General features: G+C 32.4%; 5 protein-coding genes and 1 long non-coding RNA gene across 6 annotated transcripts; 5 read left to right on the top strand and 1 right to left on the bottom strand.

Moving 5' to 3' along the window:
* Positions 1 to 1,121: 1,121 nt before the first annotated feature.
* LOC132727349 (uncharacterized) lies at positions 1,122 to 10,818 on the top strand. Its single transcript, XM_060712785.1, has 2 exons — positions 1,122 to 1,214; positions 9,319 to 10,818. Exon 2 carries the CDS (start codon positions 9,320 to 9,322, stop codon positions 10,721 to 10,723), a length of 1,404 nt encoding a protein of 467 aa, XP_060568768.1. The 5' UTR covers positions 1,122 to 1,214; position 9,319; the 3' UTR covers positions 10,724 to 10,818.
* Positions 10,819 to 32,450: 21,632 nt separating this feature from the next.
* LOC132727348 (uncharacterized) lies at positions 32,451 to 117,656 on the top strand. The gene is made up of 2 exons (XM_060712784.1): positions 32,451 to 32,600; positions 116,014 to 117,656. The coding sequence occupies exon 2, from the start codon at positions 116,015 to 116,017 to the stop codon at positions 117,554 to 117,556; it is 1,542 nt and encodes a 513-aa protein (XP_060568767.1). The 5' UTR covers positions 32,451 to 32,600; position 116,014; the 3' UTR covers positions 117,557 to 117,656.
* LOC132727352 (uncharacterized) lies at positions 36,134 to 38,656 on the top strand. Its single transcript, XM_060712788.1, has one exon. The coding sequence runs from the start codon at positions 36,134 to 36,136 to the stop codon at positions 38,654 to 38,656; it is 2,523 nt and encodes an 840-aa protein (XP_060568771.1).
* LOC132727351 (uncharacterized) lies at positions 38,689 to 40,746 on the top strand. Its single transcript, XM_060712787.1, has one exon. The coding sequence runs from the start codon at positions 38,689 to 38,691 to the stop codon at positions 40,744 to 40,746; it is 2,058 nt and encodes a 685-aa protein (XP_060568770.1).
* On the top strand, positions 61,999 to 72,426 carry LOC132727350 (uncharacterized). Its single transcript, XM_060712786.1, has 4 exons — positions 61,999 to 62,250; positions 68,343 to 68,353; positions 70,207 to 71,287; positions 72,190 to 72,426. Exons 1-4 carry the CDS (start codon positions 61,999 to 62,001, stop codon positions 72,424 to 72,426), a joined length of 1,581 nt encoding a protein of 526 aa, XP_060568769.1.
* LOC132727345 (uncharacterized) lies at positions 92,389 to 97,673 on the bottom strand. Its single transcript, XR_009625336.1, has 4 exons — positions 97,476 to 97,673; positions 95,908 to 96,000; positions 92,900 to 92,943; positions 92,389 to 92,515 (listed from the first exon to the last, which is right to left on the bottom strand). It is a non-coding gene; the product is annotated as an uncharacterized LOC132727345 (long non-coding RNA).
* Positions 117,657 to 144,179: the final 26,523 nt, after the last annotated feature.

Here is a 144,179-nt window from a genome sequence, read left to right as displayed (position 1 = left end):
AAGTTTGTTATTCAAGAGTACCTTAATATTGAATACTTGACTCAGAGCTACAAAGGTTCTTAACTATATCGCAGCATCAAGCTATGCTTTATATAAGTTATTTAGATTAATGTTACCATGCATTGAAGTATTGAATTAATTTTGTGTATCACTAGTCATGTATAACATTCGGGTATATACTGCTCAATTAGGATAATTATAGAGTGATGCGGCGGCTAGATCCACTATTACGATGTAAAACCGTTATCATATTTTAAAACTTTATCACCAGTCAAGCAGGCCAGTGATAAAATTTACTAAGATCGATTATTTATACAAACTGTCGCCGTGACGTAGTTGATAAAGATGTTTATATCTGTTATATTCCTAGTGAAAATGAAATTGTCAATTTTATAAATTTATTTTGTATTTATTTTTAGATTTCCTTGTTTCATATTTCTTTTTAATTATTTTATTCCTCATGCTGTTGTATAAAAAGAAATCATTTAATTGCAGTCATTTTTTCACGATGAATAATTTTCTTAGCTTTTCTTTGTTATGTTTTTTATCAAAAGTATTTTCAGTCATATCTTACAAATAAGTGCGACCAATTACAGGTAATTACTAAACGAAGTGCATATATTTACTCGCATTGCATTAACTTTAGATCAGTTGGCACGAAATTCTTGTGCACTTTACTAGGCAGGGCAGTAATTCATGATATTAACCAGTTTAATTGTTACGTATATACTTTTAATATATAGACAATGAAACAAACATACTAATGTATGACACTATACGTCAGATGTAAAATTTTAATATAAAATTTACACAATATGTGGAACTCGAACTTGTGTCAAAATATTTGAAAGCATGAAATCACGACTAGTTTACCAAGTTTACCACCCTGCCATTTAACATTAAGTTCAAATTTATTGTTATATTTGATTATGTTAGACGTATAATAATCTTTCAGTTGAGAGTTGTTAACTTTTGTGTACACATAAATTGAAACGTAACTTTCACGTTATCAAACAGATATCAGAAATCAGACTACTAGATGATTAGCCGGCTTATTTATAACATGTATAACATCACATGATTGAACTGATAGCCTAGTTTTATTTATTTGGAAATCGAAAGAGGAATTGCAAATTCGAAATTCATGATTTGTGTTAAGTCTTCTTAAACAATTCTGCTCTGTCATCTTATTGACCTTACAAAAGTAATACGAAGTAAGTAACATTTTTTATATCATTTAATATAAGAAATTAAAAGTAAATGACAATTTCCTACATTTACATTATAAGAAGCGTATAAAGCAAACTCGGTATGATTTAGTACTTTTATTGTGTTTTGAATCCTCCGGGTAACGCATTCTTTTGAAAATATTTCACTTCTGTCGCCTTTTTATATGTTGCTGAAAATTCGAAATGACTAAGTTTTTGAAAATACTATGTGAAGTTATCAAAAGCAAACATAATTGCAGGTTAAGATTTTCTTGATTGTATAGTTTAAAGTTATAAGTGGGCGTATGCTACTAATTGTCCAAAATAGCCAACGTATAGAAAACAAAATGTTATTGGAAACAAACAAAATTGTTGAAAAAGCTACCAATCTGTATGGGTAAAGAAAACTTTTGTAAAAATCATTGAATGAAACTGCCAAATTAAGATAAATTGGGTCTGGTAAATTGTTTGTATATTTGTACGTTTATCATATCAGTGTTGTTTTAACCTTTTCCCTTATATAAGCGTGTTTCGACGGCTTTTTGCCCCCCTTTTTTCAGGCCTCAAACTGAAAATATGCCCTATTTAGGCCCAAAACACTTTTTTTCGTTTGAGAAATGTTGTTAAAAAAGTGACACATTTTTCGGCGCCGTCCCCCATCCAAATGTAACATCAGGGGGTTGCCAGAAGGGGAATGTGCCCCCTTCTGTTTGGGGGGGGGGGGGTTAAAGGGGGACGGCAGTCCCCCTAATCGCCAAGAAAATTTTGGACATGTGACAGGCTAAAAATGGCCTCAGGTCGATCTTAGGGTAACTAGTAATCGACGCTGAAATGCCTTTTACACTATCTCAATTCATTGAGACGTTGCAGCACTTTGAAATCAGTTTTGATGGAAAAAACAATGCAAAATAGAGAGTTTTGGCAATTTTGAGACGCCCCCCCCCCCCCGTTGCCATGGTAACAGGAAATTTACAATTGAGCATGCTGTTACAGAGGCTATGGTCTAGTCAACATTTGTGCCAAGTTTCATCAGTATTGAAGCATTTTTCATAGTTTCATAGCAGTTTGAACTTGTTACAGGAGGCTTTTCAATGAAAACGGCCATTTTTCGCAACATGCTCATGGGGTAAAGGGTTAAACTGATAAAAATCAGTTGTTCTTGGATTACTGTTTTATCGCAATATGTGATTGGAATAATTTGATGTTTCTTCAAAGAACGGGATATTATATTTTTGGGGTAAATATTGCCATAACGAAACATCGGTCAAAAACTATGGACTAATGGGAGACACATGCACAAATTTCATTTCTTTGTTTTGAAATTTTCATTCATTATTCTGTAAATATCCTCAAAATGAATACAGTAGATAGTCACAGGAACATAATTTTTCTCTTGAAATTAAAATGGTGGTTTCCTATCTTGACCAACGTGTGTTGGGTTAGAGCGTTAAGATTTCGCAATAGTTTTCACTGTGAACTCTTGAAACTTTAAAGAACATGTCATGTGAATGACTTAGACTTGTTAGACTTTGCTCGAGTCACATGAGCATGACCTGTTTCAAAACTACTTGGTGATTCTGTGGGCGTCTAAATTTCGTTCAACATGTATAGATATATGCTTCGACCCCAACATATATAGAACTCATACAGATTCAAGCTGGGACTTAAAGAAATATCATTAATTACTGTGATTTGAGTACATAAGATCATTTTGATATTTTTGTCATTAATTTGCCTGAGTGTCAAGTAAACTATTTATTTTTATTGAACGTTTTCTCTGTTGTTAGTTTCGAGATCAAAAGAGAAAGAATGTTAAAAAGAAAATTTTAAGATTGATGATAACAAATCGGATGCAATGACTTTATCGGAAGAACAAAGTAATTACTATTTGCATGCCACAAAAATAGTTCAAAGAAAAGTTAAATATACATGTATCTTAATGAATAATTATAATTTGATTCATGTTTATATTAGTTTATGTAGACTATCATTTTTGTAAAATTAATTATCATTTACGTGACATTGTAACGTATTTATCAGGGCTACAGTAATTGCGACAGTAATATAACACAGGTCTTAACAATATACCGTTGGAAAAAAATCCACACTTTTTTCAGAAAACTGTCTTTTGCGTTTTTTAAAGGATAAGTTTCACAAATATTCTTCCTGCTATATATAACGTGAAACTCGATAATAATAAGTGACTTCATATCGTTATAAGAACATGTATATGCTTTTTTGATTTATACTGTGTAAAATGCCTGCTTTGCCATAAACTATATAATAGTGTTTTAATGCGGCATAATGAAAAAAAATTGTTTTAATTTTTATACAGTAGAAATTCTATGAGTCGAACTACGATTAGTCGATTTTCTCGATGTGTCGAAGAAAAATGAAATTCCCGAGTTGCCCCCCTATATATAACTTATATAAACCTCTTGATGAGTCGAGATTTTATGTGTCGAATTTTCCGATGTGTCGAAGTGTTTTTATGGTCCATATAAAGTAAATCTAGTTCAATTTACCACAAATAAGTCGAAGTCGTTCGATTATTTGACACCTTCGATCTCGAGACATTTTTCACACCTTTTCTGGCTGCGAATACGATTTCCAATCACCTTGTGTGACAGGTGTTAATTACACAGCCGTGTGTTCAAACAGCCTTTGTTTGCAATAAAATGTGTGATAAAATGCTTTAATCGTTACTATTCTAATTGCCGTAATGGTATTTGAAAGTAAACAGTAAGAACTACTTTCATTTGAAAACATCTGTGACACGGTGTCGCGTGAGAATAACACGCGAAATATTTACTATACCCTGGTCTAGTTATCGCCCTTTCGTATTGTTACGCCTTTTGTAACTCTATTGTATAGTTGTCAACGGGTAGTCCAATTAATTAGCCGTGAAAAGTTATTTAACACACTATATTTATTATTGTAAAATGTAAAATATCAGACTAATGATGGAAAAACATGAAATAGGTTTCGTTATAGATCTTATAATTAGGACTAGTTACAAGTCGAAATTTTGTCATGGAATTTAGAGCAATTCTTGAGTCGAAGTCACGATGTGTCGAAGTTTTTTCGCAAGTCCCTTTAAATTCTACTTACCGAAGTACTACTGTATTTATCTCTTTTAATTTAAAATCGGAACCTTTACTGATGTTCATTTTATATATTTATGCGTTTCAAAAGTATTTCAAATAAATAAGTTTTTCTTCGTAAGCAAGTTTAAAAGAAATTATGATTATAGCAACAAATCTAGATTGAACATGCAAAATATCGTAGACACATTGTTTTGAATTAAAACTTCAAAAATACCCTCATATACAATTTTCAAATTTGAAACATTGACAGGACATTTAAAAAAAACGGAATTCAAATTTTATCTTATTATATTATTTTGACAACAAACAGAAAAAGACACATGACGTGTTTTTCAAATCATTCTACATCTTGGTTATCACTAGTCTATTGGGCAACATTAGATTATTATTCTGCCTGAAAGCAAAAAAGAAGGACATGAAACAAATGATGATAAATGACTTTACGGGGATATTGAGTCGGGTAGATTGGTAGTTCTAATAAAAAAGATTTTTATACTTAACAACAACAGGTGTCAAGTGCTATGTTGCAGCTGTAAAAAACTAAAAAGTTGCCCCGTAATTCACTTCACTTTTATTATATTTTTCTGGTCCTTCGGGGTCATTGATGCCAGCTATATTAAGTGTTGAGAATTGAGTACCGCTCAAGCCGGTGCTAGGGGCGTGAGGGATGTTGCACGTATTCATAATCCCTCATGTACAGACACAATCAAACCGAGTCCGGAGTTCTCTTGTAATTTTGTTGTGATTAATGCTTCCGAGGGATCACTTTGTATCCAGATTTTTAGATTATCAAAATTCTTAGGTGCAAAGGTTGAAAAGTAATGATATCTTGATTTCATAATCTGAATGTTAGAATGTTAGATAAACATGACTAATATTCGCGTCAGTAATATTAATTATTTAGGTCAACAATGATTTACTAAAAATGTTCTGAGGCATTTTCTATCATTATTCTATCAAAATCAACGTCAATGATCAACTTGCAATAATCCAAATCCCAACAATGTTCATAAAAAGTAATGTATAACAATTCTTTCTCGAGATGCTGTTCGGACAAGGATTTTATACTAAGTATCGCTGTGGTCTTGACTTTTACCAAATCACCTCAAAGAAATAGGGGTCATTGAAATGCCATGGGTAACGTTCCGATTAAGATCTGCAAAGTTCATGCGTCTAAAAATATTGATTGGACAAAGATTTTAATTAATTGTCGCAATTCAACTAATGACTTCACAATAGTCAGAATTCATCAACTTGCATTGTTCATAAAAATATTATAGATATTTTAGGAATTGTATTAGTAAATCCTAGGAACTGAATAATTGGGAAAAGATATCAATTATATTTTAAAGAGTTACTTTTCTAGTTATTAAAATCAAAACAGGGAATAGAAAAAGGAATGTTTATGTTTTTGTTTTGACAACGGTGATTGTGCACACAATTTGTTAAGAAAAGAAATATACTAGTACTACAGAAACGATTAAAAATAAGTTAAAGTTACATTAAATAAAAATGTAAAAATATTTTGCCGTCGGCCTAATAACCAAGCATTCTACTGTTTTATTAACCTTTTTAACAGTATTGTGTGTAAATCTCATCAAATATTGTTCATAAATTACGTTTTTAAACGGAAAACCCCACGGTAACACTAAAGTTCGTATACGAATTTTAACATGCAAATGAAGACTTTAATCAGTTCATGTATGTGCTACGTCACAGTGTTATAGTTGCTATACAGAACACAGCAAATACGAGATTTTCATGTGCATACACACTTTAACCGTTTTAGCTTCACGGTGCACTTGGCACGGCGTTCAGGAAAGAGTAATCATCTCATAAGAATATTAAATTTGTATGAAAACAACCGTTACAATGCGTAAATATACCGTTATATTAGGACTGCTACTTATAGCAATGTTTGTTGATTTAATATTGATGTACGGATGACCCGAAGGCGGAGTTTCTCATGCAAATTCCGATTTCGCCGCAATGAGGTCGCAGATGTTTATGCTTATAAAACTCATTTTGGTTGCCTTTACACCATAATAAGATCTGGAGTCGATATGAAACCAAATTTACTAATGAAATGTCGCTATTTCTGTTTTTAAGAAATTCATTTAATGTAGCTTTAAGAATAATAAAATAATTCTCTTGAACTTAAGAAGGCTGTATATTGTTTTTGCCTTTTACAATTCCCGTTAAATAAAATTGTTCCTCATCAATTTATGGGCTAATTGGAAAGTTTTTTAAGGCTAAATTTTTGACGTTTTTGATTGTAATTATATGTATTATTATGACTTATTTAGATAAGCACGCATTTGAAAACCATTAATTTTATTAAATCAGTAATTATGGTCACGTAACTTTCTATTGTTTGAAGTTATTTACAAAACTATTCCGAATGATGTTGAGTTGTTGCCACTAATCGAAATATCCTCCACATACAAGGGCATTTAAACTGACTTAAAATTTCATCGTTAGCTGTTGCTGTGTAGGGTGGCGGTTCGTAACATTGTCCATACATGTACACAAAACGCGCATGTGCACAGCCACGTGAACACTACACAATATCAGCAAAAATGCAATTAACAGGGGTCCAAATACATTTTATGAAAAAACATGTAGATAGGATGAGGAAGCTAAATTGTAAACAGAGAAAATAACATAGAATAATCTAAAGAGAAACTTTAGTTTTAAAATAATCGGTTTAAATATTCCGATTTTTAGAATAATATAAGTGTTATCTATTGCGTTTATTTTGGGAGACTTTGCGAGGTTTATTAACAGAACACTAACTGGTTCGGATATTTTATTTCACCTGTATTTTTGATAAACTTAATGATAATTCAGATGTTTTAAATTCAATGCATATGCTGATAATTTTCTAATCAGCCACACTGGACAATGACATAAGTGAGTTATTGCAGCATACGCCTTTAAATACCCAAGGTTCGTATATCTGAACGTCTGCACATTGTCACATATATCTACATTAAATTTATTTTTCAAATTATCAAAAATAAATAAATGATAATAAAAAAATTAATTAAAAAAGCTAAATAGCTTCAAATAGAAAAAATGTTATTTAAGTGTTAATTTTTTTATTGTTTTGTTTGAATACACATTCAAAGGCTTAATTAGTAAGTGAAGTAGTCAATAATTACTTAAAGAGTTACGTTCCCAAGGTATACAAATCGAAAGACAGAGTTCAAATAAAAACAGTATTTTTTAATTATTTGTTTTGACTTTAAATTACCTTAGTATAAAACCATACTATAAGAAAAGTTCAACAGTTATTTTTAAATATTCCGAATGATATAAGTTTACAATGATAAATTCTTAATGAGACACTGAATTATTATATGCATTAATTATTTCATATTGTACTTTCCAATGATTACGTTCTTTTCTGAATTACATGAGGAAATAAACGTTAATGTGACTTTTTAAAATATTAATGTTTTGAGTATAAGTTAAAGTTTATTAGTATATTAACAAACTTTAATTGGTCAGGCGCGGAATTTGATATAACACTCTAACCGTCTAGCTAAATAATAACGTGTCAATATATTGTGAACGTAACTCGCTAGTGTATTAGTTTATTCTTGCTTTATCTTTTAAATTTTTATGCTAACTTCAAGATGAAACGTCATCAAATGTTAAATCTTAAATGGTGTTTGGTAGGATTCTATCATTTATTTTTTCTCCCGTTTGTACGAAGAGGACTTCACAGAAACCTTAGGTCAGAAGGGTTTCTCTTGGTTGAGCAGATTACCGAAATACACAATATTTTTCAGGGCCTTTTTACGTAATAGTTTACGCAGCGAGAGATTCTTTCCATACATGGTTTCGATATTTGCGTTTGACTCCGCCCAATCTACCTGTTGATGACGTGAATTGAATCATTTTTTTTTAGCAAAGAACGATTAAAAAAAATAACGTTAAATTAAACTAAATTTGTTAGTTTTCATAAGCTGGCATTTACAAAATTAAATAGGTCGAATTAGAAAAAGAACACAATGTCATATGAAAAAAAAAAAAAAAAAAAAAAAAAAAAAAAAAACAACAACACCGAAATGTTACATTTTTTTCTGATAAGACTTGTCCTTTAATTGACCTTGACCGTTAAGATCAAATTAATGAAATTTGCTTAAATTGTCTTAACTTACAAATTTGATTCATACTTGGACTAAAGAGTACATATGACAAAACCAACATATGACATAACCAACATGTTAAAAATTCTGACCTTATCCTTTATTTGACCGTTACCGTCAAGGTCAAATTATTGAAATTTGCCTCAATTGTCATTTATTTACAATCTGATCCATACTTATACAAAAGAACGCATGATAAAGCCGACATATTTAATTTTGCTTAAATTGTCATTACTTTGTTATTTCTTATTGAATGAATTCACCGTCAAGGTCAAATATAAAATTGAAATTGATATTGTTACAAATAATACTGTTTTGTTGGAGTGCTCTTTACTACAATATTCTTCCTGCTATAGTCTTCCTCTTAAGTGTCGAGCGTAGTCCTCGCTAGGTATAGGCTCTTGTCATTTTTAACAGTACTATGGTACAATCAGTATGCCTTTTATAAGCACGCTTCATAGTAAGGAAACAGCATAATTTTCAAATATAAAGATACATGAGGAAGAAGTATTTTATTTCAATACGAAAATCATTACTTTATTAATTTATGAAAACATTGTAAGAAATGCTGAACATGTGATTTATTCTTAACCAGTGTGATGTTGTTACACAAGTCTTTCTTGTTAAATATCTTAATAATCCAAAATTCAATCCTAGTGTTGTTTTTTTTTATAAAAGAACATAGATTTATATATTTTCCATATGAATATTTCAATAAAACAAAATATCATTCTAGTTTCATCAATTAAAACAACAACAAAAATTTAGTTATATCTGTAATTTACACAACAATATCTAATGGAGTGTAATTTCTCTAATTTAGATATTTTTTTATTATCCTTGCAGAATGTTTCAATCACCTGAATATAGTAATATATTGTCACTGAAGTTATCTGAGGTATTAGAGGATGTTGGTGTCAATGAAATAATGGTGATGAAAAGAAGAAAAGTAAATATGCTGCAAGAGAATATTCAAACTGTGACATACAGGTCAATAGATGTTAACTACACTGTATATAACTTTGGGAGTCAATCTGAAGGCACAACTACTGCAGGACTCGATTCAGATACTGACATACTGAATGTTAATTATGATATTAATGTAATACAGGACTGGTCAGAGTGGAAACAGAATAAGATCAATTTTCTTATGATACAGGATGAGAATGTAACACCTGGATATTGTTTCCTACAACTACTTCGATCAAATGAGCCTCTCTTTGAGACAAACATTCCTTATAAAGATTTTATCAGAGATAATAGAAGGAGGATATTATTGAAAAATTCATATTATCATGGCTTGCTTGAAGATGCGGAGAGACACGGTCCATCGAATGCTGTGCCCGGGAAAGAAGGATACAGTGACATTGATATAGTTTTTGGTTTACCTTGTAATTCATTGCTACTTTCAGTTTCACATTTACTACACAGACAAAGCATAGGGAGGTGGCCAACATCTGAAATGATCAGATATGCTGTTAGTAATGGCTGTTTTGTTGTTGGTGCTAGCAGTAAGATTAGTACTTACCCGGAACTAGAATGGAGAATATCGACATCATTAGGGGAAAGATGCTTTATGTTTAATCTAAACATAACACAATATCATTGTTATGTTTTGATGAAAATTATTTTGAAAACTTTTCTAACACGTCAAGGAGAATGCGTTTTGTCTAGTTATATGTGTAAAACTGTAGTATTACACTGTATACAAAACACCGACCGAAACATTTGGAAAAAGAATAATCTTTTCACATGTTTAATATATTGCTTACTTGAACTGCAAAGCTATATTCGAAATGAAAATTGCCCGCATTTTACAATTCCGGAAAACAACCTAATGGCCGGAGAATTTACTGCAGAAGAGAAGCTTAACATTTTACAAAAGATAAGTGATATAATACAGAGTGATGGTAGATGTTTGCTTCGAATAACTATTGATGATATTGGTAATCGGCTACAGGTCAAACTTCACACAGATCGTACAATACCTGATGGTATGTTAACTCCTCGTGATATAAATGAAACCATTTCGGGCTTGTTATCCATTAACTTAGCACGAACTATTAGCAATGGTGAATTATCAATTTTAGATTTCTTGGCAAATAATGAAGTCAATCTCAAACAATGTATCTTCAAGCTAGCAAGCTATTGTGTACAAGGATCCAGACTAGAGCAGCTTGCATGCCGCTGTCTTGTCCCGTTTCTTTATTCTACCCTTGGAACTATAATGGCGTCATCAAATATTCAATAGAATACTGCAGTTCAATATCAAGCACTAAAGTGGCTCTCACTGGGTTTAAGCTGCTCGGATTTCATATCCGGCAGACTTAAACTAGCTTCAGTTTTGTATTGTATAGGTGATATGGATAAAGCGGAGTTCATTCTGAAACAAACTGAAAATCGATACAACTGTGATATTGTTGAACATGTATGTAGTTGCTGGTCTCAACCGTTGTCTGATCGGTCTGCAGAATTTAAGAGAAATTGTTGCGAACTAAAGGAAGCTTGCATCAATCAGATCACATCATTTTGTGTCAGATTCATGAAAACGGAAATCAACTGTGTTCCTCGAGAGTTACAATATGAAATGATGAGATCTACACAAGATGACATGCAACAAAGAGATGAAACGGATAAACTTTGGATGGACTATGCAGTAGTTGATTCTCTTCCTTTTCTCTACTTTTTACAGTACAAGACATACGGACATCTACAAAGACACCAGGATCAACAACGAGCACTTTGTTACCTTGTTAATGCTACCGTGTTTGGTAAAAACTTTGGTCACAAGGAGACAGCTCTAAACCTTATTGGTCAATGTATGGAAAAGGAGAACAAACCAATGGAAGCGATGAGGTGTTATATGCTTTCTCTTCAACAAAGAGAACGGAACAACGCCGCAAATTTCCACATTTGTAATTTACTGAGAAAGCAAGTCTCTCATAATTAAATGCTATGTGATGCCTATTATGCCAAAGAAAAAGCTGAAGGCATTTCAAACGTAGACATCATCGATATTTTGTATATGTATATTGTATATTTTAAGTTCCTGTGTTTTTCATTCAAAAGACATTAATAACAATTTTGCAATTTGCATTTGTCAACGGAGTTTGTTTATATGTACCCTATGATCATATAACCTTTATTAAATGCATTTCTATTTACTGAACAGTTATATGATTTTAGCAAATCTATCATTGCAATTTATATTTTTTTGTTATATTTTATGAATAACAATACAAGTCGATTCACTTACACGAACTGTAAATTGCCGATCGGACTCTCCTGACACATTGTTAAATGTTATGTTTGACAACCGTTTTTCATGATGACCAATGAAATGGAGCAAAGAAACCAACGTTGCTTATTAAAGATAAGTCGCATCACTGTCTTGTGAAAAATCCACTATATTGTTATAAGAAAACAAAATTACATTTTCTTTTATCAAATTAATGTTTTTAACAGAACTCAACATGATTTGATTTTGATATTTGAAGCTTAATTCATAAAGGTATTTAATATAAACCGTGTGAATTCTGTAGTTACTCGAGTATGACTCAAAACTACAATAATTTGTTAGGACAAAGTTTTAGACCATCATCTTTTCACCAAACATATAATATTCTCGGCTACCCAATCGGCCCTTTGAAAAATTTTTTAAGCAAGCAAAACAGAATATAAGACTGGCTTAACATCTTTTCAAGGTCGGTGTTCATTAAACAGGAGAACATACCAATGGAAGCGTTTCAGTGTTATAAGCTTTCTCTTCAAAAAAGAGAAAGAAACAACGCCGCAAATTTCCATATTTGTAATTTACTGAGAAAGCACCTTTCTCACATTTGAAGTTTCTGATGTTTATTATGTCGAGTGAGAAAAAATGTTAAATGTATTTCAAACAAAAACATCATAAATATTTAGAACAATGTCTATATTTTAAATTTTACTGTTGCTCATTCAAAACGTATTAACGACAATAATTGTGTAATTTACATTTGACATAAGACATGTGTTTATGTGTACACAATGAACATGTACACTTAAACAAAATTAATGTAGTTTCAGTTTCATGTACTGTACAGTGATATGATATAACAATTCTATGATTGCAATTAACATTTTCTGTTATATTTCTTTAAAGTAACTCTATGATGTTAATATTTATCTTTCAACGCTAAATTATTCACTTACACGAATGTTTTAGTGCCGATTAGAATTTGCTAAAGTATTGTTTACATCATACGTCGATATATTGTCAACACTTTTCATCGTAAATAAGATTAAATACATGTGCTGTAAAGGTTGACATGATTAAAGTGTTTAAGTGTAGAAACGCACAACAGACTCAATGGCATGTGAAAGGTCGAAGTTGCAATTCATTCCAGCACGATACAGGGGCAAAAAATAAAAAGCTTTTGTGTGAACTTTTTGTAATGTCGGTATATTATAAATAGTATCTTGTAAATTCAGTATGACTGAAAAAAAAGAACGATAATTTGTTAGGAGCAAAAATTAGGCCACAGCAATATTTTTGCACCAAATATATTATTCTCAGATAACCACCGGGCCTTCAATAATGCATATAATATGTTCCGATTGTTTTAGCCGGTAGCACATATTAATACTCTTGCCCTGATGGTGTGGTTATTAGCTTGCATTTATCACTGCCTTCTATGTAAAGGTCCTACTTAACTTAGGTCATTCTTTACAAATACAAGTGCAAACGTTGCTTAAATAAAAATCATGTTGAGACCCCTAGCAGTTGAAAAAGGAAGGCTTCTTATATTTGAAGTCGTGAATTCGTGAATTCCGTATGTTGAAAACTGGAATTCACAAAGTTTAAACTGTTAATTCATGAAGATGAAATCGGGTCTTTATGAAGTTGAAATGGCCCTATCGGTGTTAAGTAACTTCCAGCTTTAGTTCAATCCCCGCCAGATGCTTCAGAATATCAACCGTGCACGTAATGTTGTTGTAATGATGCCACCTCTAGACTCTGTACTAGATTCCGAAAGAAAAGTTTTTCCAAATTGTCTATTTCTATAACCTTATGGTAAAACATGAGAAACATAAGCAGATATGTTACATATCATAAACTTAGAAATTATAGTCGCCACAAACTGTCTCCAGTAAACACAATTTTATTGTTTGTGATATGGAACCGATGTTGTATTGTAACACTTGTCACCTATTCAATGTGTGTGCCACGTAGGAACATGTTGAAAATCGCACAATAACAATTACTTTTAACACTACATTTGCGAATTCTATCACTTGGTCAACCATAGATCAGTGGCATAGTAAACGTGGCGGCTAGGATAAACTGTATCCCGCAGGTGGTGCAATGGATGGAATAGCAAACGAAATATTTCGACTAATGGATAAGCCACAAGAACAATTCTATTATGGATACTGTCACTTCCACGCTATCAACACACAAGTTATTGTGAATTCAAATGGCGACGTTTGTATAATTCTGACGCTCGGGCATTTGTGCCATTCCCACTGACGCGTAACCACATATTATACACATGAACTTGGGGTCAGCAGTGACAGTAGTGATAACATTTACGTTAATCCTGCATTCACACCATTTACCATACTTACTAGTATACCTTGAAAAAATCGCTTCTTGGGCATTTGTTGAAAAATTAACACTACAATGAAGAAATGTGTATTTATTTGTTGTTGTTGTTTTGTTTGTTTGTTCTCTTTTTGGTCTTAACATAATTTATAGTTATATTGTCTCCATTTTTAATGTGTTTATGGTTTATAGAAATACTATAGCTATCATATACATGTCAAAAACCGCAGCTGTATTACAATTGTAACCTATTGATCTTTTTATCATTAATTTTATGTTTTGAGAAAATCCCCCAATTTATTCCGTATAACGAAGTCCGTTTATGAAGTTCGTTTAAGATAGAAAGGTCTATTATGCTACAAAATCGTGCAAAAATATTTCATTTCTTTTGAAGTATGACAAAGTTTTGAACGGGACAATTCTTTCTCATTGCTGTTATTTTACCCTTTAGTGTCACCTTGACCATATAATCTTTCAACTCTGTTGTGTTACATACAACATAAAATTAATTAATTAAACGTGAAACCGTATTAAAAGATTCTATCGGGATATCAGTATTGTTGCAAATAAATTCATTATGTTTTATTTTGCAAACATTGATTTAACGTGTCAGTCCTCAACACACATAATATTGACTTGTACTTCATACATATTAATTATAAGTATTTGTATGAAGGTGAGCACAGACAATAATATTATTTTGATACACGTTATTTAATTATGTAGGTCCTTAAATCATATTGAATCCTAAACAAAAAACCTTCAGGTTTTTGCAGACGAAGAAGATACATAATAAATATGGTACACCTAACAATAACTTAGCATACACAATTCAATATATTAAATTTTATACTTTACAGTCCTTACCAATATAAGTGTCAGCGAGCCTTTAAATAATACAATATTCATAATGACGCCAATGGTCCGACAAAAACTTATAGTGCCCGCATACATGAGCGGAATTGTTTTACAAAACGCTCTATACTAACAGTTTTCTGTACATTGTAATATATCAAATAGCGCCAGCCCACAACAGGCAAAGGACGAGTAAATAATTGCGTTCTGACTGATCGATCACTGTTTTTATATGAGGCTCATAGTGTTGTGTACTATTTCCCAATTAGCTTAGTTGTAATAAAAGGGTAGATCTAAAAAATAATGTAAAACTACTCTGAAGCTTATATTAATTAATGCTTGTTCTTCTTCCTTAAACACTGGTGTAAGACAATAAGAAATATTTATATCCTGAGCAACGCTCTAAGCAATGCAATCTCTCCCAATTATGTGTGTTCACACCTTACATTATTCTGAACTGCCCTCCGGGGCCTTAGATAAAACAAGGTAGTTATTACCCGATGAAACTGTAAGGTCACTTTAACAATTGGCATGTGAACATTAAAGTGTCTCCCAGACTTCATTCCCTACATAAAATAATGACAAATATCGCATAGCTAGATATTCAGATCTTAAATTGAACGATAGTTTTGATCATAATGTTTGACACACAGAGCAGAAACTTAATCTAACTATGAAAACGTTTTTTGAATTGTTCCTGGTTTGTGTTCCTTGTAAAACATTATCATAAGTATCATTATCAATTGAATATCATCTTATTTATACGATTTCTAAATATACTTGTTTTGTATTATATTATCTGCATTTTTTTTGTCAATAAAAATGTGTAAGTATAAGCTTCACCGTAATAATTTTAAACCATCATGCCTTATGCTTGTTTTTAAAAAAAGCAAATTTCTATTAATCTCACATTGATCTTAATGAACATAGAATTTGTACAAATGAAGATTCAACATTAAAGGGAAGTAACCTATGTCACATATAGTTGCATTGGAATTCAGTAGAGTCATTTTTCTTTTCTCAACCTCGAAGAACAATACTAGTACTTCAATAATGACGATCTAAAATTTGTGAAAATATTTGTAAAAATAGTAAGAATTTGTAACATTGCTCTCGAATACAAGTGTTGTTTACTAAGATACATGTACCCTTAAGAACCAATGAACCAATCAGAAATCTGTAATTTTTAGATATTCTTTTATATATTGATTAAAACACACATCTGTTTTGAAAATATGAGAAAAAATATGAGAGGGCATGAGCTTTAAATTTAATTCATTTAAAAAACTACTGGTACAACTTTTTTCAGTTGTGTGTAAATAATAATAAGAATTCTTTTGTATTTTGTGCAATACTAGGTGATTAGCCAGCTAGTTCATATTACATAGCATGATTCAACAGAATCCCCGGGAAAATTTCAAAGGGGAAAGAAAGTTTCCCCCAAAAGGAATTTTATGTTTTTTTCTTCACAGTTTCAGAAAAATTCGCCCCCTATTTTAAGACCTTCAAAAAAATAAAAAGGAGTAAGTAAAAAAATATTTATTTTAAAGTAATTATCATTTGATGTAAGATTTAAGAAATTAAAATTTTATGACAATTTTCGACATTGACTATTTAAAAAACCGTATTATCAAAGCAATTTCGTTATGATCTAGTTGTGTTATTGCGTTTCAAATCCACTTGTTTACCTATTTTTCTGGAATTATCTCACTTTCGCCGCTTTTTTACATTTTACTGGAAATTCAAAATTACATATTTTTTGAAAATTTATATGTAAAGTTATCAAACAGAGAGAAGACACATGAAGTGTTTGTCATATTATTTTACATATCTGCTTTCGTTCTCGGTTATCATTTTTTTTGTTGTGTCTATCGGGCAAAATTAAACTATTATACTGCTTGAAAGCAAAGAAGTAGGACATGAAACAAAATGATGACAAATTGCTGAAAGAGTTGAACATGGTGAGAATGTTGAGTCGGGTAGATTTGTTTCAATAAACAATCAATTAACTTTTTATAAAGACAAGTTTCATACGCACTTATCTCATATTTACAAATATGAGGCGGCATGTGCTATACGGTTCAGTTATATTGCATAAGAACGTATATTATTTACAAGAGAAAAGAAGAAGAACATGAAACGAAAGTTTTTAATTTTAACTCTTGTTCATGTAAAATATTATCTTGTATGATATTGTTCAAATCAATGTTTTTGTTATCATCAATGTTGAAGGTTGAAACACATTGATATCATGATTTTGTTACCTGAATGTTAGCTTTAACATTTAGGTCAAAATGTTTTACTAAAAATATTATTAACTTTAATTTGATTTTAAAAAAAAGCTTAAATTGGCAAATAAAAGCTGCGATAACAAGTGACCTTGAGCTAACTTTATTATTGCAAAATCAACAACAGTCATAAACTTGCAATTATAATCACAATCCCAACCATGTTTACAAATATATGCTTATTCTTTCTCAAGTTATTGATTGGACAAAGATTTTATACTGTCACTGTGATCTCGACCTCTACCAAATAACCTCATATAGATAGGGGTTATCAATTAACTATAAGTGATGTTCTTACTAAGTGCTACAAAATTTATCCGTCTAAAGATAATGATTGGACAAGGATTTTACACTTTCTGTCACAATTCATCTAATAACTTTATCATTGTCAGAACTCATCAACTTCTTATTGATGATGCCCCTCCTTAATGTCACAAACCTTTACCTATTGAGCGGTCAATACCTCCATATCAAGTTTAAATGTGATTTCAACAATTAACTTTAAACTTGATCACAACGTCCTCTAACCTACGCTCCCTTCGCAGCTCACTGAATACACTCGCGTTACTTCAAGAAGTGAGCGATAGTGGAACATTCAACCGATGCGCAGGAGAGTAGGAGAAGGGCTGCAGTTGATATCACACAAAATCATTCATGTCCGATATTTTTAATTGAAAAAAAAAATCAGCGGTGGACGATGTAAATAATGTATACTCTGTCACCAGACGTACTGTTGCTATTTATAGATGAAATGTGATTTCTAAACTCCACCAATCGTATTGTAAACAACATTCTATAGGCTGGAGACGTTCGAATGGGTACAAATAAGGTTAAACATTAAGTAAGCTAGTTTTTATTAGGTGAAATTTTTATAATTAAGAACTCTTTGTTTGCGGTTGTTAATTGTTCAAATTTCGCCCAAATAAAAATCTTACATATATGTAGAACAAAATATCAAGGAGGGCACACCTTTTCCGCACGGACGAATTCGGAGGATGACATAACTACGCTACATAAATAAGTGCTACAATTAATGATCGTGGACTGTAACAAAAAGTAATATTTATATGTGAAATGTCAAAATTTCTAGACATAACAAGTTGCTGTATCAACGACTTTAATATTACAACACGCACATGTCGAACATTGTTTCAATAAAAAATGCCCGAAAGACTGGGTTTTCATGAGATAGAACAGAATGCTTGTGTAAACCACGGAATTAGGGTATTATACTGTACTTATGATATATGATATAAATAAAATGATATGATGAAAAGCATTTACAATATAGATTTATTAAATAAATGTCAAACAACAGCAACAAAACACGTTGTTTAAAAAATATATTTTTCGGAAAAGTACAAGTGAATCTATAGTATATTAAATAGTGAAAGTATATTTTATTTCTTAAAACAATATTTATGCAAAGATTGCACGCCTTGTTTCGAACTATTAAGTAAACGCTTTGTTAAAATACTACAACATGCCCAATTATAGTAATATACTTCATACACATAAATAACGTTTTTGTTACATATAAAAAAATATTAAAAAAATTACATTTGTTAAATCACTTAAAAACTACCAAAAGATTAAATTAAAAATTTTAAATTTAAAATTTCTTGAAGTTAATTGATTCAGTTGCTTAACTTCCTTTTTCATCCATTTGACGGCAGTTTTGTATTGCTTCAATGAATGTTTGATTTTCTACTTCACATGACATATTAAGACATAAACAGATAATCAATTTTTTAGGTTAAGACAAGATTTATTTTAGCATTATGTACATGCTATTATAACACACAAAGTTAAACATAACATAACACAAACATTAGCACAAAACCACGACATGCACACCAGGGATAGCACAAAATAGTAGACGCTCCTGGCATGACATAGAGAGGCAATGACAAGACTAGTGCTTAATAAAAATGCTATTCCTTTGCTATTGAAAATCAACAGCATTTCAAGATAAGATGTTTATTAATTTTAGTTCTGAAAATGTAAAATTATGATGTTAGCTCCAATTTAAGACAACAATAAAGCGTTCATTTAAAAATAAGCGAGGTAAATAAACCCACATTCATTTACTTTTAAAACAACAAGTTGTGAATTGACGGATCAGTTCAACGAAAAACATGGTATATGTAAGTGTATTTGAAGGAATTAGGTAGGTTCTATAAACATTGGATGTTAAAATATCGTTACTGCGTTAAACAACTGGATTGAACTTGATTAATATAGTGAAGTTTCATTTCCTATTGTCGTCTTGTGTATAGGCGACCTTGGTTTGTGTTAATCTTTCTGAATACCTTAACCAATTGATAAATAATAAGAAATGGTCTTAAAATTAAGAAGCAGGTTGCAACATCAGAACTTCATAGCCAGTGGAAAGTCAGTTGAAATGTTAGATAAAAGATATGCATTGATTATAATATATTAAGCTTATGTTTGATAAAAATAACAATATTGCACGACATTACTACGACAAATCAAAGAATTCCATGCAATTTCTATGGACAATATAATTACTTCCCAAATGGATATAAAACCGTTGGAAAACGTCGGGTTACATTTATCGGTGTAGATAATTAAATAAAAGTATAACAGCAGAAATAGTTAAGAAACAACATATGTTGAAGATCACTTACATGTACTTGATGAATTTTTACATTTGACAAAATGATTGTTATCTACCAAATATAAAAAATACTCATTTCAAATTACGAGCAATCAACAGATACAGTGTATATACAAAAACAATTTTAATAGTCACGAATAAATAAAAGTTAATATGCGTTGCTTCACCTTTACCATCTAAAAAGGTTGTTTTTTATGAAATGTGTATGTATGTCATATAAATTCACTGCATTTACTTATGCTAGAAATGTATTTTTACAATATGCCAATGCGTAAACTTATATATTTGACTCAAAACTACATTGAATAAAAATACACATTAAAATTGCTGAATTAAAGCAGCTGACCTCCAGAAGATAGCAGAAAACTGCCGTCTTGCTAATATTTCAAAATCCCCATATAGTTTAAAGAAATCGAAATGACACTTCAAAATGTTCATATTTTAACATTATTGCTCTGAAAACAAACAGTTCGCTTTTCCACCAACGGGAAATACCTTCTTTTATTATACCACGGAATTCTTTCATCCGGGTTTTTTTTTCTAGTATCACGTGATCGTACAGGACAATATCGCGACCTGTGCTCCGGAACGCACGGAATCCGGGATTTTATCAAACATATAGGGATACGAATAACTGCTTTTGTTTTTATATTTGTAGTAATTCATGGCACTAAAAATTATAATTGATTAATTATTTCATATATATGATGACCAATTTATCGATTTAACCTTTAGCTTGAAATGTGATAGGGGCCTACTTAATGACGAAAATTGATAAACGATCCCGGGCATACCGGATACCGGGATTTTTCCGGATCACTGTTGTGACACGTGACCGCGTTAAATGAATTATCTTCTCCTATTTATATTGGCTACTGCGTTAGTAACGTAGTAGATTATGGAAAAGAAAAACCGATATATTAACGCTTTTGTCAACATTCTTTCTTGAATTAAGGTGTCAGTAATGATGGATTTATACAATAAACCTAACTAGATCAGTATTTACCATTTACTTAAAATTTTATTCCTTTTTTTTATTTTACCATCTGGAGGTCAGTGGCTTTAAGTAACAAAATATCACGTACAACCTCAGATCAACAGGACTGAGTGACAACATTGACCTCTGCCATAAGGAGGACAATGAACTTAAAAAGAGGAGCAGTCGCCTAGTGGTCAAGGTGTCTTCATCTCAATCCAGGGATCATTGGTTCGACCCCTAACCGGGTCACGACCATCTTTCTTCATAAGACACCAGTACTGGTTGGTTCCAGGAAGCGGACTCGAAAGTGATTAACATAAGTTGCGAGAACTTGTTTCGCAATCGAGCTTAAATAAATATATTTAAACAAAGGAACTGGAAATTTATAGCACCAAGTGTCAGTTGTTGGGACAGCTTTTTTATATTCATATTTATCTCAATTTCTACTATGGAATCAATTAATGACATTTTTTACAGGCATTAAGTTGTCTACATACCTTAATCTAATATAAAATACAGAAAAAAGCTACATCGCTGTGTTATCTCAATATTCTTTTCATTTGAGAACTTGATTTTGTATCCAGAAATACTTGATAACCATGAATGTTACTCTAAAGCGTTGTAAAACCTTATAAAAGATTTCCCAATCGTGTTACAGTGAGAAGTTTATAAAGAGATTATCAAAATTGTCAAATAGATTAGACTTTGTTGTAACGATAAGCGCTGTGTTCACGATCCTTTTTATTTTAATTAAACAAGTAGAAATGTTATGATCAATATCTAGAGCAGACATCTGAATAATTTTGTTTACGTTATTTTTAAATTTGATGTTTTCGCTCCAATATCAGATCAATGACAAATCGTTCAAAACTTTTACAGATCAATGTTTGTAATAACCAATTTAATTATTTTGGTATGGTATTCTTTTTTCACCAATAGGACACTGAACATTTAAGCAAAACTAATAATAAGGCCCACACTAAAATAAAATTTAGGGACACAAAACAAGTTTATGATTAATTATAAGTCAATATAGTGTTAGATATGAACATCACGTAACGAAAGTAAATTAGTAATAAGTAAGTACAGTAAGTACAGTAATAAATTTTAAAGGTTTAAATGCCATTTTTGAATTTAATTATTCATTTCTGAGCTGATTAAATGAAAACAGATCGTGGTGACGGAACTGTGACTTGTCAGTACTCGTTTCAATTGATGACATTTATCAATTTGTAGACGTCGAGGGATTTCTATTTGCACTGCAATGTCTCTGTTAACCTTGATAAATTAACGGCAATTACTATTATTGTGTTTTGTAACCACATCTCAACGGCATTTTCTTCACATGTGCGCCATTAATTTGCAAAAACTCTTAAAATTAAATTTGCTGCTGACATGCGTGACATGTATTCTTTTTAACTGTGCTTTTTGTGAAGATAATCACTTAAACTTAAAAAATGTACCTCTTTAAAATAGTTGAATATTGAGGTTAAATCACAAAACGAAAACAATTAATGTGAAACATCAAAAAATCAATGTTTTGAATTGTATTTTCCTACCCTTGATATCTTTTTTTAGCATTTTTATCTTGTTCAAGTTGAAAATAAATCATGACATATTTTTGCAATGTAATTACCAAAATTGGAAATTTAAAAAACGAATTCCTTTTACTACTATAAATGTAAATATGTAAAATCGTAGCATTTATTCATATCATATTCAAATTAACATATGGTTATTCAAGATGTATAATCATGTTAATGATATACACATTAAAGCAGAAATAAATTTGACCGAGAGCTGCAATAGCTCATGGTAGTTCTAGTCTTTAACAAAAGCTATACGTACAAATAAAACATGGCTGATCATAATTTTAATTATGCCCTTTAAGTGAGAAAATAAAGAAAAACTAAGTACACATATGCAAGTAATTCTGAGAGAACGAGTGATAGTAGAGATGTAAACATATTTTTTAAGATATATCATTTTCAGTCGTTTTCATACAATCTATATCAAAAGGTAGTTATGAGAACACATGTTGTATGACAAGTTACGTGAAAATATAGTTTTACACAATCGCGACTGATAAAGTGTCCAATGGTAATGTCTGTTTTCTGGTTTTTAGCGAATAAATTTCATGTCAGATCTTAATTGAAAAAACATTTCTTCATTGTATAATTAAATTAAATCTTCATATTAAAGGAATCATTCGCAATAGAAACAATATATGAAGTCGGTTGTAATAATTCAATTCAAACACATCGTCCTTTATTGTATAGCGACAGTCCACTGTCAAACAACAATAATTGAAATATTTTAATATATTGCGTTTATACTTTAAAGCTTTGCAACATGATGTTCAAAGAAACTTTTACAATTCTCATATATACAAATTCTAACATATCTTGATAAACAAGAGCCATGTCAACATGGCCATCCCCCGCCGAATGTGTTTGCTCATTGGAAGAATGTATATGTAGTAGAGCGGAATAATTCCATTTTAAGAGGTATTTTGGTAATGAAAACTGATGGCTATAGTGATTACAGATTTGAAACCTATGTGAATACTGATGGCTGAAAATAACAAAGGGCAATTACTGAAAAATAATGCAGGGTAGGTTATCATTCTTGTGTGCTGCATCCCTCCTCAGTAAAATCTATCCACCTATGAAGTTTCAAGTTGATACCTCAAATACTTTTTGAGAAAAAAATTGAATTGAAAAATTAAGTATGAAAAAGAACAAAGGGCAATAACTCAAAAATTATAAAAGGTAGAGTTATCATTCTTGTGCAGTGCACACCTCCTGAGTGAGATCTATGCACCTATGAAGTTTCATTTTGATATCTCAAAGGCTTTTTGAGTTATGCTCTGGACAAAAATTAATTTTGAAAAATAACAAAGGGCAATAATTCAAAAATAATGCAGGGTAGAGTTATCATTCTTAAGCACTGCACTCCTCCTCAATGAGATCCATCCACCTTTGAAGTTTCAAGTTGATACCTCAAATACTTTTGAGATAAGCTCTGGACAAAAAAGCATGAAAAAAAAGGCAATAACTCAAAAATTGTATAGGGAAGAGTTATCATTCTTGCGCACAACATTCCTCCTCAATAAGATCTATCCACCTATGACATTTCATGTTGATATCTCAAACACTTTTTGAGTTATGCTCCACTCAGGTGAAAAATTAGGTATGAAAAATAACAAAGGGCAATAACTCAAAAATTATGAAAGGTAGAGTTATCATTCTTGTGCACTGCACACCTCCTGAGTGAGATCTATACACCTATGAAGTTTCATGTTAATATCTCATAGGCTTTTGGAGTTATGCTCTGGACAAAAATCAATGTTGAAAAATAACAAAGGGCAATAACTCAAAAATAATGCAAGGTAGAGTTATCATTCTTGTGCACTGCACTCCTCCTCAATGAGGTCTATCCACCTATGAAGTTTCAAGTTGATAACTCAAATACTTTTAGAGATATGCTCCGGACAAAAATGTCGGACGGAAGGACGGACGGAAGGACGGAAGGTCGGACGGACGGACGGAGACTATTTCTATATCCTCCGCCGAAATTTTTCGGCGGGGGATAATAAAACAAGGGAACTGTTTTTCCGGCAAACTTCAGACAATGATTGCACTGATAAGAGTTATTCTCATCAGCTAAATGTTATACCATTCGTAGTGGAGAACAGAATCGTAAATCTTTATCAAAAGTGCCACAAAGTGACATCTTTGGTAAAACGAAGTTGGAATTTGTTGAAGTAGTATGAGTAAAGTATGTTTTACAAAATTGTGGCGTAATTATTTGTCATTTGGGATGGGAAGACATGTGATGTTACATACAAGATAATCTCTTTTGTAAGTAGTTTTAAAAAGACATTCTACAGTAACGTAACATCATTTTCATAACATAATATAACCTAACATAACATAAGTTTATAAATTCATCGTTTGCCAACAGCATATTAATTAAGCAATAAGATTTAACATGCATGCATAAAAGTATAAGAGCATATACAAGAAATGAGAAATGAATGTATTGAAGACAAATACATTGTACAGAGCCTACATATATGTTATAGATTTGAGAGGTTCAACTTTGATATTTCTAACTATTATCAATTAAGCAGTAAACATCCCAAGTGTGTACTTTTGGGGAAAAAGACTTTATGGTCGGTTTGGTATATTTTACTTATTTATGTATTACTTGCAATTTTTGAACATTATCAATTTTGGAAAGACATTTACGTACATCTATCTTTCATCACAGTTAAATCTTTCTGACCAAAACTCCATAGCCAAAGGTTTTTATGTTTGTCTAGTAAACTCTCAAGGTCGTTCAGGTTATGTAAATAGGTCATATTAAAAGTTGCCATGGTCTATATGGATAATTCCGTGTGTAAATTGATAATTGATTATTTAAGACATTCGAAATGGAATATGAAACGGAAAATAATATTATAGCAAAGTGTTGACTTGATTTTACCTCTATCACCGTTCATTTATACCTGGAAAACATGATTGCACTTAGAATATTTTATAACTTCTTTTTATCTTTACTTTTATTGTTTTTAGTATATGCATCGTGTTCCAAGAATGTCAGTTTACTTATCGAGATATAAATACCAGATGATCTTATAGTATCAGTATATTTATTTTGTTTTAATTTTTTTTAGGGTAAAGAATAATGACATCTTTTCATGTTATAATCTTTTTTGTTTATACTGAAATGTTTGCATATCTACATAAAAAATTAAATGAAATAAACGAATTAATACATAAACGTTAGAACTAAAAATATATCATTAAGTCAAACATAGTGTTAATGTTATGTCTCTACAAACGTTCCCTTTTAACACAATAATTTCTTTCAGCATTCAAAGCCATTCAAAGCCATACAAGCCTTCAATGTTTTACTTCGCATACGCATAGGAAATTATAATTTCACTTGTATTAATATTTAATAAAAACTGTTATATGATAAGCTTAACAAAGGGAAAACTAGGCACACAAAGCTTTTCACGGCATATAACTTAAAGATATAACGTTAAACTAATATACTGAACTTTCGCAAAGTATGTGCCAGTTGTTCAAGGGTACCACTTAGATGTACACACTTATATACATGTAGTAGCTTGTAAAACTCGTTTTGTTTGCAAAATCGGTCAGCTAATATCCGTATAAAAGCCTGATATGTTTATTCAACGTAAAAATCGAGTTTCAAAAGGATTGAAAAACTGTACTAACATATCTACATTCAAACTTGGAGAAAGTTTCTTTTTTGTTTCAGTATATGTTATCTATAAAGATCCGATAATGTTAGTAGAATTTCAATATTCGCCTGTCAATCGATAAATTACATCCTTAGTTCTTGATATTGCAATGTATTATATTGACATGCATCCTCGGTTAAATTCCATGTTTCACGAGATTTACGTGCATTATCCTTTTCTCTGTCGAACTGAAGTGCTTGAAAGCAATACAATGTAACAATTTGATAATCTTCTGAAATCAATGTTTATTACGTTGTTATACGCAGGAATCTAGCACACAATTCTCACGCAAGAACTACACAACTTAAGAGCGAATGTTTTTATATCAATACAACTGATATTGCCTGCTTTTTAAATTTGTCATTTGACAACGCATATGTGATATTTATGGTGGTACGTGACCTCTTACTACCTTTCATCTTTCTATTTTATAAAGTTTTGCCTTAAGGACACATGCATTTTTTTATGAAGGGACAATACACCGCTTTTCAGGGAACGGTAGTAAGTAAAACATTGGAGGTTCTATGGTATCCGTTGTATGAACACAACTGTTGATGTTTTTTAGTTCAAATTTTACCACTAAATTTAATATTATTTAATTGTGCTTAAGTCGGTGCTATGGGGGACGCGGGGCAGTAGCTACATTGTTGCATTAACAATTACCGTCCATGAACGGGCTCAATCAAACCTAACCTGCAGCATTTTCAATTTTGTCGTCTTGGGTGGCCTTTAGGGATAAATTCAAATATAGATACATTAATTATATAGATGTATTATGTGATTAACTCTAAGGACAAAACATCATTGTTATTTACTTATCGTATCATATCTGGTTTCTATCTGTTCTTGAAATCAAAAAAAATATTCTGCCGCGACAAAAACTGGCCGATGAATCTACCGAAGTAATGATAAAAGAAATAAAAATCAACAGACAGTTAGTTTGTATTGTAGGAAAAAATCTATTATGAACAATATATGCTTCTGCTTCTGTTGTGAACGATACAAGATCAATCAATGAATGATATTGGTGTTAATTTACATTTAAGATGAAATTCAATTTATATTCTAATCCCTTTTTACCTTACCTGCGAACATTCACCTTAAAGTTCAATAAATAACAAAATTATTGCTGAAAATATTAAATGCATAGTTATCATCTAAAATCTTTCAAAAATATGACATCTACAAAAGGCTTTATCTGCTGGAAAAAAAAATCCGGAAAAGACGGCTTTATTAACAACAATTGAATTTCATGATCACAATATCTCAAAAGGAATCAGTATTTTACCAGTCGAATTGATGAGCAATTCTTTGATCCATAATGAATATCCTTTTCAATGCAATAATGCGATTATTTTTATTAGATCGAACACTGCGTGGAGGCTAATTTTTTAAATGCGATTGATAAGATTAGTATAATGTTGTAATAACCATGGTTGCTGTGATCATTTCCTTTTACGACCTGACAATAAAAATCTTTCCTTTTTTTTGCAAGGACATTAAGGTCAAATCAGCTTTTGAATTGAGAACTTTAAACTTTTAATCTGTCATAATCAATACAAATTATGAACGTGTCTCATCTTTTTTACTTTAGTATGGTTTGAAACAAGACTACAAGAATAAAGTATGGTTGCTTATCATTTAGTATTAGACAATAAATTTCTAGGGAGATTTAAAATCTTAAAAAATGTTTTGCATAGTAAACATTTAATACTTTTTAATTGTACTTATAAATTATAATAAACAGATGCGTAGCATAACATTTTTGAATTGCCTTTTCAACATTATCATCTCGCGAGACAAAATTGGGGGAGGGGATAGGTAGGGGGTGATACAGACTTGGCGTTGTTCGTCCAGCTATTCGTCGTTCCTCTGTCTGTATGTTCGCTAGATTGCCAGTTGAACTTCCATTGTAACATATTTCTTAATCAGTGTGTTGTTAAACTAATAAACTTAAAACTACTGATGTGGCTACATGTCTTTCATTAATGCAGAATTGCTGTGCAGAGAAACTTTTACTTCTCACTTTAGAACACTTGTGCTTTCACTACACTTGAATGTTAAAGCTATAGTTTTGTGAGTAACATAATGTTTTATTGATTTTTTATTAACTACTATTTAAATATAATGTAATTTAATAGGATATCAATTTGCCCAACACTGCTAAATTTGTAGGCCTTGTAGGAAGATACAAAATACGACGAACTTGCTGGTTCAATCAATTATCATGATGCACAGATTGAAACAATCTATAGTGATACACAAGTAAGTGAGGATTTCAAATCAATTATTCAAATTTAATAACAATATATTGAAAAAAAACGTCTTGCTATAAACATCTATTTCAATTCATATCAAGAAATTGATTCTGCTTCTGAAAATAAGTACTGAAACTGTACATTTGTTGAAAATGCTTATTGAAATATTCAATAAGATAATTATTAATTGTCAATTTGTATACCATTAAAAGGAACTTTATGAATAATTTATTGCAGGATACTATTTATTGTAGATCTTTTGGAATGAAATGTAAGCAAATGGTAGGTTGCGATGGCGAGAAATTCAATATAAATATAGATTTGATAAAGTTTAGTGTAGCCATAGAACATAATAAACTATTTGTATCAAAGTATCTCAAAAGACACGACAAAATATGTCGGGGATAGCTATAAAGATTGCTTTTAACTTGTGATACGAGTACATATTAAATGTTGTTTTTAAATATGTCCCTGAAAACAAAATAACTTAAATTTAATCTATAACAATGACAGAAGTTCCATTTTTCGCCCTACAATGCTTCGTTTTGAATATAAATGTAAAATGCTTAATGTTAAAATCCTTTATTGGTTAGATAGGAGAGATGCTATTTTTGTATAAAATGCGTATTATTAAAATATTATATCAATTGGGTAATATGTGAAGCAATGACCTTTTGTTTACTGAGTTCACGATTAGAACTGGCCGTCTATAGAGTTTGAAACAAATCATTCTTTAAAAAAAAATTAAAATGGTAAATGTTTGATCTTTACTATAGTTTTGCACACCTGGCACAGCTCGTCAAGATGTAATATCATTTCTGTTGTATTTTTGAATTATTCACTATTGATTTCATTATTGGACTTCCCTTATTTTGCTTATGTTACAAATAACACTGGTCAAAACGTTAATTCTGGAGATGGGTACAGAGTCTATGTGCTATGTAGCGGTACTTTACATAAGAATAAAGCTTTACGACATGCTGCATTTATTTTGCGACGTTATCAACAACTTTTTTTGTATTGTTAACGACCGTCTGGTCGCGTATCTCTTTTTTGTCATTGTATACTATCTAATTATTATTATTTGTAAACGCATTAAGTTTTTTTTAAATGTTGATTTTTGTCGAATGTTAAGCAACAGATGTGCATTCAAATTGAATTTGATATGTGAAATATTATGTACCACATGCGTTTTTTTTCTACGTGTGTGATGTGAATATAACTGTCGATAAAAATCAATGTAAATCAATTACCTTAAATAAATAGAAAACCTTTCTCTAGAGGCAAAACATTTTTTTTGCTATGAAAATAATTAATTGTTTATTAAACTTTATATTCAGACAATGTCTTTGTTCAGTTTAATTTTCGGAACTTATTTCAGACTGTTGGATAATCTGACATATCCGGTGTCCTGTAACGTGATTGAATTAACTTGTGTATGTCTAGGTTTATAAAGTTGTGTTTACTCAACATTAAGTAAACAGTTTTTCTTCGAACTTGCAGAGACATATAAACTTTGTCAGGAAGTAAAATGTTTTATTAAAGGACTATACTAGATATTAATTAGAAGATATGTACAACTATACACTTGCTGAGGGTTGTTTGTTAAATGCTATTAAAGCAGCATGACTCAAGATTAATGCTTATTTCAATGAAAGTTTGAAAATGTATTAAAAGGTAAAATATTGTGAAGTGGACAAGCAAAGTAATTGACACATTGCAAAGGGCACTTAAAATCCACGTTAATTACCAACAAGAGGTCAAAGTATACATAAATACCTCTTTCTGCGTTAGAAACGCAGTAAAATTATAGTGATTGATACTGCAAAAGCAGTCATTAATCGTACATAGCATGAAAATAATTAATTGAATATTTAATCTTTTTACTTTTCTTAAGATCTTTAAACATTTTTTTAAAGATTGAATTTTTTCAATATTTTGGCTCATCTGGAAGGGCAAATTATGCCTCGGTAATGAATAAACTTTTCATTATGCAGAAAGGGCAAATATGTGTGAAATACTGTAGTTATATTTGATTGAGAAAATATGTAAGAGGTCCATCACCCGAATGATATAGTGTTGGCTGTGAAATAAATTGTGATAAAGATAACAAAATGTAAACAAAGTGGTAGTTTAACTTCCAAAACATAATAAATAATTCACTGTAACTGTACTAATAACCGAAAAGAAAAAGACACATATGCTGGCTCAGAAATATGACCAATAAGCAACTTTTTGAAAATTGTTGTTGGGCACCAAATGTAAAATGATATCATATACTGGTATAAGACTTAATGGGTCTTTTAGTGTAATTAGACATATTTCTTGCTTTTCAGTCAACAGTCTATATCAAGACAGAGAATTATATTTCGTTTTGCTTTTTAATCTCTTTACTTACTTGCCTATATCAAACTACAACACTCTTTAATTGTTATAAGTAGGTTTGGTTAAAGAAAACTGAACTTTAATAACGTAAAGTACCTACAGGATAGTATACAAGTATATTTACATGATTTACAGTTGAAATGTCTTTAATTTTTAAGTAACATACCGCATCGTTTTATTAAGTAATAGTTAGAAAGATTTGTTCTTATACAATGTGATCTTCTGGTAATCTTTACAGATAAATCATTTACATATAATATTATGTATATATTTTGAAATATTGAACAAATCACAGAAAGTTCATACTTTTAAATAGCATTGATTAAAAACACACGTGTTATTATAACATATGTATTGTTTTATTATATTTTCAAAAAGAATAGTATCTATCAAAGATTAGAATTTAAACTGTGTAAATCTTGTAAAAAAGTGATCGAGTCGAATCTCATAGCATTATTAAACAATTATGTAAATTAATGTGGAGCGGTCCATAATGGAACATATGCAATACCATAAAATATGTTGGATTAATGTAGTATAATACGTGACACCTTGAACTAGATCAACAGTTTTGTACATTGACAAGTAATATTGGAAAGAATTGATACATTTCTATTGGTTGTATTGGTAGTTTTCACGCAAGGCACGTTGAATTCACCAGAGCATAGTTCAGTCACGCATCGTTCCGGGGATGGCTGTAAGACAGTTTACAAATACAAGTTGCCTTCACTTTCACAAAAAACTGATAATTTCTGTACATGCCAGGTCTAGAGCAGAGGTACAAAACAAAAATGACTTGCTTTTAATCAAAATCTGAAATACTCATTGACAATGTGCCTTAAATAGACCAATTAACTTTAATCTTGAACTTTTTTTGTTATAAACGACTATCAGATTACGTTACATAACACTGAAACAAAGAGCATATGTGATAATATAAAATTTAACTGATGGTGTTTAGTAAAAGTTGAGTAGTATACTAGTATATAGACCTATGTTTAATTGATATAAATGAACATCCATTCATCCATCCATCCATCCGTTGCACATAAACCCCAAATGTTGGCACTTCCATCTATCCATCCATCCATCCATCCATGAATTGCATTGCATGCGTGCGTGCGTGCACATACATACATACGTACGAACGTACGTACGTACGTCCATACATAAATACGAAAACGTTTGGTTTAAAATGGGCTATTATTATATCAAAACCATGCTTTTGATCTCCAATACGGATAAACTCAAACATTTGTGAAGTTACAAGTAAATATTTTATTGGTTTATTGAGATATATTGATGTTGAAGATATATCACACAAACCTTTAACCATATTTGCTATAATAACAACACCAAGAGAAAAAGGATAGCACCACTATTCTTTAAATAGTTGATATAAAAAATTCATCAGGTTACGGTATCTTTAAACAAACAAGTGACATGATACTTTGCAATATACTAGATTTTACTTGTTTCATTCGTCAGAACCAGGTTCATTTTGTTTAAAAAAGGAGGGGCATAATATGGCGGAACAGTTAACAGTTTCGGTCGTTAATAATGTTTTTTTTTAATGTCAAACGATTTAAAAACGAGGAAATAAAAAATAATCGATTTCGTGTTTCTATAATCTTTTGGGTCATATTTTATGATAAAAAGACGTGTGTGGTTTCTTATCAGGCACTCATGACACAACAAGTCATTGTAGCACACGCCTTTGATTACTCACCATTTCGTATGTACAGAAGTCAAATATTGTTTAAATAGTAACGTTTCTTATGTATAAAAATTGTCAGAGGAAGTACAACGACGCTTGTGAAATTATCCAGTTTAGAAGAAATATACTACATAAACAATTCAAAAGTAAGTAATTAATGATATACTTATTCTCGTGCACTTATGACGGCTGTAAATTAATGTATTCTACTATTTCCGAAATTGGTAAAATTGTACAATCATGTATTTTATTCAGTTTGTAGGCTGGATGACTTTCATAAAGGAATAACTTAGTTCTCATAAAGGCTTTATTTGCGACGTTTTAACGGTGATCACAGCTCTAGAAGGACATAGCGTGGCGAACATTGTAAATAATTTACAATGGGCGGAAAAAACTTTCACGTAAATTTCTGTTGCTTGAAGTGATTTTCATAAATATTCCGAATGATAATTTCAAGATGTACTTACATACCGTAAAAACATTTATATTCTGCTTGATAATTTGCTTTCCAATGACATGATGGTATATTAATGGTTTTATGATTTAACATGATAAAAAATACATATTGGTGACTTTTTTTTCAATTCAGTTGTTTTTTTTAAATCAAAGAGAAATTGAAGAAAGAAACATAACGTTACCTTTTATCTCTTTATCATTTTTCAAAGCTTAACAAATATTAAGTATAACAAGTTTAAACCAAGAAAATGAATTAAAATATGGTTCATGTTATCACATGTGTGCAACTTTACTTATAAAAGTGTGGTACTCGCTAACTATGACATGGTCAATTTCAATAAGCTATACCTATTTGTATTACGAAATGTGTTATCACAGTAACTGCAATCATTTAGACAAGACATTAAAGAACGTTTAATTATGTCTCCCAAAAACTTTGGGAGACATATTGTCTTTTTCCTTTGCCGTCTGTCCGTCCTTCTATCCGTCCGTCCGCATTAAGATTGTTCGCCCTTCACAGGTCATCAGACTACTGGTGGGATTTCAATCAAATATTACAGGAGTGATAACTACTTTCCTTAGTTGTGCACATCACCGGCATGTTCCGCTTTGCCACCAGAGGTAAAAATAGAAAATCTTGTCCGGCCTTCACAGGTCAAACTTTTGGTGGAATTTCAAACAAACTTTGCAAGAGAAATCAGTACCATCCGTAGTTGTGCACTTCACCGGCACGTTCCGCTTCACTGCACAAAATGGCCATCAGAACTAAAAATATAAAAATCTTGCCCGGCCTTCACAGGTCAAACTACCAGTGGGAGTGATCAGAGCTATCCCTAGTTGTGCACAATACCGGCACATTCTACTTCGCTGCAAAAAATGTCTGTCAGAGGCTAGCTATAAATAGAAAAATCGTGTCCGATTTTCACAGGTCAAGCTACTGGTGGGAGTTCAATGACAGTTCACATGAGTGACCATACATACACATGTTTTCGTGACAAAAACCTTTCTAGTTGAACTTGACTTTGACGTTTTCTAAGTGCAGTATGAAATGTTTGGATTATAACAGTTAAATATGTTCAATTCTACATTTATCTAAGACATTATCGGTCTTCAAGATTTATTTGATGATCATGCATTTATTTTTACCTCCTGTCTTCTGAAAAGACTTATGAACACATCTGCGGATGTTTCTAAATTCAAAATTTTACTATGTCATGTTTAAATGTTGAATTCTGCTTAAGCCGGTGCTAGGGGGCGTGGACGGTAACTTGCACTTTCCAGTACCGTTCATGAACAGGCTCAATCAAACCGAGCCTGCAACATTTTCAATTTTGCTGTGTTGGGCTTTCTTTAGGGATTCAGTATTTATCTATTTTACAAAAAATATTTTGATTGTAAACATGTATTTTTAAAAAAGCTTTTTTTTAAAACTCTGAATAAAAACGTCACTGCCATTACTTTGAAGATAACAACATAAGTCACTTTAACGACAATTAATTGAACACATTATGCATTCAGTCAGCACTTTTGAAAACTTATCTTCAAATAGCGCCGGCTTTAATATTAGATTTTAAGCCCGTTGAAAATTGACCAGAAGGTCATTTTTCAACGTTGAGAATTAACCCGTTTAACATAAAGTGTTGATAAAATGTTGATGAGAAATGATCAATTGTTAAATATTGATCAAATTAGGGTCATTGTTAATCGTTAGTTAAAAATTAGTTAAACGTTTGTTTGTAGTATAAAAACGCTTAGAAAAAAGAAAAAAAAAACCAGATCATCCTCAGGCATCATGAAAACGATTTCACAAGCATTACATAGCCAAAAAAATCTGGAAACAAAGTGATCCCTCGGAAGCATTAATCACAACAAAATAACATAAGAATTGCAGACTCGGTTTGATTGAGTCTGTACATGAGGGATAATGAATAAGTGCAACATCCCTCACGTCCCCTAGCACCGGCTTGAGCGGTACTCAATTCTTAACACTTAATAGTGCTGGCATCAATGTAATAAATCTCTAATACTTCTAGGTCTTACATGTAAAATAGAATCCCTAGAGAAAGCCAAACTCGGCAAAATTGAAAATGATTGCAGGCTCGGTTTGATTTAGCCTGTTCATGGACGGTACTGTCAAATGCAAACTACCGTTCACGCCCCCTAGCCCCGGTTAAGCAAGAACCTTTAGCTCATGCGAAAGGTCCGATGAGGAAGACAAGATAATCAGTATGTTGGATAAATAACTGTTTTTGCGAAAGTTTAAGACAATAATTTCCAACAGATGGGTTTTTGTGGTCTGAGTGTGACATGCACATCATGCACACTAATAAAAATAATGATTTTGAGGAAAGGGAGATTCAGATATAACATTAAATTTATATAAAGGAAAAAAATGGAAATTGCCGAATAGTTTTATTAATGGAGAACCAGGAAGAACAAACTTGAAATGCAAAAGAAAGGTATGTGTAATAAGATACTGACTAAAAAAATCAGGGATGTTATATTTCCGATCCTTAAAAGTCGTTCAGCACGACATCATTGTTGTGCTTGTGGTATTTTAGTTCTATCTATTCGGCACCTTTCTTGTTGGGCGGTTTTAGTATTCCTCAATTGAATACTGTTGAATCACCCTTAGGATATTAGGCCTGCTTTTTAAATTTGTATTTTGACGTTGTATCTGTGATATGCAGGCTTCTTAACCTCAAATCCCCTTTCAAAATACCATTAATTTGGTTCCGCCTGTCGTAGATTTACATATTATACTTTCCCGCGCTACTTTGTACGTAAATGGCGCTTTGTGATACGTTGACGTCTGTGACGTCATTATTGTTTATCATTGTTGTTGTTATTGTTTGACGTAGATACTTGTAGTAAACTGAGAAAAGAAGACACAACGTTGTAGTACTTTATCATTTATTATACGATATTGGTGCCGTGACACAAAAAGATGAATCTACAGAAGTTAATTTTAGTACGTAGCGGCAACAGAAGCGTTATTTCGAAGCTTTTGGGCAAAATCGAAGAAGCGAAGGAGAAATCAGACAAAATAGAATTCAACGCTATTCTGGAGGCCCTCTAATCGAAGACAAATACATAAGTTGCACTCGATGAGAAGATTCTATCTCAAACTGGAGTCGAGGATATCGAAGAAGAACTCATTACCACTGAAGAATATAAGCTTGAACTCGAGATTCAGTTACGGAAACTTAGAGCGTATCGTCAAATGAACTCACAGACAGACGGTCATACGACTACGAGTGAAATTACCGAGAATAATGAAGTAAATAGTCATATAAGTGCAGACGAAATGCGGGAGAACTTTACTGATGGAGCAGAAGGTGGAGAGACCGGAAGTCATGTCAACGTTCAACTTCCGGGAGGAAATATTCAGTTTGCTGGTTCACAGAACAGCCTAGGTAACAATCACTCTTTTATGTCGGCAAGTGCACAGTATCATAGGTTACCTAAACTTTCATTACCGAAATTTAATGGCGACATTTTAAGCTGGCAGACATTTTGGGACTCGTTTGAGTCAACTGTTCATCTCAACTGTAACTTAACGGATGTGCAAAAATTTTCATATTTGAAGAGTCAGCTTGAAGGAGAGGCGAATCGGACTATTGATGGTTTTGCACTTACAAATACAAACTATGCACGTGCGACAGAACTGTTGAAAGAAAGATATGGCCAAAAACATAAAATAATACACGCAACAATGCAATCATTGCTTCAACTCCCAGCCCCCAAAAATACTTTACATTATATTCGTGAATTCTATGATAAAATGGAGACATACATTCGTGCACTGGAGAGTTTGGGCCAGCAACAAGAATCTTACGGCGATTTACTCGTGCCTATTGTGCTCGACAAACTTCCGGGAGAAATGACAAAAAATCTCGCGAGAGGACACGGTGACAGGAATTGGTTGTTATGTGACTTACGTAGAGCTATTTACAACGAAATTAATATTATGGAAGCCGGATCATACAACTCGATTCAACCGGAAGTAGAAACTTACGGATCTACTGCATCATTATTCACCGGGGCAAGAAGTACCAGAGTTTCGAACAGTGCGCATGTGACAAGAACTGGAATTAAGTGTTCGTTTTGCATGGAATCCCATAGAGCCAGAAATTGCCGGAAGTATCCTGATGTAGCGTCAAAGTTAAATGTTATTAAGGAGAAAAAACTGTGTTTTAATTGTTTAGGTAAACACCAAGTATTCACGTGTAAGTCCACTAAGAGATGCCAGAATTGTAACAGAAAGCATCACACAACTATCTGTAAGTCTGATAGCGGTCGTAATTCCAGTGCAAGAAGTTCTACACAGCACACATCTGAAGCTACAGTGATGTATTCTTCCGCGCATCAATTTAGATCCGGGGTATTGCTAAAGACAGCAATGGCTGACGTTTGTTACAAAGATATATGTAGCCCAGCAACCATACTTTTTGACGAAGGAGCACAAAGAAGTTTTATCACCGAAACTCTAGCAGACGAACTTCAATTAGAGAGGGAAAAATCCGAAACAATCCGAATATCTGCGTTTGGTGGCAAAGGTAATCAGATGCAACACTTTGACCAAGCTACAGTGTATCTTGTTACAGACAGAAAAAAGAAAATACCACTGAAAGTTCTGATTGTCCCGACTATAGCGACACTTATAGATAACACGCATAGCTCCGACATTTCAAGTTTGCCTTACCTTAAAGGATTAAAATTGGCACATCCAGTAACGCATGATAAAGAGTTCTCTATTTCCTTGCTAATCGGAGCCGACTTTTACTGGGATATTGTTGAGGACGAGATTATACGTGGCACAGGGCCTACTGCCGTTAAATCGAAAATCGGATACCTTCTGTCTGGACCGATCAATTCAAGTAAAAGTAGCAGAAGTGTTGAACAGATTTTGAACGTAATGGTGTCTCACATACCAGAGGACATATCGATAGAACGTTTCTGGAGTCTAGAAAATCTAGGAATTACACCAGATGACACAGACCGGAAGTTACAAGACGAAAGACAACAATATCAGCTGACGTCAATTGAATTCAAAGATGGAAAGTATACTGCACGATTACCATGGAAAACTGACCACCCGGAACTACCTACAAATTATGACATTGTCCTGAAACGCACTGAAAGTACTGTCCGAAGATTGAGCAGAGAACCCGATATGCTAAGAAAATATGGAGATATCATTGTAGAACAAGAGAGACGAGGGTTCATTGAAAGAGTTCAAGAGAAAGAGATCCAGACGAAAAAGCCCATCCATTACATTCCACATCACCCTATAAAGAAAAATTCCTCAACTACGCCTATAAGAATTGTATACGACTGTAGCTGCCGTAAAACATCACACCATGCCAGTCTGAATGATTGCCTACAGTCAACACCCCCAGTCTTAAATGAACTCACCTCAATTTTGCTGAGATCTTGTCTGCATGCGTATGCTGTTACAACAGATATTGAAAAGGCGTTTTTGCAGGTGGGATTACATACAGATGACCGAGATATGACAAGATTTTTATGGCTGAAAGATCCGAATGACCCCAACAGTGACTTTTCAACTTATCGTTTTAAAGTTGTGCTTTTTGGTTCACCATTCATACTCAACGCAACGATACTAAAACATTTAGACAACAATCCACATACGACTGTATCAGAAGTATTACGTCAAGATTTATACGTCGATAACGTCATATATCCAGTTTCAAAGAAGAAGAAGAATGCCTTAATTACTTGAAAGAAGCACGCACCTTGATGTCCAAAGCCGGAATGAATTTGAGATCTTGGAACTCCAACAGCAAAAAGTTACAACAAGAAGCCGGCAGAGTCAACATATTAGATACTGACGACGTCACCAAAGTCCTAGGTCTACGTTGGGAGCCGTCCACAGATGAAGTGACCTATGTGAAGAGAGATATCCCTGTTTCTACTTATGTAACAAAGAAAGTAATATTGAAATATTCATCTCAGATATACGACCCCCTTGGAATACTATGCCCTGTTACCGTCCGAGCCAAACTTCTATTACAAGACATTTGGAAACGAAAGTACGAGTGGGATGTACCACTCCCAGAAGATATTCAACAGTCATGGTCAAGTCTAGCGAAAGACTTGAACACTGTTGCCACATTTAAATTCCCGAGAAGATATTTCTCTGAAACAGGCGAAACCGGAAGTGACAGTCGGACAACCTTGCAAATCTTCGTGGATGCAAGTATTAGATCGTACGGTGCAACGGCGTTCATCTGTAACGGGAAAGATTCAACTCTGGTGATGGCTAAGAATCGCGTGGCACCGCTCAAACCCTTAACTCTGCCCAAACTTGAACTCATGGCGGCGCTTATTGGAGCTAGACTAGCGAAATATTTGCAGACGACATTTCCTACAGCAGACATCACACTGTGGTCCGATAGTCAAATCGTACTTTATTGGCTATCTACGAAAAAGACACTGAAGAGATTCATCGAGAATCGTGTAAAAGAGATATGTGACCTTACGAGCCAATATGCATGGAAATATTGTCCAACAAGCGAAAATCCAGCCGATTTACTGACGAGAGGTATAACAGCTGAAAAATTTATGAAGAACGATCTTTGGATGAAAGGACCGATATGGTTATGTGATAAGACAAAATGGCCGATATGGGAGGTTTCAAACAGGTTACACGTGCAAACGATAATTGAAGAGCAAGCCACCGGAAGTCAGCAAGCAGAGATAGACGAGCAAATGATATCTGAAGTTACACATCACGTATCTAGTAATAACATACAGAATATTATTGACATAAGGAAATTCAGCAATCTAAGTCGGTTACTTCGCATTACAGCTTATATTCGCCGATTTATTGAAAACTGCAAGGTCGAGCAGTCGAGACGAAACTTCGACCATCTTTCTACTAGTGAACTTCAGCAAGCAGAACAGCGGTGGATACACTATTGTCAAGCAGATGTATACAGTACAGAGATACAGGAGTTAGTGAGAAACCAGGTCAAATCACCATTAATAAAGCAGCTTCGACTATTTCTTGACCAGACCGGATGTATCCGTTGCGGCGGAAGACTTAACAACGCAGCCGTGGATGACGTCACAAAGTACCCGTACCTCCTACCAAAGAAGTCTAGACTTACTAAATTGATAGTCCGCAATGCCCATGAGTGTCTCTGTCATAGTGGTTTAAATGCTACAGTTACCAGCATTAGACAGTCATTTTTGGTACCAGCGATACGACAATGCGTGAACGCCGTAATCCGAAACTGTGTCACATGCCGTAAAGTGCACGGACTTCCATACAAGTCACCTGAAGTTCCCCTATTGCCGAAATTTAGAGTAGAAGAAGCCCCACCCTTAACCATTACCGGAGTAGATTTTACTGGTACATTATATATCAAAGAACCCTCTGGAACAGAGAAAAAGGCATACATATGTCTATTTACATGTGCTGTTACCAGGGCCGTTCATCTTGAAGTAGTTACAAGTGTATCAGCAGACTGTTTCTTACAAGCTGTACGACGATTCTCAAGCCGGAAGTCGCAACCCAAGCTCATAGTTTCAGACAACGCTAAAACGTTCCAGACGGCGTCTACTTATTTGAAAGCCATGTTCGAATCCCAGGTCGTCAGAGAGTCCCTAGCAAATACTGGCATTGATTGGAAATTTATACCTGAGAGAGCCCCATGGTACGGAGGTTGGTGGGAGCGACTGATAGGTCTTACAAAACAAACTCTCAAGAAGATCCTTGGCCGTGCAATGGTAGACTTAGAGACTCTACAAACCATTGTAACCGAAATTGAGTCCCTGCTGAACGATCGACCACTGACGTTCGTTTAATCAAGCCTAGAAGACCCTGAGCCATTGACCCCAGCGCACCTGTTATATGGTCGCAAAATTAGGTCCTTACCCTACCTTGGAGCGGAGATTGAGTCCAGAATTCCATCAACTGTAGAACGCAACATTATCTCTAAACTGGCTAGGAACCAGTTATTCGAGATTTTATAGAGACTTTCAAATAGCACACTGAAAAAAGTTCAAAACTACACTTATTCATTTAAATAATATACGAAATGAATCGCGTTAACAGAGACTTTCAGATTTAAATGATGAACATTTTCTTATTAATTAATACATTTTAAATCAGATTTATACATTGATAACATACGTGCAATTTCATGTGCTATTTATTACTTTTCGCGGCCCCCAGGATGTCGTAAATTTACATATTATACTTTCCCGCGCTACTTTGTACGTAAATGGCGCTTTGTGATACGTTGACGTCTTGTTGTTATTGTTTGACGTAGATACTTGTAGTAAACTGAGAAAAGAAGACACAACGTTGTAGTACTTTATCAAATATTATACGATACCGCCCAATTGTTTTCTCGATTAGGGCACACGCATTTTTTTTTACTTTGGGACCATATGCCGCTTTTCATGGAATGGCAATAACGTGTCACATTGAAGGTTCAATGATAACCGCCATATGAACACATCTGCGGATGTTTCAAAATTCTAAATTTTACCAGTTCATGTTAAATGTTGAATTCTACTTAACCGGGGCTAGGGGGCGTGGACGGTAGTTTGCATTTGACAGTACCGTCCATGAACAGGCTAAATCAAACCGAGCCTGCAACATTTTCAATTTTGCCGCATTTGGCTTTCTCTAGGGATTCTTATTTCACGGCGTCTCAACGCCGTGATATTGTGATGGGTAGTTTTCGGTAGCATGGGCAAAAGTCACGTGACAAAATGCCTTTCGATTTCTACAGCCGACATTTTATTGTTTTTACGTAATCATTGTACAGCCCATTTCCGTGAAAAGTTACATAGAAACAGTTTTTTTTTCAAAACCATATAGAATCTAAACAGTATTTTTATCAACACACGAAATATCAGCGTTTTATATTAACACATTTCCGGACATCCTTTCGACATGCTTGAGAAATTCGCCTTGAATGGATTATGTATGGTGGCTGATTAACGCCATCCAAATATTTTCGCGTCTTCGCCTCAAAATGCGAAAATGCGAAAACACGAAGGGACGACATATTTTGACTAATGTGTTCTCATGTCGGATCTATGTCTCTCTCGGAGTGAATCTTTTCACGTGTAAAATGTCTTTGAACATTACATTCCTAAGTTTCTATATTTGCAATTAAGAACTTAAATTGTCTTCTTTTTTTAGCTCACCAGAACCGAAGGTTCAGGGTGAGCTACATGTATAAGTATCAGAGGGGATACTCCGGCGTCCGTCGTTCGTCGTCCGTCGTCATGCGTAAACAATCATCTTCTTCTCTGAAACTGATGAACAGATTTACCTCAAATTTGGTATATAGCAATCTTGTGATAGTCACACTTAAATTTGCTCATGCCATTTCAATAAGCCCCTTTTAGGGTTCAGCAGAGCTAAAAATAGAAAAACCTTTAAACATCTTCTACTACAGAACTAATGGATGGATGATCACCAAACTTTGTCTGTAGCATCCTTAGGTAGTCTTTTATCAAGTTTGCTCATATTAATTTGATTGGCACTAGGGCTAAAAATGGAAAACCTTTAGACAATTCTTCTACAGAACCAATTGATGGATGATCACCAAACTTTGTCTGTAGCATTCTTGGGTAGTCTTTTATCAAGTTTGCTCATATTAATTTGATTGGCCCCTTGTAGGGGCTGCTATAGCTAAAAATGGAAATACTTTTAAACGTCTTCTTCTACAGAACCAATTGATGGATGATCACCAAACTTTGTCTGTAGCATCTTCAGGTAGTCTTTTATCAAGTTTGCTCATATTAATTTGATTGGCCCCTTTTAGGGGTCACTAAGGCTTAAAATAGAAAACCTTTAGACATTTTCTTCTACAGAACCAATTGATGGATGATCACCAAACTTTGTCAGTAGCATTCTTGGGTAGTCTTTAATCAAGTTTGCTCATATTAGTTTGATTGGTCCTGTTAAAGCTAAAGCTTAAATGCACTAGCATTTCTTTAAATTAAAGTTTAAAGATATTCTAAGCTCTAATTTTAATATAAAAAAAATATTGACAATGGATACACAGTCTCCTTATAAATATAAATATGAAATATACGTGTTTTGACTTCACACAAAGTAGATATGTTATGTTTTAAACTCTTAACACTATTCGTGGTCACAGTATAAATATAATGATAGTGTCATTACAAAAACTTTTTTTTTCTTTTTTTTTTATAGAAAAGACCATCTTTACATTGCCTCTAATAGCATATGCAGTTTCCTGTACATAGTATATTCATTCTTTTATCCAAATAAGACATTTTCAGCAAGAATTTCATAAATTTCATTGGCTTGGGTCATGACCTGTTTATGATGTGTAAATATATTTCAGCTCTGGAATTCGGACTACTGCATCATTGTAAGGTCAGTTGTAGGTCATTAACCAGGAAAAAATAGGCCTAAAGAAACATAAAATTTGTTTCTCCTGTACTTTACTATCAAAGATGAGTTTATCTGCTCAATTTTCTTATTGAATTTTGAAAAAAAATTGTAATTTTTTCATTTTTTGTTGTTGAATTAACAAGGGACAAGGGGTTTAATTTCTGTTTCTGAATTGAATTTTGATATGAACTGGCTTACTTTTGATATATTTGATATCGCTTTACCTACTTTTTTTTGTCTTTTATGTACAGACTTGAAATTTGGACTATGGGTGTATTTTGTGTAATTTTTGATGTTGAATTCAATTTTGATACCAGCTGACCTACTTTAGGTATTACTGACATCATTTGACCTACTGTCTTGTATTTTGACATTCAGATTTTAAATGTTGACCAGGTTTGTAAATTCTGATGTCGAAATGAATTTTGATATCAACTGACCTACTTTTGATATTTTTGATATAATTTGACTTTCATTCTTGTGTTCTTGACATACAGACTTGAAATTTGGACTAGGGGTGTAATTTCTGATGCTGAATTAAATTTTGATATTAACTGGCCTACTTTTCATATTTTTTACAATGTTTGACCTATTGTCTTTTTTTGAGGTACAGTTATGTTACCATACAGAATGTATAAGTAAATTTGTCCCAAACTGTGAACTTCAAACAACTACACCTTACATGTTTTGCATGTGTTTTCATTCAAAGAAAGTTTTAAAAAAAAATGTCCAATCAAAATTAATCCTGCTCTAGTGGTCAGTTGTTATGCATTTATTCTACATAGTCTCATAGGAACACACTTGCAACATACATATTTTAACAAATCCTTTCCAAAATATAAGGGCAAAATATTACAATTTTTATAGTGAATAATGAAATGATGGGTTAGATGAGTCATCTAGGGCCATCTTAGTGGTCCTATTGTTTATTATGAAGAAAAAAAGCTAAAACAATCAGTGTTGTGAAAGTATATTACTAAAGGGGCAAATTAAAGTTGATCGAGCTGAACTGCCGAAAGAGCTGGACTTGCCTTTCAGCAAGTTCTTTTGAAAATTAATTTCCAGCACTGAAAAACAGTTGTTTCTGGTGAGCGACTCAGGGCCATCATGGCCCTCTTGTTTAATAATTTCATTTTTCTTGCGCAATTCTCTAAAATGAGACTTGGTTTTTCTATATGCGTTTCACAATTAACATTCACCATTAACTTAATTTGGTCCTTAAATCAGTTTTTACCACAACATCAAACTTCATTCAGAATTCATGTCACGTTATTGTGAGCAAAATTTTGAGTTTCCTTTAGATATGAACAAGAAAATGTTTATTACCCCCCCGCCGAAAAGACGGATATAGAATTAGTCTCCATCCGGCCGTCTGTCCTTCCGTCCGTCACTACATTTTTGTCCGGAGCATATAATCTCAAAAAGTATCAATTTGAAACTTCATAGGTGGAGGTATCAACTTGAAACTTCATTTGTGGATAAATCATATTTTAGGAAAAGTGCAGTGCACAAGAATGATAACTCTACGCTGCATATTTATTTCATTGTTGCCCTTTGTTATTCTTCAAACTCAATTTTTGTCCACAGCAAAAAGCCTTTGAGATATCAACATGAAACTTCATGTGGATAGATCTCACTCAGGAGGTGTGCAATGCAAGAGTGATAACTGTACCATTTCTAAATTTTGAGTTATTGCTCTTTGTTATTTTTCATACTTAATTTTTCACCCGAGTGGAGCATAAATTAACTAAAAAAACAAACTTTGAGATGTCATTTTTGAGGATGAATGTTGTGCGAAAAAATGATAACTCCAACCTTTATAATTTTTGAGTTATTGACATTTGTTATTTTCTTACTTTTTGTCCGGAGAATATCTAAAAAAGTGGTAGAGGTAGCAACTTGAAACTTCATAGGTGGATAGCTCTTTTTGATGAGAAGTGCAGCACACTAGAATGATAACTAACCGTGCATTATTTTTCAGTTATTGCCCTTTGTTATTTTTCATACTTAATTTTGTCCAGGGTATAACTACAAAAACCTTTGAGATATCTACATGAACCTTCAAAGGTGGACAGATCTCACTCAGGAGATATGAAGTGCAAAAGAGTGATAACTCTACCCTTCATAAATTTTAGTTATTGCCCTTTGTTATTTATCATACTAATTTTTTCACCTCAGTGGAGCATATCTCTGAAAAAGTCTTTGAAATGTCAACATGAAACTTCATAGGTGGATACACTTTTTAGGAGGAATGTTGTGCGCAAGAATGATAACTCTATCCTTTATAATGTTTGAGTTATTGCCATTTGTTATTTTTAAACTTTTTGTCCGGAGCTTATCTAAAAAAAAATGTTAGAGGTAACAACTTGAAACTTCATAGGTGGATAGATCTTATTGGGGAGCATTGCAGCACACTAGAATGATAACATACCGTGCATTGTTTTTTCAGTTATTGCACTTTGTTATTTTTCATACTTTATTTTGTCCAGGGTATAACTACAAAAGCATTTGAGATTTCAACATGAAACTTCATAGGTGGATAGATCTTACTCAGGAGGTATGCAGTGCAAAAGAGTGATAACTCTACCCTTCATATTTTTTTAGTTATTGCCCTTTGTTATTTTCCATACTAAATTTATCACCTGAGTGGAGCATATCTCTGAAAAAGTATTTGAAATAGCAACATGAAACTTTATAGGTGGATAGATCTTATTGGGGAGGAATGTTGTGCGCAAGAATAATACCCTTTATATTTTGTTAGTTATTGCCATTTGTTATTTTTCATACTTTTTGTCCGGAGCTTATCTCAATTATTATTAATTGAGCCTTGATTTTAAACTAAATGTGTCTGTATTTCTTACCATCCTTTACTGGTTTTAGATTATCATTATTGTTTAATAGGTTTACTTAATTAATGTTGTTCATTATGTCTTATATATATATGGTTATGTTTTATCGGATTTATGTAAAGCACTCTTGAACATTTATTATTTATGAAAAGAGTGCTATAGAAATGTGGTATATAATAATAATAATAATAATAATAATAATAATAATAAAATAATAATAATAATAATAATCTCAAAAAGGTGTTAGAGGTATCAACTTGAAACTTATTAGGTGGATAGATCTCATTGAGGAGGAGTGCAGCACACAAGACATTTAACCTACTGTGCATTATTTTTCAGTTATTGCCCTTTGTTATTTTTCATACTTAATTTTGTCCATAGCATAACTACAAAGGCCTTTGAGATATCAACATGAACCTTCATAGGTGGATAAATCTCACTCGAGAGGTATGCAGTACATAAGAATGCTAATTATTCTGCTCTACTACATATAAACATGGCTCTTGTAACAAGTTACATGATTATGAAATTTTAAAACCTTCTGAACAAGTTAACATGTCAATTCAAAACAATGCTATTTGGAGATACCTTATCAATATATTTAACTGTTTTTTTTTTGTTTTTTTTTTTGTGTGTGGGGGTTGGTTTTTTGTTGTTGTTTTTCGCCGTGACAATCATATTGCTGCATTTCCCAGCAATTGTTTACTTGTTTCACTCTATTTTACATGTAAGACCTAGAAGTATTAGAGATTTATTACAGTCACTTAGTTTTAATGATGTACGGTAAGCAATGTAAATGTATTTATTAGTTAAGTAAAAGAAAGAGTAAATGATGTTTTGTCCAAGATTGTTTTCAAAAATTAATGACGCAACTATAGCTTGTACGTATGTAAAGGCTTTAGATTGCAAAAGTACTCAATCTGTATTCATATTGAAAAAAAATAGAATTGCGCTGTTCCGGCTTAAAGTTTCTTCACATAGACTTTAGACTGAAATTGGCACGTGGAATAAACCTGGTGCTATACTTTTTGATAATAGATAATGTAAAAATTGTTTTTTTTAAAAGATGAATTTCACTTCATTTTAGAATGTTCGCTAAATGCTGAAAAACGTTTTTTTTAAAGAGAAATACAAATGGAAAATACCAAATATACCTAAATTTGTTGCATTCATGAATTTAGAAAAGGAAATTAAAAAAGAAAAAAGAAACTTATCAATGTATATATTTCAAGCTTTCTATGTTCGAAACACTATTCTTTACAGTTAATCAAAAGTTTGTCCCAAACGCTGTATCACTTTTTCGTATTTATATTTATTTTTGTTGTGTTCTGTGATTTACTCCCTTATTAATAGGATGGTATCTATCCGATATTTACCAGCAATATAATTCGAGACATGTTGATACTTGTGTCACTAAGTGATAGTATATTCTATAATTAAGTAAAAATTTCTGCTTGCTAAAATTACTGTGTAACTTAGTCATATAAATTATGTTTTATAAAGTATTGACATTGACCATTTAACGGCATTATATGCTTATTTGTTATACGTAGGTGTACGTATGGGCATATTGCCCAGATGTATTTTGAAATAAACTCTTGACACTTTTGAAACTCTTGTGTCAAAGTTAATCGATTTATACCTTTTAATAAAGTAATATCTTCCTGTAGATTTAAACCAAAAGTTTATGCCCAAGGTATGCTTAAGGTAATAAAAGTTATGCGCTTTAATTTATTACTTGTTTTCTAATCCTACTTAACATAGATTTCCCTAAACACATGTATAAGGTCAACGGGTTCTTATCTCATACCAGTTAGTGTTTTCGTCTTCTACACCAACCTTCTCGCGTCTTGCTACTGATCAGGGGAAGTAACCGTCACGGTTGCTAAAAGGCCTAAGTTAATATTCATACTGAGAGGGATACATGGGTTTTAACTTGCGTGGTATCTTTTGAACATTAATCACAGAAGAAGGCAACCATTTTTATACTAGCAGGCGACACATTTTGATCGGGAGAAACATAAAAAACATTATTTACATGTTATGCAATATATATGAACACATAAGTGCTATATAGCTGAGCATTATCAGTTATAACGACGGATTGGCAAATTCTTGCTCCTGGTCTACCCATGTGAATCAAATAAAAAGATAGATATTCATCTCTGAAAATTCTGAAAGGAATACAGAAATATTACGTTACATGTGCGCGACCATATATAGGCATGTTTAGCGCAATATTATTTTGATCATCACAGAATGGCCTGTCTGTAGTTGGTCAGTTTTCAACTTGTGGATCATGTTTTTCACGGGTGGATTGGTCATTTAATAACGGAAGGGGTCAATTTGTAACTTGAAAATGACAAAAATCGGTCGAAAAAAGTATCTTCGAATAAACTTTTTACATGGTCAAAATTTAATGTTATATCGGCATTATGTAGGATTATTGATTATATTTGAAAATAATCTTAATATGTCTTTCAAAGCATCTACACGTATTTATGTTAGGTAAATAAGAAGTGCCAAAGTTGTGGAAAAAATGTTTTGCCAAACGAAAATTATCAAAAGCCAAGCAAGTAATCACATACAAGGACAGAGCGAGAGTAATCTTATGCAATAAGATGAATTTAGATTTGATAAGAAGTGAGAAGATGATTATATTCAGGTTCAACAAAAGTCCTTACAGGCCCATTGAATACGGTTTTCTCACAAACAAAAATGAAAAAATTTTGCACGCATGGATTGATGCATTCATCTTTATATCTTATTACTTTCCCGTAATGTAGACATTTGTCATCATATTTTTTACGTTTTAGGTTTCATCTGTATATTTTCAGTTTACCTTCGAAAACTGATGTTATACGTTTAAGTTTTAAATGAATACAGCAAGTAAGTGCATGTCGTTCTCACGATTGATACTGTTTGCAAATTTTTACCAAAAACATTTTAACTTCACAAATGGTCATTAGTCAGTCCAAACATATGTTAGAATCGTGGGATTGGAAGATTGGCCTCCAATTATGATCCCGAAAACAAATACATTTGTATTCTGTCTACGGAAATGACGTCCAATTATGATCTCGAAGATATTAATTTAATTTCAAGTGAATTATCATATATCTTTTCTGACATTAGTACGAAAAATTTGGGTCAAAATGTGCTATCATTATATCGAAACAATGCTTTGGATCTCCAATTCCGATGAACTGAAACATTTGTGAAGTTAAAAGTAAATATTTAATTGGTCTATTGAGATATGTTGATGCAAAAGATACATCACACAAACCTTTAACCATATTTGCTATAATACCCACACCAAGAGGAAAAGGATTCTTCAAATAGTAGATATAAAAAGTTTGTCAGGTAACGGTATCTTTAAACAAACAAGTGACATGACACTTTGCAATGTACCATATTTGACTTGTTTCATTCGTCAGAACCAGGGTCTTTTTGTTTAAAAAAGAAGGAACATTAAAATAAATAAGGCGGAACAGTTAACACATATGCGGACTATAAAACAGCGTTCGAACAGTCAGTCGGAGTAACTGTTCAAAGGGAGAATAAACTGTAAACCTTATTATCTCAATAATCTGTTCAATATGGAAAATTCACATGAATTTATTGTCAATCAATTTCGTTTCGCCATCAAAATGTTTAATTTGACAAAACTCTAAGTTTATAGTTGAAAAGTACTTGGATTTCTCGGTTAACAACTTTAACGGACTGTATTTGTCAAGAAAATATAAGTGTAAGCTCATTTTGTGCTGCCGATTTTTTTTCGATTGCTAATAATTTTAAACGGGTTAACATCGGAGAAATAAATAATAATTGATTTCGTGTTTTAAGAACTTGTCTGAGTCATATTTTTGTAATAAAAAGGCGTACGTGGTTTCTTATCAGGCACTCATAACACAACACACGCCTTTCATTACTAACCATTTCGTATGTCAGAAGTCAATATTGTTTAAAGAGTTACGTTTCGTATGTCTAAATATTGACAGAGGAAGTATAACGGCGCTTGTGAAATAGTCCAGTTTAGAAGAAATATACTACAGAAGAATTCAAAGTAAGTTGTTTTTGATATAATAATTCTCGTGCACTTATGACGGCTGTAAGTTGAAATCTTCTACCATTTCCTTAAAATTTGTAAAATTGTACAATCATTTGCTGGACGACTTTCATAAAGGAATAAATAAGTTTTCATTTAGGCTTTTTTGTAACGTTTTAACGGTTGTCACAGCTCTAGAAGGACACGACGTGGCGAACAATGAAAATAATTTACATTTACTCTTAGCTGAAAAAAACTTTCACGTAAATTGATGTTGCTTGGCGTGATTTTCATAAATATTTTACAAGATATGCTGACACACCATAAAAAATACATAATCTGTTTGATATTTTGTTTTCCAATGACATGATGGTATACTAATGGTTTTATGACTTAACATGAGAAAAATATGTATTGGTGACTTTTGTCAATTCAATTGATTTTTTAAATCTACAGAGAAATTGAAGAAAGGAAACATAACGTTACTTTTCATCTTTTTATCATTTTTCAAAGCGTAACAAATTTAAACAAGTTTAAACCCAGTAAATGAATTAAATAAGGTTCATGTAAGTATCTATTATCACATGTGTGGCATTTAACTAATTAAAGTGTGGCACTCGTTAACTATAGCATGGTGAATTACAATTAGCTATAAGACTTAGCTTTAATACCTATTAAAATTACGAATTGTCTTTATACTTATCCACTGCAATCATTTAGGCAAGACATTATTAAAGAACGTTTAATTATGTCTCCAAAAATCTTTGAGAGACATGTTGTTTTTCCTTTGCCGCATGTCCGTCCTTCTGTACGTCCGTCCGAACAAACCTTTTGGGTTAAGGGGCTATATAACAGTGAAGAAAACAAAAGAGAACAATAGGTTCATTCCGTGATCAAAGGGTTTAGGGACTAGAAGCCCTTAAAAACAAAGAAAATAACAATGAAATTGCCCCTAAAACCAAAATGTTGGAACGCCCACATTAAGATTGTTCGCCCTTCACATGTCAAACTACTGGTGGGGTTTCAACAAAACTTTACAAGAGTGATCAGCACAAAATGGCAAACAGAGCTAGAAAAAGAAAATCTTGTCTGGCCTTCACAGGTCAAACTACTGGTGGGATTTCAATGACACTTCACATGAGTGACCGTACACAGTTTTGAGAGACATAAGTTTTTGTGACAAAAACCCTTCTAGTTGAACTTAACCTTGACGATTTCTACGTGCAGTATGGAATGTTTGGATTATAATACTAGTTAAAATATGTTAAATTCTACATTTATCGGTCTTAAACACTAATTTGATGATCATGGATTTATTTTTTTCCTCCTGGTCTTACAAAAAATATTTTGACTGTATACATGTTTTTTAAGAAAAGGTTTTTTCTTTAAACTCTTAATATGAAACGTCACTACCATTATCTTTAGAATAGCAACAATTGTATAAATTTGATACATAATTATCTTTGACCTTTTATCTTCTTAATTATTTTTATGCCCCCGCCATGTAATGGCCGGGGCATATAGTGTTACCCTGTTCCGTCCTTCCGTCATTCTGTCATTCCGTCATCATCAGTTTCCGTTCATTATCTTAGTAACGGTTGCACACATTCAACTAAAATTTGACATATGGATATGTCATGAGAAAATACAGGTCAAGTTCGAATTTGGTCATGGTTTGATGATTTTTGGCAGAGTTATGCCCCTTTTACTTTAAAATAATATAAAATTTTCAGTTTCCGTTCATTATCTCCCCAACGGTACAAGACATTCAACTCAAACTTGACATATGGATACGTCAAAGGAATGCGCAGGTCAAGTTCAAATTTGGTTATGGTTCAATGTTTTTTGGCAGAGTTATGCCCCTTTCACTTTGAAAATAATATGAAATTTTCAGTTTCTGTTTATTATCTCCCCAACGGTACAACACATTCAACTCAAATTTGACACATGGATATGTTTTTTTTTAGGAATGCCCAGGCCAATATCGGATTTTTGGCAGAGTAATGCCCCTTTCACTTTGAAAATAATATGAAATTTACAGTTTCTGTTCATTATCTACCCAACAGTGTTACATATTCAACTCAAATTTGACATGTGGATATATCAAAGGAATGGGCAGGTCAAGTTGGAATTTGGTCATGGTTTGATGATTTTTTTTGGCAGAGTTATGTCCCTTTCACTTTGAAAATAATATAGATACATCTTAGGAATAAGCAGTTTAAGTTTGAATTTGGTCGTGGTTCAATGATTTTGGACAAACTTATCTTTCTTGAATGTTGGAAAAATTTTGAACTTTCAGTTTCAGCACTCATACTTTTGTGGAAATGTATGTAGCCATTATGAAATATGCTATTTTCAAAAGGTTTAGACTGAATAATGTCAGTGCCTTGAACACTGTATGAAATTTTTTTGTGTTAACATTTAAAAGTTTTAAGGGCTTTGAACTTAAAATGAAAAAAATAATTTGTACAAACAAATTTGGAACTAAATATTATAACATCTGAAATTTTGGCTGCATGCGGGGGCATCCGTGGCATGATGACACATTTCTAGTTAATTTTAATATTTCATTTGCCACATAAGTCACTTTAATCAATTGAACACATTTTGTTTTCTGCCAGCACTTTTGAAAACTCATCTTCGAATAATGCCGGTGAAATATAAGATTTTGGGTCACTTGAAAATTGACTTGTATGTCATTTTTCAACATTGAGAATTAACGTGTTCAACATTAAATGTTGATAAAATGTTGTTGAGAAATAATCAATTGTTAAATGCTGTTCAAATTAGGGTCATTGTTAACTGTTAATAGTAACCTTTGTTTGTAGTATAGAAAAGCTTATAAAAATCAGAATCACTCTCTGGCGTCATGCAATTGATTTTACAAGCATAACAAAGCTAAGCATGGGCCCATGCGAAAGGTCGGTGATGAAGACAAAATAATATTTATGTCAGATAGTTAACTGTTTAATGAAAGTTTAAGACAAAAAATTCGAACAGATGGGTTTATGTGGTCTGAGCCCGACATGCACACCAGGCTTCACACAGGAAGAATCTTTTCAAACAAAGTTTGTTTGTCCCATGATTATGTTTGTTTTTATTAACTAGTGTAATCAACTTTATAAAGTCATTAGAATGCGTATTTATAGCTAGCCTGGGTAATAAGAAATATTCTCCTATCATTGTGTTTTAAACGCCTATATCATTAATATTGTGTGATATAGAAGAATATTTTATTATTTATTAATTTGAAGGAGATAATTTAGGTTTAATTGTTTTTATAAGCAGATAATATTGATATCTGAAATAGAAGAAGGCTTGCATAAAGGTTTATTGTTATTGGGGAATAATTATTATAAGGTGAGATTAACTGTTAATTTTAAGAAAACTAACATAATGATTTTATGAAAAGGGAGACTAAGACATAACAGTAAAGTTAATGTTGAGGAAAAACTGGAAATTGCCAAATTTATTCACTTATTTAGGAGTAGTCTTTACAACCATGAATCTTTAAATACTTCTTTTGAAACACTATTTAGTCAAGCTTTGAAGACATTATTTAAATTACGACTGGATTTGATTACATTTCTATGTATAACTGTGAAACATAAACTAGACCTTCTTGATAAATTCATCTCACCAATTTTGAACTATGCTTCAGAGATAAGCGGTATATATGATAGTTGTAAATTAAAAACAAGTGCAATAAAAATTTTTGTAAAAGAATGTTAGACGTCAGAGTACAAACTTAGATCAGTTTTATTTATTGAGAACAAGGACTTGAAATGCAAAAAATTGTAAGTGTAATAAATTACTGGCTTAAAAATATACAACTTTAAGATGTAAAATATGTTAAAATAGCTTATGATTTATTGTACAGAGAGTTACATGTAAGACCTAACAAACAAACATGGGCTAGAAGTATTAGAAATTTATTAGTCACTTGGTTTTAATGATGTATGCTTATCCAAAGGTGTATGCAATGTAAATGCATTTATTTGTTTAATAAAACAAAGAGTAAATGGTGTTTTTGTCCAAGATTGATTTTCAGAAATAAGTGACGCTACTAGAACTTGTACGTATGTATTAGATGCAGAGTTTAGATTTCAAAAGTACTTAAACTGTATTGATATTGAAAAATTTAGAATTGCACTGGCCCGGCCTAGAGTTTCTTCACATAGACTTGAAATTGAAACTGGTAGGTAGAATAAATCAAGTGCTTTACCCTTTGATGCTAGAAAAGTAAAAATTGTTTTTTTAGAAGATGAATTTCTTTTCATTTTAGAATGTTTGCTATATGCTGAATCACAAATCTATTTTTGTTTGGTTGTGTGATTTACTCCCTTACTGATTGGACGGTATCTGTAATTTATTTACCAGTAATACAATTCAAGACATGTTAATATTTGTGTCACTAAATGATAGTATAAGTTTCCTGATTTTTACAATACTGTGTAACTTATAAAATATATATGTTTTATAAAGTGTTGAAATTGACCATATGACAATATTACATGCTTATTTGTTATTTGCACTGAGTACGCATTGGCATATCGCCCAGTTGTATTTTGAAATAAACTCTTGAAACTCTTGTAAAAGTAAATCCATCTATTTCCTTTAATAAATCAGTATCTTCCCCGATAGTTTTACATTGCCGTAATATCGACCGAAGGTATGCTTAAAGCAATAAAAGTTTTGCGCTCTAATTTAAGTCTTGTTTCTAATCCTACTCAACATTTCTATTAAACTCAAAATACATGTACAAAGTCAGTGGTTTGATTTTTTAATATCAGTTAGTGTTACCTCTGCTACATCAACCCTCTAGGATCTTGGTACTGGTACCTTTTCTGTACTGATCAGGGGAAGTAACCGTAACAGTTGCTGATACAGTACATTTCTCGAAGCAGCGGTTACTTCCCTGATATATTGAACTAGGCGCAAAAAAGTACTGTGATACGAACGCAGAGCCCAACCTCATGAAATATTGAATTATAACACGGCTGTTAAATACCCCAAAGTTTATATGATAAATGGGTTTTAACTTGTGTGATATCTTTTAACAATTATAATTTTGGTAAGGACAACATCATCATACATTATCTACATGCAATGCAATATTAAAAATCACTACATAAGTGCCGTATAGCTGTCCGTCATCAGTTTTTACCGACGGATTGGCAAATTGTTATTAGCTTCTGGTCCACTTGAATCAACGGAAAATATAAAGATATTCATCAATGAAAAATCTGAAAGGAATACAGAAATATTTCGTTTCATGCGCATGACCATATAAAGGCATGTATGGCAAAATTATTTTGATTACTTTTCAATGTTAAAGAATGGCCTGTCAATAGTTAATCAGTTTGTACAACTGGGGGCCATTTTTTAGGCGTGAGTTGGTCATTAAATAACGGAAAGGGATCAATTTGTAACTTGAAAATGCTCAAAATTCGTCATTTAATATTTATTATTTAAACTACAACCAGATTTGATTAAATACCCATGTTTAACTGTGAAACATAAATTATACCTTTTTGATAAATTCATCCCACCAATTTTAACTATACTTCAGAGATAAGCGGTATATATGATAGTTGTAAATTAAAAACAAGTGCAATAAAAATTTTGTATAGAATGTTAGGCGCCAGAGAACAAACACAAAACAGTTTATTTTATGGAGAACTAGGAAAAACAAATTTGAAATGCAATAGAATTGTAAGTGTAATAAAAAAACTGGACTTGAAGATGTAAAATATGTTAAAATAGCTTATGATTTATTGTACAGAGAGTTACATGTAAGACCTAGAAGTATTAGAGATTTATTACAGTCACTTGGTTTTAATGATGTATGGTTAGCCCAATGTGAAGGCAATGTAATGTATTTATTAGTTAAGCAAAAAAAAGAGAAAATGATGTTTTTGTGCAAGATTGGTTTTAAAAAATAAAAGACACAACTAGAGCTTGTACGTATGTAAAAGGTTGCAGTATTTAGATTGCAAAAGTACTTAATATGTATTCATTTAGAATAGCGCTGTCCCGGCTTAGAGTCTCTTCACATAGATTTTAGACTGAAACTGGCAGGTGGAATATGATTGATAATGTAGATCTTTTTAAGATGAATTTCACTTCATTTTAAAATGTTCCTTATATGCTGAATTACGATTTTTTTTTTATAAAGAACTACTAATGGAAAAGACCAAATATACCTAAATTTGTTGCATTGATGAATTCAGAAAATGAAATTAAAAAGAAATTAAAAACTTATCAATGTATATATTTCAAGCTTTCAATGTTCGAAACACTATTCATAACATTTAATCAAAAGTTTGTCCCAAACGCTGTATCATTGTTTCGTATAAATATATTTATTTTTGTTTTGTTTTGTGATTTACTCCCTTATTAATAGGATGGTATATGTCCGTTATTTACCAGTAATATAATTCGAGAATGTTGATACTCATGTCACTAAGTGATAGTATATTCTATAATTATATAACACTTTCTGGTTGCTTAAAGTACTGTGTAACTAAGTGATAAAAATTATGTTTTATAAAGTATTGACATTGACCATTTGACGGCCTTATATGCTTATTTGTTATACGTAGGTGTACGCATGGGCATATTGCCCAGATGTATTTTGAAATTAACTCTTAAAACGTTTAAAACTCTTGTGTAAAAGTTAATCGATTTTTACCCGTTAATAAATTAATATCTTCCCATTTATTTAAAACCAAAAGTTTTACTTTGCCGCATTATAGACCCAAGGTATGCTTAAGGTAATAAAAGTTTAATATATTATTTGTTTTCTAATCCTACTCAACATATCTTTCCCAAAATACATGTATAAAGTAAACGGTTTCATACCAGTAAGTGTTTTAAATCTGCTACACCAACCTTCTCGCGTCTTGCAACTGATCAGGGGAAGTAACCGTCACGGTTGCTTATACACTACACTTTTCGCAGCGGTTACTTCCCTAATCAGTACAGAAATGTATAAAAAAAAGTTCTGTAATACGACGACAAGGTCTAAATTCATTAGCAATTGAAATTTAACACGGCTGTTAAAAAGCCTAAGTTAATAATTATTCTGAGAGGGATACATGAATTTTCACTTGTGTGATATCTTTTAAACATTTATAACAGTACAAGACAGCCATTTTTATACTAGCAGCCGACACATTTTGATCCGGAAAGGCACAAACAAACAGTATTGTACATGTTATGCAATATTAATGTTCACTACATAGTGCCATATAGCTGATCATTATCAGTTATTACGGCTATTGGCAAATTTGTATATTAGCTCCTGGTCCACCTACTTGAATCAAATGAATAGATAGATATTCATAACTGAAAACTCTGAAAGGAATACAGATATTTTACGTGTGCGTGACCATATATAGGCATGTTTGGCGTAATCTTATTTTGATCACTTATCAATGTTTAAGAATGGCCTGTCTATAGTTCATCATTTTTCAACTGGGGGTCATGTTTTTCACGCTTGGGTTGGTCATTAAATAAAGGAAAGGCGTCAATTTGTAACTTAGATATGCTCAAAATCCGTCGGAAAAAGTATCTTTGGATAAACTTTTAACAGGGTCAAAATTTAAGGTTATTGTTATTCCAGCATTATTGATTGTAATTGTTAATTATCTTAATATGTCTTTTTTCAAAGCTTCACACGTATTTATGTAAGGTAAATAAGTAGTACTACCACTTGGTCTCAGATGTAAACAAAAACAGAGATAATGTAAAAGGACATCCAAAAGTAAAGTAATGTCTGTTTCGGTACACTTATGATTGAAATTATTATGTCTGACAACAATTTGTAATTTAAATATGCCCCTTGATGTACAATTTTAAGCGAATTCGACAATATGTCTACAGGTTGGTTTTTTGTACTTTCGGTTTCTACAACCATAATAATAAATATAGAAATAATTTACTGTTTGCTTTTGTATCTATGAATTAACTTATTTAAGGTAGACTTTTACGACAAAGACTGGAAATAAACTTGTCAACAACTCCCAGCATTAAATTACTATTTGTTTACATACTATTTGTTTTCATGTTTAGTTTCTTAGCGAAGGTTAGACCTAAATACCGCATCAGTTCTGTGTATTCATATTATTGTGTTCGAAGTCTTTATCCGAAGACTGACGGAAAGGGCCGACAGGTTGCGATTGAGAAACATCGAGAAAACTTTTGACGGTAATATGAAAGAATGACTGTTAAATGGGTCAAACCGTTCTTGCCTAATAATAATCAGGCTAAGATCTGTATTTTTAAAATATGCTTTGTCTATATTTCTATATTTTATTTTTTTTGTAATTTCCAAATTCATAAAAAAATGTCAAAAAAACCCCAACAACTTAAAACAAAAAAAATTAAATAGATAAATAAATAAAACAAAAAGCAGGAATTCACATTCAATGACACAGCGAGAGTAATCTTATGTAATAAGAAATAAGATAAATTTAGATTTGATAAGAAGTGACAAGATGATTATATTCAGATTTAAAATTTCTCACAAACCAAAACTGTTGGGAAAAGGCGTAAAATGAAACAAACAAACAAAACCAAATTAAAAATTGCACTTACGATAAACAGTTTGTAAATAATAATTGACCCGCTATTTATCCGATAAAATATTTTCAACTTCGGACTTAATAGAACACGTGTAATGTTTTCTTGACAATTCTTTAAATTTCTGATATAATGAGTGCAAGTCAGTTAAATTTTCGCACCTTTGAAGATTCGGATTACCAAGCAGTGACAAAATGTGTGTCAACATGAAAGATTGACTGGTTCTTTTGAAGGGCCGGCTTGCGACTCGTCAGAAGTTATCTTGTAGATTTAATGTGGGTAATTGTTAATCAATGGCAACGTGATATTTTATTTATTTGTGTATGTTATTTTGTTTTCACACATTTGAGCAAATAATTTTGTGTATTGAGGCAATCTGTTGAAGTAAGACAATCGACGATAAATTCCATATAATTTTTATAGTAGTAAGTACTATGTACGCAGCACATTTATCAGAGTCGGACAAAGAAGATATATATGCTAACGAAATATCTTACCTTGAAGACATAAAGATATGAAAGCTGTTTTTGCCCGCCGCCGACCCTACCCTAATCAGTAGACCAAAATATAAAAAATGACCATATGTCCAATATCGTTTTAAATATTAAGTGAGTTTTGATCTTGTTGAGAAACTGTGTTGAAATTCACAGATTAACGTATTCTTCTGAGCTTATCACACTTTCTGTTCTGTCCCTTTTTACACTTTGCTGAAAAAAAAAATCAATTTTTTTTTAAAATCATATTTAAAATGTTCATGAAGATATCCTTAATAAGTCAATTGCAAAATTGAACGAATGCTTCTGATATCCTAGATAATCAACGCATAGCAATAATAATAATAATAATAATAATAATAATAATAATAATAATAATGTTAAAAACAAAAAAAAAAGAAAAAAAAAAAGAAAGGAATCTGAATTGCAAAATAGAGAAAAGTAGGAGTGGTAAATAGTTTAAGTTGAGGTATGACCCTCTAATGGGCACTATAACGAAGTTTATAATTTAAAATATGGATCAGTAAAATGCAAAATTTAAACAAAGTTTATCGTAAGGTTTACTAGTTACGGACATTTTTTTCTAACTAAAACTTGGCTACAAGATGGACACTTTTTCTGTAGTAAGGAAACTGTAAATAATCTAAAACTCATCATTATGGAAAATGTTTTCATATTGATCAATTTTAAGAAACAAAAATAGCATTCAACTAACATATGACACAACCAAAAGGATTGTTTTTACTCAAAATGTTTAAAATATGTATAAAAATGTAGCTCTACCCTAACCATTTAAAACAAGTTCCTAAACCTTACCAACGTTTTCCTAACTTTGGCCAAAGTAAATCGGTTGATCTTGTCAAATATAAATTACCTTTAATAGTTTTCATTTTATTAGACAGACTTTGAAATGCTAGGTATCACATTGTCATTTAACTTTAATAAGCATTATTTAGCCAATAAATACCTAAAATAATTTAATAATTTAAATTAAACACCTTTTTCTTTCGGAGATGGATCCGAGATATACACACTTAATGTGATTACAAATAAAATAGCCTAAACACTGACTCTACTTAATTTCTGTCAGTGAATGCAACCAATCAAAACTGTTCAGAATAATAATATTTAATTGATGAATCAATTTTTTGCAACGTATGATACTCGTATAAGATTTTAACTTAAGGTAAATGAAATCGCAGAGTTCAAAAGTACGTATTTATGACTTAAACATTATGAAATCAATTTCACAAATTCATTATTTAATCTTAACAAATTCACATCGTTACAATTCTAACTAAATCAAATAATGACTTTTATTTTATAAATTCATGATTTCAATCCCGTGGCTGCACATTATCAGGATTTTAATTCACAGTTTATACTATTGACAACAATAAATAAATATGAAGCTATTTGTCCATGTATAAATTGAATAAAACAAACCCGAAAGAGGAAGTAAAAATAATAATTTTACCTCTGTGTTTTCGCAACGAAACTTGTGTAATAAATTAGTTTTAAGGAGAATCTACGAGAACATAAGGTTATTTATCATTGGTAATATAAATCTAGTGAACTTATGTAGGCTGTAAATTTGTTTCTTCTTTATTGATATTTCGAAAGCTTAACGCAACACTGGCCAAATTATATAATTTTTAAATTACATTTTGAAATTCTTTAGCATAATTTTAAGATATACATTGATAAATGAATTATTAGAAATTATTGTTACTTTTTTGTTTGTTTTAATTGCCACTTGGTATTTTGCACCATCTAAAGAAGTTAATATTTTAAATATTTCATAAATGCAAAAGGGAGCTAACTAAAGTTAGCATTGTGTTGCATTTACCAATATAATCAAAAGTGAAAAAAAAACAGATGAATGCAACATAGAGCTAACTTGAGTTAGAACTATGTTGCATTAGTATCTTTATCTATTCAATGACGAAACTGTAATATCTTTAAAGTTAGCATGGTGTTGTTGTTTAATAACAGTAAAAATCAATACTTAGTACTTATAGTATATGTAGTTCAAAGTTTGATGTTGTAATGATGTCATTAAAATGTAATGACATCACCGTCCAATTTTTAAAATCATATAATATATTATGCGATTTTTTTATTTACATATATCATTCTAAATACTGTATTTTTTAAAAACTGTGCAAACAAGATGACCGCTTAGTGAGTATTCAAAGAAATTATTGCACTTATTATATAATAATTGTATGACTTACATTTATAGAGACCTCACAATATTTTAACAGGCAATTAAAAAGCAAACATAGTTTATGATGTTTGTAATTTTGATACACCTTTTTCAAAATTATCTTCAAATTTTGTAACTAAAGTTTTTTCTATAATTACAGGAATTCAGAAAGAAGTCCGGCAACAGAACACTTAAAATACGGAATAATTGCTTCATTTCAGTTTAAAATAAATATTTACAGTGAAATTAATGTAAATGAAAAAAACAAATTCATTTATAAGTATCAGATATATTATACTGCAACTATATCCTTTTTGAAGTTTCTGTACAGTTACTATTAGTTTCTTCTTTAAACATAAGAGACAAAAAGCTGATTTATAAAAAAGTATAACATATTAAGATCCTATTTATGCATGCAATAATGATGATGGTGAAAAGAATTCTTATAGAGATAGTTCAGGTAAAATGATATTGATACGTGTAATAAAATGGGTACAGGTGATAATGACGATGGTGAAATGAGTGCTAATATTGATATTCGAGGCGATAATGGTTTTGCTGAAATAAGTACCTTTATTGATAATTTCATAAAAATGAGTACAGACGATTTTTATGATAGGAAAATAAGTGCTCATGATAAAGGTCATGGTGAATGTTATGCTGATATTGATAGTTCGGATAAATTGGGTTATGACAAAATTGTACGTGGAAGTGCCATGATATGTTTACAGAAGATAAGCGTAATGAATTATTCCATGGCTATTCAAACGCTTGGAATCAGTTTCTTTTTTACGTATCGCGAAATTAATTAAAAAGTTTCATTGTTTTGTATATTTTTCAAGTGCTAATTTGTTATCTTTCTTTTTGCTGTAAGTAGTGTTTCTCATGTAGTAGTGTCATTAAGCGACATAGTGCCCATTACGCACATTACGCATTTGCGTATAAAAATAATGATTCAATCGCCTTAGATTTAGTTCTCCATTTCTGTTTACAAAATATTTCGTTGCGTCATACTGTTCAGCTTATGACGTAATTACTTTTACTGTGTACGAGTGTAAATGGTTGCGTCACTCTTGATCGTATGACGTTTTTAGTATTAATAAAATCTATGTGCAGTAGAAATGTATGTTTTTCTTAAACTCCAAGCATTTACAAACTTATTGCACAGAGATAAATGTTAAACTCCGCAGTAATGCATGTACATGGACAATAAGGAATCTCATGTCTTGAATTAGGCTCATAAAAACGTATCGTTGGTTCAACACTCAGAAACAAAAATATTAAGAAGTTTCTTAAAGATTTAAAGCAATCATTTCAGATCGTTTCCTTTGGAAAAGCTGTATTTTAAAACGACTTTAAATCTTTAAAGTCCTAGATCTAGAATTAGCAAAATTTAAAATTTGGTGTATGGTTAGTTTGTTGTCAAAATGAAAAGAAGCATCAACTAAATTCCAGGACAAGCGACCCTGATTAAGGTGCTTAAACAGGAACCGTTTTAAGTTGAGAATGAATCTGACTAGGCAGAAAAAACACAGATTTCAAGACCTGGCATGTGACCGTCCTGTTATCGGACAATCATACACAAATGTCGCGTCTCCTTCTCCCCCTTCTTCGTCTCCGTTCACCTCTCCTCTTTGTCTACCACTGCTTCTTCTTCTGGCCCCTCTAGAATCGTTACAAGCTGCATTGAAACTCAGTTTGACCAAGAGAAGCACCCCTATATAAGGTACAGCCTTTAACTTGATGTGTTCCGTGTTTTGCCTTTGATGCCGCTGGAAATGTGCTTTTGCTCGTCAATTTGACTGGAACAACGCAAAAACAAGTCGTTGATTGGCACATAAATTCAAAAGAACACATGAATGCCATCACAAGAGCAGACCGTTTTGTACGTATCTACAAGGAACAGCAGATTTAATGATCATTAGACCATTTATTATCTCTTGTATCTGGTAATTTCCCTACCTTCTTAGGATGGAATAGAAGTGTTCTCCGAGTATATTTTTTTTTGATTTAAATAATACTCGTACATTTGGAAATAATATATACACTTGGATAAGTAAAAAGATTTAAGAGAAAACTTAAAGTCGTTCTTACGAAACTGATTTGATTAGAAATACTAAAATCTTATCTGGTTGATTGCGGTTTTACAATTGAACGGGTATTCATGCATAAACCAATTTCATGATCTGCATCCACAGTCAAACTTCACATGGAAAATTTGTTGTGTGTATGTCTATATGCACGTGTAAAATAAGATAACTGCAAGGCGAACACTGCCTTTTTCTCCACAAATTTATCGAAGTTATAATGAAATAAGTAAAAACAGTAAAACTAGCTGCTATATGTTTATCAATTTTATGGAAAAAATTGACTTGAAAATGATTCATGCTTTACGTGCAAAAGGTGCTTCAAGACATGCCAGAGCCCACCATCTAACATCTAATTTTTCAAAATTTCTCAGGGGAGTCTAACCCCAACATATCCCGCCCTAGCTATACTTATGGTTTCATGTTAATATGTTTGATTTTACTCATCCTTTAAATCATGTTTAAAAGTTCCTTATGATTAAAATAAGTGTAGGTTCAATATTAAACTGATTGAACAGGTAAAATAATAAAAAAATAGTATGCACGCCACCGGAGAGTAAATAAGATTTTTTTCACGAGTTTCAATAAAATTATATTAGCTAAACAAAAACATTGAATTGTTTTTACTTATCAACCAAAATGAAAAAGATTATAGCCAAACTAATGTTTAACAGAAGTTTTAATACTGTAAGGATGAAATTGTGTGTATTTTATTCCATTTTTGCAAGAAGTATGTGAAATCAAATTAAAATATGTATCCACATACATGTATTTGCACCGACATGTCATATCGTTTTTACATTCTTGTGATAAATAGAAAAGTTGATTTTGAGGATTAAACTGAAGTTTGTAAAGGTAATTTATATTGAAACTTGCATTAAAAATTTCAAAATGCCGATTTTTGTGAACTTATTGAAATACGATTAACATTACTTATGTTGTTTATAAATATACACGTTTATTGCATTTTGTTATAAACAGGACATATATCTATTGTGCATTTGACCTAATAAAATCCATTTATTTTATGCAACAGAGAGCTGTGTCAAGATAGACCCGTTGTGCAGAAAGTTTATCATTAAAATTTAATGATTTATAATAGCTATGATCTTTTAAAATATTTGATTTATTCTATAATTTCAGTTTGTGATTTTTTCCATATGGAAGTTTAAATAGCCGTCTAGAAATTTTGTAAATTAAAATCAAATTTAGACCATTTTATGATATATACAAATGCTCGAAATATTAACTTGTCATGTAAGTACGAGTCGTTGTACCTCAATCCGACCATGCTAATTCAACCAAAATATCATCTTCTATCATAATGATTGTTAAGAATGAGGAACATCATTATTTTGGCATACTTTACAGGCTCTTTGGACTGGTTTGTCAATCCATATATGCGTGATCAACAAAATATAGTATATTGGAGATACATTTTAACAAAGGCAATTAGTACATAGAATAATTGAAAGTAGTTTTAAAAATCTGAGTTTCTTGCTAGCACCGCTGTAAGTGTTATTCATTACTTTTAATGTAGAACACAATGTGTACATTATAAACAGTTTGATACATATTTTCTTATTTCATTATTTTTTATGGTAAACGTATTGATGACGCAGACGTTTCCATTTAAATGCAGATGCTAATAAGAGGCAGCAGGCATGCAAAGAACAACAGACGAATTTTTGTAAATGTTAAGCTACATAATTAGCAAGTCATTGTAGTTTACGCCTTTGAATAGTCACATTTTCGTGTTTACCGTTTACCTGAAAGTATATAACTGCACATCAATATATTTAACACAATAACAATTAAAAAAGATGGTTTTAGAAAATTTAAAGTTTAACAAATAAGAAATTAACATGAACATTGTCAAACACAAATGCCCCCGGCTCAGATTATTGTCAGTAACAATTTTACAAAAAGTTTACCAATTTACCAAGTAAGGGACTAAAAAATTGCTAAAAACACCAATAAAAAAATAATAAAGAATCATACAAACATTTTGAGTAATAATTTTTGTAGGGTCCTTCCGTCAAAGCTATGCCTAGTCGTTATCTATATCATTCATGATGGATTTAAAAATAATTTGTTGCTTAAGTGTAGCACATTGGGACAAAATATTCAAAATATGGAATTGAAGCCAAAAGGTCAAGGTCAAACTGAAAAAAAACAAAAAAACATAAACATAAACTGATGTTCGCGTCCGATCAACTTAACTGTCATTGATTGGTGGACCTTCAAGAAAAATATTATAAAAAATACTATGCATAAATGTTTTGAACTAAAAAATGACGTAAACTGCGTTAGGACCTAAATCAAAGGTCAAGGTTACACTTAAAGATTGAATGTTATTGTATTAAATTTCATACAAACATTCAAATATTTTTGTCCTTTTAACAATTTTGCCATTCATGGATGCATTTTGAAATAATTTGATATAATGTGTAAGACATGATAATATAGGCGCATAAAAGACAGGTCTCCATACTGAAGGTTAAGGTCAAACTTGTATACCAAACATGATGATTGTGAATACATTGTATCAACGAAGATAGTCACGTGACCTGTAGGAGGTAAACATTCACAATGCCCAGCGTTTATGAACATTTAATCTTGCTACAAATTTCTCATCAGTCAACAAATATATGGTGTTTTACTGACAAATAATGTTATGTATTAACTCCTATAACAGAACAGACGATACAAAAAGGTTATTATTATTAAACCTAAAGTTTAGAAAAGAATGGTAGTACATCAGAGTAATTGCTTGTCAGCTGGAGCTAAAATAAAATAATTTTGTTACTTTATTAAAAGAGATTTTAGTGTAAAAATATAATTACTTCTGTCAATAACTTTCATAATAATAGATTTTAATGACTACAAAGTAGACAGGAAACTTGCAGCATTTGCAATGTCTACAGTGTTTGTCTGGGCAACATTATCTAAGGGGAAAACCATATAAAATTGTCATCATAAAAAGTGAAGAGTGCATACCAGGAATCAAATTAACTACAGAAGAACTCATCTTTTTTAGCAGAAAGATTTGTTTAGCATTAACCCAAGACTAAATCTGAAATTTTAACATTAAATTTTTTAGATTGGGCTTTCAAATAATATTTTTTCTTTCTTTTCATCTGTCTTTGAAATAATTGTACCGGTATATTATAATACATATCAAAAACAAAATTTTATCGAAAAAATGTTTTACTTACACTAATATTATTGAAAACTTGGATTAATTTATCAATTAATACTTGGCCTCTAGATTTGAAAAAAATCTATAATCAACCATTTCTAAAATATTTAAAACAGGGACCAATTTGATTTTTCTCTTATTATTTCTTGAAAAGATATTTTCATCAAAACTTTGACACATGAATTTAGAAAGCAATATTTGGAAGTTGTGTTGATCGTAAAGTGTACAGAACTTAAAGAGTAATGCCGGCTTCCCTTGTCAGAAAGTTCCAACCTTATTTTTGTTACAAGTACTTTTTCTCATAGATATTTGTCCTTTTCAGACAGAGTTGGCTCTCTCGTTAATAATTTTCTAAGGCCTCACCGATCAGGTATATGCTAATCTATATACATTCACACATTATTTGTAGGTCTGGCCATTTCATTCAAGATCAGTATGGTTTTAAATCATTTGTCAATTCATTTAATATAGTAAATAACCACAAAAGGATTTATCATTAAACCTACATATTTTTATGAAGTTGCAAACTCTACCTTGTCAATGTGATATTACATTGAATGTTGACAGATCTTTTGTGGAAGAAAATCACTTCAACATGTTTCATGTGTATTTGATTAGATTTACTTTGATTTTCTCTAAAATTGGTATTCAGTTCATTTTTTTCTTCATTCCATTCATGTCATAGTCGCTATTTTCCTATGAATTGTCCTTTACTTCAGACCTTAAATTTACAAGCAAATGCTTCATGTACCGTTGTAGAATTTTTAGTGTAAAAAGGTGAAGCCTTTATTATATAAACCCTCTTTTTTCTGTAACTTTTATTCTTTTAATCAACATTTTTGTGCTATGAACTCTCGATATCTAAAAACATTACAGTAGTTTAAATTGCATTTATTACTTATTAATTAACACAATGAAAATTATAAGTACAATAGTTACACCTGGAAAGAGACTTGTAATAATGTTATCTAATATTTGAGCTTATCAGTAACAAATGTGGTCAAGATGTGTGCTTTCCTTCATTCTCCATTGTAAATTCTAGTAATTACAACAGCAGCCGTGTGTTTGTTTTCCTCCTAGAGTCCCGTGACGGGCTGGTCGATACAGTGGAATTACTTTCATTTCAAATATAACTTATCAACTTGGCTCAAGAGCTGATATTTCAAGTTCATAGTCCGTGTCTTTTAGTGACAGACTTGGCTGAAAACAATTTATGATGAGTTTGTTCTCAAATATCAAGATCATGCTGATACTTCTTTATAAAAGTACTTTAATGGTTTATCCAGTGATAAATTCTGTCATATTTATATAAATTCATGGTTGTCATGCTGAGGTAGATTCGGAGGTTAAGAACGTTGGCTGCGCCTTGTTGAACTTCGTTTTCGACATTTTTTATTGACCTTAATGGTAAAAGCATGAACAATAACTTTCTTAGCACAACTACCTTCATGACAATGTTTTTAAAGATCAAACTTGTTCTGACCTTAAACAATTGCCTTTAATTTTGAAATTATTGAATGTATTGTCTTATATTTGTGCACAGCAATCTTTGCAGTAAGCCACTGAAGAAGATAAATTGAAATTGAATTTGACTCATGAAGTCATGACTCATTGACTTATGCTTCTTTTGGCCATAGCAATGTAAATAATTTATTGATTTGTCTATATATTAGAAAAGAGCACTCTTATGACAAATACATATGTTGAAAAATTCAAATATCACATTGACCTTTATTTGACTCAATTTCAAATAAAAAAATAGTTGAAATTGTCACCTTTTTTCATTAATTTACAGATGTTTTAATTGCACATAACACATATTTAGAAATACGACCTGCTTCATTATTGTGATATGACCTTGACCATTAACTGACCTAGACCGTCATGGTCAAAACTTGATTTTTTCGAAAATTGTGTATCTTTACTTAAAACTTACATATCTTTTCAATTTTTGATAAAAGAACACATATTATAAAAAAGTGTTGTTTTTTTTTGTTAGAAAGGATGAAACATTTGTAAGACATGGGAATCAAATACACTATTATCCCCCTCCAAAAGCTTTCCTCCTTTATAGCTGAAGAACCTTTATATGTTTATACAATTGCTGTTTTCAAAGCACCACCAACAAGTTGTAGTTATGCTCCAGAAACCAAAATTTTCTGTGTAAAGATCAATATTATCATGACCTTTGACCTTATGACCCTTAAATCATTAGGGGTCATGTACTGGACATGGCTGTTCATCCTATAAAATTTTACAGCTGTAGGTTGATTTATACTAAAGTTATTGAGCGAAAACTGTTTTCAGTTTTAAGGTAAAAGTGAACCTGACCTTTGACCTTGCGACCCCAAAATCAAAAGGGATCTTCAACCCTATATGAACAATCATCCTATGAAGTTTGATTACTGTGGGCCAAATGAAGCTTAAGTTATGCTCCGGAAACAAAATTGCTAACGGGCGGACGGACATGCCAACATTTGGGGTTTAAGTGCTTTTTCTTTGTTCTTTATGTGGCACTTTTCATAATAAACCAGTACAATTTACCACATAAACCAGTTGGTTTATGGGATTTCCTCTGTTTTTATTAAATAAAATTATGGACGGAATGAAGCTCATAGACCATTGGATGTTCGCCCGGTTGGACAGACGGACGGACGGACAGTCGCCAGGGGTTATAACATAATATGCCCGGAATTCTTTTGGGCATATAAAACTGTAAAGCGTTGGGTCTTGTTATCTGTACTAGTCCTATAACACTTATTAAAAGCGCCATGAAAGACGCTGGAAAATTAAACAACAATTTTATGTCCAAATATTGAAAATCCTAAGGAAAAAATATTTTATTTCAATAGGAATTTTATTGAATAATTTGAAATTAAAAATTCTAACCGTGAGATATGCTTGACCGATGTAATGTTATAAAACATACCAGCAAAAGGGACATTATTCTTGATTTATATCTAAATAAAACAAAATATAATTCTAGGGTTGTATTTTCATATTTTTTTTAATGGTAATACAATTTCCAATTTAACATCTAGATGACACAAAATAGTATTTCAACATTCAATCTCCATAAATTAAAAAAAAATATGAGCCGTGTCATGACAAAACCAAGATAATGGGATTGCGACCAGCATGGATCCAGACCAGCCTGCGCATCTGCGCATCTGCGCAGTCTGATCAGGATCCATACTTTTTCGCTATCAGTTTCTCTACTTGTTATAGGATTTGTAAGCGAACAGCATGGATCCTGATCAGACTGCGCGGATGATATGTTGGTTTTGTCATGACGCGACTCATATTTTGGTTAATATATGTGTTATACGGTAATGTTTTTCAACAACAATATCTAAGTTTCATTGTTGTATTCTCATTTTGACACTTTTGTTTATTTATCATTTCAGAATGTTTCATTCACATGAATATAGAAATACATTGTCACTGCATTTATCTGAGGTATTAGAGGAAATTGGTGTCAATGAAGATATTATAATGGAAAGAAGGAGACTAAATATGCTGATGGAGAATATTCAAACCGTGGGATATAGGTCAATGGGTTTTAACTTGTCTGTATATCATCTTGGGAGTCAGTCTGAAGGTACAACTACTTTGGGACTTTGTTCAGATGCTGACATACTGCACGTGTTTTATGGTCATAATGTAATACAGGACTTGTCAGAGTGGAAAAAGAATAAAATTAATCTTCTCATGATACAGGAAAAGGAGAATGTGACACCTGGATATTGTTATCTACAACTTCTTCGACGTGATAAGCCACTATTTGAGACAGTCATTCCTATCGACCCCATTGTTAAAGAACATTTTATCAAAGACAGTAGTGGGAGAATATTATTGAAAAATACATTCTTGTGTGATTTATATGATAATTCTGAGAGACACGGGCCATCTAATGCTGTCCGCGGGGAAAAAGGATACAGTGATATTGACATAGTTTATGCAATGCATTGTAATTCATTGCCACAATCAGCTTCAAATTTCCTAGACAGACATGGCATAGGAACATGGCCAACGTCTGAAATGATTAGATTTATTTCTAATAATGGTTGCTGTCTTGTTGGTGCTAGCAGTAAGATTAGTACTTACCCGGAACTAGAATGGAGAATATCGACCTCATTAGGAGAAAGATACTTAATGTTTAATCTAAATATAACACAATTACACTGTTATGTTTTGATGAAAATTATTTTGAAACAATTTCTCACACCTCAAAGTCCTTTGTCTAGTTATATGTGTAAAACTGTACTGTTACACTGTATACAAAACACCGGCCGAAACTTTTGGAAAAAGAACAATCTTTTCACCTGTTTAACATATTGCTTGCTTGAACTGCAAAGCTATATTAAAAATGAAAATTGCCCGCATTTTATAATTCCAGAAAATAACCTTATGGCCGGACAATTCACTGCAGAAGAAGTTAAGCTTGACATTTTACGGAGGATAAGTTACATAATACAGAGTGATGGTGTTTTTTTGTTTAGAATTTATTTGGATAATTTTTGGTTTCGACTATATGAAAAAGGTCAAATAAATTGTCACACACTTAATCCTAATCCATATCGTGATTGCCTAAATGGAGTTTTTATTGAGTTAGATAGTGATATAGCACGACATATAATCGATACTAAATCAAAATCAAATGATATCACATGTTATGTTACTCATACTCCTCGTCAATAATAATGACGTAATTTTGTATAGGTTAAATTGTGATATAGCAAGACGTATAAGCGATATGATATTATTCTGTTATGGATGCTTGTCACATAAAAGAAATCATATACAAGACGAACTCAAACAATATATATATTAAGGCTAGTACACTATAGCTTACATGGAAACATATTAGAAAAGCTTGCAAGCCGTTGTCTTGTACCGTTCCTTTCTCCAGCTTTGGATCGATAATGGCATCATCAAATATTAAACAGAATATTGCAGTTCAATATCAAGCACTAAAGTGGCTCTCATTGGGTTTAAAATCGGATGTGACATCCGGCGGACTTAAACTAGCGTCAGTGTTGTATTGTGCAGGTGAATATGGATAAGGCGGAGTTAACTTTGAAACAAATTGAAAATCGATACAACTGTGATGTTGTTCAATCTGTATGTGCTTGCTCGATTTATCCATTCCAAAATCGTTATGCAAAATTATCGGGAAATTTTTGCAAAGAGAATGAATATTGCATCAGTCGAGCAACATCGTTTTGTGTAAGATTCCTGCAAATTAGAAAACAACTGTGTTCCTTTAGAGCTACAGTATGAATGGATGAGATGTACTCAAAATGAGATGCAGCACAGAAGTCAAATGGACAGACGGTGGATGGACTTTGCAGTGGTTGATTCTCTTCCTTTTCTCTTCTTTTTTACAGTACAAGACATATCATGGACATCTTCAAAGACACCAGGATCAACAACAAGCACTTGATAACCTTATAAAGACTACTATGCATGATACAAACCTTGGTCACAAGGAGACAGCTCTAAACCTTCTCGCTCAATGTCTTGAACAGGAAAACAGACCAATTAAAGCGTTATGGATGTATGTCCGTTCTCTTACACAAAGAAGGAGGAAACAACGCCGCAAAGCTTCATCTTATACGATTTAGTCGCACGTTTAATGTTCTACCTAAGTGTCGTAAGATTGTTTATCGTGTTTTTCTTGATTTTGCTATTTGCTTCTTTTTGAATGCCTCCGCAATGAATACCTGTGGCATATACTTTAAAAAAAGGACATTTTCAGTTTCCGTTCATCATCACTCCAACAGTTGTTTACATTTCACTCAAACTAAATATATGCATATGTCGTAAAAATGCGTAGGTCCCGTTCGAATTTGGGTATAGTTTTGCCCCTTTAACTTCATAAATTTTTTTTCCGTATTTGATCTGTCCAACAGTAAGTTCACATTGAATTTAAATTAAATATATGGATATTGCTATGAACTTGTTAAATTGTGTATTGTGTCTTACAAAGTCACGGGACGCTTTATTTTTATGGAATTGTTTGCCGTCTCGTCAAGCGTCTCATGATCCCGACGGTATAGAAGTTTGTCCATCGTCCATTATTAAAAGTTCAAACTTCAATATCACAAATTATAAGCCACCAACCGATAACATCTTACACATAGCTGTTGAGCAAAATTTGTTTTTACAGTAACAAGTGTCTTTTCTATGAAATAAAAAACTGAAAAGTTTCATAAATGCTCAATACCGTAGACCGTTTTTCGAAAAATGAAAATGTTCGGGGTAGAATTTTACTTCGACACCGTCACATAGAAAATCACGAAATTTTATCAACATGCCATAAAATATTACTCTTTTCCAACTCTAATAATATAAGATAGTACTCACCATATGTTATAAATTATTTTTTTGTTGACTAAACGTCATTAAGGGAAAATATTGCGATTTTCCAAAGCGGTTTTTTAACCAACATGGCGGCCAATCTTCCGAACGCTGAAGCGAAGTCACGTGACCAATTGAGACCCCTTTATTCCGTCAACCGGTCGGTCTCCGGACCATTCTATTTGAAAGACCCTGAATAACATCACTTGAAATAGTTTACAAAATTTTGATAATAATCCTTTTTTGTTTAATTAAGTTGAATTTTTAAATTGAAAAAAAAAAAAAAAAAAAATAACCCCAAAAAACACCGAAAATAATTGTTGTTGGGCTCTGATAATTGCGCCAATTACCGACGGTATAGAAGTTTGTCCATCGTCCATTATTAAAAGTTTGCATTATTAAATTTTTTTTCCTTTTCACTTTTTTTTTAATATTCTTTTTATTTATTTATTTATTTATTCCCCTCCGATCATTATTTATTCGATCCATGTGCTTAATTAACAGCTTGAACAATTCATCTTTCATACAATCATAAGCATGAAATTTAAGGACGTTATAACATGCAACTTTGACACTTAATTTTATTAAGATAGATTATACAACGCTTACTCGTATTTCATTTTTGTGTGTGCAAAATTGCAGAGTATCTTTATTAAAGTGAACTTACTAGGACAAATGCGGAGATTTGATTAAACTCGTTGTTTTAAAGCACAAAATAACATATGCATTTTCGACTTCCATATAATTTTGAAAAGTGCCGTACGGCTAGCCAATACAGTGTGTCCAGGCTAGTCGTACGTGACTCACGTACGGCTAGAACTTTTGGCTAGCCGTACGGGCCCGTACGGCTAGCCACTTCCATAGAACAATCTGGTTAAAGCCAGATTAACTAATATTGTATGTTAATATTTCATGAATAAACTATCATGAACCAATAATAAAATCATAGATTGAACTGGAACATGTCTTATTTATCTCTCAGTAGGTAGAACCAAATCTAATTCTAAAGCGTTATGGATGTATGTCCGTTCTCTTACACAAAGAAGGAGGAACAACGCCGCAAAGCTTCATCTTATACGATTTAGTCGCATGTTTAATGTTCTACCTAAGTGTCGTAAGATTGTTTATCGTGTTTTTCTTGTTTTGCTATTTGCTTCTTTTTTAAATGCCCCCGCAATGAAATACCTGTGGCATATACTTTAAAAAAGGACGTTTTCAGTTTCCGTTCATCATCACTCCAACAGTTGTTTACATTTCACTCAAACTAAATATATGCATATGTCGTAAAAATGCGTAGGTCCCGTTCGAATTTGGGTATAGTTTTGCCCCTTTAACTTCATAAAATTTTTTTCCGTATTTGATCTGTCCAACAGTAAGTTCACATTGAATTTAAATTAAATATATGGATATTGCTATGAACTTGTTAAATTGTGTATTGTGTCTTACAAAGTCACGGGACGCTTTATTTTTATGGAATTGTTTGCCGTCTCGTCAAGCGTCTCATGATCCCGATCTAGTCCAAGCTTTATCGATGTTTTCACGAATAATACTGATTGACAACCTGTATTTTTGTTTTCTGTCGATCATACTAATTTTTAGCTCCATTTTGAGACCGATTTTAGCTTTTAACTCTCTGTATTTATTGAGGTATACGAGTTCCAAGTAGTCTTCACCGTTCACCACGATGTACTTCGGGTAGCGAGTGACGTCACAAGTACTGGGTCGCGCGCTCCTATTCTATTTAAGCTTCTGGGTTAACCTTTCATACTCAGTTGGGCATTAAGATCTTTACCAACCAGTCGTAAGAAAGGTACTCCTATCAGGAGGTTTGTACCCAAATATAATTATAAACATTTAACCTGTCACTGATCTGGGATCTTTATACAATTTTATATAACTCTTAAGTTGGTATTATAACCTTAACTTGAACCCATTTTTAGAACTTTACCCAATCTGGTATTTGACCCAATCTGGAACTTGACCGGAATTCTGACTTGACCCAATCTGGTAAATCTAAAATTAACTATATACTTGGAACTCGGATATTATATTATAGTACTAGATCTACATATATGTTTCTCTAATACGCTTAGTTGTTTACTATAGAACAAGGAAGTGGCTAGCCGTACGGGCCCGTACTGCTAGCCAAAAGTTCTAGCCGTACGTGAGTCACGTACGACTAGCCAGGACACACTGTACTGGCTAGCAGTACGGCGCTTTTCAAAAATATATGGAAGGCGAAATTAAGTGCATATGTTGATAATGACTTTAAGCGAGGATTTTAGTCAAGAATGGTTGCTTTTTAGAGATTAATCGACGTGTTGGCTACAGTAAAGAATTTACTTTGTCATCTCAAGACGTCGAGAAAAAATAGCGTTTGGTTGCAGTTAAATAACACAGGGTCTTTCAAATAGAGACCCATTTATTCCGTCAACCGGTCGGTCTCCGGACCATTCTATTTGAAAGACCCTGAAAAACATCACTTGAAATAGTTTACAAAATTTTGATAATAATCCTTTTTTGTTTAATTAAGTTTAATTTTTAAATTGAAAAAAAAAAAAAACAACCCAAAAAACACCGAAAATAATTGTTGTTGGGCTCTGATAATTGCGCCAATTACCGACGGTATAGAAGTTTGTCCATCGTCCATTATTAAAAGTTCAAACTTCAATATCACAAATTATAAGCCACCAAACCGATAAAATCTTTACACATAGCTGTTGAGCAAACTTTGTTTTTACAGTAACAAGTGTCTTTTCTATGAAATAAAAACTGAAAAGTTTCATAAATGCTCAATACCGTAGACCGTTTTTCGAAAAATGAATTTATTTGGATAATTTTTTGGTTTCGACTATATGAAAATGTCAAATAAATTGTCACACAACTTAATCCTAATCCATATCGTGATTGCCTAAATGGAGTTTTTATTGAGTTAGATAGTGATATAGCACGACATATAATCGATACTAAATCAAAATCAAATGATATCACATGTTATGTTACTCATACTCCTCGTCAATATAATGACGTAATTTTGTATAGGTTAAATTGTGATATAGCAAGACGTATAAGCGATATGATATTATTCTGTTATGGATGCTTGTCACATAAAAGAAATCATATACAAGACGAACTCAAACAATATATATTAAGGCTAGTACACTATAGCTTACATGGAAACATATTAGAAAAGCTTGCAAGCCGTTGTCTTGTACCGTTCCTTTTCTCCAGCTTTGGATCGATAATGGCATCATCAAATATTAAACAGAATATTGCAGTTCAATATCAAGCACTAAAGTGGCTCTCATTGGGTTTAAAATCGGATGTGACATCTGGCGGACTTAAACTAGCGTCAGTGTTGTATTGTGCAGGTGATATGGATAAGGCGGAGTTAACTTTGAAACAAATTGAAAATCGATACAACTGTGATGTTGTTCAATCTGTATGTGCTTGCTCGATTTATCCATTCCAAAATCGTTATGCAAAATTATCGGGAAATTTTTGCAAAGAGAATGAATATTGCATCAGTCGAGCAACATCGTTTTGTGTAAGATTCCTGCAATTAGAAAACAACTGTGTTCCTTTAGAGCTACAGTATGAATGGATGAGATGTACTCAAAATGAGATGCAGCACAGAAGTCAAATGGACAGACGGTGGATGGACTTTGCAGTGGTTGATTCTCTTCCTTTTCTCTTCTTTTTACAGTACAAGACATATGGACATCTTCAAAGACACCAGGATCAACAACAAGCACTTGATAACCTTATAAAGACTACTATGCATGATACAAACCTTGGTCACAAGGAGACAGCTCTAAACCTTCTCGCTCAATGTCTTGAACAGGAAAACAGACCAATTAAAGCGTTATGGATGTATGTCCGTTCTCTTACACAAAGAAGGAGGAACAACGCCGCAAAGCTTCATCTTATACGATTTAGTCGCACGTTTAATGTTCTACCTAAGTGTCGTAAGATTGTTTATCGTGTTTTTCTTGTTTTGCTATTTGCTTCTTTTTTGAATGCCTCCGCAATGAAATACCTGTGGCATATACTTTAAAAAAGGACATTTTCAGTTTCCGTTCATCATCACTCCAACAGTTGTTTACATTTCACTCAAACTAAATATATGCATATGTCGTAAAAATGCGTAGGTCCCGTTCGAATTTGGGTATAGTTTTGCCCCTTTAACTTCATAAAATTTTTTCCGTATTTGATCTGTCCAACAGTAAGTTCACATTGAATTTAAATTAAATATATGGATATTGCTATGAACTTGTTAAATTGTGTATTGTGTCTTACAAAGTCAGGGACGCTTTATTTTTATGGAATTGTTTGCCGTCTCGTCAAGCGTCTCATGATCCCGACGGTATAGAAGTTTGTCCATCGTCCATTATTAAAAGTTCAAACTTCAATATCACAAATTATAAGCCACCAACCGATAACATCTTTACACATAGCTGTTGAGCAAAATTTGTTTTTACAGTAACAAGTGTCTTTTCTATGAAATAAAAACTGAAAAGTTTCATAAATGCTCAATACCGTAGACCGTTTTTCGAAAAATGAAAATGTTCGGGGTAGAATTTTACTTCGACACCGTCACATAGAAAATCACGAAATTTTATCAACATGCCATAAAATATTACTCTTTTCCAACTCTAATAATATAAGATAGTACTCACCATATGTTATAAATTATTTTTTTGTTGACTAAACGTCATTAAGGGAAAATATTGCGATTTTCCAAAGCGGTTTTTTAACCAACATGGCGGCCAATCTTCCGAACGCTGAAGCGAAGTCACGTGACCAATTGAGACCCCTTTATTCCGTCAACCGGTCGGTCTCCGGACCATTCTATTTGAAAGACCCTGAATAACATCACTTGAAATAGTTTACAAAATTTTAATAATAATCCTTTTTTTTTTTAATTTAGTTTAATTTTTAAATTGAAAAAAAAAAAAATAACCCCAAAAAACACCGAAAATAATTGTTGTTGGGCTCTGATAATTGCGCCAATTACCGACGGTATAGAAGTTTGTCCATCGTCCATTATTAAAAGTTTGCATTATTAAATTTTTTTTCCTTTTCACTTTTTTTTTAATATTCTTTTTATTTATTTATTTATTTATTCCCCTCCGATCATTATTTATTCGATCCATGTGCTTAATTAACAGCTTGAACAATTCATCTTTCATACAATCATAAGCATGAAATTTAAGGACGTTATAACATGCAACTTTGACACTTAATTTTATTAAGATAGATTATACAACGCTTACTCGTATTCATTTTTGTGTGTGCAAAATTGCAGAGTATCTTTATTAAAGTGAACTTACTAGGACAAATGCGGAGATTTGATTAAACTCGTTGTTTAAAGCACAAAATAACATATGCATTTTCGACTTCCATATAATTTTGAAAAGTGCCGTACGGCTAGCCAATACAGTGTGTCCAGGCTAGTCGTACGTGACTCACGTACGGCTAGAACTTTTGGCTAGCCGTACGGGCCCGTACGGCTAGCCACTTCCATAGAACAATCTGGTTAAAGCCAGATTAACTAATATTGTATGTTAATATTTCATGAATAAACTATCATGAACCAATAATAAAATCATAGATTGAACTGGAACATGTCTTATTTATCTCTCAGTAGGTAGAACCAAATCTAATTCTAAAGCGTTATGGATGTATGTCCGTTCTCTTACACAAAGAAGGAGGAACAACGCCGCAAAGCTTCATCTTATACGATTCAGTCGCATGTTTAATGTTCTACCTAAGTGTCGTAAGATTGTTTATCGTGTTTTTCTTGTTTTGCTATTTGCTTCTTTTTTAAATGCCCCCGCAATGAAATACCTGTGGCATATACTTTAAAAAAGGACGTTTTCAGTTTCCGTTCATCATCACTCCAACAGTTGTTTACATTTCACTCAAACTAAATATATGCATATGTCGTAAAAATGCGTAGGTCCCGTTCGAATTTGGGTATAGTTTTGCCCCTTTAACTTCATAAAATTTTTTTCCGTATTTGATCTGTCCAACAGTAAGTTCACATTGAATTTAAATTAAATATATGGATATTGCTATGAACATGTCATTGTCAAATTGTGTATTGTGTCTTACAAAGTCACGGGACGCTTTATTTTTATGGAATTGTTTGCCGTCTAGTCAAGCGTCTCATGATCCCGATTTAGTCCAAGCTTTATCGATGTTTTCACGAATAATACTGATTGACAACCTGTATTTTTGTTTTCTGTCGATCATACTAATTTTTAGCTCCATTTTGAGACCGATTTTAGCTTTTAACTCTCTGTATTTATTGAGATATACGAGTTCCAAGTAGTCTTCACCGTTCACCACGATGTACTTCGGGTAGCGAGTGACGTCACAAGTACTGGGTCGCGCGCTCCTATTCTATTTAAGCTACTGGGTTAACCTATCATACACAGTTGGGCATTAAGATCTTTACCAACCAGTCGTAAGAAAGGTACTCCTATCAGGAGGTTTGTACCCAAATATAATTATAAACATTTAACCTGTCACTGATCTGGGATCTTTATACAATTTTATATAACTCTTAAGTTGGTATTATAACCTTAACTTGAACCCATTTTTAGAACTTTACCCAATCTGGTATTTGACCCAATCTGGAACTTGACCGGAATTCTGACTTGACCCAATCTGGTAAATCTAAAATTAACTATATACTTGGAACTCGGATATTATATTATAGTACTAGATCTACATATATGTTTCTCTAATACGCTTAGTTGTTTACTATAGAACAAGGAAGTGGCTAGCCGTACGGGCCCGTACTGCTAGCCAAAAGTTCTAGCCGTACGTGAGTCACGTACGACTAGCCAGGACACACTGTACTGGCTAGCAGTACGGCGCTTTTCAAAAATATATGGAAGGCGAAATTAAGTGCATATGTTGATAATGACTTTAAGCGAGGATTTTAGTCAAGAATGGTTGCTTTTTAGAGATTAATCGACGTGTTGGCTACAGTAAAGAATTTACTTTGTCATCTCAAGACGTCGAGAAAAAATAGCGTTTGGTTGCAGTTAAATAACACAGGGTCTTTCAAATAGAGACCCATTTATTCCGTCAACCGGTCGGTCTCCGGACCATTCTATTTGAAAGACCCTGAAAAACATCACTTGAAATAGTTTACAAAATTTTGATAATAATCCTTTTTTGTTTAATTAAGTTTAATTTTTAAATTGAAAAAAAAAAAAAACAACCCCAAAAAACACCGAAAATAATTGTTGTTGGGCTCTGATAATTGCGCCAATTACCGACGGTATAGAAGTTTGTCCATCGTCCATTATTAAAAGTTCAAACTTCAATATCACAAATTATAAGCCACCAACCGATAAAATCTTTACACATAGCTGTTGAGCAAACTTTGTTTTTACAGTAACAAGTGTCTTTTCTATGAAATAAAAACTGAAAAGTTTCATAAATGCTCAATACCGTAGACCGTTTTTCGAAAAATGAATTTATTTGGATAATTTTTGGTTTCGACTATATGAAAAATGTCAAATAAATTGTCACACACTTAATCCTAATCCATATCGTGATTGCCTAAATGGAGTTTTTATTGAGTTAGATAGTGATATAGCACGACATATAATCGATACTAAATCAAAATCAAATGATATCACATGTTATGTTACTCATACTCCCCGTCAATATAATGACGTAATTTTGTATAGGTTAAATTGTGATATAGCAAGACGTATAAGCGATATGATATTATTCTGTTATGGATGCTTGTCACATAAAAGAAATCATATACAAGACGAACTCAAACAATATATATTAAGGCTAGTACACTATAGCTTACATGGAAACATATTAGAAAAGCTTGCAAGCCGTTGTCTTGTACCGTTCCTTTTCTCCAGCTTTGGATCGATAATGGCATCATCAAATATTAAACAGAATATTGCAGTTCAATATCAAACACTAAAGTGGCTCTCATTGGGTTTAAAATCGGATGTGACATCTGGCGGACTTAAACTAGCGTCAGTGTTGTATTGTGCAGGTGATATGGATAAGGCGGAGTTAACTTTGAAACAAATTGAAAATCGATACAACTGTGATGTTGTTCAATCTGTATGTGCTTGCTCGATTTATCCATTCCAAAATCGTTATGCAAAATTATCGGGAAATTTTTGCAAAGAGAATGAATATTGCATCAGTCGAGCAACATCGTTTTGTGTAAGATTCCTGCAATTAGAAAACAACTGTGTTCCTTTAGAGCTACAGTATGAATGGATGAGATGTACTCAAAATGAGATGCAGCACAGAAGTCAAATGGACAGACGGTGGATGGACTTTGCAGTGGTTGATTCTCTTCCTTTTCTCTTCTTTTTACAGTACAAGACATATGGACATCTTCAAAGACACCAGGATCAACAACAAGCACTTGATAACCTTATAAAGACTACTATGCATGATACAAACCTTGGTCACAAGGAGACAGCTCTAAACCTTCTCGCTCAATGTCTTGAACAGGAAAACAGACCAATTAAAGCGTTATGGATGTATGTCCGTTCTCTTACACAAAGAAGGAGGAACAACGCCGCAAAGCTTCATCTTATACGATTTAGTCGCACGTTTAATGTTCTACCTAAGTGTCGTAAGATTGTTTATCGTGTTTTTCTTGTTTTGCTATTTGCTTCTTTTTTGAATGCCTCCGCAATGAAATACCTGTGGCATATACTTTAAAAAAGGACATTTTCAGTTTCCGTTCATCATCACTCCAACAGTTGTTTACATTTCACTCAAACTAAATATATGCATATGTCGTAAAAATGCGTAGGTCCCGTTCGAATTTGGGTATAGTTTTGCCCCTTTAACTTCATAAAATTTTTTTCCGTATTTGATCTGTCCAACAGTAAGTTCACATTGAATTTAAATTAAATATATGGATATTGCTATGAACTTGTTAAATTGTGTATTGTGTCTTACAAAGTCAGGGACGCTTTATTTTTATGGAATTGTTTGCCGTCTCGTCAAGCGTCTCATGATCCCGACGGTATAGAAGTTTGTCCATCGTCCATTATTAAAAGTTCAAACTTCAATATCACAAATTATAAGCCACCAACCGATAACATCTTTACACATAGCTGTTGAGCAAAATTTGTTTTTACAGTAACAAGTGTCTTTTCTATGAAATAAAAACTGAAAAGTTTCATAAATGCTCAATAACGTAGACCGTTTTTCGAAAAATGAAAATGTTCGGGGTAGAATTTTACTTCGACACCGTCACATAGAAAATCACGAAATTTTATCAACATGCCATAAAATATTACTCTTTTCCAACTCTAATAATATAAGATAGTACTCACCATATGTTATAAATTATTTTTTTGTTGACTAAACGTCATTAAGGTAAAATATTGCGATTTTCCAAAGCGGTTTTTTAACCAACATGGCGGCCAATCTTCCGAACGCTGAAGCGAAGTCACGTGACCAATTGAGACCCCTTTATTCCGTCAACCGGTCGGTCTCCGGACCATTCTATTTGAAAGACCCTGAATAACATCACTTGAAATAGTTTACAAAATTTTAATAATAATCCTTTTTTTGTTTAATTTAGTTTAATTTTTAAATTGAAAAAAAAAAAAAAATAACCCCAAAAAACACCGAAAATAATTGTTGTTGGGCTCTGATAATTGCGCCAATTACCGACGGTATAGAAGTTTGTCCATCGTCCATTTTTAAAAGTTTGCATTATTAAATTTTTTTTCCTTTTCACTTTTTTTTAATATTCTTTTTATTTATTTATTTATTTATTCCCCTCCGATCATTATTTTTTCGATCCATGTGCTTAATTAACAGCTTGAACAATTCATCTTTCATACAATCATAAGCATGAAATTTAAGGACGTTATAACATGCAACTTTGACACTTAATTTTATTAAGATAGATTATACAACGCTTACTCGTATTCATTTTTGTGTGTGCAAAATTGCAGAGTATCTTTATTAAAGTGAACTTACTAGGACAAATGCGGAGATTTGATTAAACTCGTTGTTTAAAGCACAAAATAACATATGCATTTTCGACTTCCATATAATTTTGAAAAGTGCCGTACGGCTAGCCAATACAGTGTGTCCAGGCTAGTCGTACGTGACTCACGTACGGCTAGAACTTTTGGCTAGCCGTACGGGCCCGTACGGCTAGCCACTTCCATAGAACAATCTGGTTAAAGCCAGATTAACTAATATTGTATGTTAATATTTCATGAATAAACTATCATGAACCAATAATAAAATCATAGATTGAACTGGAACATGTCTTATTTATCTCTCAGTAGGTAGAACCAAATCTAATTCCCACACAGGTTACTTTCCCCTAATTTATCGCCTGGCATATATCAGGGTCTTTCAAATAGAAAGACCCTGCATATATTTAAATCTTGACTAGCTTTAAGCTAACACCCTTTTTTCACTTTTAAGGGGGCGTAACATCTGGTGTCAGAAGTGGGATCTGTCGAGAGATCTATAGAATTGAAGTTTGGAAATCCAATGATAATGAGACACCATCTTTGAAGGTCTAAGTAAGAAATAAATTAAAATCTTGACCGGTTTATTTTACTTTTTTTGATGTGTGTGATTGGAAGGTACAATAGCGCCAAATATCGATATCCATGAATTCTGGATTACAGAAAATGAACAGTAAGTTAGTCAGTTAATTTATTGATTGAACTGTACAAAAAACAGCAGTGTATTTCTTTATGTTGACCGGATCAGTGACAGTGTTGATTTTTTCTTTCTGAAAATAGATAAGAATGACAATGTAAATTAATTTTTATACTAATATACAATTTTATAAGTATCAGAGATTTTTATATTATCAATATTTAATATAGTAAAATGGACGAGTATTCATCTGCTTATGATTTTGGAGGTAATGCCTCAAGAATTGTCTCGTCCAATGAAAATGTCAGTAATGATAGAAATATGTCTAGTATTAATACTAGTATGAATGAGAATAGTTCTGTTTGCTCACCTAACCATGATATTCAACCAGTAGAAAATGAAAACTCCCAGTTAAAAGATCTTGAAAATTATATGGGAAGCCAAATGTCACAGATTATACATAAGATTACCTGTTTGGGTCAAACTATTCAAAATGTAAATTCACAATTGCAAAAGCAAATGAAGCAAAAGCAAATGAACAGTGTAGAAAATGAATTGTGTACTGTTAAGTCAAAATTGTCTGAAATAGAGCATCCTGACCCAGAAATAAGATTTAATCACAGGGCGACAGGGACCTCTAACCATTTTGAAGAACAAAACTTATATGAGGCAGAAAATAATAATTGTCTTCAAAATGGGCCGTATATTCGATCGTCTGTATATGAGACTGTACCTAATTACCCAAATTTGTCAGTACCTAGAAGCACAAATAACTTGAAAATGAAACCCCAAACTTATAGTGGAGATGAAGACTTGCAAGATTTTCTTGCACAGTTTCAAATTACTACCGAAATAAATGGTTGGAACTATACCCAGAAATCATTGTATCTTGCAAGTAGCTTAACAGGTGGGGCTCGGTCACTTTTAAGCGAAATGAGTGAAAGCGGAAGGCGCGATTTTTGTACATTAGAAGAAAAACTAAAAGCAAGGTATGGGACAGAAAATAAAGCCGAGGTATTTCGAACCCAGTTAAAGAGTCGTGTTCGTGGAAAAGGGGAGACCATTCCAGAAATGGCTCAGTCCATTAGAACAAGAGGGCCATGATGGCCCTGAGGTCGCTTACCTGTATATAGTCCCCCCAACCCCCCCCAATGTTGCAGGGTCAATTTAACCCAAGGGCTTTTATTTGCACAAACTTGGTAGACACCCATAGGAAGATGTTTCATGCTAAACATCTAAGCTCTAGCTCATTGGGCTTTTTAAAAGAAGATTTTTTTAAGTTTTTACTATACACATATAGTTAAAAACAATGACACCCCTGGGGCCATGCCAGTTTTGACCCCAGGGCTTTTATTTAAACAAACTTTGTAGACACTCACTAAAAGAGGTTTCATGCTTAATATCTTAACTCTAGCTATTTGGTTTTTTTCAAAGAAGATTTTAAGTTTTTGCTATACACATATAAAGAAAATCAATGACCCCCGGGGCGGGGCCAATTTTGACCCCAGGGCTTTTATTTGAACAAACTTTGTAGACACTCACTAAAAGAGGTTTCATGCTTAATATCTTAACTCTAGCTATTTGGGTTTTTTCAAAGAAGATTGTTTAAGTTTTTGCTATACACATATAAGGAAAACCAATGACCCCCTGGGCGGTGCCAATTTTGACACCAGGGCTTTTATTTGAACAAACTTGGTAGACACCTATTAGAACATGTTTGATGCTGAATATCTTAGCCATAGCTCTTTGAGTTCTTTAAAAGAAGATTTTTTAAGTTTTTACTATATGCATATAGGGAAAATCATTGACCCCCAGGGGCGGGGCCAATTTTGACCCCAGGGCTTTTATTTGAACAAACTTGGTAGACACTTATTAGAACATGTTTCATGCTAAATATCTTAGCTCTAACTCTTTTGGTTCTTTTAAAGAAGATTTTTTAAAGTTTTTACTATATGCATATAGGGAAAATCAATGACCCCCCGGGGCGGGGCCAATTTTGACCCCAGGGCTTTTATTTGAACAAACTTGGTAGACATCCATTAGAACATGTTTCATGCTAAATATCTTAGCTCTAGCTCTTTGGGTTCTTTAAAAGAAGATTTTTTAAGTTTTTACTATATGCATATAGGGAAAATCAATGACGCCCCGGGGCGGGGCCAATTTTGACCCCAGGGCTTTTATTTGAACAAACTTGGTAGACACTCACTAGAAGATGGTTCATACCAAATATCTAAGCTCTAGCTCTTATGGTTTTTTAAAAGAAGATATTTAAAGTTTTTTCTTTCGGTTGCCATAGCAACCAGAGTTCTGCATGGAATTAAATTCTTTGAACAATTTTTAAAGGTGACCACCAAAGGAACATTCCTGTGAAGTTTGGATGAAATTGGCCAAGTGGTTTATGAGGAGATGTCATTTAAAGTAAAAGTTTACGGACGGACGACGGACGGACGACGGACGGACGGACGCCGGACGAAAAGCGATCACAAAAGCTCACCCTGTCACTTTGTGACAGTTGAGCTAAAAATAACTAGGCTAGCTTATCCCACAGGTAGCCAAGATGTGGTTGAGGCTTTGTCACTCGATAGTTTCATAGATGCGTTAAATGATTCTGACATACGTTTAAGGTTGCGTGAAATTGCTCCAAAAACTATTTCTGAAGCTGAAAAAATAGCAGTGCGCATGGAAGCCCATAGGTTAGCTGATCGAAATAGAAATAAGTTTGTCTGTGCAGTAGATAATGTAAGTAGTGACAAAGAAAATACTGTGTCTAAATCAACAAATATGGGTCAAGAGCAGATAAGTAGTCAAAGTAGACAACCTAGTAGTTGGCACAAGAATCAGGGTAATAGAAATCAACTATCGAACCAAAGTTTAAATCAGTATAGAAATAGGCGTCAAAATGAAAACAGACCTAGATATCCCAGAAATGAAAACAGATTTCATAATAATGGTTTTTACGGCAATGGTCGAAACGATAGAAGTTATCAAAACAATAATTATTCTTATAGAAATAATGATCAAGATAGGTTTAACCAAACTTACCAGGGAAACTCAAACAAGTCCAGCTGGGGGGATCGCAGCTTGACAAATCAAAAAGGTCCCAAATTGCATTAAATAATTTAGGTTCTGACCATGGATACTTTCTTTCTGCTACCATAAATGAATGTGATTTGACTATGCTTATTGATAGTGGTGCTAATGTTAGCATAATAAGTAAAGAAACTGTTCAAAATTGGCCTTATTCAACTAGACCAGTTATTGAAGCTGTACAATGTTCACTTCATACGGTTACTGGTGAAACATCACCTTTTCATGGAAAGGCAGAAATAGAAATATGTATAGGTAAACAAAAAATACTTCACGAGTTTTTGATTGCCGATATAAAGCAACCTGCCATTATTGGGTTAGATTTTCTGTTTAAGCACAATTGTGATATAATGTTGAGTAAAGGGTACATTACACTGAAAGGCGAGAGAATCCCATGTTTTATGAATCAGAAAGATGCACCTGTCAATTGTTGTAGAATAGCTGTAACTGAAACCGTGGTTATTGTCCCCCGCCTTTTCGAAGAAAAAAGGGGGATATAGAAATAGGCTCCGTCCGTCTGTCCGTCCGTCTGTCCGTCCGTCACACTTTCGTGTCCGGTCCATAACTTTGTCATTTATGAAAGGAATTTGAAATAACTTGGCACAAATGTTTATTATAATAAGACGATGTGTCATGCGCAACAACCAGACCCCTACCTCCAGGGTCAAGGTCACACTTGCTCATTCAAGGTCAAAATTGCCTATTTGAGGGTATATGTCGTGTCCGGTCCATAACTTTCTTATCTATGAAGGGATTTTGTAAATACTTGCCATAATTGTTCACAATAATCAGACAATGTGTCATGCGCAAAAACCAGTAACCTACCTTCAAGGTCAAGGTCACCCTTGGAGGTCAAATATTAACATAGTCTGTTACAGGGTATATTTCGTGTCCGGTCCATAACTTTCTTATCTATGAAGGGATTTTGTAAATACTTGCCATAATTGTTCACAATTATCAGACGATGTGTCATGCGGAAAAAGCAGTCACCTACCTTCAAGGTCAAGGTCACACTTGGAGGTCAAATATTAACATAGTCTGTTACAGGGTATATTTCGTGTCCGGTCCATAACTTTCTTATCTATGAAGGGTTTTTGTAAATACTTGCCATAATTGTTCATAATAATCAGACGATGTGTCATGCGCAAAAACCAGTTGCCTACCTTCAACGTCAAGGTCACACTTGGAGGTCAAATATTAACATAGATTGTTACAGGGTATATTTCGTGTCCAGTCCATAACTTTGTCATTTATCAAAGGAATCTGAGATAACTTGGCACAAATGTTTGTTATAATAAGACGATGTGTCATGCGCAACAACCAGACCCGTACCTTCAGGGTCAAGGTCGTACTTGTTCATTCAAGGGCAACATTGTCTATTTGAGGGTATATGTCGTGTCCAGTCCATAACTTTCTTATCTATGAAGGACTTTTGTAAATACTTGCCATAATTGTTAACAATAATCAGATGATGTGTCATGCGCAAAAACCGGTCACCTACCTCCAAGGTCAAGGTCACACTTGGAGGTCAAATACTTACATAGTCTGTTACAGGGTATATTTTGTGTCAGGTCTATAATTTTTTCATAGATCAAAGGATTGTGAAAATACTTCGCACAAATAGTCACTATAATAAGAGGATGTGTCATGCGCAACACCTGCATCCCTACCTCCAAGGTCAAGGTCACACTTAGAGGTCAAAAATTAACATAGTCTGTTATAGGGTATATTTTGTGTTGAATCTAGAACTTCTTCATAGTTCAAGGGATTTTGAAATAACTTGGCACAAATAGTCACAATAATAAGACGTTATGTCATGCACAACACCTGCTCCCCTACCTCCAAGGTCAAGTTCACACTTAGAGGTCAAAGCTTAACATGATAGATTTTTAAATTCCGTGTTTCATTTTATTTTTTTAACAAATTTATTGTTACATTTGCAGATCTAGCATTGATCATAATTTTGGACTGAATGTCCTGAGATCCATACCTCAATCTTTTGAAATAGCAAAATTTTATGCTTCATATAAAACTCCCGGGGCGGGGGACGTTGGTAACTCTGTTGCAAATTCTTGTTCCCCCTGAAACTGAAGTTATTGTAGAAGGGAAACCGTTGGACAGCTTGAGTCGAGATAGGGATTGTTTGATAGAACCAAATTTAAGTTTTGTTGAAAAATCAGGGTTGTTAGTAGCAAAATCTTTAATTAGTCCAAAAAATGGCCATTTTCCTATGAGAATTGCAAATTTCAATAGTGAACCTTATACTATTTATGAAAATACAGTAACTGCTGTATTAGAACCTGTAACTGTAAACGAGCCTGTATCTGTGAGAAATGTTAGCACTAATGTATCCAAGGTGGCAGCAAGTAGTACAACTCTGCCTGAGCATTTAAAAAGTGTTTATGATAGGTCTTCTGTGCATCTCGATAATATACAAATAGGAAAGTTAAAACAGTTTCTTATAAAGAATCAAGATGTGTTTTCACAAAATGATAGAGACATTGGTCATACTGACTTAGTTACACATAAAATAGACACTGGTAATCATGAAACCTGTAAAAACCTATCCTTATCGTGTCCCACTAGCAAACGTAAAGCAGCAGAAGCTGAAATCAAGAAAAATGGTTGAGGACGGGATAATAGAACCTGCATGTTCCCCATAGCTATCCCCAATTCTTATGGTAACAAAACCAGATGGCAGTATCAGGTTTTGCTGTGATTTTCGAAAACTTAACCGTTGCACTGCAAAAGAATATCAACCTCTGCCTAGAATAGAAGATAATTTAGATGCATTATCATCTGCAAAATGGTTCTCCGTCTGTGACCTAAAATCGGGTTTTTGGCAGATTGATATTGATAAAGAAAGTAGACATAAAACAGCATTTAGCTTGCAAGGTGGTCAGCAATGGCAGTTTCGTAAATTAGCCTTTGGTCTTTCTAATAGTCCTAATGTCTTCACCAGGCTCATGCAAATGGTATTCAAAGGTCTTATTTGGAATACTTTAGTATTGTATTTAGATGACATTATTGTCTTTGCACAAACTTTTGATCAAGCCCTGGTATGTTTACAAGAAGTTATGGACAGGTTAAGACAAGCTGGCTTAAAGTTTCATCCAAAAAAGGGTCATCTCTTTCAAAAACAGGTTACATTCTTAGGTCACGTTATAAGTGAAGATGGCATTTCAACATGTCCTGATAAAGTTAAAAGTGTGCAAGATTGGCCAAGACCAAGAAACATGTAAGGAGGTTAAAAGCTTTACCTCTTTAGTCTCATTTTTACAGGAAGTTTATTCCTAGGTTCTCAACTATTGCAAAACCTTTGCATGCACTATCAGAAAGGGTCACAAGTTTGTGTGGACCACAGAATGTGAAACAGGCCTTTGTTACCTTGAAAGCTGCTTTGACCAGTAGTCCTATATTAGCTTTCCCTACTTCAGATGATTATTTTATAGTTGACGCTGATGCGAGTAATTTCGCGTATGGCAGAGTCTTGTCACAAATACAAAATGGCCAGGAAAAGGTTATAGCGTATTACTCCAACTGCTTTACTAGATCAAACACGAGGATAGGATATGTACTACACGTAAAAAGAACTTTTTAGTGCAATATCAAACAGAAAACACTTTCATCATTACTTATATGGTCGAAAGTTTACCATCACAACTGATCATGCCAGTTTAAAATGGTTAACTAATTTCAAAAATCTAGAGGTCAACTATGTAGGTGGATAAATATTCTAGAAAATTAATGATTATGAAATTGTACATAGACCTGGTAGGGTTCATAACAATGCTGATGCACTTAGTAGGAGACCATGTTATGATGAGAACTGTTACATTGTGAATAGAGTAGAAAGCAGATATGATAATTTAACAGTTGCTAGAGTAGCACTTAAACATGATAAAAAGTTAAAACAACCTGTAGATCAAATATGGTTAAAATCAAACCAGAAGTTTGTACAAGTAGAACAAATATTAATGTGATAAACGAACCGTTGACAAAATTTAATGACAAGTCAGATTATGTGTGCCATGAACTACCTTTTCTTTCTGTATTAGTTATTCTTGGACTTATTGCAATGAAAGTACCTTTAGTACTAGTGTTGTTTATACTGTATATTTTTTTCAAATTGTGTAATAGGACAACTTTTGTGTCCACAGAGAAAATTAATTATTCCTGTAGAAAAATTGTGTGAATGAAAGTAAAACTGTAGTTGCTAACCAAGTAAAGAGGTCTTACGATATCTGTGTTTAGTAACGCTTTGCAACAATAATGAAATGTCTAGTCAAGATGTGATAGTTGATAGAAAATTGGGTAATAATTTAGCATCGGTCCAGAGTAGTGACTGTAGTGTGAAATACCAATCTTCTACTGGGGTTAGTGATAATACAACTGACATGAAGATTGGGTCAAAATCAAGTAAAACAATGTAATAATTTAAATTCTAAAGAGGTCAGATCATTATCTGACAAGAATATTAAAGATACAGAGTGTTTACCTGGTCCATCAAATAGGGATAGTAGAACAGATAACCATACAAAATATAAGCTCAGACAAAGACTTGACTGGAAAACAAGTTGATAGCAAACCAAGTAGTATTAACTATTAGTACAGGATGTGAGGTAGGAGTACAAAAATGAGATAGATGTAGAAATTTAAACTTAGAGTATGTAGCTGAATTGCAGAAGTCAGACCCTATTATCAAACCATGTTTTGAGCTGGTTTAAAGTAAACGAGAAACCAGACTGGAATAGTGTTTCTGAACATAGTGTAGAATTAAAATTTCTGGTATAGATGGAATCTTTAGTTATCAAAGAAGATATTTTGTATAGAAAGTGGGAGAGTGATGATGGAAATACAGTTGATTTACAACTAGTTTTACCTAAATGTCTTACTAAGTATGTTTTGACACAGTTACATGATACTGTGACAAGTGGTCATTTAGGGATTAAGAAAACTTTGAGAAAGGTCAGACAAAGATGTTATTGGTATAATCAAAGAAAAGATGTTTAAATGTGGTGTAAAAAATGTTTAGTATGTGCTTCTAGAAAAATGCCCCCTAAGAAATTTAAAGCTCCTATGAAAAAATTTAATTCTGGTGAAAGATGGGAGAGAAATGCAATAGATTTTGTAGGTCCATTAGGTAAAACAGAAAATGACAACCGATATTTGATGGTTGTTTCTGATTATTTCACTAAATGGACAGAGGCTATTCCCCTTCAAAATATTGAAACTGTTACAGCTGCAAATGCCCTTGTTGAACACATTATTTCAAGATTTGGTGTTCCCATCTCAATTCATACAGATCAGGGTTCCCAATTTGAATCAAAAGTTATTTCAAGAACTTTGTAAGTTATTAGGAATTCAAAAGACCCGAAATACTCCATTCCGTCCCAAGGTGGAGGTTTTATAGAAAGAGCAAACAGAAGTATCCTCAATATGCTAACTGCTTTTGTGTCTGAACATAGAAATGACTGGGACAAATTTGTACCTTTTGTTTGATGGCATATCGTTCGTCTGTGCACGAGTCAACTGGTGTCACACCAACAACCATGATGTTTGGCTCTGAAATTCGACTTCCAATTGATTTAGTCTTTGGCAAACCTGAAATAGATCGAACTGAAACAAAACCAAAATATGGATTAGATTATGTAGCTCAACTTGAGTCTAGGCTAGCTCAAGTTCATGAATTTGCTCGAACGAGGCTTTCACTTTCTAGTGATGCCATGAAAAAGAAATATGATCTTAGTAGTCATCAAATACAGTATTTCGAGGGTGACCGTGTCTGGTATTACAATCAATCCTCAGAGAAAAGTTGGTCGCAGTGGTAAACTTACACGACCATGGAAAGGTCCTTATGTAATAGTAACTAAAATAAGTGACATCCTGTTCCGCATTCAGGGTGGTTCTAGAGAGAAACCGCGTGTTGTGCATAAGGATAAATTGAAGCCTTATGACAGCTAATAATAAGTTTAGAGCACAATGTAATAATGATATACCTACTGTGATATCTTGTGTTTCCACAAACAAATCAGGTTCTCACTAATCTGTAAATATATAAATATATAACAAACATGGTATACATGAAGCTAAAACATTTTTTTTAATAACTAAAATTGTTGTATTTGTCTTCAGAAACGGTTTACATGTCGTACATGTGGAGACATGCACTTTACTACTAAGGGTAAATGTAGAGCACACCTAATTGAACAGCACTCAAAGATAAACTTTAAATGCACAAGGTGTGGTAAAGTGTTTTTGAGAAACACACCAGGCCAGGCTTGTCATACCAGAAGGGAAGATTTCATTAGATTTCATACTACGACTGGCCAACATGGGGCTGAGGCCGAAGCCTGTCTTCAAGAGTTTATTAAAAATATAGATAATTTAATTATTGATAATAGATACAACAAAGAGAATCATTCACCAACAAAAAGAATTGCAATAAGACCACAATTATACATTAGAAAAAGAAACAAGAGGGCCATGATGGCCCTGGATCGCTCACCTGACACAACCGCATCCAAGCAATGTCTTAAACAAGCATCATGACCAAGTTTGATGACAACTGAGTCAAACATGTGACCTCTAGTGTGTTATAAAGATTTTTCCATATTTGGGCAATGTGACCTAATTTTTGACCGGACGCAACCCATATTCAAACTTGATCTAGAAATCATCAAAACAACCTTCCTGACCAATTTCCAGGAAATTTGGATCAAAACTGCAGCCACTAGAGTGTTAAATTTTTTTTTCTATTTTTAGCTCCTGTGACCTAGTTTTTGACCGGACATGACCAATCTTAGCACTTGACCCAGAAAACATCACAACAACATTCTTGACAAATTTCCAGAATATTTGAATCAAAACTGCAGCCACAAGAGTGTAAACAAGCTTTTTCTATTTTTAGCTCCTGTGACCTAGTTTTTGACCTGAGATGATCCATCTTCGATCTTGACCCAGAAATCATCAAAACAACCTTCCTGACAAATTTCCAGAATATTTGAATCAATACTGCAGCCACTAGAGTGTTAACAAGCTTTTTCTATTTTTAGCTCCTGTGACCTAGTTTTTGACCGGAGATAGCCCATCTTTGAACTTGACCTAGAAATCATCAAAACAACCTTCCTGATAAATTTCCAGAATATTTGGATGAAAACTGCAGCCCCTAATGTGTTATTAAAACAAGCTTTTCTATTTTTAGCTCCTGTGACCTAGTTTTTAACCGGAGATGACCCATCTTCCAACTTGACTTAGATATCATCAAAACAACCTTCTTGACAAATTTCCAGAATATTTAGATGAAACTGCAGCCATCAGAAATCATCAAAACAACCTTTCTGACAAATTTCCAGAATGTTTGGATGAAAACTGCAACCATTAGAGTGTTAACAAGCTTTTTCTATTTTTAGCTCCTGTGACCTAGTTTTTGACCAGACATGACCCATCTTCGAACTTGACCTAGAAATCATTAAAACAACCTTCCTGACAAATTTCCAGAATATTTTGATCAAAACTGCAGCCACTAGAGTGTTAACAAGCTTTTTCTATTTTTAGCTCCTGTGACCTAGTTTTTGACCGGAGATAATCCATCTTCGAACTTGATTTAGAAATCATCAAAACAACCTTCCTGACAAATTTCCAAAATATTTGGATGAAAACTGCAGCCCCAAGGGTGTTAACAAGCTTTTTCTATTTTATAGTTCCTGTGACCTAGTTTTTGACCGGACATGACTCATCTTCGAACTTGACATAGATATCATCAAAACAACCTTCCTGACAAATTTCTAGAATATTTGGATGAAAACTGCAGCCACTAGGGTGTTAACAAGCTTTTTCTATTTTTAGCTCCTGTGACCTAGTTTTTGACTGGAGATGACCCATCTTCGAACTTGACCTAGACATCATCTAAGCAACCTTCCTTACAAATTACCAGAATATTTGGATGAAAACTGCAGCCCCTAGAGTGTTAACAAGCTTTTTCTATTTTTAGCTCCTGTGACCTAGCTTTTGACCGGAGATGACCCATCTTCGAACTTGACCTAGATATCATCAAAAAAACCTTCCTGACAAATTTCCAGAATATTTGGATGAAAACTGCAGCCCCTAGAGTGTTAACAAGCTTTTTCTATTTTTAGCTCCTGTGACCTAGTGTTTGACCTGAGATGACCCATCTTCGAACTTGACCTAGAAATCATCAAAACAACTTTCCTGACAAATTTCCAGAATATTTGGATGAAAACTGCAGGCACTAGAGTGTTAACAAGCTTTTTCTATTTTTAGCTCCTGTGACCTAGTTTTGACCGGAGATGACCCATCTTCGAACTTGACCTAGATATCATTAAAACAACCTTCCTGACAAATTTCCAGAATATTTGGATGAAAACTGCAGCCTCTAGAGTGTTAACAAGCTTATTCTATATTTAGCTCCTGTGACCTAGTTTTTGACCCGAGATAACCCATCTTCGAACTCGATCTGTATTTCATTGAGACAAACATTCTGACAAAGTTTGATGATGATCCAATCAAAACTGTGACTGCTAGACTGTTAACAACCCAATTGTTAGAGTGTTAACAAGCTTTTTCTATTTTTAGCACCTGTGACCTAGTTTTTGACCGGAGATGACCCATCTTCGAACTTGACCTAGATATCATTAAAACAACCTTCCTGACAAATTTCCAGAATATTTGGATGAAAACTGCAGCCTCTAGAGTGTTAACAAGCTTTTTCTATTTTTAGCTCCTGTGACCTAGTTTTTGACCTGAGATAACCCATCTTCGAACTCGATCTGTATTTCATTGAGGCAAACATTCTGACAAAGTTTGATGATGATCCAATCAAAACTGTGACTGCTAGATTGTTAACAACCCAATTGTTGACGAAGCACGACGCACAACGCCGGACGCCGGACATAGCCCCATCACTATACCTCACCTTGTCCACTTCGTGGTCAGGTGAGCTCAAAATAACTTTGTAACACCAAATCAAAAAAGAATAAGAAGCAAATCACCATCGTCATCAAGGTCGTCATCATCATCTTCTACAACATCAACAACAACATCTTCGTCATCATCAACATCTACGTCATCTTCCACACCCTCGTCTGAAATAGAAATGGCAACATTAGAAGCTCTTGTTGTGGGAGAGATTTGTGAAGAGAATAATACAATTGAAATCAGTGAAAGAGAAAAACAAAGAAGAAAAAGAGAAAATGAAAGAAGGATTAGTGAAATGAGGCAAAAGGAAAGAGAAGAAATAAGAATGGCTACTGACGTGATAGAAAAGAATTAAGAAAAGATGAAAGAAAGGAAAATGAAAAGAAAGAGAAGGAGAAAAGAGAAAAGTTGGAAAAAGAGAGGTTAGAAAAAGAAAGACTTGAAAATGAAAGAAAAGAAAGGCTAGAAAATGATAGGTTGGAGAGAGAAAGACTTGAAAATGAAAGAAAAGAAAAAGAAAGGTTAGAAAATGAAAAGTTGGAGAGAGAGAGAGAAGAAAAAGAAAAACTAGATAATGAAAGAAAAGAAAGGCTAGAAAAGGAAAGACTTGAAAATGAAAGAAAAGAAAGGCTAGAAAATGATAGGTTGGAGAGAGAAAGACTTGAAAATGAAAGAAAAGAAAAAGAAAGGCTAGAAAATGAAAAGTTGGACAGAGAAAGAAAAGAAAAAGAAGAAAAAGAAAGAATAGAAAATGAAAAGTTGGAGAGAGAAAGAGAAGAAAAAGAAAAACTAGATAATGAAAGAAAAGAGAATGAAAGAAAAGGCTAGAAAATGAAAGAAGAGAAAAAGAAGAAAAAGAAAGGCTAGATAATGAACAAAAAGAGAAGGAGAAAAGAGAAAAATTGGAGAGAGAAAGAAAAGAGAAAAGTATGACAAAGAAAAGAGTAGAAAAAACAGTTGAAAATAAGGAAACAGAAAAAAAACAGAAAAAAAACAGAAAAAGAAATGAAGAAGAAACTCGAGGAAATTAAACACCAAGAAATAATAATTTTGAATGTAGGAGGTATAAAATATTCTACAACAAGAGGAACGGTATGTGCGGAAGAAAGCTTGCTGAAAAATATCGCATTACAGATTGATAATGAAGAAATATATATTGATCGGGACAGTAACAATTTCAGAACAGTTCTTCAGCATCTCAGATATAGCCGACAAGGTGAACTTACACCAGCTTCTCTCTTACCGAACAGTAAAATAGAACTGAAAGAACTTATTCTTGAATGTAAATATTATGGCCTACTCAAATTGTTGAAAATAGCTACAGAGAAAAGAGAAAAACTAATCGGACTATTTTGAAGTTAATAAAACATAAGTCATTTCATCCACAAGTAACAGAAGTAAATATCAGAAATTGAATTAAATAAAAAGAAATGTCATGTTAATACATGTAAACACCAAAGAAAATATCAGAAAATGAATTATAATTATACAGATATGTCATGTGTTCTTCACATGTAATTTCGCGTGGAATATATATATGAAAATGTACCCAAGATACAGAAGAAGAACAGATGAAGATTGTAATTAATTATTAAGTATATAACTTAAATATCATTAGTTTAAAATTATATGTATACAATACCTTAATTTTTCCTCAATTGATGTGTAAGATTTTTCCTCTTTATTGCTTAAAAGTCACATTTCATTTGTACCTATAGAAGTAAAATTTTTCATTGATGTTTTTTAAACAATTAAAACAAATTGTAAATTTTCATTAGCATAGTTTACATAGTAAGTATTCAGTTATTGTATTAAATTGTTATTGCATAAGATAATAGCAAATATTATTGACAGGAAATACCTTAAATAATAAATAACCGTTAAGGAAATTTCATACATTTATGATTAAATAAATTTTAACATACTACATGTATGTGTAGTACTTTCTTAATTAAGCAAGAACACAAATTTTGTGTTCCTTTAAAACACAAGTGTCTTATGGTATGACTGATAGGTATGTAATTGAATGTAGTTAATTGTTATATGCTCTGTTGAGATTATTATACATGTATGGCTTAATGAAATATTTATTAACTAACTTAACTAAGAGAACATTAGGGCAATGATGTAGTCTATGGTATGACTGATAGTTAGATAGTTATAAAATTAAATGTCACATGTTGTTAAATGTTATGCTCTGATGAAATTATTATATTGCTTAGTGAAATGTTTATTCACTAAGAAGACATTTATGGCATTTATGTAAAATTGGACTAAATCATAAAGTTTAGAATTTAGTAAATTTGCTAAACTTTTCATTATTACATGAACTTAATCAAGTTAATGTTGAAGTTATAAATTGTTACATGTGTTAATCATTTATTTATGCAGTTATGAAGATGCCATATGTGAGACCTAATGAATGTGTACATATTAGTCCAATATATTAGACGTTACAGGCTTGTTATAGTTTATGTCGGTCAAGCCTGACGTCTAATAGTTATTGCTCAAAAACGCATAGCATCATAAAAAATTCAAAAAATGTCTATTGTCTTGCCTTTCAAGCCTTATTCAAAAGTTTATCTACTTTTCTTTCAATTTCAAGCTCAATCATTAACAAAAACTCTAAAACAATGTACTTACATGTACCAACTTAAAATAAAATATAAACATCAATCTATTATTGTCTATTAGCCATACTGGTTAAGTAAAGCCCTTTACAGATTGATTCCAAATTTTTTGAACGGAAAAATATATTCGAACACACTGACGGTGCATGGGCAATTATTTCGTTAAAAAAATATTTCCGTTAGATTGTTCTGACTCAATTAAACGCTTGCATTTGAATTAGCCAATCAGATTTCGCGCACTTTACGGCCGCCATTTGTTTATCGGCTGTAAAAGGAATTGAAATACATGAGAGGATTTAATCATGATTTTTCAGATGTGACAGTTTAATTATTTTGACAAAAGGTATTTATTTTTTAGTTTTGTTCATAAATAGGTCAAAAAATATGTAAATACACGCTGTCTTCATTGTTTTTCGTTCCGCCCGATTTTCTGGCGGAACATGCTATGGGTTTTTGAGCAATTTCGATATGACGTTGCTTTGCCCAGAAGCAAAACTATCTCAAAGCGACGTCATATTTATAGGACTACCTTAACTTGAACCCATTTATAGAACTTTACCCAATCTGGTATTTGACCCAATCTGGAACTTGACCGGATTCTGACTTGACCCAATCTGGTAAATCTATAATTAACTATATACTTGGAACTCGGATATTATATTATAGTACTAGATCTACATATATGTTTCTCTAATACGCTTATAGTTGTTTACTATAGAACAATCTGGTTAAAGCCAGATTAACTAATATTGTACGTATGTTAATATTTCATGAATAAACTATCATGAACCAATAATAAAATCATAGATTGAACTGGAACATGTCTTATTTATCTCTCAGTAGGTAGAACCAAATCAAATTCCCACACATGTTACTTTCCCCTAATTATCGCCTGGCATAATCCTGACTAGCTTTAAGCTAACACCCTTTTTTCACTTTTATGGGGGCGTAACAATATGTCACTGGTCAACACAGGTCGGGTTTGAATTTGGCCATGGTTCGATGATATTTGACAGAGTTATCTCTCTTAATGAACTTTGAATAAAAAATCAAATGAACACAATAAAATCAAATCTTACATATGGGTACAGCAAAAGATTACACAGTTTAAGTTTGAATTGTCAAAGTGTTTGTTTTTAGTCAAATATCCCTTTTGCTTTGAAAAATAGAAATTGTCAGTTTCCATACCTTATCTCCCAAACAATTGTATTATTTGAGAATTATTTGTTGTCTGTAAAAATCCTCAAATAATTTTTCTTCCTTTTAAATAGATATATGACTAACAAATCCAAATGGAATCCCTCGTGAAATACACAACTTTAAAAAATGGAGGCTGCTTTCATTACAAGCTTGATCTAATATATAACATTCTGCCTTAATTACCTGAAATACGTAATGCTTGGTGTGACTTTTTCTACTACTGGAATTGTTTGTTTTTTACAAGAAATCATTCATATTTTTCAAACAAAAAATAATAAAAAAATTTTATCATCATTTAACGTTGATTTCTTCACTTATCATTTAGCTCTAGACATCATGTTTTTATGAAAATAAATTTTTACCTAAAATTTAGGGCCACCGGTGGGGAAAAGAGATTTTGATGTTCAAGTAAATTTTGAGGAAATTTCATTCAAAATGGTATTTGAAAATAAAATAAAAATAAAGTTTGTTTGTTATGTTATGATGTTATTTTATTTCATTTCGTAAACTTAAAAAACGCTAAGCTCACTCGATGAAATAAAATGATATATTACATAAAAAAACAAACAAATGTCCTTTTTATATACACAATTATAAAAAATTCTAGAAACATCATTTTTTTAAAATATTAAGCTTCAGTACCTAAAATAAATTTACAATATAGAATTTCATTAAAGTTTCTATTACATCTTTAAGGTATTGTAATAAGCTTTGAATTCTGTCATATTCAAAATAATTGTTATATAAAGTGTTACTTCATGGCGGTTACAACAAGAGCTGTCCGTAAGACAGCGCGCTCGACTTTTTTATTGCTTGCCAATAAAAAAAGTTTTTGCAGTAAAAGGCAATACAAGAATCTCTGTATTTTTAAAGTGAACAATGGCCATGAGCATTAAGATATTTAGTGAAGAATTATTTTACTGAATTGTGTGATACCCTTGAACACTGCAGCAAAGTTTGAAATGTTTAAGTCAAAAGAGGGCTGGTAAGAAAGAAAAAAAAACTAGTTGTTTGATACCCTTGAATATTACAGCAATGTTTATATGACATAATTTATGGTAAAGTGAACAAGTGGATAGGAATGAATTTTTTTAGATTTTTTAAGTTTTTTAGTGCTTGCCTATAATACAAAACATTGACAGTTAAGGGCCATAATTCAAATAAAATCTTTGACAGAATTACCTTCTCCTGGACATGTTTGGGAATCATGATTGTAAACAAGTATTCCAACTTTCAAATTAATATCTCAAACAGTTCAGTCAAAAAGTGGACTGGTACTAAAAACTTAACCAAGATTCTAAGTCGATAAAAGGCCTTAATTTTTAAAACAAATCCTTGACAGAGTTACCTTCTCTTGCGTACAGATGGGGTAATGATGTGAAATAGCATTAAAAGTTTCAAAGCAATATCTCAAAGGGTTAAGGCAATAAGTGGATTTTACCCATATTCAATGTATTTTCTAAGTCAAAAAGGGGCATAATTCTGTCAAAAACCTTGACAGAGTTATGTCCTCTTGTCTGTTGATGAAGGTCGTGATGGTAAACAAGTATGGTCAGTTTCAAAGCAATACCTCCAATGGTTTTGAAATAAAGTGAGGTGGTACAAAAAACTTAACCAAGCTCAATACACTTTCTAAGTCAAAAAAGGGCCATAATTCTGTCAAAAACCTTGACAGAGTTATGTACTCTTGTCTGTAGATGGAGGTTATGATGGTGAACAAGTATGGTAAGTTTCAAAGCCATACTTGTAATACTTCTGAAATAAAGTGGGGTGGTACGAAAAACTTAACCAAGGTGTGACGCCGACGCCGACGCCGACGCCGGGGCGAGTAGGATAGCTCCCCTTTTCATAGAAAAGTCGAGCTAAAAAGTACATTTGTCGTTGTCAATCTTCATTGTCAACAAAAGTGACTTTGTCGCTAACATTCTATGAATAATTATTGTCCGGAACCATTGAATATACAAATTTTTGGTAAAGTTAAATACAACACTATGTATAACATGCGACTTGGTATTAGAATCTTGAAATCATATATTCCATTGTTTCGACAATTTGGTATTATCCGAACTTCTAGTTAAATTTCATATATAAATATCTTAAATTTAAAAATGTCAAAATTCCATATATACTACTTAACTATTTGCTAAGTACCATAAGTTTGTGCGGGATAATTTTATAAACGCCGCGCGAAAGGTTTTAAATGTTCATTTACTGTTTTATTTCAATTCAACAGAAGGACGAATTTAAACCCTGTAAATGAGTTTTACACTGATTTTGTGCTAAAGAAGAGATTAACCAAAACACGGCTGAAATCTCCTAGATGATATCGAGCTGAAAAGCTAACCTGCAGCTCATTCCACATGTGTTCTATTGGACTTAAGTCAGGTGATTGAGCTAGCCAGTCCTTGCGCTAAATATACTTATTTTCTAAGTAGTCCTGCACCACCCTGACCCTATCTGGCGAGCATTATAGTCCATTATAATGAAATGATCGCCAACTGCATACAACCTAACTTGGTTGTCTAAGATATCGTTTATGTATCGCTGACATGTCAATGTGCCTCTATTTAGCACAACCAAGTATGTTCGTCCATTCCAGCTGATGCCTCCTCACATCATAACCGACCTATTTCTGTAGCGGTCATGTTCAGCTATATTTGCCACCGTGAAACCGTTCACCTCGTCTTCGTCAGATTCTAGCACGCCTTTCTGTGAAGTCTATGCAGAACCTGGACTCATCAGTGACTCCAGTGTTGCATGGTCTATCATGTATGCTCAATGGTCTATTCCCAACGGACCTGGCGATGTCGACACGTCAAGAATTTAACATTTGAAAGGTTTTCTCGACTGCAAATTACCTTTATGCAAATACCAAATATCAAAACATGCAAATACTGAGGTGCATACTTTCCACGCTACCTAGACTAGTTGTAACGGATAAGTAAACACGGATCCTCAAAACAATGTTGACTCAGAATTTTAAAAAAAGTTTTATACTTGAGATAATATAAAAATTAACTTATGGTGCTTAGAAACAGTTGAGTAGTATATAAATTTCTTATTGGTACTTGTAATCAATATAGGTTTAATAAAACAGTTCATAACAGGATATTGTACATTTAGCAGGAATCAACATTTTTTATGTATAATTTAATTTCCTGTTTTAAAATATGATATTGTAAAAAAATCACTTTTTTTATAACTTACCAGTTCTTGATAACTTAAATCCAGAGAATGCCCGTGTTAACAGATCTGACTCTTCTATTATATAGTGTTTTGATGAAAATATGTCTATTTTCGCTAAAAAATGTGATAGTATAAAAAGGCATTTCTTAAACATGTTGTTCTAAAAGTTGCACAATTTGTCTATTAAAGTTCGTATAGGCTTTTAAGACATCTTTCCAGAATGCATGTCAGATATGTGTATTGTACATTTACATACAAATACCCTTTTTTATATTAAAATGTGTACATAAATGGATATAGTACATGTATTCCTTGACGGGAAGCTGACGTATATTAAGGCAGCTTTTTAGCTGTTGATATGACGGTTTCAGGAAAAATGTACCACACTGCCACAGGATTGACGAGAAGGACAGCAGAAGATAACGCGATAAAAACAACATTGCATTCAAACAAGTAAGTTATATACAAAAGAAATTAAAAAATATCTACAAATGAAAACAAGGAATGAAATGAAAATGAAATAAATTAGATATGTAGATTAAAGTCAGTCCTATACTCTAAGGAAAATCCTTCACTTTAAAGAAAGTCCTATAATTTGCACTTAAAGTAACGCGTTGCAGTGAAACACTTATAAATATTACCTATCGCAAAGTCCGTATTGTTCTAGCAACCTCCGTGCTGGTACTATGTTATACGTTGCCCAATCCGATTTGAAATATTAGGCACTACCTTACATTGTCCTTCAAATACATGTATAGAAAATCCACTATAATTTTATCATTGGGTGGTTATTATATTTCTTCTTTTGAATGCAACAAAACTGATTTGTTAAATGGACTTCACTGAGGTTTTAAAGTCTAAAACATAACATTTGAAAGTCTTACATACATGAGCTGGGACACTTTAAACAGAAATATATTTAAGAAAATATACTTCGAAATAAATTGAAAATCGTATTTTTATGCTTATCAAAGTCCGCTTTGAGTGAAAAGCGTTTAAATGTCTTTCATTTTGTGTCATTTTTTTACAATTTGAATAATTATTCCGCAGAAACAAAAAAACCTCAGTGGAGTCCCTTTAATGTACATCATACATAAAAATGTGTAAAATGAACATTATGAATTTGTCATTGACTGATTTACTTTTACAATTAATTGGTTGATACAGCAGTTCACAGTATATGCTTATAACAATGTAAGGAAGTGCCTAAGATGTTATAGTACATGCATGCCTTACATTACTTCTGTGTTATTCGGGACTAAGTACAATATTTAGATTGGTTAAATGCAATAAATGAAGGGATGTTTCTATTTGGTCATTAATATGTTTTTGGGTACCATTCTATGTTCAGAATCATGAACTATTATTATTAACAAGCACTATACTTAAAATTATAGTAAAATATTCACAATCATTGTCACCGATATATACTTTGTATTTAAAAACCCAAAATTTTCTATTATATGCGTTTATAAACAAACACCTTTCAGCTAACCTAAATCTGATAACATTTTGTTCTTTCATTGCTGCTGTTGACTATGATACTTATATAATATAATAAATATATAATATACCAATCTTATTAAAATCAGGATCTGATTAAAATCAAACCATTATTAACGCTACGCATATAACGGGTATCAATAGGAGGTCACCTTATCGTGACCTTTCAAACTGCCAATCGTCGGCAAGCTGGTGATGCTTATAATGTTAATCACTGGAAAACCAATACATAGTAGGTAATTTGCACGACAAGGCGTTCTCAATATAGACGGCAAACTGGCAAAATAATCTTGCCAAGAAAAAAATTGAGTCAATGATTTCCGGTTTATTTGTTTCAAATTACTCTAATATTTTGTTTTCTAACACAAATGAACAATTTGATTTACTTCCATTGACAGAGATATCGTGATACTTTGTCTTATGCCTATCTGAAAAGTACGGTTGATTGCATGGCTTAAAATAGCGTTCCCAGGAAAACAAATCAAAATAAAGGCAAAACAAATACGTTGGTAATCAGATCTACATGCAATAAATAGTTTAGGTTAAAAATATTTACTTACGTAATTATCTACAATTTTAGAATTATATACACATTTATAGAATGTATTACATAAAAAGTTTAATAAAAACAAAATGAATTAAAGCAGCTTTCGGCTCTTATTTATTTCAAGAAAAGCAATTTGGTGTAGTTTCAAATGTTATTCAACAAATTTTATCTTTGAAAAGTCAGAGATATTGATAACATTGTCTCTAAAAAAGTGCATCATCAAACTATTAGTCTTCCTTAAAATATCATCTTATATAACTTTGATTTGACATTTATTTGAAATGATTAATCTAAAAATAACATATTTAACCTTTAGATAATCTGAATGCCGCTTTAAAACTCCAGTTTAGTATGGATAATAGTATGTAATGGAATTTACAGAAATCTTATTTTCCCATGGTACTTTTAACATTATCATGCCTTCCTGCACCTCTAATCTTTAACAGCATGTCTTCCTTAAATAAAAATTACATTCTCTTCATGAAATAGGAAAGTCATGCAAGTCTTAATGTTTTCGTAGTTTCAAATCAAAAACAGTGTTAAATAATTATTGATAATAAACGTATGTTTAGGGACTACGTTTTGTTAATTATGTTCTGTTCTGATTGTTTTTATTATTGTTTTCTACTAATGTTACGTTATTATTTTACAAAATCATAATAAGATAATCAATAAATTAATTAAGCTTTTTAATTTATTTTCCGTTCATTTATTAGAATAATGTTTAAATTCTGGTCTAAAACACATTAAGGTAAGATTTTTTCTCTTTGGTAACTGAAAGGCACATTATTGATTCGTCACGTGTATAGAAAGAGCAGAGTTTAAAACATGCCAAATTTGTAAATGATTTAAAATCAACGCAAAATTTTGTGACATTTTGCTTTTAATTAACAGTTCGTATGATGATAATTAAAGTTAAGCAGGCTTGCAATCATGCAATAAGTTATCAAATACAGCGCAGAAATAAATTGAACTGACCTTTCGTTCAAATCATCTTAACTATTAACTAAATCTGTCTCCCGAGTCCCAACTCGACCAAGCTGCCGATCGCAAAAAACATACGAATTTAAATGTTCCATCAAAGTGCCTATAGATTCGAATTGTTATTATGTTTTTGTTTTCCTGTTTCAGTCACTATCATGATTAAATGTAAAAACACCATTAAAGCTCGTTATTGTGATACACATAATACCACAAATAATAATAAAACGTTAAATGATTGGAACTCGTTAATATATTTGTGGCTATCAATATATTTCATAACAAAAACATGCAACTTGCCTTTATGCAACGCCACACAAATGCTTTTAATTTTAAGATTGACGCGCCGCACACTTGGTCTTCGAAAGGCACAAGTATATTTATATATCCCTTATACCAAATAACATTTGAAAAGTACGACGTCAAGAAGAAACGTCTAATAGACATAGGTTTTTGGACATCAATTCGACGTTATTTTAACGTCATGTGTTTGCTTAGATGCTTCACGTATTAAGAAGTACCGTATACTGTAAAAAAGATTTAACAGTACATTCAAGTATTTTGAATTCTACATATATCTAAGACATACTCGGTATTTAAGACTACATTTTGATGATTCTTCGACTCTCTTCTCTAGCGTTTAATATAAAAGGTCTTGACTGTCTTGAAGTGTCGTCATACATATATCTGTGTGAAAATGTTTTATATAACTATCAAACGTCAGTATCATAGAATTTGTAAAACTTGATGGATTCATCCTCAGCATAATGAGCCTTTTGTAATGCAAAAAATAAATAAATAGATAAATTAAATAATAAAAATAAATAAAAAATACATACGCCTCCTATGTCAAAGTATCAACAATCAATCAAAGATATATACATATATACTCGTGTCACTTTTAGAAATAAAAAAAATCAGACAAATCTTCGTGTAGTGCTATTCAATCTGTAATAATTATAGATATTAAAAAATAACTTATGCCGATATGATATAGGATTATTGATTGTATATCAAAAACCTCTTTCGCCCCTTAAAGCCTCTATACGTTTTTATGATACGTAAATAACGTACACAGTACAAAAATTGCGACCCAAGACATTTTGACCGACGAAATTTATCAAAACATCATCACTGTATTTCACTAAATATACAAGTTCATTGTATATCAACAAAATCATCGGGAAATACCTCAGTATTCCCATAATAGAATGGTTTGATTTGAAAAGACCCTCCATTAAGAGTCTAACGGCATTTTCAGTACAAGCAGGTTGTCAATCGAATTTACATAATTCGGATACGCTGAATCAATTTTTGTTCTACCACGGCTGTACTCGAAGTCCATGTCCTTCTAAAGGTAAAATCAAAATGGCCGGCATTGACCTTTACCATCCAATTAATAATTTATTATTTCTGTGTTTTTAGCGTATTTTATGTTCATTAATCTACATGAAATTAAGTTTCAATAACTTTTAGGCATTACTGGCTGATAATCAAACATGATTTACATATTGACTACTATGGCGGCCAACTTTGATTTCAAAATAGACACATTTTTAACAAATATAATAAGTAAAATGTTTTAAAATCTTGTTAATTACATCATAACTTCAACAATTACAGGTCAACCTTTATGGACAAATAATCTATGTCAGGTTTCTGAAACCCCAAATGTGTAAAAATAAAGCCTGAACAATTTAATTTTCTTTCAGATATTTAAGGTTTAATTTTGATAAAATAACATTTGGAACACTAAATCATTTTATAATTTGATTGTCAAGAGTTAAGGTCAGGGTGTAAATATTTTATAAATTGCCTTCATCTTCAAATGCGAGCGCCTATGTCTATGCGGGCCGCGGGCACATGCAATTGCAAAAACATCTGCTTAACAACACGGTTAGAAATAAAAAAAGAATTCTAAAGAAACGCTCAAAACGGAAAAATTGAAAACGTTGCAGCTTTGGTTTAATTAAGCATGTTCATTGCCGGTACTGAAAATTGCAAGCTACTGTCTAAGCCCTCTAGCATCGGCCTAAGCAAAATTCATAATTTGAACGTGGATATTGTGAAATTTAGAAACATCGCTGATGTGTTTTTACGATATGTTTTTATTGTTGGTGTATTGATGTAGCTACTTTGATTATGAAAAATGTTTTCCTATTGCTCATTTCTAAAAAAACAAACAATTACGAGGGGTGTCCCAGAATTACGTGAACTTTTGCTATAACTTTTTTATTTTTTAATGCATTTTTTTAGCAAATTTGTACACAATACCTTTAACATATCCTTAATGAATATGTCTATTATTTTTAAATTTCTAACATTGCTTCTCTATAGTTTACGTCGCTATAGTAACGCAGTATGCGCAGGGCGGGGCAGTCCAATACTTTGTATTATTAAGTTGTCTTTACTTTCGTATATCTTGCGTATTTATACATAAACAATGGCGCGACGTCGTAAGCATATGCAGTGACGTCATATGAACGTTCGTTTGAAATTTTGACGTCATAGCTGTTTCCGTTATTGTTTACCAGCGGACAACTGACAACCGTTGCTCTTGGATATTTAACAAAAAATGACGTCCACGGATTACGCGGAACATCGGACTATCATCAAGTTTTGTGTTAATCTTGGGAAGACGCCAACACAGACGCAGGAAATGTTGGAGACTGCAAAAGTGAGACTTCCTGTTTGTCGATCACTCGTTTTCAAGTGGCAGAAGCGTTTTCGAGACGGCCGGGAGGACATTGAAGACGACAAGGGTCGTGAGAGAAAGTCAACGTTGACTGCGGCGTCAATTAAGGAAGTCAAGGACGTCATAGATCGGGACAGGCGTTACACTGTGCGGGACATCATCATTATTATTATTATTAATAATATTATTAATATTATTTGCGGATAAAGTATATGTACAATATCGCTTACTTAGTAGATAAATTGTCTATTTGTCAGGTGTTACGACGAGATCTTGTGCGTTCCTTGCGTCAGAAGCGGCCGAACCTTCCCTTGGACCAGGTGTTGCTGCACCAGAATAACGCGCCAAGCCATAACGCAGCATCCACCAGGCTGGAGATCAGTCTTCTGGATTTTCAGATTCTGGAGCACGCACCCTACTCGCCGGATATGGCGCAAATGGACTTCCGGGTATTTCCAACTGTGAAGTCGGCACTTAGGGGACGGAAGTTCGACTCCTTCATGGAACTCTCGTTCGCAACGCAGAAAGTGGTGGCTGATTTCGACCAGGAGTGGTACAGGGCGGTGTACGACCAGTGGATATATCGACACCATAGGTGTATTGAGTTAGGCGGCGACTATGTTGAAAAAAACTGGCATTCGACGCCACGCATTTATTAACAACTAGCGACGCCACCGGTCGTAACGTCGGAATGGACTGCCCCGCACCCGCTACCCCTTGTCTCATTACCCTGCCCACAGACACTGATCCAGTTGCCGGACAACTTTGAAATTTTTTGTACTAATGCAATAAAGTTGCTTTCTGTTCATGTTAATTTTGTTTGTTTTTATTTTCAGTAGTTTTTGAGTTACAGCAAAAGTCCACGTAATTCTGGGACACCCCTCGTACATTTAGGTAACATAAAATAAAATGTTTTGATGTGCATAAAAATGTTACCCTACCCCATCCACTATGAGCATTAATTTGATCATTTTCCTTTGTAAAAAACCTTATTCGAAGTATCTCTTAAATTTATCACACTGAGGGGCTGTTTTCAAAATTGCCTAACTTTCTTTGTAAAAGTATATTTGGTTGATCTTCCAAAATATAAAGTAGTTTTTATTTTATTAAAATTTGAAAATATCTGGTATCACATTTGCTGTCAATGAATTCGGCATTATTAAGCGAATAAATACCTACAATGATATGTAATTAAAGTCAAACACTTTTTTCTTTCCATAAGGGATCTGAGACATACAAAAATATTAATAAAAAGAAAAATAAATAAAGAAAAAAGTTGCACCTTCTGTGGTTTGAACCCATGCCCTCAGTTTCAATGCAGTTGACAGTGATTCTAGCCTATTTGAATACTCTTCGAAGTAGAGATCACGCATTGTTGTGGTCTACCTTAAGTCATTGGGTTACCTGTTAATCCAATGTTGAATGTGTGATAGTAAAGTTGCATATACAAGGGCATTTAGAATAACTCTATTTGAAATTTCGTCATTCATTGTAGGATTTTTTGTTCGTAGCATAGTTCATGCATGCACACAATATACTCGTGCGCGCATACACATAACCACATGAACAAAATATCAAAAATGCAATAAAAAGAGGACAAAAATGATTTAATGAAAAGGGTGTAGATATCATAAGGAAGCTAAAGTGTTAAGTACAAATAAAAATAGGAATTTTTACGTTTTTTGTTTTGACAACGACGCATATGTGCAATAATTTTGTTTGGAAGGAAAATCATACTACAAGAACAATTTAAAAGTAAGTTAAAAATGATAAAGTAGTTGTCGTGTTCGTATGGAGGCTGTAAAATTTTGTCTTCTACCAAAATTGTATAATCATGCTATGTCATTAATTTTAAGGCTTATTGATTAGTTTTATAACACAATTGAAATTTTTATACATACTTTAATTTTGACCTTTATTCGGTGATTAAAGCCTTATAATGATATTTAACGATGGACACAACGTTGCAAGCATACACTGAAAATAATTTACTATAAGCTGAAAAATACATATTGTACATTTACATATTTAAGAAAAAAAAATGAATATTGACAATGTTTTAATATAATTCGTCAAAAATTATGTACGTTAAACATATTTTTTGTTTCGTGATTAAAACAAGTAACATTTTTTTTCAAATTTAGAACAAATCTATAAAATTTAGTTACTTTTCAATTCAATTTGATATGCATGATATGAAAAGGCATATACGGGGGCATATTTAAACAAGAGCCCGGTTTGAGCCGGGTGATGCTCCCCGAATAGGTTTTGGACACAGGAAAGTACACCTCTTGTAGTTTCAGAGTTATGTCCCTGGAAAAAGTTCAAAGTGCAATAATTCCAAAATTAGGCAAGGCAGAGTTACTGTTCTTTGCACCGCACTTCTAATCAATGTGATCTATCAACCTACAAAGTTTCTTGATGATATCTCTTATGATTTCAGAGTTATGTCCCGGACAACTTCAAAAAGTTGAAAAATAAACAAAGGGCAATAACTCCAGAATTAGGCAAGGCATAGTTATGATCCTTTTGCACTGCACATCTACCCATTGAGATATATCTACCTACAAAGTTTCATGTTGATATCTCTTATAGTTTTACAGCTATGTCCTGGACAAGATTTTTCTAAAAGGGGAGATAATTCAAAAATGAGGCTTAACAGAGTTATGGTTCTTTTGCACTGCACCTCTACTCAATGAGATCTATCTACCTACAATGTTTCATCTTGATATCTCTTATAGTTTTAGAGTTATATTCCGGACAAAGTTCAAAGTGTTAAAATTAACAAAGGACAATAACTCCAAAATTAGGACAAAAAGAGTTATTCTTCTTATGCACTGCACATCTACCCATTGAGATCTATTCACCTACAAAGTTTCATGTTGATATCTCTTATAGTTTTAGAAGTTATGCCCCGGACAAGATTTTTCTAATAAGGGGAGATAATTCAAAACCGGGGCAAAATAGAGTTATGGTTCTTTGACACTGCACTTTCCCTCAATGCCCTCTACCACTGTATGAAGTTTCAACAAATTATCTCCAAGGGTTTTCATGTTATGCTCTGGACAAGACAACCGACAGACCGACGGACGGACGGACAGACGGAAGTTCTAACAGGAGAGTAATTATGTGGCTACTCCATTGTTCTCTCTATTGTTCTTTTTAGCCACATAAAAGAAAATAGCCACATAAAAGCATTACGGAATGAATGACATCAAAGAGAAAGAACAGTTACCTATTGTCCCTCTAGCCACATAATTACTGTCCTGTGAGTGCGGACAGACGGACAGATGGACAGACGGACAAGGCGCCGACTATATGCCCCCCCCCCCGAAATTTTTCGGGGAGCATAATAAGTTAGCGCGTTTTCATAAACAAATAAGTCATACTTGTGGACACATGAGAAGCAGATCCTTCAAAATATTCACCACGGACCTCTTAACACTGTTCCAGCCTCAGAATTCCTTTAAAAAAAATTTGAACTGTAATTTGGGTTGCGAAGTCACTACGGGTTTCGAACAGGTGGCCGCAAAGGGAAGATTAGATGTATGGATTTAACCAAAAAACACAAGTAAAGAGAGGTCAGGACCATAAGCGGAATGTAGCAAAACCCTGAATTATTTGCTCCACTAAATAATCTTTAACAAAGGCTGACCGGTACGCAGGTGTATTATCATGGGATAATTTGATACTGTGCACCCCGAACCTTTGGTTTCTTTTGTAATGTAGAGATTAACAACCGCAGTAAATACATTGTTACGATAAATTGTTCTAGTAACACTACCTCTCTCAGCCACAGCGACACGGGCCACTATTCCATCACTGTTTAGATACTGAACGTACAAAACTCTTAATAAAAGCTCCTGGTACATCGAGCAACAAATGGCGATCGCTGTTTTCACTTACCCACATTTTTTTACTGATTTTATTGTCGGTGTCAAAAAATAAAGCGACGTTTCATCCTCTGTGACCATTCTCTAAGGCGTCAAGGGTCTCGATCTTTGAACCAAGTGAATAAGGCCGAGGCTTTTCTAACCCGATCCCTTTTCTAGTCTGAAGAGAGCAAATGCGAGATTCAACGGGCGAACACTTTCCTTTTTTCAAGATGGAAAACACATATAACGCACTAAGGCCCGATATGTCACTTATCTCCTCCATGGTATGTTTTGCATCTTAATCAATTATGGCCGTGCTGATACTTCGTTGTGAGGTAGTAGAAATTGGCCGCCAGGGGTGGGGATTATCAATCATTGACACCCACCTGGAAATTAAACGACATGGAAGGGCATTTTCTCCATAAACTAAATCTAGATCCGTTTTTATATTTGACGCGCAATTACCAAAAAAAACATTTGAGTTTTGCAATAAGCTATTTACTCCTCTCTTAAATCACAATGCAACTCAGCCATGTTTACAACAAATATACAAAACCACATTACATTGTATTTAAACGACTTTAAAATTTAATCGTGTGAAAATATACTGTTGTTTGGAAAAATCAATAATATATCCAACGGTAGATTATACATGTACTTTCACGTGCAAATCATGGTAACATTGAGTTGTTGCCACTAATTAAAATGAGCCGTGTCATGACAAAACCAACATAATGGGTTTGCGACCAGCATGGATCCAGACCAGCCTGCGCATCCGCGCAGTCTGATCAGGATCCATACTGTTCGCTTGCGAACCCTATTTTAAGTAGAGAAACTGATAGCGAACAGCATGGATCCTGATCAGACTGCGCGGATGCGCAGGCTGGTCTGGATCCATGCTGGTCGCAAACTCATTATGTTGGTTTTGTCATGACACGGCTCAAATATGCTCCGCATACAAGGGTATTCAAAATAACTTAAAGTGTATAAAGCTATATAATTATCTGCTGCAAAAAACATTTTTTTGAATTTTAAAAAAGAAGTATTCCGAAATGTTTGTATGAAATAAATATGGTAGTTTACTGCCTTATAAAACGAATGGCGCATACACCAATAATTGCTAAAGGGATAAAACCTTATTTAAAAGAGCAAAATAATATTTTGTTCCTGAACATTTTATTGTTTTTACGTACATTGTCCATGTGTACTAAATAACAGAGACATTCTTTGTTACATTTTTGCGTGAACCAACCATATACCAATGCAATAAACATGGGTGCAAATACATTTTATGAAAGACATGTAGATAGGACAAGGTAGCTACATTGATAACAGATTAATTACATAGCATAATGGAAAGAGAAAGCTTAAAAATTCATATTTTTATGATATCATAGTTGCTAGTGTTATTTATCACTTTATACCTTGCGATGATTATTTACAGAACAATAACTGATTCAGGTATTTTTTATTTCACCTGTATTATTGATAAACTTAGTAACGACTCTGATGTTTCCAATTTTATGCTGTTGCTGATAACTTTGTCATCTGGCACGCATGACACGCATAAGTTAGTCATTGCAGAAAAACCATCTTTTCGTATACCTGATAGTCTGCATATAATCACATGTATCTACTTAACACTCTTTTCAAATTATCAAAAATAAATGAATATTTATAAAAAAAATAAATAAATAAACAAATAAGGAATAACAAATGTGATTAAAGTGAAACATCAGCTAAATTCAAGGGACATAATGGGTAAGGTAAGCAAACTAGTCAATTATTACTTAAAGAGTAATGTTTCCTAGGTATACAAATCGAAAGAGGAAGTACAAATCAAAATTAGGAAGTTTTACTTTTTGTTTTGACTTCGACGCTAGTAAAAATCATGCTATAAGAAAAGTTCAAAAGTAAGATATTTTCATGAATATAAATACTTACATGTGACACTTAATTATTATATGCATTTATTGTTTCATATTTTGCTTTAAATAATGATAATGGTTTTTATGACTGAAGATGAGAAAATGTACGTATTTGTTACTTTTTAAGATGTGATTGATTTTTAAATCTAAAGAGGAATTGAAAAAGGAAATTTAATGTTACTAATAATAACATAATGTTACTCGCTAGTGCATTAGTTTTATCTTTTAATTTTTATGCTAAGATGAAACGTAATCAAATGGTAAATCTCTTTTTACATCTACAATTTTAAATGGTGTTTATTTTATTTTTCTCCCGTGTGTACATCCCGTGTGTACGAAGGGGACTTCACAGCAGGGTTCTATACGTCGAGTCGATTACCGAAAACACATAATATTTTCCAAGGCCTAACTCTGTCATATTTTATATTTTATGCAGCGATAGATTATTTTCAAATATGGTATTGATATTTGCATTTGACTCTGCCCAATCTACTTGTTGATGACGTAAATTGCACCATTAAAGATTTTTAGCTGGGAACGATTAAAAAAATATGTTTAATAAACTAAATTAGTTAGTTTTCGTTAATAAGGATTTACAACATTGAATATGTCGAATTGGAAAGAACACATATAAAAAAAAACAAAAAAAACAACAACACCGAAATGTTACATTATTTTCTGATAAGACACGACCGTTTTTTGACCTTGACCGTTAAGATCAAATTAATGAAATTTGCTTAAATTGTCTAAACTTACAAATTTTATTCATACTTGGACTAAAGAACACATATGACAAAACCAACATGTTAAAAATTCTGACCTTGTCCTATATTTGACCGTTACCGTCAAGGTCAAATTATTGAAATTTGCTTAAATTATCATTTATTGACTGTTTGATCCATACTTATACAAAAGAACGCATGGTAAAGCCGACACATTTAATTGTGCTTACATTGTATTACTTTGTTATTTTTAAAAGATTTGATTCATACTGTGACAAGAGAGCACTTATTGCAAAACAGATATGATATGAAACCATATGTGACCTTGACATTTGAATGACATTCACCGTCAATGTCAAATATGAAATTGAAATTGATTTTGTAACAAATAATACTGTTTTGTTGGAGTGCTCTTTACTACAATATTCTTCCTGCTATATTCTTCCTCTAAAGTGTCGAGCGTAGTCCTCGCTAGGTATTGGCTCTTGTCATTTTTTTAATAGTAACAAGGCGTTAACCGTAGAATGCCTTTTATAAGCACGCTTTATAGTTATAAATCAAGTTCAGTTTTAAATATAAAGGTACCCCATGAAGAAGTCTTCTATTTCAATACGAAAATCATTACTTTTATTAATTTATGAAAACATTGTATAAAATTCTGAACATGCGATTTTATTCTTAACCACTGTGATGTTGTTACATAAGTCTTTCTTGTTAATCCTTAATAATCAAAATACAATCCTAGTGTTTTTTTTTTATAAAAGAATATAGATGCATGTATTTTCCATTTTAATATTTCAACGGATTAAAACAACAGCAACAAATCTAGTTATATCTGTTATTCACACAACAATATCTAATGGAGTGTTATTTCTCTAATTTCTCCAATTGTGTATTTTTATTATCGTTGCAGAATGTTTCAATCGCCTGAATATAGTAGCACATTGTCGCTGAAGTTATCTGAGGTATTAGAGGATGTTGGTGTCAATGAAGAAGTGGTGATGAAAAGGAGAAGAGTTTTCATGCTGAAAGAGAATATTCAAACTGTGACATGGAGATCATTATGTGATAACAGCACTACATATTATTTTGGGAGTCAATCTGAGGGCACAACTACTGAAGGTCTTCATTCAGATACTGACTTACTGCATGTGAACTATAATAGTAATGTAATACAGGACTGGTCAGAGTGGAAACAGAATAAAAGAAATCTTCTCATGATACAGGATGAGAATGTAACACCTGGATATTGTTTCCTACAACTAGTACGATCTGATGAGTCTCTTTTTGAGACAATTATTCCTAATGAATATTTTATCGGAGATAGTAAAGGGAGGGTATTACTGAAAAATACAATATTGAATGGTTTACATGAAGACGCTGAGAGACACGGCCCTTCTAATGTTTTGCCCGAAAAAGAAGGATACAGTTCCATTGACATAGTTTTTGGGGAACCTTGTTATTCAGTGCCACAATCAGCTTTACATTCACTAGACAGACAAAGCATAGGGAGATGGCCAACATCTGAAATGATCAGATATGCTTTTAGTAATGGTTGTTTTGTTGTTGGTGCGAGCAGTAAGATTAGTACTTACCCGGAACTAGAATGGAGAATATCGACATCATTAGGAGAAAGATGCTATATGTTTAATCTAAACATAGCAAAATTACATTGCTATGTTTTGCTGAAAATTATTTTGAAATCTTTTCTGACACCTGAAAGAGAAAGTGCTTTGTCTAGTTTGATGTGTAAAACTATAGTATTACATTGTATACAAAACACGGACCGATTCATTTGGAAAAAGAACAATATTTTCACATGTTTAACGTATTGCTTGCTTGAACTACAAAGCTATATTCAAAATGAAAATTGCCCGCATTTTATAATTCCGGAAAACAACCTTATGGCCGGACAATTTTCTGCAGAAGAGAAGCTTGACATTTTATGGAAGATAAGTGACATTATACAGAGTGATGGTAGATGTTTGCTTCGAATAAGAATTGATGATATTGGTAATCGACTAAAGGTCAAATTTCAGACAGATCGTGTGATACCTGATGGTATGCTTACTCCTCGTCTCATTAATGAAAATATTACGAGTTTGTTATTTATGAACTTAGCACAAACTATTAGCAGTTGTCAATTAAGGATTTTATATTTCTTGCAAGAAAAACAACTCAATCTCAAACAATGTATCCTAAAGCTAGCAAACTATAGTGTACATGGATCTAGACTAGAACAGCTTGCAAGCCAATGTCTGGTACCGTTTCTTTATTCAACCCTTGGATCTATAATGGTGTCATCAAATATTCGACAGAATACTGCAATTCAATATCAAGCTCTTAAGTTGTTCTCACTAGGTTTAAACTCGGATGAGACATCTGGCAGACTTAAACTAGCGTCAATGTTGTATTGTGTAGGTGATATGGATTGGATAGAGTGGAGTTCATTCTGAGACAAACTGAATATCGATACAACTGTGATATTGTTGAACCTGTATGTTCTTGCTGGGATCATCTATGGCCTGATAGGTCGGCAGAATTTAAGAGAAAGTGTTGCGATTGCATCAATCGTATCACATCTTTTTGTGTCAAATTCCAGGAATTGAAGGTCAACTGTGTTCCTCGAGAGTTACAATATGAAATGATGAGATCTACTCAAGATGACGTGCAACATAGAAGTGAAATAGACAAAATGTGGATGGATTTTGCAGTGGTTGATTCTCTCGCTTTTCTTTACTTTTTACAGTATAAGACATACGGACATCTACAAAGACACCAGGATCAACATCGAGCACTATATAAACTTATAAATACAACCGTGTTTGGTAGAAACCTTGGTCACAAGGAGACAACCCTAAACCTTATTGGTAAATGTATGGAACAGGAGAACAAACCACAGTAGAAGCGTTACAGTGCTATATGCTTTCTCTTCAACAAAGAGAAAGAAACAACGCCGCAAAATTCCATATTTGTAATTTACTGAGAAAGCACCTTTCTCACATTTGAAGTTTCTGATGTTTATTATTTTGAGTGAAAAAAATGTTAAATGTATTTCAAAACAAAGACTTCATCGATATTTAGAATAAAATGCATATTTTAAATTGTATTGCTGTTCATTCACAAGGTATTAATTACAATAATTTTGTAACTTGCATTTGTCATAGGACATGTATTTATGTGTACACAATAAGCATGTACCCTAGAATAAATGTAGTTTCATTTACTGAACAGTTATATGATATAACAAATCTATGATAGTAATAAACATTTTCTGTTATTTCGTTAAATAAAAAACTTTGATATTAATAGTTATCTTTCAAATTAAATTTGTTCACTTACACGAACATTTAAGTGCCCATAGGAATCCGCTTACTTACTGTTTACGTCATACGTCGGTACATTGTTTACATTATAGGTCAACGCACTGTTTATTTTATATATCGACACGTTGTTGACATTATACGTCGATACATTGTTTACATTTTACGTCGAAAAAAAGCGTTAATTCGAATAAATACATGTACTGTAAATGTTGACATAGTTAATGTGTTAATGTGTAGAAACGTACCAGAGGCCAGGTGACGATCAAAGTGCAATTCATGACAAACAATTCCAGGACGAAATGGGAGCAAAAACACCTATGCAACATTTGCTTATTAAAGTTTAGTCGAACATCAGTCTTGTGAAAGTTACTTACAATTGTTTTAAGTGAATAACAGTTATTACATATTTCATCAAATAATTATTTAATACCGAACTATACCTGACTTTGAATTTGTTTTTTCACGCTTGAATGATTTAATAATATAAACAGCCTTTGTGTCAACATTCTGAAATTTTGATGTATTATCATATACTCTGTTGTTAATCCAGTATGACTGGAAAAACGGACAATATGTTGTAAGGAGCAAACACTAGGCCAAAACAATATTTTTGTAACAAATATATAATTCCGGGCCTTCAATAATTCACATATATGTTCCTATCATTTAGCCAGTAGCACATATAATTACTCTTGTCCTGGTGGCGTGGTTGGTAGCTTGCATTTATCATGTTCATTCCGTCTATGTACAAATTCTATTTAAATTTGCATTATTTGTCATTCTTTATAGTTTACAAATACGAGTGCAAGCGTTGCTTAAATAAATATCATGTTTAGGCACCTAGATAACATAATCAGTTATAAAGGATACCATTACCAAGTAGATTTCTTTGGGACTCGAAAAATTGTAATGATTTAGACACATAAAATGTTATGAAAGTTTGCGGTACATGCTCCCGAAAAACGCCCCTGTCATATGAGCATCTTTTGTCCATTGCGGATATATTATTTTAAGTTGACATGAATACCTTACCACGCATTATTAAACATATTTCCATTCCTATGTTTTTATTGAAGCTGCAAAGGGAATACGTTTTAAGGCAAATGATTGAAAATGTACCATCATCGGTTGAATTTATATTTTTCTAACCTGTTTACACTAGTATATACAAACACATTAAGAAGAACAATTAAATTGCTATAGCTCAGAAGCATAAACTACAATAGTGTTTAAAATGCTATATTTGTTAGGGGACACCGAATTATATTAAAAAATATTGTTTTATAGACAGTTTTTTTTCTCAATATCACAAAGTAAATACTATAAGATAGGACAGTGTATTTTTTGCAATTATGAATACTTTGGTAAGAGGACAGATGACTGTTGAAAAACAAACTGTTTTTATATTCATAAGGTCTTAATTTCATTCTAGCAAAACACATTTTTCTGTATAGTCTGAACCGGATCATATAGTTATAAGTAAAATAAAACAAGGACTTATTATGTTCACTTGACGAAGTAAGGCATTGATTTTTACAATTTGTAGGATAACAAGGACACATTATGCTTAACACTTTTGCCAAGTGACTTAAAAATTATGATTTGACCGAGTTAGGGGGCAAATTTTTCTTACATCTGATATTTGACCTCTAAGTGTGAGTTTAACGTAATATAGTCTTGCGCAATATTCGCCGCCTTATCATGCTACACATTTGTGTCACGATATTTTAAAGTTCCTTGATGCATTACCAAAATATGGGCGTGGCAATAGTTTCCAATTTTTGACCTTTGACCTCTAAATGTTACCTTGAAACTGGAGCTATGTCTCTCTCGAGGTATTGCGCACGACAAACCATCTTATCATGATTCACATTTGTGCCGAGTTATTTTCAGATTCCTTGATGCATGACAGATTTATGTGCTAGGAAATATTAATAAATTGCTGACATTTGACCGCTTAGTGTGACAATGACCTTATAACCCTTCACTTATGTTGTTTTACATACTTAAGAAATTAAATGTGAAAACGTATTGAAAGATATTTTCAGAATTCCAGTATTGTTGCAAATAAAGTTTAAAAAGTATTATTATTATGTTTAGTTCTGCAAACATTGATTTAACCTGTCACTGCTTAAAGCACATGATATTGTTTGTCTAATACTTCATACAAATGTAGAACCGCCTCCGTGGTCGAGGGGTTAGAGTCGATGACTTATCCAGTTACCTCTCTGGTGTGGGTTCGATCCCCGGGAGATGCTTTTGTAGTTTAGCGCGGAGGAAGGAAGGTAGTCTAGTACTGGTGTAACTCTCCAGGAACAATGGTTAGGAAACTACCCGCCTATGTAACTAAAATACTGTTGGGAAAAGGTGTAAAATGAAACAAACAAACAAATGTATGTCCAAAACTTATAAGACATTTGGAAGGGAGGAGGAAATAATCCGACATTGAATGCTGCCAAATTTTTATGTAGCCATTGCTCAATTTCCAAACATTGTATAACTGTGTGCAAAGACAAAAATGTTATCTGAATACACATTATTTAATTCTGCTGGTACCTTTATCATATTGAATTATTTACGAAAGTAAGAGAGAGAAAAAAGTAGTTTACAATGAACATAAAGTTGACACAAATTAAGAAGAAAGACAAAGGGATGTAATTTATGGTATATATAGAAGCATTTGAAGTCAGTAGAGTCATGTCTCTTTCCTAACTTAAAAATACTTCAAAAGTGACGATCTGATACTCGTAAAAAGATTTGTAAAAACAGTAAGAATTTGTTTACACTACTCTCGCAGGTTAATTTCTTTCGCAAAAAAAACGGAAAATATATTTCATTTAAATTAAATCAATAAAATAAATATATTGAAATTATCTGTATTCGCTCTAAACTGTTATTCTGCCTGGAAATCATCAAGTATGACATAAAACAAAATGGTGTTAAATTGTTGAAAGGAAAGAACATAGACGGGGTGTCGAGTTGTTTGGAGGGGTCGTTCCAAATAAATAAATCAATTAACAACATAGTTAGAAATCTCTGTACGATTGTTGAAAAAAAATCCTTAATAATCAATGAACCAATCAGAAAATATGTAACAATTAGGGTTTTTGTATCCAATATACTCACATCTACTTGAAAATCTATGGTTCGCGACGACATAAGCTTTATGTTTCAATTATATTGCAATAGACCATGTTTTATTCATTATTTATTGTTATGTGTAAATGAATAGGAGTCCTAAAAAAACAAAAAACAAAAAACAACAAAAACAACAAAAACAAAACACCCCCCCCCTCACAAAAAAAAAGAATAAAAAAGAAAAAAAGATACAAATAAATACCAAAAAATCAAAGAGTGGTTCATTTCCAGTAAGACACGTTATGCTAGTAAATTAAGAACAGTTCTGATATTCCGAATTATTTAAGAAAATATCATATGAGAAACATGAAGTATAACTTAAGTTGTCTAATCATGCTTACCTTAATACCTTATAAACGACATTAAATGCATAATCAGTATAGTGTTCAGCATCATCGATCTATGAAATTGCTCAAATTTACAACAAAATGTTCTTTCAATTCGTATAGACTGTCACTTCATTTAATAATCAATAGTTTGGAGCGAGATGAACATGTGTTAACTGATTTTAGTAGCCCCGCGTCATTTAGATCATGTGGCATTGGTAAAATTCTAAGCCGGAACAAGGTAAGCGTTTCTTCATAAATCTACCAACTATGGTAAACTTTTATGGCACGGTCGTTTTGTTTATAATTCCTTGGAGAAAATAAAGACCTAAACAATTTGAACTAACATATATATACACAAAACATGGTTGTTGACTGTCATTATTTAAAACATGTAGCAAGTAATGCACATAGACACATGAAGTGTAAAGTTTCACTACTTTACATTGTTTAGGAGTTATTTCAGAATATTTCACATGGAATTGTCCTCAAAACCGGAGAGACAAAAATCACGTATCTCAAAATAGGTATTTTTAAAATATATCATATTTTATGATATAAAAGAAAGTAAGATGATGAAAAGTATTTACAATTTAGATTTATTAAATAAATGAAAAACAACAGCAAAAAAAAAAGCTTGAATTATTTTTCGAATTTATATCTGAATTTTGTATTCAATTTATTATAATTATACCTTTATGCTCTAAACGATATTCACGCTTGTTTCGAAATATTAACGCTTTGTAAAAAACAGCAACAAACTACAACGTGGCTAATTACAGTAATATGATTCCTATACATATATTACTCCATTATTATTTTTAGTTACATCTTGTTAAAATATCTTTAAAAATTTCTTTCCTCGAATCACTTCAAAACTACCTCAAGCTCATTTCAGGATTATAGACGGACTTGTTTTTTCTTAAAGTTTATTTATTCGGTTGCTGATATTCCTTTTTCATCCTTTTGATGGCAGTTTTGATTTTCAACTTCATATAAAATATTCAAACATAATCAGATTATCAAATTATTAAGTTAAGAAAAGATAAGATAAGATAAGATTTATTTTGGCATTATGTACATACATACTATTATAACACATGTAACACATGAAGTGAACATAAGACAAACATGAGCACAAAACCACGACATGCACACCAATACCAGGGATAACACAAAAATGGTAAACCCTTATTTTCATTGCGGTCTCTAAGTGTTGGTAGCATGACATAGAGAGGCAATGATAAGATTGGTTCTTGATAAAAATGCTATTTTCTTTTATTTTGAAAGGCAACAGCTTTCAAGATAAAATGTTTTAGATTTGAAAATATATTTTAATGATATGTTAGCTCCAATTGAAGATAACAATAAAGAGTTCATTGAATATAAGCGAGATAAATAAAGCCCATATATTCATTTTACTTTTAAGAGAACCAGTTGTGAATTGACGGGTCAGTTTAACGAATAATATGGTATATGTTAAGTGTTTACGAAGGGACCCTGTAGGTTATATAACTATTGGATGTCAAAATATTACTATGTTGAACGACTGGATTAAACTTGACAATTATTGTGAAGTTTGATTTCCTTTTGACATCCTGTGTAATAGCAACATTGATTTGTGATAATCATTCCCGGAATACCTTAACCCTTTGATAAACAATAAAAAATGGTCATAGGCGGTGGAAAGTCAGTACATTGAATGAGTTGAACTGTTTGATAAAAGGTATGCATCGGTTTATTATATTAAGCTTATGTTTGATATAAATAAAAATATTACACAACATAACTTAATAAACAAATTAGGGAATTCCAATTACTGTTTGGAAATCGATGTTAAAGAAAACCCAATAATAATTAATGTTAATGATGATAAAAATAATAATAATAATACAAATTATCCGGCGCTTGCGTGGAAGAGAAAGCTTTAAAGTGTATTTTTATAGATAAAAAAAAAACAACATAAAACTGGTTTATATCTGTTTGTTTCTCTTTGATCTCACATTTCACAGTGTGATGCTGTATAATCACGAAATGCGATTTCTATGGACAATAGAATTACTTCCAAGCTTGATATAAGAAAAGCCAGAACACTGTGCTATCGTTGTAGATAATTTGATTAAAATGACAACATATATTAAAAAGGAAGATCACTTACATGTTCTTGAATAATTGTAACATTTGAAAAAAAGATTGTTACCTATCAAATATCAAAAAGATACCAAACAATTCAAAGTACAAACAATCAACAGTACAAATCTTTGGAAAAACATTTGTAGAACTCACGAATAGATGAAAGTTAATATGCTTTGCTTCACCATCTAAAAATATGTTTGATATAATGTCATGTATATTCACAGCATTTATTTATGCTAGAAATGTATGTTCACAACATGTTGATGCTAACATTGTTATACTTTCTTGCTCAAAACTATATGGAATAAATATACACATTCAAATTGCTTTATTAGATAATAAAATATAACGTACAGCCTCAGATCAACAGTGAAGGTGACTTTAGTGACCTCCGCCATAAGCAGGACAAGACAATGAACTAAAAAATTGGAGCCATGGCCTAGTGGTTAAGATATCTGCCTCTCAATCCAGGGATCATAGTTTCGAGCCATAACTGGGTCACGACCATTTTTCCTCATGATACTGGTTGGTTCCAGGAAGCGGACTCAAAAGTGATTTATATAAGATGCAAGAACTTGTTGCGCAACCGAGCTTAAATTAATATGCTTAAACCAAGGAACTGAATATTAATAGCACCAAGTGTCAGTTTTTTTGTGACTTCTGCAGACTTTTATTTTCATATTTAATCTTAATTCCTAACATTTTTCTTGTCCTATGGAATCAATTTATGACAATTATTTACAGGCATTAAGTTGTCTACATACCTTAATCTAATATAAAATACAAAAAAGCTACATCGCTTTGTTATCTCAATATTCTTTTCATTTGAGAACTTGATTTTGTATCCAGAAATACTTGATAACCATGAATGTTACTCTAAAGAGTTGTAAAACCTTATAAAGATTTCCCGAACGTGTTACAGTGAGATGTTTATAAAGAGATTATCAAAATTGTCAAATCGATTAGACTTTGTTGTAACGATAAGCGCTGTGTTCACGATACTTTTTAATTCAATTAAACAAGTAGAAATATTATGATAAGTATATAGAACAGACATCTGTTTACGTTATTTTTAAATTTGATGTTTTCGCTCTAACTTCAGATCAATGACAAATCGTTCAAAACTATTACAGATCAATGTTTGTAATAACCAATTTAGGTTGTTTGATATGGTATTGTTTTTTGTAACTATAAGACACTTGACATTTAAAAAACTAACTAAAATGGCCAGACTAAAATAAAATTAAGGGACACAAAACAAGTTAACTTTATGATTAATTATAAGACTTTAGTAAATAATTTCAAAGATTTAAATGTCATTTTTGAATGCAATTATTCATTTCTGAGTTGATTAAATGGGAACAGAACGTGGTGACGGAACTGTGACTTGTCAGTACTCGTTTCAATTGATGTCATTCGTCAATTTGTAGACGTCGAGGGATTTCTTTTTGCACCGCAATGTCTCTGTTAACCTTGATAAATTAACGGCAATTACTATTATTGCATTTTATAACCATATCTAAACGACATTTTCTTCACATGTGCGCCAAGATTTGTCAAAAACTCTTAGAATTAAATTTGCTGATGACATGCGTGACATGTATTCTCTTTAACTGTGCTATTTGTCAAGATAATCACTGACAAAATGTACCTCTTCAAGATAGTTGAATATTGAGTTAAAATCACAAAACGAAAACAATTTATGTGAAATATCAAACAAATGTTTTGTATTGTATTTTCCTACCCTTAAAATCTATTTTTCTTAGCATTTATATCATGTTCCTGTTGAAAAATATATCATCACATTATTTTTGCAATGAAAGTAACCAAAGTTAGAAATTTAAAAACTAGTATAAATGTGAATATGTAAAATCGTAGAATTGATTGAGACTCCAGTCAATAACAAATGTTGGTTTAAACATATTGCATATTGTTATTTAAGATGTGTAAACATGTTGATGATAAACACATGAAAGCAGAAAGGAATTTGACCGATTGCTCATGGTCTTTTCTTTATCAAAAGCTATACGTACAAATAAAACATGGCTTATTAAAATTTTAATTATGCCCTATAAAGTGAGAAAATAAAAAAAATATGTCAGTATTTGACAGAAAATAAGAGATAGAAAGATAAATGGTAGAGGAGTATGTAGATACTTGAATATAGATACACTATTTTCAGTCGTTTTCATACAGTCAATATCAAAAGGTAGTTATGTGAACACATGTTGTATGACAAGCTACTTGAAAATATATTTTTACACAATCACGACTGATAAAGTGTCCAATGATAATGTCTGTTTTCTGGTGTTTAGCGAATAAATTTCCTGTCAGATCTTAAAAAAAAATCCTTCATTGTATAATTAAATTAAATCTTCATATCAAAGGAATCATTCACAATAGAAACAATATCTGAAGTCGGTTATAATAATTCAATTCAAACACCATCCTTTATTTGTATAGCGACTGTCAACTGTCAAGCAGCGATGATTGAAATCTTTTATAATTATATTTCATTTATACTTTAAAGCTTTGCAACATGATCTTCAAAGAAACTCTTACAATTCTCATATATACAAATTCTAACGTATCTTGATAATTAAAACAAGGGTGTTGTTTTTCCGGCAGACTTCAAACAATGATTGCACTGATAAGAGTTATTCTCATCAGCTAAATGTAATATCATTCCTAGTGGAGAACAGAATCGTAAATCTTTATCAGAAGTGCCACAAAGTGACATCTTTGGTAAAACAAAGTTTGAATTTTATGAATTGTATTGGTAAAGTATGTTTACAAAATTGTGGCGTAATTATTTGTCATTTGGTATGGGAAGACATGTGATGTTACATACAAGATAATCTCTTTTGTTTGTAGATTAAGGAAGAAATTCTAGAGAACAGAAAGAAAAGTAATTTAAGTGAAGTTTTGTAAATCGTTATCATAACATAACATAACATAAGTTTATTAATAAATCGTATGCCAACAGCATATTAATTAAACATTAAGATTTTAAATGCATGCATAAAAATATGTAATGGGAGCATATACAATAAATGAGAAATGAATGTATTGAAGATAAATACATTGTACAGAGCCTACATACATGTTATAGATTTGAGCGGTTCAGCTTTGATATTGCTAACTATTATCAGTTAAGCAGTAAACGTCCAAAGTGTGAAATTAATCTTTATGGTATGTTTAGTATGTTTTGCTAGTTTACATATTACTTGCGGGTTTTAAATATTATCAATGTTGGAAATACATCTAAGTACATTTATGCTTCATCTCAGTAAAATCGTCTTAACCCAAACTCCATATCCAAAGGTTTTTTATGTTTGGCAAGAAAATTCTAATGCTTCATGTCAAAGTTGTTCAAATTATGTAAATAAGGTATATTAAAATTCGCCATGGTCTATATGGATAATTCCGTGAGTCATATAGTTATTTAATTATTCAAGACATTCAAAATGAAATATGGAATGGAAAACAATATGGCGAAGTATAACTCGATTTTACTTCTGTCACCATTCATTTATACCTGGAAAAGCAAGATGGAACTTTAAATGTTATATAACTCCTTTTAATCTTTACTTTCATTGTACTTAGTGCAATGTATATGCATCGTGCTCCAAGATAAATGAATGCCAGTTTATTTATCGAATTATGAATACCAGATCAGTTCACTTTTCTTTTCTTTCTTAGAGTAAAAAAATATTATATCTTTTCATGTAACCATATATTTTGTTTACTGTAATATGTATGCATTTATACATAAAAACTGCACGAAAAAAATAAACGAATCCATACATAAACGTTAGAATTAAAAAAGTCTTATTAAGTCAACATATTGTTAATGTAATGTCTCTACAAACGTTGAACTTCCCTTTTAGCAAAATATTTCTTTCAGCACAAAAACTCAGTCATTCAAAGCCAATCAAAGCCTTAAATTTTTCGCTTTGCATTAAAGTTATAATTTCACTTGCGTTAATAATTAAAAAAACCTGTAATATGAAAGGCTTAGAAAGGGAAACAATTGGCAAACAAAGCTTTTCACGGCATATAACTTAAAGCACAGGTTTGCAATCAAAATATTTTCCATTAGCTTCCCTTATCAACTGTGATTTCAATTGCATTGTTGACACATGCATATTTCTCATTTCCAAAAAAAACTATATTCTTTGTTCTTCAATAGTGACACATATATGTTTACAAAATCACATTTTTATGCTAAAATGTCATATTGACTATCTTAGAAGGAGTCTTTTATAATATTTCGTTCTTGTTCTTTTTTTAATTTTAAAGAAATTTTAAGAAGGTCTCTATTCTTAATAGTTTAACATCATCTGTTTAAAAACCTAATAAAAAAGTAATTTGCTCTACTTGATCAAATACGTAGATAAGAACTTTGTTTTCAGACGTTGAGGAACACAAATTGAATGTTACCATGTTGTTGTAGACATTTTGCATCTAACAGATAAAAGCCGAGAAGGAGGTACCAAAGATATTTAAGTTTGTGACATGCATTCGAAATGCATTCGTCTCTGCTGTTATAACAACTCTAACAATAATGAGTTTTTTTGGCTATGTCTTGATTTTACGTAACGTTTTTTGCTCCATCTGCTTGTCATAACCTTTATGTTTTAACATTTCTGCTTTTGGTTCTTTTTATAAATTTGATTATAATGTATTCAAGTGATTTTGTGTAATGTATAAAACATCAAAACATATATTTGGAGGTAAACATTGAGTATATGTTAAGTATATTAAACAATATCGTCATTAAATTACCGGTGTTTATACATTGTACTTAATGAATACGATAAACAATCACGTCGAAAATAAAAGAAAGAGTATAAATTAAACTTGATAAATGTTATTGAACATACAACACAGCAGTAAAAGTTAATCATTTCGTTATCTTAATCTTTTAAATAAAAGTACCAAGGCTTTAAATTTTTACTTCGCATTTGTATTAAAGGCATGCTTATTTTGAACACTAAGCCTAGTATATCTTTGCAAATTTATTCGAGAGAGGATTGAAGCAAATTTCAGTTTTTGACACATAGTGCTTTGTCTGGTATAACGTTAACCTAATATGATATCTATAAAGATCCGATAATGTTAGTAGAATTTCAATATACGCCTGTCAGTCGATAAATTACATCCTTAATCCTTAATATCGCAATATATTATATTGACATGCATCCCCGGTTAAATTCCATGTCTCACGAGATTTACGTGCATTATCCTTTTTCCCTATCGAACTGAAGTGCTTGAAAGCAATACAATGTAACAATTTGATAATCTTCTGAAATCAATGTTTATTACGTTGTCATACGCAGGAATCTAGCACACAATTCTCACGCAAGAACTACACAATTTTAGAGCAAATGTTTTTATATTTATACAAATAATATTGTCTGCTTTTTAAATTTGTCTTTTGACAACACATATGTGATATTCATGGTGGTGCGTAACCTCTTACTCCCTTTTATCTTTCTATTTTATAAAGTTTTGCCTTTAGGACCTATGCATTCTTTTATGAAGGGACAATACACCGCTTTTATGGGAACGGTAGTAAGTAAAACATTAGAGGTTCTATGGTATCCGTTGTATGAACACAACTGTTGATGCTTTTAAGTTTGAATTTTACCATTTAACCATTAAATTTAAAATTATTTAATTGTGCTTAAGTCGGTGCTAAGGGGAGGGGGTGCAGTAGCTACATTGTAGAATTTTCCAGTACCGTTCATGAACAGGCCCAGTCAACCGAACCGCAGCATTTTCAGTTTGGTAGTTTTGGACGGCATTTAGGGATTCTTTAAAATCTAGATTCATTAATAATATACATGTATTATGTGACAAACACTAACGACAAAACATATTTGCTATTTACTTATCGTATCATATCTGGTTTCTATCTGTTCTTGAAATCAAAAAAATATTCTGCCGCGACAAAAACAGGCCGATGAATCTACCGAAGTAATGATGAAAAAAATAAAAATCAACAGACAGTTAGTTTGTATTGTAGGAAAAATCTATTATGAACAATATATGCTTCTGTTGTGAACGATACAAGATCAATCAATGAATGATATTGGTGTTAATTTACACTTAAGATGAAATTCAATTTATATTCTAATCCCTTTTTACCTTACCTGCGAACATTCACCTTGAAGTTCAATAAATAACAAAATCATTGCAGAACAATATGAAATGCATCGTTATCATCTAAAATCTTTCAAAAATAAGACATCTTCAAAAGGATTTATCAGCTGAAAAAACTCTGAAAAGACGGCTTTATTAACAACAATTGAATTTCATGATCACAATAACTCAAAAAGAATCAGTATTTTACCAGTCGAATTTATGAGCAATTCTTTGACCCATATTGAATATCCGTTTCGATGCAATAATGCGATTATTCTTATTAGATCGAACACTGATTGGAGGCTAATTTTTTAATGCGATTGATAAGATAAGTATTTTGTTGTAATAACCATGGTTGCTGTGATCATTTCCTTTTACGACTTGACATTAAATTGTTTTCTTTTATTTGCAAGACATTACAGTCAAATCAGCTTTTGCATTGAGGACCTTAAACTTTTAATCTGTCATAATCAATAAGAATTATGGACGTGTTTTATCTTTTTTACTTTAGTATGGTTTGAAACTAGACCACAGGAATAAAGTATGGTTGCTTATGATTTTGCATAAGATAATAAATTTCTAGAGAGATTTAAAATCTTAAAAATTGTTTTACATAGAAAACATTTGAAACATTGAATACTTTTTAAGTGTAAAGATGAGTACAGATGAGTAACATAACATTTTCAAATTGCCTTTTCAACATTATCATCTCGCGAAAAAAAAATGGGAGAGGGGATAGGTAGGGGGCGATATAACTTAAAAACTACTAATGTGGCTACATGTCTTTCATTAAAGCAGAATTGCTGTGCAGAGAAACTTTTACTTCCCACTTTAAAACACTTGTGCTTTCACTACACTTGCATATTAAAGCTATATTTTTATAAGTAACATAATGTTTTATTGGTTTTTAATTAATTGTATACATTTAATGTATATCAAAAGAATGTCCTTTCGCCCGACACTGCACAATTTGATATGCCTTACAGGTAGGTATATACTTTTAATAAGCTTCGGCGAACTCGCTTGTTCAATCAATTTTCATGATACACATATTGAAGCGATATATAGTGATTGACATGTAAGTGATGATTTCAAAACGATCATTCAACTGAAGGTGAATAACCATATATAGACAAATGCATTTTTTCCCTTAAAGTTTTAAACAACTCTTGTTGTTTGGTATAAAAATGTATTTCAATTCCATTTAAGACCTCTTCTATGATGTCTGAATCTGATTAAACGTATTTATACTGTAAAAGTTGTTGTTAAATGCTTAAGTCAATGAAAAAGTGTGTTCAATAAGATTATGTTCAATAACTGTCAAGTTTTAGACATTAAAAGGAAGTTTAAGAAGTATTTATTGCAGAATTATTTTTTATTGTAGATATTTTGAAATAAAATTTAAGCAAATAAAATGTAAAAAGGAACTGGGTTGATATGGAGAGAAACTCATATACTATATGGTTTTGATAAAGTTGAATGCGGCAATAGAACGCTAGTAACTATCTTTATCACAATATATCAATAAACACGACAAAATATTTTGGGGATGGCATTAAAATGCTTTTAACTTGTTATATGAGTACATATTAAATAATGTTTTATATATGGCCCAGAAAACAAAATAACTTACTAGATTTAATCTATGACAATGACAGACGTTTCATTTTTCGTATTACAATGCTTCGTTTCTTTATATAAATGTAGAAGGCTTATGTTAAAATCCTTTATTGGTTAGATACGAAACATGCTATGTTGGTATAAAATGTTTCTACTTTGTATTATTATGGTGTTATATCGATCAAGAAGCAAATAACAATTTTAATTTGCTATCAAAATATTTATTTTATATTAAACCTTATATTCAGACAATGTCATGGTTTAGTTTGTTTTTAATAAACTCTCAGAACTTAATTAAGACTGTAAAATAATCTGACATATCCGGTGTCCTGTGGCGTGATGGAATTAACTTTTGTTTGCCTAGGTTAACATAGGTGTGTCTAAGCAACTTCGAGTAAATAGTTTTTTTCGAACTTGCAGAGGCATTTAAACTTTGCCAGAAAGTAAAATGTGTTTCTAACATTTTTTAAAGGACAATATAAGATATTGATCAGTAGGTATTAACAACTATATTCTGGCTAATGGTTGTTTGTTAAATGCTACAAGGGCACACTTTACCTCGGTAATGAATAAACTTTTTATTATGCAGAGCAAATATGTGTTAAATACTGTTGTTATATTTGATTCAGAACATGCAAGATGTTCATCACCCGAATGATATAATGTCTGATGTGAATTAATTTTGATAAAGGGACTATAAGTTTAATTAGATATATTTCTTGCTTTTTAGTCCACAGTCTATCAAGACAGAGAATTATACTTTATGCTTTTTAATCTCTCAAGTTTCTTGCATATATGGAACTAAAACACTCTTAAATTGTTATAACGGAAGAAGAATATGCAGGCAGTTTGGTTTAAGAAAACTGTGAACTACAATAACGTTAAGTACGTATAGTAATGTATTAATTCACAGTTGATATGTTTTTAATGTTTAAGTGACATTCCGCATCTTTTCATTAAACATTAGTTAGAGAGATTTGTTTTTGTACAATGTGATCTTCTGGTAATTAATACAGATGAACAATTTAAATATACATGTATGTACATATTTTGAAATGTTAAACAATATTCCGAAACTTCATACTTAAATAGTCCGGATTAAAACACACGTGTTGTTAGAACATATATATTGTTAAATTATACTTTAAAAAAGAAAAGGAAAGTATCTATAAAAGATTAGAATTCAAACTGAAGTGTTAATCTTGTGAAAACACTGATAGAGTCGAATCTGATCATAGCATTATTAAACAATTTTGTAAATTAATATGAAGTTGTCTATAATAGAACATATGCAATACCATTAAAATATGTTGGATTTATGTACTATAATACGTAACACTATGAACTAGATCAAAATTTTTGTACATTGACAAATAATATTTGAAAGAATATCCAATTGATACTTTTCTTTTGGTTATATTGGTAGTTTTCACGCAAGCCACATTGAATTTACCAGAGCACAGTTCAGCCACCGCATCGTACCTGAGATGGCTGTAAGACGGTTTACCAAAACAAGTTGCTTTTACTTTACAAGTAACTGACAACTTATGTACATGTCAGAGCAGAGGTACATAACAAAAGTGACATGCTTTTAATCAAAATCTGAAATACTCATTGACAATGTGCCCAATATACGCCAAACAAATTTAGTCTTGAACCTTTTTGTTTTAAACGACTGACTATCAGATTATGTTACATAACACTGGAATAAATAGCATTGGCGTTGTTATCTAGACGTAACACTGAATAACACGAAAACTGAAATAAAGACTGTTGGTGCTGAAGAGTGACGACAAGCTTTTTGTATTATCTAATTTGGACTTAGTCATCGTGGCACCACTCTCCTTGTCTTATACATAATATGCATGATGTGTGCGTGTTTGTATATAATTGAATATAATACTTTCCTAGAAAGCCGGTAATAACGCTTTTTACAATTACGTTTAGGTCTAGACTTTTCGACATTTAAAGATGTTTGCACATCATGCGTGATTTATGTTTCTTTATGTATATAGACTGTCTTTAATCTTATAATACCTGTAAATTTATTGTAAATGATCAGGCACGAATTCGACATTACAGTGAAGAGTATAAAATGGTTAAATCTTGTAATATGCTTCTTTGTACAACTGCATTTTGTTTTGTATGTAGACTTGAGTAATGTTTTGTTCATCAAATTATAGGGAAGCAAGACGCACAATTAATTTGCACCGATGGTTTGAATTCGTAAATAATATTTATGCTTGTCGATTTAAAACTGTCGTGGGAATTAGAATATTTATCGTTTATTTTTACAAGTGATATTTGCCAGCAACATTGATACAAGAATGTAAAGTCACTGGAGGGACTTGAAATTACAAGGGGAAATGGATTGAAGTCTATGACCTTAATTATATGGCCATGGACGCCCGTTATATCAACAATAGCTGCAACAGCAACACCAACAATAGCAAAAATCATCAATCACAATTAAATTTTGTTTCAATTGAAACCATATTTATATTGTTTTACAGACAGCAAGCAACAATGTAGTCAGATAATTGCAAATTACATATGTAAGAATATGTATTCTTAGGTTGCCATAATGGTCAAACCATCGTTTATCACTATTTTCATAGTTACTTTTCAAAGGTTAGATCGAAAGAGGAGGGGCAAATAAGAAATGCTCAGTCATGTGCAATAATTCTGTAGGGTCATCTTATTGACATTAAAAACACAATTCAAAGTAAGTTAGATAAATGTGTACTGATAATTATCATGAAATATATGAATAAAGAAATTAAAAGTAAATGGCAATTTTTCATACATACAAACATTCGTACGTACATACAAACATACGTACGTACGTACATACATACGTACATACATTCGTACGTACGTACGTACGTACATACATACAATCATACATACATACATAAATTAAACATATTAGGTTTATTATCATATTTTTTATTTTATTACTTTTCCCGTTATGCTACTTTCGAAAACTGATATTATACGTTTAAGTTTTAAATGAATACCACAAGTACGTGCATCTCGTTCTCATGATTGATATTACTTGCAAAATTCTTTCAAAAAACATTCTTACCTCACACAAGGTCATTACTCAGTCCAAATCTATGTTAGGTTCGTGGGGTCCAAAGAGTGGCCTCCAATTATTATCCCGAAAACAAATACATTTGTATTCTGTCTTGGAAAATGACATCCAATTTTGATTCCGAAAACATTAATTTAGTTGAAAGTGAATACCTTCAGTACAAAATATCATTCATCTTTTCCGACTTTAGTACGAAAACTTTTGGTTCAAAATGGGCTATTATTATATCAAAACCATGCTTTGGATGTCCTATTATCGATGAACTGAAACATTTGTGAACATACAAATAAATATTTAATTGATCTATTGAGATATGTTGATGCACAATATATATCACACAAACCATTTTACAAAATTTGCTATTTAATATCTTGTTGTGGGGCGGGGAGTGGATAAGGTCGTTGGCTTTAAACCATAAACCTCTCACCAATGTATGTTTTAACTTAAAGCCATATAAGGGCCATATTCTTTCATGTGAGGCGACTATTCAGCTAGCTTGTTCTACTCAGGCGTCCGTTTGTGCCTGAAATAATGCACGGCGAGGTCCCTGTGGTCATCATTTACATGGTTATCTTAAAAGGCGCCATGTTACTTTTATAGTGTTGGTGAGACGGTAACCACAAACAAAATATAATTCTCGATTCAATTAATTATTTTATCAATTACTTATTACACAATCCTGCAATGCAGCCACTGTTTATCTCTTCGTGATTGTAAGGGACAACAAAATAAGTTCGAATTGCTGGAGTCTATGCACATCTCTATGCTCAAGCAGGTGAGGTTGTCTGGTGTTGCTTTAAGTTTTAACACCCGAGGTTAGCCAACTCATCTTTCCTATTTCGGCGCACATGGCCAAATTTGTGTTTGTGCGCCATAAAACCAACCAACCAAACAAAATCTATTCTGCAACAATACCTGTAACCATGAGTAAATAAATGTTAGATGTTGCTATGATAGCGCCAGCACGGCAGCAGTCGCACATCATCAGAGGCTCATACCTTATAATTACATTTTTGAGTGTTATAAACGTTCCTTTGAACCTTAAAATGGATTTAATGTGTTTTGTTTGATGAAATGACTGTCAAAATATTATTTACTTTAATGATGTTATCAGGAATTTATCCTGGAATACATTTGTTATACTTTTGTAAAATGCATTAGTGGGTGGGGTAATATTATTTTGCAGTTTAAGTAAAAAGTTAGTAATCATATGATAATTGTATTATTATTGGTTGACACTATGATTTTGTTATTTATTATTTGATATTGTAATGATATACTTAATACAATTTTAAAATTTACAATAAATATTGATATGTAAACTGACATCCTGATTTTGTATATTTTTCATGAAATCCAAGGTACCATGTAATTCAGGCATCATTTTCTCAGCAATGGCAGTAGCAAAAGTTCGGGACTTTTATGGATAAATGTACATACATAGTAGTTTCAGAAAAACAAACGTTTAAAACTTTTGCAATTAGTTCTAGGTTGACCCCCAAATTAGGGTAAATTGACTAAACTATATACCAACACCAAAAGAGGTAGGATAGTCCCATTATTCTTCAAATAGTTGATCTAAACAATTTATCAGGTTACGGTATCTTCAAACAAACAAGTGACATGACACTTGACAATATACTAGTTTTTACTTGTTTTATTTGTCAGAACCACGGTCATTTCATTTAACCAAGAGGTTCAAAATGAACCTAGATCGCACACCTGACCAATTAAACACATCCGAGCAATTACTTTGACAAGCAACGTGAACAAGTTTGATGTCATTTTAGTAAAAAAATGTGATCACTAAACTGTTCCAAATTTGGGCAGTAAGACCTATTTTTGACACCAGGTGATCCATATTGGAACTTGACGTAGAAATCATCAAAACAAACTTGCAGATAATTTTCTAGGATATTTGGATAACAACAGTAGACACTAGAGAATTTAAAAAAAAAAATGTTTTTTTAATCATGTTTTTCATCAGAGATGACCTATATTCAAACACACTCGAGCAATTAAGTAGACAAGCATCCTGGCAATTGAGTTAAAAATATGACCACTAGAGTGTTAACAAGGCTTTTCCATATTTTGGCGGTGAAGTTTTTGACCCCAGATAATCCATATTCGAACTTGACCTAGAAATCATTAAAACAAATTTTCAGACATTTAGATCAAAACAGTAGATACTAGAGTGTCAATAAGATGTTTCTATTTTTAGCTCCTGTGACCTATGTTTTCATTCGAGATGACCAATGTTTGAACTCATCCAAGCAATTACTGTGACAAGCATCCTGACTTAGTTTGATAACAATTGAGTCAAAAATGTGACCATTGGAGTATTAACAAGGATTATCAATATATGGGCGTAGTGACTTAGTTTTTGACTAGAGTGTTATTTTAGCTCCTGTGACCTAGTTTTTTATCCGAGATGACCCATGTTCGAACTCATTCAAGCAATTACCTAGACAAACATCCTGACAAAGTTTGAGGATGATTGAAGCAAACATTTAACCACTAATGTGTGGACCAACAAATTGGACGGGCGACACACAACGACCGATAGACGACGGACATTCAACGATCCTTAAAGCTCAACCTGAGCTAGCTCAGGTGAGCTAAATAGGAGGAACGTTAAAATAAATATGGCGGAACAGTCAACACATATGCGGACTATAGAATAGCGTTGGAACAGTCAGTTGGAGTAACTGTTAAAAGTGAAAATAATCTGGCAATCTTATTATCTCAATAAACTGTCTAATATGAATGACAATTAAAATGTTAAATTAGACAAAAATCTACGTTAATAGTTGATAAGTACACCGATTTATCGGTTAACAACTATTACACAACTTTTACGGATTGTATTTGTCTAAAAAATATAATTGTAAGCTCAATTCGTGCCGAAAATGGTTTTTCTTAATAATTTAAAATCGAACAAATAAATAATCGATTTCGTGTTTCTATAATATTTTGGGTCATATTTTATGATAAAAAGACGTGTGTGGTTTCTAAAACAACAAGTCATTGTAGCACACACGTTTGATAACTCACCATTCGTATGTACAGTTTACCTGAAAGAAGTCAAATACATTTTGTATTGTTTAAAGAGTTTCGTTTCTTATGTATAAAAAATTGTCAGAGGAAGTACAACGGCGCTTGTGAAATAATCCAGTTTAGAAGAAATATACTACATTCAAAAGTAAGTTATTTATGATTTAATAATTCTCGTTAGTTATGACGGCTGTAAATTGATGTATTCTACTACATGTATTTCCGAAATTGGTAAAATTGTACAATCATGTATTTTATTCAGTTTTTTAGGCTGGATGACTTTCATAAAGGAATAACTAAGTTATCATAACGGCTTTATTTGTGACGCTTTAACGGTGATTACAACTCTAGAAGGACATAATGTGGCGAACACTGAAAATAATTTACTATAAGCGGAACAAACTTTCACGTAAAATTTCTGTTGCATGAAGTGATTTTCATAACTATTCCTAATGATGTAACTTTACATGATATGCTTACATACCGTAAAATATGCATCATCTGCTTGATAATTTACTTTCCAATGACATGATGGTGTATTTATGGTTTTATGACAAAAACCCTTCTAGTTGAACTTGACCTTGACGTTTTCTACGTGCAGTATGAAATGTTTGGATTGTAACAGTTAAAATATATTGAATTCTACATTTATCAAAGATATTATTGTTCTTCAAAACTAAATTGATGATCATGCATTTATTTTACCCCCTGTCTTCTGAATCTTACAAAAATATTTTAACTTTATACATGTATTTAAATTAAAGTGTTTTTTTTTAAAACTCTGAATATGAAACGTCACTATCATTATTTTGAGGATAACAACAATTGTATAGATCTGATGTATAAATTAAAGTGTTTTTTTTTAAAACTCTGAATATGAAACGTCACTATTATTATTTTGAGGATAACAACAATTGTATAGATCTGATGTATAATAAGTTTTGACCTTTTATCTTATTAATAATTTTTAATTTTATATTTCATACGTCTCATAAGTTATTTTAACGACAATTAATTGAACACATTAAGCTTTCAGCCAGCACATTTTAAAACTTCAGTGTTGTTATATTTTCTGGTCCTTCGGGATCATTGATGCCAACACTATAAAGTGTTGAGAATTGAGTACCGCTCAAGCCGGTGCTACGGGGCGTGAGGGATGTTGCACTTATTCATTATCCCTCAGTACAGACTCAATCAAACCGAGTCTGCAATTCTTATGTTATTTTGTTGTGATTAATGCTTCCGAGGGATCACTTTGTTTCCAGAATTTTGTACTTCACAACAGCAGGTGTCAAGTGCCGTGTGGCAGCCGTAAAAAGTTGCCCCGTACTTCACTTCAGTGTTGTTATATTTTCTGGTCATTCGGGATCATTTGTGCCAACACTATAAAGTGTTGAGACTTGAGTACCGCTCAAGCCGGTGCTAGGGGGCGTGAGAGATGTTGCACTTATTCATTATCCCTCATGCACAGACTCAATCAAACCGAGTCTGCAATTCTTATGTTATTTTGTTGTGATTAATGCTTCCGAGGGATCACGTTGTTTCCAGAATTTTGTACTTCACAACAGCAGGTGTCAAGTGCCGTGTGGCAGCCGTAAAAAGTTGCCCCGTACTTCACTTCAGTGTTGTTATATTTTCTGGTCCTTCGGGATCATTGATGCCAACACTATAAAGTGTTAAGAAATTGAGTACCGCTCAAGCCGGTGCTAGGGGGCGTGAGAGATGTTGCACTTATTCATTATCCCTCATGTACAGACTCAATCAAACCGAGTCTGTAATTCTTATGTTATTTTGTTGTGATTAATGCTTCCGAGGGATCACTTTGTTTCCAGAATTTTATCTTCGGATAGCGCCGGTGTAATATTAGATTTTGAGTCCGTTCAAAATTAACCCGTAGGTCTTTTTTCCACGTTGAAAATGAACCCGTTCAACGTTAAATTTTTTTAAATATTGTTGCAAAATGATCAAATTAGGGTCATTGGCAATTGTTAGTTAAAATTTAGTTTAACGTTTGTTTGTAGTATAGAAACGCTTAGAAAAACAGAATAACTCTCAGGCATCCTGAAAACAATTTCACAAGCATTACTTGCCAAGCATGGGCCCATGCGAAAGGTTCGGTATAAAAGACAAGACAATTAGATTTCTATGTATAACTGTGAAACATAAAGTAGACCTTTTTGATAAATTAATCTCACCAATTTTGAAGTATGCTTCAGAGATTAGCGGTATATATAATTGTTGTAAATTAGAAAAAGTGCATTTAAATTTTTGTAAAAGAAGGCGTCAGAGGACACACTAAGAACAGTTTTATTTATGGAGAACTAGGAAGAACAAACTTGAAATGCAAATAAATTGTAAGTGCAATAAATTACTGGCTTAAAATTATACAACTTGAAGATGTAAAATATGTTAAAATAACTTATGATTTATTGTACAGAGAGTTACATGTAAGACATAACAAACAAACATGGGTTTGCAGTATAAGAGATTTATAACAGTTACTTGGTTTTATAATGTATGGTTATCCCAAGGTGGAGGCAATGTTAATGTATTTATTAGTTTAGTAAAACAAAGAGTAAATGATGTTTTTGTCCAAGATTGGTTTTCAGAAATAAGTGACGCTACTTGAGCTTGTACGTATGTATTAGATGCAGAGTTTAAATTTCAAAAGTACTTAAATTGTTACAGTATTGGTATTGAACAATTTAGAATTGCACTGACCCGGCCTAGAGTTTCTTCAAATAGACTTGAAATTGAAACTGGCAGGTGGAATAACCTAGTGCTATACCCTTTGATGCTAGAAAAGTAAAAAATGTTTTTTAGGAGATGAATTTCACTTCATTTTAGAATGTTCGCTATAATATTATGCTTAATCACAAATATATTTTTGTTCTGTTTTGTGATTTACTCCCTTATTAAAAGGATGGTATCTGCAATGTATTTACAAGTAATATAATTCGAGACATGTTGATACTTGTGTCACTAAGTGATAGTATACATTTCCTGATTTCTACAATAATGTGTAACTTATTAATAATTGAAATTTACCATATGACACTATTACATGCTTAATTGTTATTTATACTGTGTACTTTGAAATAAACTCTTGAAACTCTTGTAAAAGAAAATCCATCTATATCCTTTAATAAGTCAGTATCTTCCCCGATACAATATCGACCCAAGGTATGCTTAAAGCAATAATAGTTTTGCGCTTTAATTTATGACTTCTTTTCTAATCCTACTCAACATTTCTATTAAACCAAAAACACATGTATAAAGTCAATGGTTTGATTTTTTGATATCAGTAAGTGTAACATCTGCTACATCAACCTTCTAGCATCTTGCTACTCGTAACTTTTCTGTACTGATCAGGGGAAGTAGCCGTAACGGTTTCTGATACACTACACTTCTCGCAGCAGCGGTTACTTCCCTGATATATCGAACAAGGCGCAAAAAAGTACTTTGATACGAACGCAAGGTCCAACTTTATGAAAGATTGAATTATAACACGGCTGTTAAATATCCTTAAGTTAATATGATATATTGGTTTTAACTTGTGTGATATCTTTTAGCAATAATTGCAGTAGAAGGCAGTTATTTTTATACAAGCAGGCGACATATTTTGGTAGGGAAATCATAATCATACATTATTTTACATGCAATGCAATATTCAAGTTCACTACATAAGTGCCATATAGCTGTCCATTATCAGTTATTACCGACAGATTGGCAAATTGTATTAGCTCCTTGTCCACTTGAATCAACTTATAGATAGATATTTATCCCTGAAAAATTTGAAAGGAATACAGAAATATAACGTTTCATCAGCCTGACCGAGCATGTTTGGCAAAATTATTTTGATCACTTATCAATGTTTAAGAATTGCCTATCTATAGTTGATCAGTTTTTTCAACTCGGGGACTTTTTTCACACGTGAGTTTGTCATTAAATAACGGAAAGGGATCAATTTGTATCTTGAAAATGCTCAACATCTGTCAGAAAATGTATCTTGGGATAAACTTTCAACAGGGTCAACATTTAATGTTACACCGACATGATGAAGAATTATTGATTGTTTTTGAAAATTATCTTAATATGTCTTTTAAAGCATATACACGTATTTTTGTTATGTATATGAAAAGTACCAAAATTGTGACAAAATATATTGTGCCCCAAACCAAAATTATCAAAAGCCACTGTGTTTCACTTAATATATAACAAATGATACATCGGGAAATACATCGGCATTACCATGACGACTATTAAGCCGTTAGGGACGGGGTAATATAATATGCCCAATGCGCAAAAATGTGATCTAAAACGTTGCCTCCGAATGAAATGATATTCAGTTGTAAGGCCATTATTTATTTATTTTTTGGTTTTCTGACTCTGGGAAAATGAAAAAATGCTCGTTGAAATAAATTTAAGATATTAATATTCATCGGGGATTTATGTGTCTAACCTGTTAGACTTGTCAAAGAAACACTGAGCGAAGTTTGGACGGTAGTATGAAAGAATGTCTGTAAAATATGTTAAACCGTTCTCGTCTAATCATAATAAAGTTAGGATTTGTATATTCAAAATATATTCATCTATATATCTATATATTATATAATCATTTGTCCAAATGCGTACACATGTCAAAGAAAACAACTTGAAAAATAAATAAATAAATAAATAAATAAATAAATAAATTAAATAATTAATTAATAAATAAGTAAGCAAGTAATCACAATCAAGGACAGAGCGAGAGAAATCTTATGCAGTAAGATTAATTTAGATTGATAAGAAGTGACAAGATGATTATTTTCAGATTAAACAAACAAAACGGATTTTTCTCACAAACATATACAAAAAATCACTTTCGATAATGTTAATAATTGACCCGCCAATTATCCGTGAACACATTTTATCTTTTCTTGACGTGTTTTTTAACTTCCGATCTATAAAGAAATGAGTGCAAGTCAGTCGAATTTCGGCCCATTTGATGATTCGGATTGCACAGCAATGGCAACATGTGTGTAAATATCAAATATTGACAGATTCTATTGAAGGACCGGCTTGCAACTTGAAAGAGGTCATCGTGTGTATATTTAATTTGGGTTATTAAACAGTACCAAAATGATATTTATTCATTTGTGAATGCTATTTTATTTTCACACATGTGAGCAAAAGTTTTTGTGTATTGAGGCAATATGTGGAATGAAGACAATCGGCGATGAATTTCATTTAATTTCTTATCCATCCATCCATCCATCCATACATACATACATATATATATATACATACATACATATATACACATTAAATATAAATTAAACATAGGTTTGTTATCAGATTTTTTATCTTATTACTTTCCCGTAATGTAAACATTTGTCCGCATATTTTCATGTATTAGGTTTCATCTGTATATTTTCAGTTTAACTTCGAAACTGATGTTACACGTTTACGTTTTAAATGAATACTACAAGTACGTACACGTCGTTCTCATGATTGAAATTGTTTGCAAAACATTTACCAAAAACATTCAAACTTCACAAAAAGTCATTACTCAGTCCAAATCTATGTTAGATTCGTGGGGTTTGAAGAGTGGCCTCTAATTATGATCCCAAAGACAAAAACATTTGTTTTCTGTCTTGGCAAATGACATCCAATTATGATCCCGAAGACATGAATTTAGCTTAAGGTGAATACCTTCAGTACAAAATATCATTCGTCTTTTCTGACTTCAGTACAAAAACTTTTGGTTCAAAATGGGTTGTTATTATTATATCAAAACCATGCTTTGCATCTCCTATTACCGATGAACTGAAACATTTGTGAAGATCAGGTTACTGTATCTTTAAACAAACAAGTGACATGACACTTTGCAATATATTAGATTTCACTTGTTTTATTCGTCAGAACCAGAGAAATTTAATCTAAACAAGAGGTCTAAGCATCCTGACCAAGTTTGATGTCAATTGAGTAAAAACTGTGACCAAAAAACTGTACAAAATTTGGGCAGTGTAACATGGTTTTTGAGCAAAGGTGACCCATGTTGAAACTTGACCTAGAAATCATCAAAACAAACTTGCAGACAAATTTGTAGGATAATTGGATAACAACAGTATCCACTAGATAATTAACAAAAAACTATTTTTTTAATCCTGTGACCTAGTTTTTCATCCGAGATGACTTAATGTTCAAACACACCCAATCAATTAAGTAGGCAAGCATTCTGACAAAGTTT

The sequence above is a fragment of the Ruditapes philippinarum genome, unplaced genomic scaffold (genome assembly GCF_026571515.1).
Source record: "Ruditapes philippinarum isolate M1 unplaced genomic scaffold, ASM2657151v2 ctg688_1_1_1_1, whole genome shotgun sequence".
Classification (NCBI taxonomy): Eukaryota; Metazoa; Mollusca; class Bivalvia; order Venerida; family Veneridae; genus Ruditapes; species Ruditapes philippinarum.
Note: the sequence above shows the minus strand (reverse complement) of the source record. Positions and strands in the feature narration are given on the sequence as shown.

Excerpts from the sequence above, each read along its gene's own strand:
- LOC132727349 (XM_060712785.1), top strand. The coding sequence starts at position 9,320 with ATGTTTCAATCACCTGAATATAGTAATATATTGTCACTGAAGTTATCT.
- LOC132727352 (XM_060712788.1), top strand. The coding sequence starts at position 36,134 with ATGAACTCACAGACAGACGGTCATACGACTACGAGTGAAATTACCGAG.
- LOC132727351 (XM_060712787.1), top strand. The coding sequence starts at position 38,689 with ATGAATTTGAGATCTTGGAACTCCAACAGCAAAAAGTTACAACAAGAA.
- LOC132727350 (XM_060712786.1), top strand. The coding sequence starts at position 61,999 with ATGGGTACAGGTGATAATGACGATGGTGAAATGAGTGCTAATATTGAT. Across the intron at positions 71,288-72,189 it reads ACATAATACAGAGTGATGGT|TACAAGACATATCATGGACA; the intron begins GTTTTTTTGTTT and ends TCTTTTTTACAG.
- LOC132727348 (XM_060712784.1), top strand. The coding sequence starts at position 116,015 with ATGTTTCAATCGCCTGAATATAGTAGCACATTGTCGCTGAAGTTATCT.